The sequence below is a fragment of the Pleurodeles waltl genome, chromosome 6 (genome assembly GCF_031143425.1).
Source record: "Pleurodeles waltl isolate 20211129_DDA chromosome 6, aPleWal1.hap1.20221129, whole genome shotgun sequence".
NCBI lineage: Eukaryota > Metazoa > Chordata > Amphibia > Caudata > Salamandridae > Pleurodeles > Pleurodeles waltl.
In genome coordinates this window covers 510605131-510749309 of record NC_090445.1, presented here as the reverse complement: position 1 = coordinate 510749309, position 144179 = coordinate 510605131, and positions in this window count along the sequence as shown.

Below are 144179 nucleotides of genomic sequence, written 5' to 3'. Positions count from 1 at the left end.
TGGGACAGTGAGATGACAATCAGGGTTGTCTCATTTCTTGCCAGGGGTCTTGGCATCGTGCTCTGTCTTGTTCCTGGATCTCAGGGACCGTTTGCGGGGTGGTTCTCCGTCTGCAGGGGGTGGGGTGCTGGTGTGGTGGTCCTGTGGCGGGCGTCCTGTCCAATAGCGCCGGCGGAGGTGGTGGGCAGTTCATCGTCCATGCTAGTGTCAGGGGCCCCTTGGAGTGCTACAGTGTCCCTCCTGGTGTTAAGTACTTCCTTCAGCACCCCTACGATGGTGCCCAGGGTGGAGCTGATGGTTCTGAGTTCCTCCCTGAAGCCCATATACTGTTCCTCCTGCATGCGCTGGGTATCCTGAAACTTGGCCAGTACCGTTGCCATCGTCTCCTGGGAGTGGTGGTATGCTCCAATGATGGAGGAGAGGGCCTCGTGGAGAGTGGGTTCCCTTGGCCTGTCCGCCCCCTGTCACACATCAGCCCTCCCAGTTCCCCTGTGTTCCTGGGCCTCCGTCCCCTGGACCGTGTGCCCACTGCCACTGCCCCCAGGTGCCTGTTGTTGTTGGGGTGGTGGGTTCCCTGTAGTGGTACACACACAGCTGATTGACGTGTCCTGGGGACAGAGGTATGGGCCCACTGGGTGGGTGCTGTGCTGGTGTTTCCAGAGGGGGAAAGGTCTGTGGTGGCCTGTGCCTGTGTGAGGGGAACCGACTGTCCCGAGGCCCCCGATGGTCCGGGCTGGTCATCTAGATCCAGTTGGAGAGAGGTGCTGGCATCACTGTGGGCCTCTTCTGTGGGTGGAGTGGACATGTCTGGACCCTCCTGTCTGGTGACGTTGGGTAGTGGTCCTGCAGGGGTGTAAAGGCATGATTATTGCCTCTGTGTGTGTCATGGTGTGCACTGGGTGGATGACCGTGTACCCCAGTGCTGGCATTACTGTGTGGGAGCTTGTGTGATGATGGTTTAGGGGGGTGTATGGGTATGTGCAGTGGGCATGCTTTAGGGATGGGTGTCCATGCTTTGTTGTTGCATGCAGGGCTTGGTGTTGGGATGGGTGGTTTGTGATATTGGTACATTTGTGAGGAGTTGGAGTGATAGGGGTGAGGGCGAGGGTGGGGGTATGTGATAGCATGCAGGTAGGGTGGGGGATGTAATAATTAAGATTTGACTTACCAGAGTCCATTCCTCCACCAACTACTGCGAGGCCCTCAGGATGCAGAATCGCCAAGACCTGCTCCTCCCATGTTGTTAGTTGTGGGTGAGGAGGTGGGGGTCCGCCGCCAGTCCGCTGAACCGCCAGGTGGTGTCTTGAGACCATGGAACGCACCTTCCCCCGTAGGTCGTTCCACCTTTTCCTGATGTCCTCCCGATTTCTTGGGTGTTGTCCCACTGCGTTAACCCTGTCGACTATTCTTCGCAATAGCTCCATCTTCCTTGCAATTGAGGTGTGCTGCACCTGTGATCCAAATAGCTGTGGCCTCATCGTCAGTGTCTGAAATGGGGTGTAGCAGGATTGACTGAGTGGCATTTAACCACCTTAAAGGACGGTAATGATAATATTATCTCGTAGCCTCATACTCTCTGTGTTGTCAGTGTTGTTTTAGCTTTCTGATTTATTGCAAACACAGCATGTTCAGCATACAGTGTCAAGGGTGCACCCATGACTATTGGAGCACTTTTCTCTACTGCAAAGGCTGCTGTGGCTAGTGCTTGTTCACAAGGGTAATGACTTTTCATGACAGAATCAAGTAGGCCACTAAAATATGCAATTGGTTTTTGGCCTAAAGGATACTTTTTGGTGAGGACAGCCGTCATCACCTGGCCATTACAGTGGCAAAAAAGGAAAAACTCTGTGTTATAGTCTGGTGTTCCTAACACTGGTGTATTTGTTATCTCTGTTTTTATCTTACTGAAGGTTTGTTTCATCTCTGTAGTCCATGTTATCCTGTCTTTCTGTGTTTTCGCCTGTTTGATAGATGCAAGCAGTGGGGATATTAAAGTACTGTAGTCAAAAACCCATTGTCTGACATAATTACATAAGCCTAGGAACTTCTGCATTCCTTTCACAGTCTCACGTTCTGTCATCTGCTGAATGGATTCTGCTCTCCCGGGCATAACTCGGTGGCCTGATGCTGACAGTAGTTGCCCCAAGTATTGAACTTCTTCCTGGCAGTACTGTAATTTGTCCATGTCTACCTTGTAACCTCTTTGAGCAAGGGTGCACAACAGGGACACAGTGTCCTTTCTACACTGCTCTTCTGTTGTACTACAGATCAGTAGGTCATCAACATACTGCAACACTGTGCTGTCACATTGAAAATTGGTGAGGTCATTCTTGACCGTCCTGTTAAAGACACTAGGGGACTCACAGTACCCCTGAGGTAATCTGGAATACAGGTACTGTGAACCACGATAGGAAAATGCAGTCAAATAATGACTGTCTTGGTGCAGGGGAATACTGAAAAATGCATTCTTCAAGTCTATGACTGTAAAGTATCTAGCATCTTGGGGTATGTTGGTAAGGAGGATGGACGGGTCAGGTACTACAGGGAATTCTGGTATGACTATGTCATTAAGGGGGCGCAGGTCTTGAATCATGCGCCACAAATTTCCCTTGGCCTTCTTTATTGGGTAAATAGGGGTGTTGCAGGGGGATACACCTGGGTATATGACTCCCTGCTCCACCAATGCCTGTATAACAGGTGCAATGCCCTCCTCTGCTTCTTTGGATAGAGGATATTGTCTCACTCTTGGCAGTATTGCTCCTTCCTTCAAAGTTATTCTGAATGGTACTGCTGTGCGGATGAGGCCTATATATTAAGGGCATTTTGTCCACAAGTTGGAGGGTACCTGCGCAAGGTCATTATCTTTGATAGGACTGGAGACATTTATTGGTATCACAGGCCTTGTCTCCAGTGTGGTGCGTAAAGGTACACTGTTTTTAAAAACAATCTCTGTCCTTCTAAAGTCATCAGCAAACAACTGGTCATCTGATATGTCGCCCACCTGCATGCTGGGATCCTAAAAGATGACACATGCCCACATCGCACCCGTGTGGTCACTTGCCATCTTTGTCCCATAGGTTGGGGACACTTCTAAAGCCTCTATTTCCAGAATTAGGTTTTTGGGTAATTCAACTTGTTTCCCTGTCAGTTCTGGTGTTTCTGCTATGATGGTGTACACTGCTCTAGTAAAGGCTAAAATGTCTACAGGTCTGGCTCTAACTTGGTTACCATATGGGGGGTGTGTAACCATTGTCATGATGTGTGTACTAGATACTCCAGGTGTTGAACAGATCATAGTCCCTTCCTCTTCAAAGTGAATAGTCATATTTAATTTTGCCATGAGATCCCATCCTAGCAGATTAGCTGGTGCATTTGGGGAGAATAAGAAACATTCATCAAAATACCTCCCCCTATTTCCATCTCCACACGTTTAGTGAATGGAACCCTCATTACAGCCCCGGAGAACCCCTGTGTGTCCATTGATAAATTTGACAATGGCAGTCCCTTCTCACTGATACAGGACCTAGTGGCCCCAGTGTCAATGAGAAAGGTGTACTACTTGTCATTTATGGCTACCATCACAGTGGGTTCCCCATCTGGCCTGTGGGTAACCGATAAGACTGGACACATGAGACTTCTCCTTGGGCACCTTCATTGGGCATATCCTCCCATGTAGTTTTGCTGGAATGAGTTCCCTCCCCTGACAGTTACCCCTCCTTGTAAGTTATGGTGCTGCAAGGAGGGCTGCACTGCCTGCTGTGGCCCATACTGTATTTGGGGCACTGATTGCTGTAACTGCTGAGGCTGTATCTGTGGTTGAGGCTGCAGTTGTATTTGGGGCTGTGGAGATATATCACTTGGGGACTCGTGGCAGGTTGTGCTACAATGCCACCAGGCGGTACCATTTGTTGGCCATAATGTGCCCTTGTCTGGTTGCTACGTTCATCTTCCTTTTTAAACCTACAGTCTCTGATGAAATATCCTGTCATTTTGCAATAGTGGCATGTCTGTCTACTCTGGAATGTGTTTACTCTATTTCCCCCAAACCTTCCTCGCCCTCCTCTTCCATTATTCCTGTTATTGCTTCTCTGGGCATACTGGTAGGGTTGCATTGCGGTGCCTGAAGGAGGCATTCCCAATGACACAGCAGCTAACTGGGTGGTGGCAGTGGCAATTCCATCCTCTGTTTTCTTGGCTAGTTTCTGCTGGACCAATTTAGCTGCTGCTTGCTTTATTTTATCTTTCTCGCTCTTTTCCTTTTCTTGTCTCTTCTTACAAAAATGTATTATGTGTGCTTGTATCTCTGTCCATGGTTTGGCCTCCAAGGCCACTATATTATCTAATTTATCCTGCACTTCAACTGGCAGACCCTTTTTCACTATATTGAAAAATATTATTGCATTCTGTCCAGTTACATCCCAACTCTCCCCCACTTCCTGTGTCCATTTTTCCTTCATTCTGCTAAGGAATTGGGCTGGGTCCTCATTTGGCTGCATTGTTTGTGCCATAAGGGACCCAATGTCTGGCCTGTCTGGATACATTTTCCTCAGTTGTTTCCAAACAATTCCCCTTACTCTATTAAAGGGTGCCCCATCACATTTTGGGTTAGTCAATGTCACATCCTTTACTCCTGCCTTTGTGAACAGTGTGTCTCATCTCCTATAAGGGAACTTAATAAACTCTTAATGTCCCCTATTGCAAGAGTAATCCCTGCAGTATGTTTCTCCAGAGCTGCTATCCATTTCCCAGCACCCTTAGGAAGTTGTGGCAACTATTTTTTAAGATTTTCTTTGTCCATCTGGGGCCATGGTATATATTGAGGCTCCCCTGGGCCCTTGAATATCAAGGGCAGTTGTGACAGGACTGTAGTCCTATTGCCAGTAGGGTGACGAGAGTCATACTTACAAGCATATCTCTGCCACACCCTTAAACATTTCTGTATATAGGGATAATCCCAGTAAGGATCCCCTGCACCCTGAAAAATGCACATTTCTGCATTAGCCATGTCTCGGGGTTCAAAGGAACCCTCTTGTGGCCATGGTGTCATCTGTGATGCCAATCCTTCTGTCCAACCTGCTAGGTTGTCAGTAAAAGGGACAACATTATACCAACTATTTTCATACTGAGCTACAATTTCATTGGGCGTCAAATTATTGCCAGGACATACAGGGAATGCATGTGCCATGTCTTTCCTCAGTGTCATTTTTCCTGCCATATCAAATGTTCCCTTTCTCTCATATGGGCGTGCATGCGCCCCATCAACACTAATCTCTGTAATTTTCTTGGCTTCTTTTGTAAAGTCTGTCCTGTCTTACTGTTTTCTTCTCCCTCACAGGCATATTGTGACTGTTCCTTGTTATGGTCCTCAAGAAGGGACATTCTTTTAACATGTTCAGTGATGTCATCTAATGCCCCCTCTGATCCTTTGAAGGATTTTTCTAAACCCATATCTTCTTCACCTAAACTGCTATGTGTGGAGACTGTGTCATCTAGTCCTTCTTGTTCAATTATTTGTGGCCTAGTGAGGGCCCTTGACTGCCTCAGGGGTTCCTCCTTTTCCCAAGTCGCTCTTTGGTCTTCCCGTCCATCTTCCTGCCTACACTATTCTCTTCTGCTCCTGAGTGCATGAACCTCCAGCACTCTGTGGGAGGACTTTCTGGTGTGAAAGCTAACCTTCTTGTCTCATTTTTAATATTGTTACTCAGTTTTTTCAAATCACCTTCCTTTTTTCTAGCCCCTCCATTCTCTGTACCCCTCTTGATCCCTCATTAGGTATACCTTCATTCTTCCTAGTGGGGGACATCTCGTCCTCTAAATGAAGCGTAAATGTGGCATCTACTGTCCCTATGTATTTAGTACTGTCCCCACCTGACATTTCCCGTGGTGTACTGGCCATTTGAGGACATGGAGATGGGTGAACATATTCTCTATGTTTAGAAAAAGATTCTAATGGTGGGCTATACTCTGGGTCTCTATATCCCACAGCAGGGGGATGTGAAGAGGTGGGTAATGAGTGTGGGGCACCAGGTTGCAATGTATACATGCCCTGTACCTTTGCACTGCCTAACCTGAATTGCACATCTTGATAAGGGGGTGGAGGAGCCGAAGGGAGGGTTTGAGGCTTTCTATTTGACTCATTCATATTTGTTTCACAAAAAACCCTCCATTGGTCTAGTGTGATGTTCCTTTTCTCTAGCTTATTTCCCTTGTATTTACTCTGTAGGAAGGTGGCCATGTGCTCTATTATTGTATTATCAAATGTGCCCTCTTTGGGCCACGCATGTGCAAGTTTTAATGTTGCTTTGTGCCACTCCTTACAGTATTTTCCTATCCTGTCCCTGTCTCCTTAGAACACTTTAACCATGTGTTCTAAAGGAGACCTCATGTCTGTTTAGTGAACTTAATCTTTTGTACATTTTAAAAGTGTTTACCCCCAGACCTCTGAACCATACAAGCCTGTATCAAGAGCCTGGGATCTACAGACTTCAAGGAGAGGGGCAATCAGCCTTCTGCCCTGGCTCCTGGCAAAGCTAACCACCCACCGGTACACTGAGCCAATGACGTCTTGCCATTGATCAACCAGTGAGACTAAGACAACTTGGAGTCAAATCTCACTCCTAAATAGTCATAGGCCCTCATTACAACCCTGGCGGTCAGTGTTAAAGCGGCGGTAATACTTACAACAGGCCGGCGGTAAAAAATTTGGTATCACGACCACGGCGGAAACTGCCAACACAGACAGCCACTTTAACACTCCGACCGCCACGGCGGTAGCACCAAACACTGCGGCGGTAACAGACAGGTGGAAGACAATGTACTGCCCACCCTATCACAACCCGCCAATCAGCCAGCTTTTCCGGGACGGTACCAACGCCATTAAAAGCTTGGCGGAAACAGGACTTGGAAGGGAATCCACTCACCTCTCGACAAGAAACGAAGAACCAGGACACCATGGAGGCCGAGCTCCAGGTGTTCCCCATGCTGGTGTATCTTCTCATACACGACGGATATCAAAGGTGGCAGTGACGACCACGGTGAGTACTGCACCTAGCAAACAGGGGAGGTGTGACACACACACGCAACACCCCCACCCTCACCCTCACCCGCAACACCATACACACAAAAACATGCATCAACATTACATTTACACCCTGTAACCCCCTGGAAGAACGCAAGGACAAGAGGAATAGAGTCCAATCAGTGATATATTAGAAATAGGCAGACATAGTTAACAATTATAAAAACAGTATATACAAATATTTACAATATGTACAGAAGGAAGTACACTGTCCTTTGCAAATGTCCATGGCCCACTGGGCTAAAAAATCATGGACGAAGCCCACACTTGACTCCTGCCTCAAAACAGAGAGAACACAGCAGGGGCATCAGGTCGAAAACACACAGGCACCTCAGGGGGAAGGGGAGAGGGGGCACCTCAGCCGGAAGATGATACTACGCCACTGCGCCTAGAGGGGGCAACATGCCCACAGCGATGTCCTGGGGAGTGCAAAGCCACAGTCTCTCAAGTGGGTGGTTTGCCCACTGCTCGGTCCTGGGGAGTGCAAAGCCACAGTCTCTCAAGTGGGTGGTTTGCCCACTGCTCCGTCCTGGGGTGTGCAAAGCCACAGTCTCTCAAGTGGGTGGTTTGCCCACTGATTGGTCCTAGGGAGTGCAAAGCCACAGTCTCCCAAGTGGGTGGTTTGCCCACTGCTTGGTCCAGGGGAGTGCAAGGCCACAGTCTCTGTAGTAGATGGCTTCTTCCACTGGTTCTGGAGGCGGCATTGTGCCAAGTCTGCTTCATCCCGCCAAAGATAGGTTGAGTGGATGCATGTCTCCACTGGTTATGGAGGGGGCATTGTGCCCAGTGATGCTGCACTTGGCGTGTGGCAGTTCACACGCCCTCACCTGGGTGTCTGAGGCACGAGATTTGAAGGGAACAGGTAGCATGATACCCCATGGAGGCAGAGCCAGACTCCATCCTGCGGTGACTAAGGCTGCAAACTGGTGGTAGTGCTGGTGCTGGTAGGAGTGCTTCAAGTGGTGGTGGGAGGGTCCTCGCAGTCTCCTGCAGCCCCGGATGGCTTCCCACTGGGGATGTTGCTGCTGACCGTTGTAGTGGCACCGGCTGGGCATGTGGTGGTGTTGATGGAGGTGCAGGTGGCAGTGCTTGCGGCGGGGTCTCCGGCGGGGATGCTGCCGGTGCTGGCCGTAGTGCAGATGCTGGTAGTGGTGGACGGAGACACCAGGCCGTCTCCTGCAGCCTCGGACGGCTGCCCACTGGAGATGATGCTGCTCACAGTTGTTGTGGCAGCGACGGTGCAGGTGGCGGTGCCTGCGGCGGTGCTCTCCACAGTACAGGCGGGTTTTCTTCCCCTTCCCCACCTTGGCAAATGCTGTTGGGACCTTGGCACTGGCAGCTTGTGTTTTGGAGGAGGCCTTGCTGGGTGGGTCATGCTTCTTGCCCGTGCTGCATGCTGGCCCCTTCTTCACCTTGGCAGGTGGCGGAATGGGTTTGCCCCCTTTGAACCTCTGGGACTTGCAGGAACCACAGCGGATGCCGAATTGGTGGCTGGCCTGGGATCTTGACACCCTGGCCTGAGGGGAAGGACAGGGGGGGGTAGGGAAGAGGTCAATGTTAGCCAGGAAAAGTTTTTTAGACACATTGGGACAGGAAGTTGGAGAGGGTTTGGGAGTGGAGGAAGAGGGAGTGGTTGTAGGAGGTGTACGTCTGCTGAGTTTGGGTGAAGGTGCATGGGCTGGATGCTGTTGTGAGGTAGATGGCTGTTGGGTGGGTGCTTGCGTTTGTGTACTTTGGGAGGAGGGGTCACAGACACACTGGGAGAGGACACAGGGGATGTGTGCATGGTTGTGGGGGTTGTGATTGTGTCGAAGCGTCCTTTTCTATCTGCCCTCAGGAACAAACCAGAGACCAGCCAGCCTTAAGGTACAAGCAGAAATATTTAATAATACGTGCATGGAGACTGTGGCATGAAAGGCCAAGGCCAAGCAGTCTGAATAGCGGAACTCCAATACAATCTTTTATGCATGAAAACCACAAAAGGGTGAAAATACATCATCCAATCAGAACAACTGAAAATGAATTTCTTCATCAAGTACATGGCGTGATGTTGATCAGGGGATGCATGATATTACACATATATTAGGCATCTATCCAATCACAGTAGAATAACATTTCATGGTGGAAGCGTGATACAAGATGACCACAAGCGTGACCTTCACATTTCTCAGACATTTGGGACTTTCCAAGGCGTCACCAATCCAGCTTCCTCATAACCTCTCCTCAGACCTATGTGGACATCGAGATGTCTGTCTGTTGCTGGGCAAATGAAGAAATGCATGTCGCATGAGCTGTCTCTTGTAAGCAAGCCTTGCATTACAAGCTGCCTGTCAGGGTTAATGTACTAAAGGTCACCCAACCTTCTGCATATGTTTTTCATGCCTGTAAATCATTGAGTATCCCAGGATGAGGTCAGGCCTGGGGGGATAATAAAATGGATTCCTTAGCCAGTTTCCACAATTGCTTGTGAGCGGTGTGTTGTGATGGGCGTGCTGATGATGGAGGCAGTGGCTTATGTAGTGCATGCAGGTGTGAGTGTAGATGCTACTGGGAGGGAGGTGGACGAGGAGGGGGAGGGGGACATGGTGGAGGCAGTGGATGTTGGTGTGTTTGCATGCGCATGGTGCTTGTGTGAATGCCTGCGGAATGAAGTGTGGTGCGTATGTTTGCCTGAGCCACTTTTGTGTGGTGATTTGGGTGCATGCAGGTCTGAAGGTGTGCTTGGGATAGGCTGAGGTAGAGGGGATTGGGTCTGGGTAGTGAAAGTTGGAGGGGGGAGGCTGGACACAGGGACAATGGCTGCCATCAGTGCTGAGGCCAGAGCCTGAAATGCTCTCTGTTGGGCCGCCACGCAAGAGTGAATGCCCTCCAGGTATGCATTTGTTTGTTGCAAATGTCCTGGTACACCCTGGATGGCATTCAGTATGGTTGACTGCCCAACAGAGAGGGATCTCAGGAGGTCAATAGCCTCCTCACTGAGGGCAGCAGGGCTGACTGGGACAGCGCCTGAGGTGCCTGGGGCGAAGGAGATGCCCCCCTCCTGGGTGAGCGGGCACGGGAAACACACTGAGGGGCTGCTGGGAGGGCGGTGCCAGTAGGGGGGTGGCGGCTGTATCTGCTGTTGGGGTGGGCACAGAGGTGTCCGCCACCGCCAGGGAGCTTCCATCAGAGGAGCAGTCGCTGTCAGTGGTCTCCCCTCCAGTCCCCATCGTGGAGCTCCCCTCACCCTCCGTCGCACTTGTGCCTTCACCCTCGGTGGATTCGGCCTCCAGGCCCATGTGGGATGCAGTTCCCTTCGTCGCCGGTGCCTCTGCTCCTCTGCCAGATGATGCTAATGCACACAAGGACAGGGCGACAAAACAAAAAGGGGGGGAGAGACAGAGGATACACTTGGTCAATGCCAGCAACACCAATACCATTGGCGTACACAACACACAGTGAGCTGCCCTATGCACTAAGCCATGCCCAACCAGTCACTAAGATAGTCACCAGCCCATGGGGTACAATGCCTAATGCCAGCATCTGCACACCTGACACCCACAGGACCCTGCGCAGTAGTAGATGGCCACTTACACCATTGGGGTAGGAGTGCGCCAGAGCCTGCACACAAGGGACCTACCCTGCCATGATCGCCCTGGCCTAGGGACACCCATAGCCCACATCCCCCACCCAGCTACCTGCTAAAGCATGCAAAATCAGATTTCTGAATCTGTACTCACCCCCTTGTGGCTGCTGTGATGCCCTCAAGTGCCTATCCAACTCCGGATAGGCCACCGGCAGGATGCAGAACATCAGGGGGGTCATGGTGCGATGGGCACCCCTTCCACTTGGGAAGCCAGCCCCAGCTGGGCCTCTGCCGTTTTCTTTGTCCAGCGGAGCAGGTCCTCCTAGATCTTGCGGTAGTGGGTGCTCCGCCTGTGATAGACCCTTGCGATGGCACGCCAAATACCCTTTTTCTGGTGGGTGCTGACCTGGAAGGAAAAGACAGCAGAAAAGGAAATCACTCACACGTCCGGACCGGCATACCCATTGCCCACCAGTTCCCACCCATGCACTGTCGCACATACACTGATCACCTCTCATGCATCACTCAGGCCAGGACGCATCAGCATCCCCAACATGTGGCTTACATCCACACCACTCCAAACATGCATTGCCCACACATCATGCTCACAGTGTACTCACCTGTTTGTCTGGAGGACCGTAGAGTAATGTCTACTGGGATAGGACCCCATCCACCAGTTTCTCCAACTCCTCCACAGTAAAGGCAGGGGCCCTTTCCCCAGACACATGAGCCATTGCCACTTCCAGATTCAGGTCAAAGCAGCACTTGCAGTGTAGGTCCTCTCCTGTTGAAGTCAGGTAGCGAAGTGTGTGAAGAGATAGAAAATGGCGGTGACGTCCGCAGCGGTAGGTACCGTCACTGCCGGCGTACATCGCCATTGGCTCCTGGAACCCATAAGGCCCAATGATAATCAATGCACAGTTGCACGGCGGTCATCGACCGCATTCCGCGATGGCACACGAAGCCAGCGCACTTACCTCATTTCAACTTGTCCCTCCTCACAGGTCAGGCAGCCGCCATTTCAGGGGGGCACATGGCATGGCACCTAACTGCGTCACACAGACATTGGCACATCATCTGACTCTCGACTTCACATACTGCTTCTGTGACGTAAACTCAGCAATATTAATGCAATCTATGTGGAAATAAGACTCTCTGCTGACCGTTCTCCTTCATAGGCTACAACCGCTGAGGCAGATTATGAGATGGCGGCATCCTCCGGTGTACAGACCCCTGGTGGACCTGTCGTCAATGGAGGACAGACACATTATCATCACATACAGACTTGATCGTGCCACAATCCAAGAACTGTGTGCACAATTGGAGCCAGACCTGATGTCAACTATCCGCCAGCCCACAGGAATCCCCCATCTAGTGCAGGTCCTGTCAGTGCTCCATTTCCTGGCAAGTGCTTCAATTCAAACTACAGTGGCCATGGCATCAGGGATGTCTCACCCAATCTTCTCCAACGTGTGGACCAGAGTGTTGTCTGCCCTGCTGAAACACATGTGCAGCTACATCGTGTCCCCCCAGGTGGAGGATTTGCCCACAGTGAAAGCTGACTTTTATGCCCTGGGACATATCCCCAACATCATAGGGGCCATTGATGGTACACATGTGGCATTTGTTTCCCCCCCCCCCCCCGGAGAAATGAACAGGTTTACAGGAATAGAAAAAGCTATAACTCAATGAATGTGCAGATGGTGTGTTTGGCGGACCAGTGCATCTCTCATGTGAATGCTAAATATCCTGGCTCTGTGCATGACACCTATATCTTGCGGAATAGCAGCATCCCATATGTGATGTGTCAACTCCAGAGGCACCGGGTGTTGGTAGTAGGTGAGCTCAAGGTCCCCACACAGTATAAGTAGGTGTCTGGATGTGGGGTTGTCCCTCAGGGTTAGTGTGTGTCTAACAGTTGTCCCTCCATATTTACAGGTGACTCTGGTTACCCCAACCTGTCATGGCTACTGACCCCAGTGAGGAATCCCAGGACAAGGGTAGAGGAACGTTACAATGAGGCACATGGGCGTACAATAAGGATAATTGAGAGAACTGTCATAGTTTGGACTCTTGTTCTAGGCAGGACTGCTGGTTTAAGCATGACAGTACTTATGTTTGTAGACGACTATGCCTATCCTACAACAAGTCGCAGCTGTCGTCCCAACCCTTCTGGCTCACTAGCAGCACCTCACCAAAAACCCAAATAGTAAAAGGTGATTTGTGGCAGCCTTTACGCATGGACTCGAGAGTAAAACATCTCAGGGAGTGTCATGGTTAAATGGAGATTATCCCTTTCTCACAGATACATCATGTCTCATCCAAACACAGGCAATAACGAAGATGCAGTAAAGTTTCAATTGTTTTTATTGAACACAACTGCAATATGCGATAAGTTGCATGGGCTGCAATGATTAGGATAATGAACAATGCAAGAAACAGAATTGTAAAGACAAGAGTCATCATTACAAAGACCCCCACCATCTTGCAATAGCATGAAAAGACATAAGGTGTGTAATATGTCCTAATACCCTAATATGATAGGCCTAACCTCCTACCTAAAGGAGAGCTGGGTTTGTTAAACCTAATCTGCCAATGCCATGTCCATGAGAGGAGCTCCCAACTCTTCTACCTTGGAATGAGGTCTCTATCTCAGACTCCGCAGGGACACGAAGACTGGGTTAGCGTCAAGATGACGTGGAGCATCGATAACAGTGATGGTGGCGATGCCCTTTGGTCAGAATCCCTCTGATTATCTGTCTAAAGTGGGATGTATTTATACAGATCTACTTGGACCCCTGACGTAGGTGTGTTCCCAAACAATAAATAACAGACATGCTTGGGGCGGCAATTAATATAACAATTCCCTCAATAGTATAGAGAGGAAAAGTCCATAAGTGTGAACACCTACTGTTTGTTTGTCTTTGTCACTTGATCTTGACGCCTTAACGCGGTGGCACTGATAATGCAAAGCATAACAAGTGGTCTAACTATAAACAAGGCAGCCATCTTAGAAGAATTAATTAATTAAATGGGCTAAGACAGAGCAAGCTAAGTAGGTTAAAAGTCACTAGGTGACGGGGGCACAAGTCTGCAAGCGAAGGCTAAGCTAACTCCTGTCATCCCATTAAAACAAACTAGGGTTCACTACAGAACCTTTGGCCTCCTGAAGGCCAGGTTCGATTGCGTACATCTGACTGCTGGATCCCTGTCCTACTCTCCCAAGAAGGTGTGCCCGATCATCGTGGCATGCTGTATGTTGCACAACCTGGCCTTGAGATGCCAAGTGCCTTTTCTGTAGGAGGATGAGCCTGGAGATGGTCTTGTGGCAGCGGTGGAGCCTGTGGACAGTAACGAAGAGGAGGCAGAGGAAGATGTGGACAACAGAACAAACATAATGCAGCAGTACTTCCAGTGACACACAGGTAAGAGACTGTAACTCCACTTAACATTTCAGTAATCTGTTGGACATTGTACATGGCAGCCTCTTACCCTATGTCTATGGCCACTGACGGTTCCTTTGGATTCTCTATTCTCAGATCTCTGTGCCCCATTCTGGCTCCTTCTATATGTACTGCTGCCCAACAAAGGTCATAGTGCAGTATATTTCACTGAGAATGTTGTACTAATATATTTGGGATTCATTACACAGACTCTAGATTTGTATTTGTTCCAAGGGTGTTTATTTAAGTGCTCATAAGTAGAAGGGTATGTGCAAGTGGCTGGGGTGATGGTGGAGGAAAGTCCATGGTAGAGTCCAGTCTCTTGGTATCACAGGTGCATTTTCCAAGGGGGCATAGGAAGGGGAGCAATGGCAGTTCAAGGTGGACAGGGGAGCAGAGTGGGACAGAAGAGTGACTATCAGGAGAGTCCTTTTTCCTGGCAGGGGTCTTGGCAATGTTTTCTGTCTTCTGCCTGGATCACAGGGATCGTTTGCGGGGTGGTTCTCCTTCTGCAGGGGGTGGGGTGCTGGTGGCCTGTTGGTCCTGTGGCGGGGCCTCCTGTCCACTAGCACTGGCAGAGGTGGAAGGCTGTTCCTCGGTTTGGCTAGTGTCAGGTGCCCTTTGTTGTGCCACTGCCTCCCTCATGGTCTTGCCCAGGTCAGCCAGCACCCCTGCAATGGTGACCTGGATTGTGTATATTTTTGTAGGTCCTCCATGATCCCCAGGGTCTCCTGCAACTTGGCCAGTACCTGGCCCATGGTCTCCTGGGAATGGTGATATGCTCCCAGGATGTTGGAGAGTGCCTCGTGGAGAGTGGGTTCCCTGGGCCTGTCCACCCCCTGTCGCACATCAGTCCTCCCAGCTTCCCTGTTGTCCTGTGCCTCTGTCCCCTGAACCATGTGCCCACTGCCACTGACCCCAGGTCCCTGATCGTCCTGTGTTTGCGGGGTTGCCTGGGGTTCCTGTAGTGGTAGACACACTGCTAATTGACGTGTCCTGGGGAGAGTGGCATGGGCCCGCTGGGTGGGTGCTGTGGTGATGTTTCCTGAGGGGGGAGGCTCTGTGGTGGGTTGGGACTGTGGCAGGGGAACCGACTGTCCAGAGATCCCTGATGGGCCAGGTTGGTCATCCTGATCCAGGCGTGCAGAGCTGCTGTCATCACTGTGGGCCTTTTCTGGGGGGTACTGGATGTAGCTGGCACCTCTTCTCTGCTGATGTTGGGTAGGGGTCCTGTTGGGATGCAAATGCATTGTTAATGTATCTGCATGTGCGATCTTGTGCATGGGTGTGTTTCCCTGAAAGACTGTGATTTCCCTGATGGCTTGGCCTTGTGTGAGTGGTGATTGGGCATGCTGGGGAGATGGCTGTTCATGCAGGTCTGTGAGTGATGTCCATGCATTGTTGTTTGGGATAAATGTGAGGTGGTGGAGGGATGGGGGTGAGGGTAGGGGTATGAGTTTGTGATGGCATGCAGGTAGGGTGGGGGGATAAGGTAGTTAAGATTTGACTTACCAGAATCCAGTCCTCCTGCTACTCCAGCGAGGCCCTCAGGATGCATGATCACCAAGACTTGCTCATCCCATGTTGTTAGTTGTGGGGGAGGATGTGGGGGTCCACCGCCAGTTCTCTGTACAGCAATCTGGTGTCTTGATGCCATGGAACGCACCTTCCCCCGTAGGTTGTTCCACCTCTTCCTGATGTCATCCCTGGTTCTTGGGTGCTGTCCCAAGGCGTTGACCCTGTCCACGATCCTCCACCATAGTTCCATCTTCCTTGCAATGGACGTCTGCTGCACCTGTGATCCGAATAGCTGTATCACTACCCGGATGATTTCCTCCACCATTACCCTTAGGTCTTCCTCAGAAAACCTGGGGTGTCTTTGGGGTGCCATGGATGTCGTGCAAGTGATATGTGTGAGGATGTGTGGGGTGATGTGTGGGGTGATGTGTTGTTGTGTATGCTGTGATGTGCCTGAATTGTGTATGGGTGATGGTGTTCTGTGCCTCTGATTGGGTGGGTTCTCCTGTCTTGTCTCTCTCAGTTAGCTATCTTACTTTTCATTGTAGGGGGTTGTGGGTATTGTGGGTGTGTGTTTTATAGTGGTGTGAGTGTGTGGGTGTGGTGTGTGTATATGTGTCAGGTGTGTGTAGTTTGAATTGTCCAATGTGGTGGTGTTTTGGAAATGGTTTACCGCAGTTGAAAGACTGCGTTGATTCGTGGGTCGTGATACTGTGAGCGTATTCCTGTTGGCCTAACGGTGTGGGTTTTGCTATCACCAGTTTATCACTGACCTTTGGTGTGGCGGACTTGTGTGGGTGTCTGTACAGTGGCAGTATTCAATGTGTGGGTCATAATTTCCGTAGCGGCTGACGCTGCGGTCACGGTATGTTGGCGGCTGTCAGCATGGCGGTAGGTGGCATTTACCACCAGGGTTGTAATGAGCGCCATAGTGATTAACATGATATAGAGGTGTTCCATAGATTTTAAAACAGCTCCTCAGCTTGACACTTCCTTTGATGATCATGTACTTTGTTTTGGATGTGTTGATCGTCAGGCCCTTTCTTGTACAGTAGGTCTCCAATGCATAAAGAAGCTTGAGCATGGCCAGCTCGATGTAGGACAAAAGAACAGCATTGTTCACGAAGAGCAGGATTGTGATTTTATTGCCCCTGCTCCAGAGAAATCAGCAACATCATTAATGAAGATGTTAAACAATGCTGGGGCTAGCACACAGCCTTGTTTAACCCCAATGTTTATGTCAAAGCCCTCTGTGACTTCTGCTTTTTCACCATACCTGACTGATGAAACATTATTACTGTACAGTTCTTTGATAGCTGTCAATAGTTTTGGCGGGCGGCCATACATTAGTAATGTTTTCCAGAGCAGATCACAGTTAACAGTGTCAAAGGCTGTCTTTAAATCTACGAATGTCAGGTACAGCTTGGACTTTTTAACACTAGTATATTTCAAGCAGATATTAAATAATCACATGACCTGGTCAGTTGCTCCTTGCCCTCTCTGGAACCCAGCTTGGATGTCACTGATCACCTTTTTCTCACTTAACCTTTCCTTTAGGTGGATATGCAATAGATTGGCATATATTTTTCCTGCTACATCGAACAGGGAAATAGGGTGATAGCTACCCTGGTCATTCTGTGGGCCTTTCTGGTACACAGGTACAATTATTGCGACCTTCCAAAAAACTGTGGCTGTCTCCTGGGACCAGATTGCATTATATACCAAAGTCATTACAGATGCCCAGTGATTAATCTGTGCTCTGTATATCTCCACTGTAATCCCATTGGGTCCTGGAGCCTTGTTTAGTTTCTGGCTGAGGATTATCAGGTGTACCTCCCTTTCGTGGGATTCCCTTTTGTTTGTTGTTTTACCTTCTGACCTAATCAAGTCTCAGGTGGTCATTACGACGACCGCCAGGGGTAATGTAGCGTCCGTACCACCAACAGGCTGGCGGTACGGAGGCCCTTATTACGACCGCGGCGGTAGCGCCGCGGTCGCACCACCGGGGCCGCCGGTTTCCCGCCGTTTTAGCCCCGGCGGTGATAATCCGCCAGGGCAGCGCTGCCCTGGGAATTATGACATCCCTACCGCCAGCCTGTTTCTGGTGGTTTGCACCGCCAGGAAGAGGCTGGCGGTAAGGGGTGTCCTGGGGCCCCTTGGGGCCCCTGCACTGGCATGCCACTGGCATGGGCAGTGCAGGGGCCCCCTAACAGGGCCCCGGCCAGCTTTTCACTGTCTGCATAGCAGACAGTGAAAAGCGTGACGGGTGCAACTGCACCCGTCGCACAGCCGCAACACCGCCGGCTCCATTAGGAGCCGGCTCCTATGTTGCAGCCTCATCCCCGCTGGGCCGGCGGGCACAAACTTGGTTTGCGCCCGCCGGCCCAGCGGGGATGTCATGATGGGGCCGCGGGAGTGCGGCTGCATTGGCGGCCGCACGGCGGTTACCGCTTGGCGGCCGGCGGTAGCCGCCCGCCAATGCCGTAATGACCCCCTCAGTCTCTTCTGAGGATGGATGAGCATTTGTCCTTTCCCAGTACTTGGCCCCTGAGAGTCAGACTAACCTGGCTTAGGAGCCTAAATAGTGATCAAAAGTGGTTGAACCAGGTGCAGGCAGTCAAGATATATTCAACCTGCCTGGCAGACCCTTGTGCTCCCCCCCATACAAGCTCCCAAAAGTGCCTAGAGTTTTTCTGACCTTCCAGGCCTTATGTTTAATTTGGCTTTTCTTGATCTTAATGAGGCACTTATACTTCTGCCTTAACTCTTTCAGCTGTCCTTCCCTTTTAGGAGCAGAATACCTTGATTTCAGTGCCAGTGAGAGTTCTTGTTTAAGCTTACCACACTCGTCGAACCAGTCCACATTTCATTTGCCATTACCATCAGCTCTGCATCTGTCAGCATATTGTCAGGTGCTCATCATCTGTGATGTCATAATTTGGCTCTCAAAGCTACGAATGATCTCTGAATCGTTTAGGTATCCATAATTCCTGTAAAACCCTGGAAGCCTTTTTCACAAGAATGCGTATTCTGTCAGAATATGGATCTGAATCTGAATTTGAGCTCAGAAACCTGCACCATGCAATTGATTTTCCATTGACGAACACTTACAAGACGTTTTTCCAGATCTCAGGTACATGCTTAATTACCACGTGACTCTTTGGTGAAATTTTTAAGTGTGTTATCAATCGATTTTGATCGCTCTCAATCCGTTGCTCAATTTTAAAGCCATCGACCAGGTGCCAAGATTCCAAATGTTCAAAATTAGAATTGTATGGTCCCTGCTTGAAAAGTATGGTGAGCTGGAGTATCAGAGGGCATGGCACTGTTTATTGGTCGAAGATCATAATCAAGCGCAAAAGTTGTAATTGCGGCTCCACCCTTTGCACGGCGGGTTAACAAAGAACATGGATATGATGGTTTACCTAAGATAAATGCAGCACATCTAGATTAACCATTGCATTATTGGATTTTGTGTTAAGATTCCAGCATACCAGTATAACGTGTTCTTTTGCAAATACCAGGTTCAATGATGTGGAGCACTATGAGTTGTAGCTGGCACTATCAGTGTACTTTTCCAGTTCAACCATCTGCCTGTAATAGTCTGCTTGAATGCCTGGTAGGAGATAGATGTTCAACAGGGTCAACACCCAGTGATCAATAGAAATTACCACTTTTGGGAGATTCTCGTTAATTGGGGTGAAGATTTGGCTGTCAATGCTTAGATTTGTAGAGATCCAAATTGTGAAGCCACTTCTCGGTCTACCCCTTGTTATCCTTGTGCCATTTGTTTAGAATGTAGTGAACCCATCCATATTAAGCTTGTCTAGTGCCCTAGGGTTGAAAACAACAAATATCATGTGCTTTAATAAAGTCACCCAGTTTGTGTCATCCATCTTTGATTTTAGACCAGCAATATTCCAACTGAGCACCTTTAACCTGGCTCGAAGATTCAATACCCTGTTCCTATGGAAGGTAAGTGACAAAAGGTGGAAATTGAGGCCATGCATAACCTTTCCATGCCTCCTCCATTTCTAGATAGCCCTTATTAATTTGACTGCGGTTGTTCTCAAAAGGGTACTGGTTAAGGCTTTCACAATGTGGCTAAATATTATCGTTTAGGTGCCTAGTGCTGACAGCAGAATCCCTGCCTTACTTAATTTGTCAACCTTGTGCCTCATTGCCTCAGCATACCCTAGTTTGAATATTTTAGGGTAGGGCTCTGGGCTTCACTCCTGCCAGAAATGCTGCCTGCCACTTGCTTGTTTATCCACCATGTAATTGTAAAGTCCCCCTCTCCAGTGTGATTGGCATGTGTAAAGCCAACTCTTAGTAGATCATTTGATGACAAATTGTGTAGTCCTTGAACAGAGTGCAGGTCTCTCAGTAAATTACTCCTATTTAGAATGTCAAGTTGTTCTTGTGATTGGTAGATTGGTGTAATTGTTAAAATTGCAGGCTCACCTTTGACCTCTAGACTCAGCCTCCCGACCCTAGGCTTTGTAATGGATTAATATGAACTTCTTGCTTCATACAGCTGTAAATTGTTCATTTGCCAAACAGGTGACCTAAATTGTTTCATTTGGTACTGCATGGCCAGAGGTCCTTGTGGGTATTTTCCTGGAACTACGTTCAGGTGTACTGATCTAGCTGTGCGGCCATCTTGTGAATTTAGGTCATAAACGGTCTCTGGTGAATATGAGCCTGTGATTTTGGCTGATGGATGCTGGTCTCCAGCCTCCACACATTGTCTATTTTTGTACAACTTTTGGAAGAGTACGTGTTAGAAATGGGGTTTCTGGTTGGCTAGGGTATGCACCTCAGCCAGGCAGAACTTACCCACTCTAGTCAGGGCAAGGGAGTTACACGTCCAAGATAACCCCTGCTCACCCCCTTGGTGGCTTGGCACGAGCAGTCAGGCTTAACCCGGAGGCAATGTGTAAAGCGTTTGCACAACACACACACACATGTGACGCAATATCCCCACCACAAAGGAAACACAACACCAGATGATATGAAAATATACTGTATTGTACACAACGCAATTATCAGACCAAACATCACATATCAGTACTATCCTGCTACCTTAGCAGTTGTCAGAACGTTACACATTAGTTACTCTGCAACCTAGCAGTAGTCACACATAACACACAGGTTACTCAGTATTCTGCAACATAAGCAGTAGTCAGGAAAACACGTTATTACATCACAGCACTTGTCATAAGAATATCATAAAATGCCCATAGTAGAAACATTAGAAAACATATGGCAAGTTGGAAAAACATATTAGCAAGCATGTCCATAAAAGGAACATTTGCATACACATATGTAAAAACATCAAACGCAGGTAGGTAATATATGAATCAAACAAAAGTCTGTAGAAAAAACTTTGGATTGCAACTATATTGGTCCTTTAAACAGTACCTGGTTGGATGAAGGCACCTCCAGTGCCTAGAAGGCGAACAATGGGGCCCCTGGCGCTCCTATGCGCAAAATGGGGGCCTCCCTTATACTCTGGGGTCAGAGGAGGGCGACATGCACCTCCTCTCTTTTATAGACAGGCCCCTCTGGGGACCGTGATTACTGGGGGCCCCCCAGGGCCTCAACCGACCCTCACGAGGGGGGCCAAAGCCAGCAAAAACAACTTAGGGCAGGAGGGGGGCACCACGCACGCCCTCCGGTTTAATGACAGGCCCCTGCCGGGACCCGTGATCTCTGGGGACCCCCCGGGCCTCCACTGGCCCTTCCACCAAGGGAGGGGGCCCACAATAATGCCTGTTTTACCTAACAGCAGAAAAGGAGCATCCTGCTCCTAACGCAGAGGCCAGGGGGAAGGGGGCACTCCCCGCGCCTTCCCCTGGTCCTGCCGTGAAGCCAAAAGAAGATCAGACCCCTCCTGGGGCCCGAGCAGACACTCGCCTGCACCCGATGCGTTGCGCGAGTGTTCTTCCAGGTTCCCGGGCCGCTGCGGTGATCTTATTTAAAGGGGCACAATGCAGCAAAGAGCCCACGAGCTCCCAAGGCTCCATAAGCGCGCTGCAATCAGCGCTATGGCAGCCGCAACCACGGAGAAGCACCCCTCATGAAGAAATGGAGGCAGGGGTCAGGGGCCACAGCACCCTGCCCCTGGGGAGCAGAATCTTAAGACAAGGTCCTCAGGTGGAGGGCCCAGCTACAGGCCAGCACAAGGGAAAGGCAGCAAGTGGCAAGTCCTTCACACTGACCAGGCAGGTCACAGGTCAGCACAGCAGCAGCAGTCCATGGCGGTTCCTGGTGAGTCCTTTCAGCCTTTGGTGTCCAGTTCCAAGATGATTCCAAGAGTCTCCAAATTGTGGGGAAAATTCCCCTGTACTTATAGTCAGTTCTTACAGTGTTTTACAATGGTAGGGAGAGGAGGTTCCAGCCAGTTATAACTGGTTCTGGGAGTGCCCCCTCTCTCCTTTCAGCACAGGCTCTAAACATCAGTGGGGGGTTAACGACCCTATTGTGTGAGGCCAGGGCACGGTCTTTACAAATGCAGGTGTGCCCCGCCTCTCCCTTCTCTCAGCCCAGGAAGACTATTCAGTATGCAGATGCACCTCTGTGACACCTTCACCCTCCCTGTGTACAGGCTGTCTGAAAAGTATGCACAAAGCCCCAACTGTCACTCTGCCCAGACGTGGACTGGAGTCAAGCTGCAAAACACCAGAGTCATAAGCACAGATAAATGCGCACTTTCTAGAAGTGGCATTTCTGTGATAGTAATAAAAAATTCACCCACACCAGTAAGCAGCATTTATTATCACCATCACAACCATACCAAACTCGCCTATGCTACTCCTCATAAATCAGACAATACCCCTTACACATAAGGCAGGGCATTTCTAATGCAATCCTATGAGAAGGCAGCACTCACAGCAGTGAGACACCAAGTTAGGCTGTTTGTCACTACTAGGACAGGCCATGCAATATGGCACATGTCCTGCCTTTCTACATACATGGCACCCTGCACATAGGGCTAGCTAAGGCGTACCTTAGGGGTGACTTACATGTAGTAAAAGGGGAGTTCTGGGCCTGGCAAGTAAATGTAGATGCCAGGTCCCTGTGGCAGAAAACTGCGCACACAGGCCCTGCGCTAGCAGGCCTGAGACAGGTTTGAAAGTCTACTTCAGTGGGTGGCGCAAGCAGCGCTGCAGGCCCACTAGTAGTATTTAATTTACAGGCCCTGGGTATAGAGATACCGCTGTACAAGGGACTTATAGGTAAATTAAATATGCCAATTAGGTATAAGCCAATCATACCAACTTTAGATGGGAGAGCACCTGCACTATAGCACTGGTCAGCAGTGATAAGGTTCTCAGAGTCCTAGAGCCAACAGCGAGAGGTCAGAAAAACCAGGAGGAAGGAGGCAAAAAGACTGGGGATGACCCTGCGTAAGGCAAAAAGTCCAACACAACCCCCTACCAGCCAAAAGCCAGGGGAGAACAATCAATACCTTGATGTACTTCCCTGATTGGGGCGATAGAACAAGGACCCAGGCCCACAACAGCAGGGGCATGTTCTAGTTCTACGCCTTCCTGACTCCACTTGGATCTCTCTGTCAATGCTTCCCAGGCAGCCTAGACCAACCCACGGGGGTTCTCTAGCTGCCAATGGCCAGAACCAGGCCCCAGGCCTTCTAGGAGCCTCTGGTCTCTGAAACCATAACGAGTGGGGGGCGGTAGCCCCAGGTGCAAAGCAACCTGTCTCCACTCCATTTCCAATCAGTTCAGGGGCTCTACCCTGCCACTGATCCACCTACCTAGGGTCTGCACCCATAGGTTCTACAGGGGCTAGAGGCAAGGTTCTCCTCCCTCTACCCCTCCTTCTAGGATCCCGCCCTCCTTTCCTAGGAGGGGTATCACCAGAATCCACACTTGCCAGGGTGCTGGGTACAGCAGCCCTGCACAACTCTCTCACCAGCCCAGGATCACTACCTGGCGACTCACCACCCAACCTAGGGACGACACCCTTCGGTTGCACCGGTGTCCGGGGCGGTCTTCCCCCTCCCTTAACCCCACTTCCAGAGCCCTGCATCTCCCCACCTCGGGGGAAGCCACCAGAAGTTTCACACGGGGAGGTGAGCACACTAACCGCCCCCCCAACCAGGTCAGAGTTTACCCCCTGAACCTGTCTATCTAGTCCAGGGACGACACCCTTAGACTGGACCACTGCCCAGCGAACCAGGACTTCCTTGGGAGCACACCTACCCCCTACCAGATCAGAACTTACCCCCTGAATCTGGCAATCCAACCCAGAGTCACTACCCTGCGGTTGAACCACTGCCTGGAGCACCAGGATTTCCTCGGGAGCACACCTATTCCCCATCAGGTCAGATTTTACCCCCTGAACCTGATCATCCAACCCAGAGTCACCACCCTGCGGCTGAATCATTGCCTGGCGCACCAGGACTTCCTGGGGGGCACACCCACCCCCCACTGGGGAAACACCTTCCCCAAGGGCCACACAAGAGTCTGGCTGGCGCAGGTCTCCGGACCTCTGCCCATCTGACAGAGTCTGGATTCCTCCCAGCCCAGAAATGGTCTCACCAAGGTCATTCCTGGGGGGCTCTGCTGTCAGAGCTGACCCCTGACCCGCCAGGTTCTCCACTGGGGCCCGCAGCCCCCTCTCAACCCTATGCCTGGACTTCCATTTCCTCCGCTGTAGAGCGAGACTACCAGACACCAGGACCGGCGGAACGCTATCACCAGCCACCTGCCCAAGTCCTAATGACAAAATGGGATCCTTCTGAACAGCTGGCCCTACGGCACAGGCTAGGCTCACCTCCTGGCGTTCACTCATGGAACCCTCCAGGACCTGGGACTGGAGCTCAGGTACCCTGGGCCTCAGCCCAACCCCATTCCCTCTCCTCTGAGACTGGACATGGGGTGCCTTACCCGCCCCAATACACTGGGACACAAGCCTTTCCCACCAAACCTGGTTGGGAAACACCTAGACCACTCTCATTAGGAACACCCCCTAATGCCACACCAGACCCTCTGGTACGCAACCAGAAGTCTGCCTCCTTTGCAAGCTCCCTGGGGTCAGAGAGCTCACACACTGACAAGTGTTGGCGTAACTCTGAAAAACAACAACGAAGCACGTGCTCTCTGACAATCAGATTAAACAGCCCTTCAAAATTGTTTACTGTGCTACCCTTCACCCATCCATCTAGTGTGATGCAGCAATCCTCCACAAACTCCTCCCAAGACTGGTGGGACAGTTTCTTACCACCCCTAAACCTTTTTCTGTATTCCTCAGGGGAAAAACCATACTTCACAATCAGTGCATTCTTTACAGCGGAGTACCCCTCCCTGTCACTCTCTTCTGGAGTCAGTAGGGCATCCCTCCCCCCCTCAGGAATAAAGCTCCCTAGGCCAGTTCCCCAATCCTTCTCAGGGATCCTGCGCTCTACCAGAGCCCTCTCATATTCCTTTAACCACTGACGTATGTCACCCATTTGGCCCCTTATGTTGACGCTTCAACCTGTATGTAGGCCACCAATAATGGAGATGGATTCTCTGTCCATATCAACTACTGTCCCTTGAAGGCATGAAGAATCTCCCTTCCTCTGTCAACATTGTCAGTGCAGGCCCCATTTCCATGTTCAAATGTTGAGGGTGCCATCTCCATAGTAACAATGACTGGAGCAATTCTGTGGCCTTTCGAATCACACCCGGATCTAACATAGCCACTGGATTTGCAATGAAAGGTGCTACAGATGTGTCATGACTGACGTATACAAGCTGAATATTCAACTGTACTTGTATAGACCCATTGCTTGCCAAGATAATAGTCTCATGATCTGGGGCATTCTCCAAGCTAGATGACAGGTTTGTATGACCTACTACAGTGACCTGCTTGCAAATAATCCTGGGACAGGTCGGAAACCTTTTAATGTAGGTATGCTCTCTACAGGATGCTTCACGTTTCACATTTTTTGTTTTAATTGACTTCTTTGGCTAGGACTCCAAGTTTGTGTGTAAGTTTGTTTGGATACCATCTGGCAATGTTGATTTTGCTTAGCTACTGCCATTGTGGTAATCTGCTATTTTTCTCTCTGATGCTTCCCTCTCTCTCTGCAAGAGGACTTCTGCTCCTGAGGAAGTAGTAGTAGGTCTGTTCGCCTTTCTTTAGGTTTTCTTTGATGGTTTTTTAAAAATATTGTAATACCATTGTTTTTGAAGCTGCCTCAGGTGGTGAGTCTTTCTCTGGGTTTCTGTTTGCTGACCACAGCTTTCGGAGGTGCTACAACTGGGATTCTCAGTGGTGACTTGCTTGTCTGAGTTCCCTGAACTTGCTAGGGCATCCTCAGTTCAAACAGGGGCCTTTCTTTTCTCCATAAGAGGGCATTGCTCCTGTGCCTCCCTTTGTAGGGTGCAGTTGGGAAGTGTAATTTCCTGCTGATCTGTGTTTGCTCAGAGCGTGCCTCTGGTCGCTGTTTGTTTACAATCTTTTAGCACTGAATTCATAGCTATTGAGAGGTTGGCAACAATCATTGAGCAGGTTCTAATCCCACTCAAAAATACACTATTCTTGAGGGATTCTGGCACTGTGGACTCTATTGCTTGCGTCCAGGAGTCAATCGTTGTTATGCTTGATGACATATAACTCAGGATTCTTTTTTAGTCATCTAGCTTCAAGCTATGTGGCATTAAGTTGGTTTCCATGAGTTCCAGAGTCCTACACATGGTGCGCCTAATGGTGAGAATTGGTTGCTTTGGATGAGACTCCGAAAAGTTAGAGCTAGTAACATCAAAATGTGCATCACTGTCACTAGGCTTGATTAGCTGGCAACTCAGGGATATTAATTCCATAAAGTTGTTTGAGTGCAAATAAGAACTATTGCCCACCAGTTCCAGGAGTTCTTCATCCAGTTCGAAAGTACTGTTGGACATTCCACTTCTGACACTAAGGACTGAGGAGTTGGGAAGACTTGGGGCCATATTTATACTTTTTGACGCAAAACTGCTCTAACGCAGTTTTGCGTCAAAAAAATTAGCGCTGGCTAACGCCATTCTGAAGCGCCATTCGGGCGCCGTATTTAATCAATGACGTTAGCCGGCGTTAGCCGCCGGCGCTGCCTGGTGTGCGTGGAAAAAAAACAACGTACACCAGGCAGCGCCGGCGTAGGGGGATATGGGGCTTGGGCGTCAAGAAATGGGGCAAGTCAGGTTGAGACAATTATTTCGCCTCAACCCGATTTGCGCCATTTTTTTCGACTCCCAACCCCCATAGAAATGACTCCTGTCTTAGCAAAGACAGGAGTCATGCCCCCTTGCCCAATGGCCATGCCCAGGGGACTTCTGTCCCCTGGGCATGGTCATTGGGCATAGTGGCATGTAGGGGGGCACAAATCAGGCCCCCCTATGCCACAAAAAAAAAAAAAAAAAACACTTACCTGAACTTACCTTAATGTCCCTGGGATGGGTCCCTCCAGCCTTGGGTGTCCTCCTGGGGTGGGCAAGGGTGACAGGGGGTGTCCCTGGGGGCATGGGAGGGCACCTCTGGGCTCCTTCAGAGCCCACAGGTCCCTTAACGCCTGCCTTTTGCAGGCGCTAAAAAACGGCGCAAAAGCGGCCGTACGTCTTTTTTTTTGACCCGCCCACTCCCGGGCGTGAATTTTGCCCGGGAGTATAAATACGACGCACATGCCTCGGAGTCGATTTTTTAGACGTGAACGCCTACCTTGCATCTCATTAACGCAAAGTAGGTGTCCACGCTAAAAAAGGAAGCAAACTCCATGGACTTTGGCGCTAGACGCGTCTAACGCCAAAGTATAAATATGGAGTTAGTTTTGCGTCGGAATTGCGTAAAAAAAAACGACGCAATTCCGGCGCAAACAGAGTATAAATATGCCCCCAGGTCGCCAGACCCGACTTGCTCACTCTTGCTTATCCTGGACTTCATAAGGGAACTGATACTTTGTGTTGTTGCTGACATCTGACTTTTCTTTTCATCTTTGTTGATTTCTGTATGAATGTCTGCTTTAAGTACAAACTGGTGTGTATCCTGGATGCCCTCTCTTGCTGATAGTAGACAATCTACCATGCCACCTGGGGCCTTAAAGTCATTTTCTCCACCATTTTCTCCACCTCCTTCTCCAGGTGAAATTTCTGGTGTAATTACCTCTTGGCTGCAGAGGGGCCTTTGCTCACTAGTACTGGCCCTGATGATCCAGCAGTCAGTATCTTTGTTATCCTGAGGGAGTAACTCGAGCCTTTCTAATAGCAGTATGTTTGGTGGCAGTTGATCAGTGCATGAAGCAGTGGTAAAATAGTTGGTAATCTTGTTAGTAATCTTGTTTGGGAGAAGAACATTAGCGTTGGCTATAGCTGTGGCTGGCTACTATGGAGCCATCAATATGGGGCTTGTTCTACTCCTGTACATGTGGGTTTCAACTGGCATTAAAGTACAAGCAGATCAGATGCCTGGACTGCCAACTCTACCAGACTTGTTGCCATGTTCGTTGATGAACTCCTTGATAAACTCCTAGCCTGAGAAGGACCTCTCCTTATGATGTAATGGGCCTCCAGTGTATCCTGCATAATGTGTAAAGACTCAGCATCTTTTACAACAACATTTTCTTCTCTCCATACTTATTCTAATTCATAGATGACTGTGCTTGTGCTACCAGATTTTAATAAAGCAACTGGAGCATCCATGAGCGATTTTGGAATAGCGACTTCGGCAAGTCTTCTTACCCGAACAACCTCCTTGCTATTCAGAACCTCCTGGGTTTCCCCACCAGATATTTCTGAGCTATTTGATTGCTATGTGGCAACCAGCAGATTGTTTTGCTTATTGCTCCTTGTAGCCCTTGACATATTTGCTGCCAGACTTATCTGCTATATATTTAGTCGATCGCTGAGGAGGACTGCTGGGGAATAAATTTAAAAGATTAGAATTAGATTAGATTAAATAAAATTAAATTTGGTGATGTGGTATGCTCCACTAAACCGACTGGTGTTAAACTACTGCAGTGGATTGGTGGGTTGTTGAAGATGTAAACCCAAACACAGTGACTTACTAGGGTGTTAATAGTGAATTGAAATGATGTGCATAAGCTTCACAACTGCATGGATAGTGGTTTGATAATGCTGTGATTATGCCTTGCTTGGTACTTTAACTTTAAATCTTTAGTACTTCCATATACTTCCATGTATTTCGTATTTAGTATTTGGTAGTTTAAAGAAGTCCTCAAGCCTTAGTCCGATTCCACTTTCTGAGTATAATGGAACTGCCTTCTTTGGTCAGAAACCACAGCCCAGGGGGACTAGCGCTCCCATAGGCTTAGCCACTCAGACAGTCCAGCTAGTTACCCTCACGAGTTGCAAAGGGTCTGCACACTATGGAACAGATGTGGAATGGAAGATGTCCTCAAAGCTCAGTCCAGTTCCACTTTATAAGTGTAATGGAGCCACTTTCTTTGGCCAGAAACCACAGACCAGGGTCACAAGCATTCCCATCGGCTTTGAGTAAGGAATGCTCCAGCTAGTTTCCCTCACGAGTTGCAAAGGGTCTTCACACTTTCGAATGGATATGGGATGCGAGAGGTAGATGTAGGTGAAGATGGCACAACAAGGAGCCTAAACCACTAGGGCTGGACCTAGGTCACCTCCACCTCCACCCCCACCCACACTTACATTCTTGCTTGTGTGCTATACTTGTAGTTGTGCTTGTGCCTTGCAGCAGTAGGCTTCCCTTGCAACCACGTGGATATCTCCTAATAGTTTCTAGCAGCTTCTGGTTAATAGGGTCCTATTAAGATCCTATTAGGATCCTGTAGGGCACTTTGCAGCATTTTGCTGCATTTTGCAGCATTTGCAACTGAGTGGTGCCTGTGCAGTGCCTACTTAAATCTATTTTTACTTTTGGTCCGGACCTTGCTCGCGTCCACATCGCATTACATCGAACAACGACGCCAACACCACATCTCTGATTGACAACCTCTCCAACCTCAGCCTCAGACAACTGGTCAACACACCCACCCACACCACCGGCCACACGCTTGACCCGATCTTCTCCGCAAGCAACCACGTCACCTTTAACCACACCACCGAACTTCACTGGCCGACCACCACTGCATCCACTTCACATTCAAGAAGCACACCGAGCACCACCACACCCAACAACCACCACACCGTCGCTGGAGCAAAGTCACCGATGACCAGCTGACCAGCACCCTCACCCAGAACCCACCCACCTACTCCTCCGACCCAGACATCACCGCACTCAACCTACGACGGTGGATCAACGACTGCGGCAACACCCTCGCACCACTCAAGAGGTCCACAGACAACCAAGAAAGAAAAAAAGCCGCCTGGTTCACTGACGAACTCCTAACCTCCAAACGCATCTGCCAGAAACTAAAGAAGAAATGGCTCCTCGAACACACACCCGACAGCCTGTCAGCCCACAAGGAGGCCACCCGCAAGCACCACCAGCTAATCAGACTCACCAAACGATCCCACTTCACAGAACGCCTGAACAACAATGCACACGACAGCAAAGAACTCTTCTTCATCGTGAAAGAGCTCTCCAACCCCAGCGCCAATGTCAACGACATCCCACCATCCCAAGAACTCTGCGACGCCCTGTCCACCTTTTTCTATCAAAAGACCATCGACATCCATGACAGCCTCAACACCACACCTCCGTCAGACCCCACCCCCGGAAACTCCACCTGCACCAACCGCCTGACCACCTGGACCTACGTAGACGACACTGAAACACGCAGGATCATGAACTCCATCCACTCAGGATCCCCTTTGGACCCATGCCCCCACCACGTTTACAACAAAGCCGACTCTACCATCGCCCCCCAACTTCGAAATGTCATCAACTTATCCTTCGAAACCGCAACTTTCCCGGAAAGCTGGAAGCACGCCGAAATCCACGCCCTCCTTAAGAAGCCCAAGGCAGACCCCAACGACCTCAAAAACTTCCGACCGATCTTCCTGCTCCCTTTCCCCGCGAAGGTCACCGAGAAGATCGTCAAGGCTCAGATTACCCACCACCTCGAGGACAACTCCATCCTGGACTCCTCCCAGTCCGGCTTCAGACGCAACCACAGCACCGAGACAGCACTCATCGCCGCCACAGATGACATCAGACAGCAAATGGACAACGGCGAAACATCAGCCCTCATCCTCCTGGACCTATCCGCAGCCTTCAACATGGTCTGTCATCGCACCCTATTAACACGCCTCCACGAAGCCGGAATACAAGAAAAAGCCCTCAACTGGATCTCCTCATTCCTCTCCGGCAGAACCCAGAGAGTCCGCCTCCCACCCTTCCGCTCCGAAGCCACCAACATCATCTGCGGCATACCCCAAGGCTCCTCACTGAGCCCGACGCTGTTCAACATCTACATGGCTCCCCTCGCACAACTGGCCCATCAGCACAACCTCAACATTCTCTCTTACGCTGACGACACCCAGCTCATCCTCTCCCTCACCAAAGACCCACACACCGCCAAAGCCAACCTCCACGAGGGAATGAAGTCCATCGCCGAGTGGATGAGACACAGTCGCCTGAAATTGAACTCCGACAAGACGGAGGTCCTCATCCTCGGACGCACCCCCTCCACCTGGGACGACTCCTGGTGGCCCTCTTCGCTGGGAGCCCCGCCAACGCCAGCCAACCACGCACGCAACCTGGGTTTCGTCCTCGACTCCTCCCTCACCATGTCCAAACCGGTCAACGCAGTTTCCTCCTCCTGCTACAACACCCTCTGCATGCTCCGTAGAATCTACAAATGGATCCCGACGGAAACCAAAAGAACGGTGACCCAGGCCCTCTTCAGCAGCAGACTAGACTACGGCAACGCACTCTACACAGGCATCCCAGAAAAAGACATCCGACGCCTCCAACGCATCCAAAACGCCTCCGCCCGACTGGTCCTCGACGTACCCCGCCGCTGCCACATCTCCCACCACCTGAGAGACCTCCACTGGCTCCCCGTGGACAAGAGGATCACCTTCAAGCTCCTCACCCACACTAACAAGGCACTCCACAACGCCGGACCAGCCTACCTGAACTACAGACTCAACTTCTACGCCCCCACCCGCCAACTCCGCTCTGCCAACCTCACCCTCGCCATCGTTCCCCGCATCCAGCGCAAGACCTCTGGTGGCAGATCCTTCTCCTACCTTGCCGCCAAGACCTGGAACACCCTCCCGACCTCCCTGCGACAGACCCAGGACCTTCTCACCTTCAGGAGACTTCTTAATACCTAGCTCTTCGACCAGTAGCAGCACCCCCCCCTTTTTTTCAGCGCCTTGAAACCCTAACGGGTACGTAGTGCGCTTTACAAATGCTGTGATTGATTGATTGATCTTCGTCTGCGTGTGTAAGAGAGTTGTGAGAGAAAAATTGTTTCAAAGTTCTTCAATGATACATCACAGGCCTGAGTTTGAGCAGAGCAAATCTGAGATATCAGCACATTGTTAACATTTTAAAAAGGTGTCAAAATAATGTTTTTTAATTAGGCTACTGACATCTCGAAGCTGACATGAAATAAATGTGCTCCTAGTGTAAAACATAAGAACTACAGCAGGCTTAAATTGTGGAAGGTAAAAATATTGCGGAATAACTGGAGTTTAAAAAACTATAGTTTCTCAATGCAGTTTTCTGCTTTTTCCCATGATAAGGCCTCATTGTAAAGGTCTTTCACCACCAGTGTGGTCATGGTTATAGTATGCGAAAAAAGTGTGAAGCCTAAGTACATTTTTGCTCATATTTTCCTCACAAAAACTGCACTTTAGGACAATCAAATTGTTGAGGGTCTATGGGATTGAGAAAGTACTTTATAGTCTAGTTTAAGCTAAATAAATGCAATACTAAAGCAATGAAAAGTCATTAGTAGATTTTATTCACACTCATGGACAAGGATCATAGATTTTAGGCATTACACTTAACCTGGGATGGCATGACTGCTGTGGCCACTCCATCACAAAACAGAGGACAGTGAGCCTGAGTGTCAGCGCTGCAGGCTAAATGGTTGATCACAGTGATATGGCTGCCAGGATGCAGCATGGTATGCTTTGAACTCTACTTGCTGGTCCCACGAGAAATGCTACCTTGAAGCTCCCAAACTTGCATGTATTAATTAAGTGGTGAGCAGAGTGCAGGCAACCTCCTGACAGAAGCCTTGTATCTCAAAGGGACATGCTGTGTTTAATAACTTTGCAAAGATAAGGACTTCATGTCCCATGGAGCCACAGGATTTCCACGACTTGTCAATGGTGAAGGCCATCTTGAATGCCTATGATATAAGTACCTCATGATCCATAGTGTATTTGAAAAAATATTGTGATACATAGCTATTATGGGTGGTACCTGCTGTAGGAATCCTTGAATCCTGTTATGTGATGTCAGTGAAATACATTTTTAAGATCACAAAAGTGTCTTGCATCACACTTGAGAAAGATACATAATTGCACTTTCTTGTTTTCGACAAGGGGTCAGCCATTAGGATCACAAACTCTATTGCACTTGTTCATTTTCACACGGAGCCATCAGTTACGATTATAAACTCTATTTTACTTGCTCATCTGTACCAGCAGTCACCCTTCAGGATTACAGACTCTACCGGGCACTATGTTATTTCTACAAGGAGTTATCTATCTAGGTTAAGAACTAATCATCATTGCAAAAAGTCTTTGAGAAATCATTAGATGAGGGCAGAGAATTAATGTGATTGGATGGCAAGTACATTTCGATAATTACAAGTATACGATTGATAAGGCTCAGATTAATTAAGCAATATTAACCAATGCTTTTCATGTTACATTTATTAATTTGTTGCATTGAATGTGAACAGAACCACAGAAAATAATTTCATACATTGAAGACAGCGCTCTTTAGCATTTTATTTTGTTGCAGATTTATATAGCACAAACTCGGCTCAAGGACACTAGAGCTTTTTACATGAGCACATAGGCATCAAATTGCATTACACAAGGTCAGATCCATTGTTTATATAAGCATGGGGAGATGAGGCGATTAAGTGATTTGCACAGAATCAAAGAATGTTGAGGTGTTGCCAGGACTTGAACCTGGCTCCCCACTTCCAAAGTTGGCAACTATAATGCAGTTCATAATAATTCCTAATACAGATCATATTTTCACTCAAAGTATGGTTTGCAGTTGCAACCATAAGTTTTGCATAACTTTAATTATGAGAAATACTGAGTTTCAGTGCATTAAAGAGCATGGGAAATGCAGACAGTGTTAGCAGGTATATCATATACAATAATAAATTACATTCCATTGTCAATTCTCTCTCACTCTCTCTCTCTCTCTCTCTCTCTCTATATATATATATATATATATATAGCATTATCTTGTGAGCCCATAAATGTTCACTTAGAACATTGGACTGTTGAACGCGGAATTGGAGACAATGGAGTAGCTTCGGGCTTCTAATGGCTGGTGAAAGTCCTGACCTCCAACATTCCAATATTTGTCTTTCAAAGCTGTTGCTGTGAACAAAGGCCTCCCAGACCCTGAGGGGATTTCAGCCAACTAAAGCCCTGTGAGGCCTTTGTTTTACTGATTAAGACATTCTGCCTTCTACTAGTGGAATGTTCTAATAGCCTTATAGCCCACCATCACTAGGCTATACTGGCCATCGTAGGAAAGTGGCCCTTTTTGACATGGTCGTGTCCACTTTTTAGCCTGGTATTCAATGCAATTTTGACCGAAAGTGCACTGGGATCCTGCTAACCAGGTCCCCGGTGCTAGATCTCGTTCCCTAAAACTGTATAATTGTTACCCAACTGGCAATACCATTGGCACCCCTGTAAATCCCTAGTAAATGGTACAGGTACCAAGGGCATGGGTACCAAAGAGGGTCCGCAAGGGCTCCAGCATGTATTATGTAACCCTCAGGGACCCCTCACCTAGCTCATGCAGACTGCCATTGCAGGCTGTGTGTCTTGGTGCAGCTAAAAGTGAAAACATGACATGGCACACATGCATGTGTGCCATGCCCACTAAAACTGCATGTAATATATGTAAGTCATCTCTACGACAGGTCTTCAAGGTCTAAGGCAGGGAGCATTATATTACATGTGTGGACATATCTGTAAGAGCAGATATGCCTTTGTCAATTCTTAGACATAGAAGTGATCAGGGAAGCCATTTTAAGTGCATGTGCTGGACACTGGTCAAGACTAGTCCCCCAACTACATGATGGCTTCACTGAAACTAGGGATGTTTGGTATTAAACATCTCATATTAATAAACCCTCACTGATTCCAGTGATGGATTTATTAATATATGCACTCACAGGGCACCTTAGCGGTGGCCCCTGAAATATCTAGCAGCTGCTGGTGTATTGGCTGACTAGCCAGCGTGCCACCAACAGAAATGATTCTGACCCCCAAGGGTGAGAGCCTCCGCTATCAGGCAGTCAGGAACTAGGCCTGCTCTGTCAAGGGTGTTAACATGCCCCTCCCAACAGGATGACCTGCAAATCTGCATTCCAAGGCAGGGGTCTTCAAAGAGCCCACAACCTTTGTTATGCAGATCTGGCTTCTATCAAAGGAGATGCCAACCCCCCTGAAGCAGACCACTAAATTCAGTACTTAGGAGAGCCCCTGGCACCAGAAAATCGGATCATGCTGACCTAAAGAAGAAGAAGGGCGCTGACACTGCGCCAACACTGCCAGCCTGTCTACTGACATTGACAATCATGCCAAAATTGCCACATCCTGCAGCTGTTTGCACCTCCAAAAGCCTCAGAGGACTGCCAGTTTTCACCCACAAACCTGGAAGTCCAGTGGAATAGCAAAGCTACTCCCCTGCATTTTGCTGGCAAACCAACAAGAACTGAGAGGACCCTGGACTGCCAAAACCCAATAGTGGACAACACCATTGCACCCATCCCACCTAGCTCAAGCTGAAGTGGTCAATGGTGTCAGCGTGGTTACCAGCCCCTTCAGAGACGAAGCCCACCTTGAGATCACCCACTGTGGACTTCCCAATGACATCTACAGCCTCTTTCTACAGGCCCCCCTCTACCGTGACCTCCACCTGAGATGGAAACCTGATGGTCGAAGACACCTCTGCACCTTGATGCCCCGGACCGAGAAGAAAAGGACCACTGGTGTCCCTACGTCCCTGTGCATTGCAAGGGCTGAACCCCCTGGTTCACACTCACTGGTTCCCTAGTCCCTACCTTCAGCATATTTTTGACCGGACCGATCCCCATTGACTTCAACAAGGCACCCAAAGCTAAACTGCACCCAGCCACTCCAGTGCCGCCTCAGGTGACCTGTTGGCATGACCTAGCACCCTGCCCTATGCTCACCTTAAGTCTGGAAGACCGGTCCTGTAAGTTTCTGCCTAGTCCCTGTTTGCCGTATATGGTTTTATCTCCCATAGAGTAACATTGCAGCTTTAGAAAAGTGCACTGTGGTGACTAAATCAATCTGCAATAATTTCTAGTGCAAAACATACTTCCCTGATCATATTGATTCTGGTGCCTAAATATATATAAAAATAATGTTATTTTTTTTTTATTGGTGTGGATCACCTTATTCAGTCATGCGTTTACTGTGTGCCTATGGTAAATATCTAACACTCCTCTCTGATAAGCCTAAGGCTGCTAAACCATACTACCCCCTAGGAGAGCACCTTGGGATTGCTAGAGCAAACCCCCGACCACGAGTAAGGGAAGCCCTGGACTCTTTGCACAGATTATAAAGAGCCAGCTTCCTACAGCCTTTAAAGGCCCTCACCTTTGGCTCAGGCCTTTAACACTATGGCGGCTAGAAAGCTATAATGTCATACTCAGTCTGTCTGTTGTTGGGCACTTCAGTGCGGCAAGGGGCCTCACGGCCGTTATCCGACATTGAGGGTCCTGGATTTTATTTCTTTTACCATTAACTCAATAAAATGTTCTGAAAACCAATCCAATCCTGGTTTCTATGACCATAGGCTGCACAGTGAAGTGGGATCATGTGTTTTCTTAAATATTCTGTCAGACTGCTTAGCCAAACTGCTTGTTGAGAGGCTATCACACAGATTCACTGAGTCTGATGATAGAACTGCTTTTTGGGGCCACAACTGCAGCAGCAGTCAGAGATTTGCAGCTGTGACCTCATCTCCTGCACACCAACTTCACTTTTGCATTATCTGCCTTGAGCACACCAGTTACACTATGAACTTGACATCCATGTTTTAGTATCATTAGCTTACAAGGCTGCTATGATTGGATTTTATAGACTGCAGATGTGGCATCTCAATCAAAATGTTGGCATTCATGTAGCCAGAAAATGCAGATTACTACTTCAACCCTGATGGAACTTCATAATGGTGTTCTCTCTGCTGAAGCCGGGAGGTTCTTCTACTGACCGAAAAATATCAAGTTCTTGGGAACACCTTGTCATATTTAGTCAGCATAAACACATGATTTTGGCTTTTACAGTTATTTCAAACAAATATTCTATGTGAATACTAGCTGGAATCCATGCACCAGTTAAGTCCAGCATATCATATTCACATTAGAAACTACTGAACACAAAAAAGCTTGAACATTTCCGTCAAGCCATTTGAAATATGCTTGTTCATGCCTTTTGAAGATAGCACACAGATGTGTCTTAATCTCAAGCACACAGACAAAGCAGCTGTGCACAACACGTTTATTTAGAGCTCTTTTTGGTTAAACAGCTTTTCTGCTAATGGACATGAAACTATTTTTAGGTTCACAATAAGCGTTCAAACTCGTGCATACTTTTAGTATACTTCTTATGGCTTAAAGTGATTTCATTTGTTGGTTGCTCGCTAATGGTCAGTTCTACCTTTTTCTCCCTCCTTTTCTGTTTCAGAGCAGTGACCAACTACTGTATTATTCCACTTTGGTTTCTTTATCTGTTACTGTGATGGACTATTTTTGCTATTTCTTTGGTCTTCCCCTTTCACTGTGGGTGGTTTAGGCTGGTAGCTGCCTGCCTTTTATTGCAGCATTCTGTTCCTCCCATCTCCTCCAATGTCACTGACATTTGTTTCGGCTTTATACCAATGCTGTCCTTGTTTACTTCAGGCTAATAAAATAAGCTTTTTTTAAAAAGAAACAGCTGGTCATTTAGCTCACTTCTCACGAAAGCAACAATATGCCTTTTCTGGTAGAATGTAGCTAAACCTAGAAGCAATGATGTGAAACTTGCTTAGCCTTGCATCACATCTGGAGTTTCTCTCTCCAGGGCCCCTCCCTGCCAGCACTCACGACATTGTGCACAGGGCATTGCTTAGCTCTCTTATTGGGCCATAAATCTTCTCAGGCTGCTCTGGTCATTGAAATGCAAGTCAAGAACGCTTGCAAAACTTTTCATTATGTTAAAATTAAAATAAAATACTTTTCCGGCCTTATTTTCCAATTTCTGTCCAGATGCTTACACATTTGGAGGTAGTACAGTCATCTTTTCGTCTCTCCTCAAGGGCGTGTGATTTCTGATGTCAGTAGCCACCAGTAACCACCAAAACAAGGCAGAAAAAGACAAAATTATGAGATAAGATTGACCAATTTATGTGGCAAGAAAATTCCAGTTCTGAATTTACGATGCTAATATCTCTAACTCAAGAAAAAGGGAGACCTATTGCATTGCAAATGCTTGTTTATCCTGTGACCTAGGTCATTCTTGGGTTGTACTAGAAAACTGTCCTTTTTGGGGCTGGATCCTACTTTTTTTCTGCTCACCAGTGTCACCATCACCTTCACATGCTAAGGAGATGAAGGTTTTGCATAATCTGGTATAATTTATTGTGCCATCGTTCTTATGAAAATAAAAACAAAAGGATTTAAATTGGTGAACCCAATTGACAACCAAACATTTTTGTGAAGCTAAAGTATAATTTGCAAGTCTTACACTTAGCTGTCTATTTACTCATGTTAAACTACATCAAAATACCAGGAGGACTAAATGTAAACATAGGGATCCGATATTCATGAAGATGATAATATGCTTAGTCATAATGCATGATACCAACTACCTGCTTTTGACAGTAAAACAAAATGAACTCAATGTATGTCCCTGAATGTCACTGAAAACTGTCTCTCAATGTACGATGTGATGCAACTACCGTTCAAAAGTTGCAAGTAATGAAAACAGAAAGCTCCAGTTGACAAAGTGAGGTGAAGTCACTGTGCATGTGCATGCCATTTCATAGGCCTGGTTTACAACTAAAAGTGCCTCTTTATTGACTGGTTAGTTTGTAGGTGGGTGTTGTGGATGGATGAGTGGGTGATTGCAAGAATGAGTCAATGGGTAAGTGTGTCAGTGGGCCCTTCACATTAGGGCCTCCAGCTCAATCCTAGAATTACAGGAAACTGAAAACTTGGCTATTCAAATGGCCCTCAGCCTGGGCAGCACCACCCATCACCTCCCCTTTCTCTTCAGCATCAGGATATCATCCTGTTTGAGATGCACACTTTATAAGTACACATAACAGAATATGACATAACAACAGAACATGAATGGATGCATGGTGCAAGGATGGGGGACTGAGTGCATAGAAAATGAGACATTGACTACTTGGCCAGATAGATAAGTGTGAGCATGGATGAAATCATCTATTCAGACACCCTTCATCTATTCTTGCCTTGTTTTGTCATCAATATTAAAGACACTCACAAACACACAAACTCACCAATAAATAATCAAAGGGCACATTCTGTTTCAAGCCAGAGCTGTTGGCTTGATCACTGCTGATTTACACAGGTATTCTGGCAAGCAATTTTGGGGATTTTTTGACATATAAAAATTGCAAATGCTGTTTGTAAAAGGTTTGCAGACTGTTACTGCTGTTTTACCGATATGTCTAACTACAACTGATAATCACTAATACTTTTGCAAAACGGGTGTGATGTAAAGAAACTTGTCATTTGAACTTTTTGTTATTAAAAACTCTTGCATAAGACCACATTGGGGCGTTTCAGAGGCCCCAGAAGTAGGCATGGCTTGAATGGCATGGCCTGCACTGCATATTTCAGTTTTCCTGAAGAGAGAAATTATATATTTCAGTTGATCCTTTATATTTTTATTCAGAGGCTTAGGTGAGAGGTTAAATATAGGAGCTGCGCCTTCACAGATCTATTCACTTTGCAGTAATTGTTGAATCCCATACAAGTTCATCCTGGCTTGAAGCAAGATATTAAATCTTCGAGCTGAGCCTTTAGAAATTCACCCACAACTATAGCAAGATTGCTATTTGGCTTCTGAATTGAGCTCCTACAGATTTATCCGACACTGAAATGAGATGTTAGGTCTTTGAACTGAGTCCTTGCAAATTTATTCGGACTGAAGAGGATTGTTAAGTTGTTAACGCGTCCGTCTATGTTAATTTATACACATCAGGATTCGTTTTAGGCCAATGAATCTTTGGGCCCAGTGGTGAGACACCGTAGGACGAGATAACTAATCAAAATATCAATCAATAGATCAATAACATTGTCAATGTTTAACATCAAAATATCTCTCACTTTAGACATTAATGAACATTCGGCGCAACCATGACCTTTCAGTCATGAATAACCACACCTTAATGGAGTTAATAAGTTTTATTCACTATTGATTACAATCTAGTAGCAAAGGCATTAATCTCAAAGTCAATAAACACATAAGCACGATTATAGGATGGCAACCACAATAAGCTTTCGATAATGAAAAGATTAGTAACATGAATAATCAGATAGATATAAGCGGATTATAACACTTCGAATTTCTAAGATACTAGTTCAGCATAGCACCACGTCAGTCACGTCAGTTTGTCAGTCAGAGTGAATACCTCGTCTAACCTCTAATTAGCATTGGCATGTTGGGCGTCATGCAAAACAATTTTGAACACCAATTTGGAAAACATCTAACTAAGGTCTCTATCAAAAACACACAGCAGTTGGTACCTAGAAAGAAAGGCAAAATGAATTTCCATTAGCAATTATATAATTACCCTCCTCTGATTAGGTCAGCATTCAGGATCAGTCTTCGTCTTCAGGACATCAGTCAGATTGCCGTCAGTCTATCTAAGTTAGAGGCAAGAGACACTCTCCTCATAAGGAGGAAAATGTAAGGGGCAGTAATATGGGCAAGAATAGTTTGTCTAAGTCTCAAATCACAGAATAGTGTGACAAAGTTTCGGGATGTAATCAATATCATTCCCTACCTAATGCCTGGTTATTTCCTGTGTCATGGGTTTTTATCCCTTTCTAGTAATTCATTCCCCCCAAATCCTATTGGTCAGTCAATACACCCCATCATTGTTAACCTATCAAATTATACATTAAGTAATGCATTTGTCATCTCTTGATAAAATATTGGCTTCTGATTGGTCTTCATAATCAGTCTTCCGTAGGTGGCATATCTGGGGTTACTTCATCAGCTTGGCACACGTCTCAGGTTAAAAGTTCTTGTTCCCTCGTCTCATTGTCCTTGGAAGTATCTACAAATGTTTGGAGGCACAATCATTTTATACTAAAGGATGCTAGCATGCGGATGGGAAAATATCCCGATGTGTCGAACTAATACAGAGAGAACAATAGCTAGGTCATGGTTGTTTGCAAGTTTCTGCACACTGAAGAGACAGGAAAAATACGCTTTTAATATGAGAGCTACACGGCTTCTGCTTGACTCACGCTAACTTAAGATATACGAATTTAATGAATGCAGTTCTATACGTTTTAATGTGCTCAGTTAGGCGAACTATAACAACTATTCCTTACAGTTGACATTAGTTTATACATGTGAACGATTCTCCATTTTTATGAATACGCTTTTATTAAATGTTTTATTAATACAGCATTGTTAGACATAAGCATTTCACGTCTATAATATGTAATATCAAAATACGCTCTCTCAGTCCCTCCTCTGATGACGCTCGTCATCACAAATCTTTCAGGTTTTAACTTTTTGCCTTGCGCATAATGCGCATTTCAACATCCTTTCCTTTATGTGAGCTTTCCCATATTTCATTAAACATTTTCTCTTTTTCACTTTCTTCGTTTCTTTTGGTTCTGTTAGCCAAATTTCTTTTCACCTTTTCATTAATTTTGCATATTCCCCAAAATCCCAATAAACAAATCAGAACAATTAATAATCCCATCATGATTTTTGAAAGTACCCAATTCCAAAGGTTGGTAAACCAGCTTCCCACTCGGGCAATTCCCTTTCCAAATTTCTCCCAAACACCAAGTTCTTTTAGATCTTTCAAATCTGTACTATCTCTAGTCAGGTTAGTAAGCATGCTTCTAATTTTCTTACTATTGTCAGGTATATACTTGCAACAATGTCGCTCATTAAGCATTTTGCGCACACCTCCACTCTTTGCTAAAAGAATGTCTAAAGCAAGCCGGTTTTGAAGAGTCATAGCTCTTTCTGCAGCAAGTTCTGTATCCATCAGGAGTATAGCTCCTGTGAAATTAGTCAGCATGTTATCCACAATAGTAGACAACTTTTGAATCTTCATAGAATTTAAGACAACCCCTATTGAAGGGATTATAGCTCCAAATATATCACCAATGACAGCCGCCACTGATTCTCGTTTTTGTCTGGTCAGTTGTAATTCAGACGTTTTAGGTAGTTGTTTTAAGTCATCAATCTGGTAAATCTTTGGGAATATTATTCCCAAATAGCATGTCCCATACCATCCCTTAGGGAGACGGTAATACGCTTTTAACCCACAGATGTAATAGATTCCAGGAATCGCTGGGTCTTGTCCATTTAACATAAAGGTCCATTTGCTCTGAAACAAAAACACATGTCTACATTCACTCATTCCTACAAACAAATTATCTTGATCAGATTTCGGTCTATATATACAGAGTCTACCTACATGTAGTGCATCTATAGCTAACTTGCCTTGGGTTTTAATTTCAGTATAAGCATAATCGTTTGCATAAGTGCATTTTTCTAAACCTTTTTCTAACCTTTCCTTTAATGCTTTGCGTCTATCATCTGTGTGATCTAAAAAGCTTTTCTCTACGGGAGACAGTAAGCATGTTAAGTTATTGCGATGTGCATAAGCAGTTCCAAATGTTAGTGTTGGCTCAAAGAATCCTCTAACTAATTTTATATCATGCTCTTTAGCTAACTTATTTAAGAATTCAATAACAGGCACAAAAGAAAACACAACATCCAAATTTGAATAAAAATATTGCACATGCTCTTGATCATAAAATCTTGTTAGTAGCAAGCTACAACTAATCCCATACGTAAGAGGGAGGCTATGATAAGTAACTCTCTCCTGCACAGATGAAGGAATTTTAGTACACACATAACAGTCTTTCGCATTCATAGTTTCCACATACTCATTCAGTAGGCGATAGAAAACATTAGTAGAAAGCTCCCCGTTTGGGTTAGTTCCCTCATGCAGGTGTTTTGTGTCTTGCTCAAATTTCTCCCATGGTGATAGTTTATTAGTTGTAGTAGTAGTCTCAGGTTTTGAAGTTGCATTAGTAGTTTCACTCTCTCTCCATGGCATTCCTACAATCACTCCCACAACCATTATTGCACATACAGCACCTATCATAAGTCCTAACCAGCCACACACTTTAGTTCCCTTGTTACTATAAGCCATGTTTGTATAGAATCAAACAGTAGATCAACAATCAACTCTGAGTAGCAAACTCTTTCTGCGTAATTTACAGCGTCTTCACTCAATCCAGGACCCTTTTCGTCAATTCAGGTTAGCAGCTTGTCGTAATCAGGTTTCTATAAGTCAAATCCAGGTTTAATGTCACTTTCCGGTAGTTTTTTTTTTCTCTAAGATTCTTATTTTTAGCCTTCACAATTTTCAATGTCTTTCTTTTCAATCTTCCTGTTGTATTTTCTTCAGGTACCGTAGTACTGGCCTGGTACTTCTCTATCAAAACAGAACGCTAAGAATTCTTGTTGCCATTCAGCGGTTGTAGCGTATGCCCATTCAGGACCAGTATATCTTCTGTTTGCTATTCTTTTTCTTTTTATTCTTCGTTCACCTTGCTGTTCTCCTTCACTCAGATCGTCTGCTCGTGAGGTATAGCTTTCCTCTATTATTGTTTCATTTGCTATTTCTCTTATTCTAAAGTGTGAATTTTCTGGCCAATTGTCACCTCTGTTCGTCTTACTTCGGCGTTTTCCTTCAGTACCTTGGACAGCACCCTCCTCTGATAATATGGTGTTTTCTCCTGATAGGCTTGGAACTCGTTCGGCAGATCTTGATTCGTTCTGATTTGAATTTGACACTTCTTGGTCTCTCTCTCCTTGTTCGACACTGTATTCAGTTTCTGAATTGTATTTGTCTGCTTCTGGGAGAACCTCTCCTTGACTTTGTTCTCCTGCTGCCTCCACTGAGATTGGCACTTCGTCACCTCTCTCGAACTCACTGATAGCTTGAGGGACACAGCTGTTCTCAGCGGGCTCTCCTGTAGTCTCAGATCCTTCCTGACTGATCTCTGATTCTGAGACTTCTCCTCTTGAGGTTTCTGCACCGGAATTTTCAAGTTCCTCTTCAACAGGACACGCTACCTTTTTTGTATGACTGGCATGTATCCAGTTGGGAACCCCGGCACACTTCACAGCAGTGGTGGTCGTCAATATCACTTGATATGGCCCTTTCCAACGCGGCTCAAGACACGATTTTCTTACGTGCTTCTTGACAACCACCCAATCTCCAGCTTGCAGAGAGTGTCCTGGTTCGCCGATTGGTGGTAACGTGTTAGCTTCCACCTGGTGAGAGAAAGAGCGAATCACGTCAGCCAAACTCTTGCAGTAATCCAACACCATATCATCTGTAATATTCACTAGTGCATTTGCAGGTACCGCCGGTAACCTCATTGCTCTGCCCATGAGGATTTCATGTGGGGACAATCCTGTTTTCTTATCTGGCGTGTTTCTCATAGACATCAGCACTAGAGGTAATGCATCTGGCCACTTCATGTTTGTTGCTGCACACATTTTTGCTATTCTTGATTTCAAAGTACCATTCATCTGTTCGACTAGTCCTGAAGCTTCAGGGCGATAGCTACAATGCAGCTTTTGTTCAATGTTGAGTGCGGCACACAGGAGCTTAATCACCTCATTGTCGAAGTGTCTTCCCCTATCTGATTCTATAGAAACCAGAAACCCGAACCTGGGTATTAATTCTCTGAGTAGTAGTTTTGCTACTGTAAGACTGTCATTCCTACGTGTGGGATATGCCTCAATCCAATGGCTAAAAACACACACAATCACCAACACGTATCTCAGACATCCACAAACAGGCATTTCAATGAAATCCATTTGTATCTTATTAAATGGACCACCAGCTCTCCCAATGTGGCTCAAAGTTACCACAGTTCCTTTTCCAGCGTTCATTTGTTGACAAATGACGCATCTGTGACAAGTAATTTCTGCGGCATGTCTGAATTTTGGATTGAACCAATCAATCTTAAATGATCTGATCATGGCATCTCTTCCCAAATGGGCCTGCCCATGATACAATCGGGCAAATTGTGACAGAAGACTGTTTGGCAACACTAGTTTTCCCTCTCTTGATACCCAAATATCGTCTTCTCTCTGTATACACTGCATTTTCTGCCAGGAACGTTTTTCCTCCTTACCAACGTGGCTTTGTAGTGTCTTTAATTTGTCTAAGGTATCAACCACTCGTAATGCTAAACTTAAGGTTGTGTCATTCTCAGGTTGTGGTAACAGCTCCCATTGTTCTTTAAAGGATATACAGTTTAATGCACAAAATCTTGCAACCTGGTCTGCATAACCATTCCCCATTGACACAAAATCTTGTGATCTGGTGTGAGCACTGCATTTCACCACAGCAATTTCAAGAGGCAACTGAATCGCATGTAACAAATCTCTTATCTGTTCTCCATTTTTCACTGGTGAACCAGAGGATGTCATAAACCCTCTTTGTGACCAGAGTTGGCCAAAATCATGCACAATTCCAAATCCGTATCTGCTGTCTGTATAGATTGTGACCTTTAAATTTACAGCAGCATGGCAGGCTTTTGTGAGAGCTATCAATTCTGCCACTTGTGCAGAAAACACTTTCTCGAGCCAGGAGGCTTCGACTATACCGGACATGGTACATACTGCATAACCAGCTCTCAAGGTTCCTGATGAATCTCTTAGACAGGACCCATCAACGAACATAATGTAATCGTTTTCCTTTAACTGGGTATCTTTTATATCTGAGCGAGGTTTGGTACTGAGCTCAGTTACCTCCAGACAATCATGCTCAAATTCTTCCCCATCTTTTATTTCTGTATTCTCAATGGGAAGTAGAGTTGCCGGGTTCAGTACAGTACACCTTTTCAATGTGACATTTGGTGACCCCAGAATAATTGTCTCATATTTGGTAAGTCGGGCATTTGTCATGTGTTGTGTCTTGGTTCGTGTCAGCAGAATTTCAACAGAATGTGGAACCAATACTGTTAGGGGATATCCCATAACTATGCCCTCGCATTGTGAAAGACTTTGACCAACTGCTGCGACTGCTCGCAAACAACCCGGTAAGGCTGCTGCGACAGGGTCCAAAGTAGCCGAAAAATATGCTACAGGGCGATTTGCATCTCCATGGACCTGTGTTAAAACAGACAAAGAACAAGCATCACGTTCATGACAGAACAACAAAAATGGCTTCTCATAATCAGGCATTCCTAATGCTGGAGCTCTGCACATGCATTCTTTCAGCTCTAGAAATGACTCAAGCTCTTCTTTTGTCAATGTGATTGTGTATGGTTCATCCTTAACTTCCTTCCCTGTCAGTTTCGTTAATGGTTTTGAAATGATCGAGAAGTTGGGTATCCACTGGCGGCAGTAGCCCACCATTCCCAAGAACATTCTGACATCTCTCTTTGTTGTTGGGGGATTCATTTGTAAAACAACTGTTATTCTCTCTTTGGATATTCTTCGGGACCCTTTCTCAATCAGATGCCCCAAATATTTTACTTCTTTTTGGCAGTACTGCAGCTTTTTAGGTGACACCTTATGTCCGTTTTTCCCTAAATGATTCAATAAGGCAATGGTATCATATTTGCAGCTGTCTTTGGTTTTGGATGCAATCAACAAATCATCAATGTACTGCACAAGAGTCGATTTGTAAGGTAGCACAAGAGGTTCCAAATCCTTCTTCAATATCTGATTGAAGATGGATGGTGACTCAGAAAACCCCTGAGGAATTCTGCACCAACTGTATACCTTATCCAGGAATTTGAAACTGAACAAAAACTGTCTGTCCTCGTGAAGTGGAATCGAGAAAAACGCTTGTGATAGGTCTACTACGGTAAACCATTCAGCATCACAAGGAACCTGGAACATTATTACTGCTGGGTTGGGAACCACAGGGCAGCATTTTACCACGATTTCATTTATTTTTCTCAAATCCTGCACAATTCGAACTTTCCCACAGGGCTTTCTCAAACCCATAATTGGAGAGTTACACGGACTACTCAGGACTTCTTTCAAGACTCCCTGTCTGAGAAAATCTGCAATTATCTGGGTCACTTCAATAAGGACATCCTGAGTCATGTGATATTGTGACAATTGTGGGAATATTGCATTTGGCTTTATCTGCACCTTGATTGGTTTTACTCCCTTTATTAATCCAACCTCCTTTCCAGTCAAATCCCATACTTTCTCTATCACCGATCCTTGCAGATCAGTAGGTAGATCGATCAAGGTGAACACTGGGAAAAGGGTAATTAGAGGGTAATCTTCATTCATCTCTCCTCCTTCTTCCATAAGCTGACCCTCATCTGCCTCGTCATCACTGTTTGTCTGAACCTCTATTCCACCATCGGAACAGGTAATTGAACATTTGGTTTTGCACAATAAGTCTCTTCCTAACAAGGATACTGGACTTGAATCGCATATAACAAATCTATGCAGGCCCTGGAAATTTCCAATTTCAACCTGCACTGGGTCAGTGATTGGATTAGTCAGGTACTGATTTGCCACACCGACCACTCGTATGGTGCGCCCTGAGAGAGGTAATCTTGGTACCTCTGCACTGCGAACAGTAGAGCGTGTAGCTCCTGTGTCAACTAAAAATGAGACTTTGTAGCCCATTACTTTTCCCTCCACATATGGGCCTCTCTGGTCTACTTCTAAGGATGCGGCGAGTCTGCACTCTTCACTGTCTGAGCTATCATCTGACCAGTCCCCATTCATCTCATTTTCACCTCTTAGGGAATTGTTGTACAGTATTGTTTTGACTTGTAACTTGACCTGTGACCTGTTGAGGAAGCATCACCTGTTGCTGTCCCATCGGAGCTAGGGGTAACTGCATTTGCTGTCTAGGCACCATAGGGATCTGCTGTTGCATCGGTTGTACTGACACTGTTTGGAAACGCGGCATTTGCATTTGCTGCATAGGTTGCACCCCTGTCATTTGTACCAAATTACTTTGATAGTTCTGATTCGGGTGTCTCATTCTTGTACCTCGTGAATTCTGCAATGTACCGGCATTGTTACTCTGCTGAACTGTACCATCCTGCATTATATTTGGACAATCCCGTTTCCAATGTCCCACGCCCCGGCACGCATGGCATGGTGACATCTTTTTCACTCCTTGACCATCACCTTGAACAACAACATTATTCATGTTCGCACCACGGTTCACAAACCCTCGACCTCTACCTCTCCGCTGTGCCTGAAACACACCATTCAATTGCGGTTGTTGCTGTATCATTTGCTGAACACCATTTCCCTGTATTCCAGCCTGTGCAGCTCTTATCTGCATCACCATCACCTTCTCCTTCAACTTTTTCTGCTTTAACTCAATTTCGTCACTACAGTATTTCGCATACTGTAATACTTCATCAATCGGTTTAGCTTGCCAACAAATCAAATGATTTTTAATCATTTGGCTGACCTCCGGTCTCAGCCCTTCGACAAATCTGAACACAAGATGATTCATGTCCTTCGGCTCAATTGTTTCAGTACCACTGTAATGTTTGAATGCCTTTAACAATCTTTCATAATATGCATGTATTGACTCTTTAACCTCTTGAGAGGTCCGGTCAATTTTCTGCCAATCAGTCACCTTCGGCGACACCTTTTGTTTCAAAAACTCAATTACTTTATGATAATATTTCATCACCTCTTCAGAAGGTGCTCCAGTCACTTTATCCCTTGCCGGTTCCCTTGTGGGCCAATCTACCCCTCTCTTGCACTCAAGCCACAAGTCTGGCGGAACAATAATCTCAAACAAGGTATTTAAGTCTTCCCAGAGACACTTCGCAAGTTTCATGAATCTATCTGTCTGTTGATACCACTCGATCGGTTTTTCTCTTAACCTGGGATAATCATTCGTAAAGGACAAAATGTCTCCCCTGGACCAAGGCACATGCACCAAAACACCACCAGCTGTTTCTCTCATAGGTAGGATTTTCACTGTCTCTAAGTTTGGTGTGACTGTTGTTTCACTAGACACTGGACTATCTCTTTTTCCCTTATCTTTTTTCTTCATCCATCGACCTTCTGCTCCTAGCCGTACTAGATTTAGGTATTCGTCGTGTTTCTCTTTCTCAGGTTCGATCGCAGTTGCTGTAGCCCTTTGTGATGTGCAGGTTTTCTCTAACCACTCATTTAACTGTTGTACTGTAAAACCCTGCAGTGAAATGTTCCCTGCATGTATCATTGGAGTGTATGAGGTATTTGTACTCATAGTTTGGGGAGTCAAGACTCCCAATCCTGCTTGTCGCATTGCTTCAAGAGGTGCTCCTATTGGACTAAGGTCCATTAAGGGTCTTGATTGTTCACAAGCCTGTCCTCCCTGTGTCATTATTTGTGGAGTTATAAGAGGCCCTCCTCTTATTGTTTCATGAGTTAGGACTCCCTGTTCACACATCCTTGTTTTCTCCTGTGCGTATAACGGCACCGGGGGACCAACTGTAATGGGTAGTGATATAGCGGCAGGTGTCCGGCCTGCTCCCAAGCTTCTTGGAGCTTCAACACCATAGGTCTGATTTAATAATCCTGGTGCAGGTTCTTTTAAAGGGCCCGCTACTTGGTTATACCCAGGTATCAGTTTCGGCGGTTGTGACACCAACTGCGGAGTTGATTCAATCTGCATTAACCTTGGCTTTGTATATATCGGGTCTGGCTGCACCACCAAGTTCGTAGTAGTCTCAAGCACTGGAACATCAGGATAAATTCTTTTTATCTGTGGTGGAAGCTGTAACTGTATCGGCGGGTCTGGAGCAGTGGGTACACTGACACCATTCTGTATCAAAGCTGTATCGCTATTCTGCACTGTATCAGTAACACCCTTCTCTTTCGTCTGGTTCCCAGGATCCAAGCTAGTACTTGGAGCATTGTCGTTCACCGCGTAAGGTGGCGGACGATCATGTAACAGTCTATCCATAAACGCCTCATCATCTGAATCGTCCTCTTCCTCCCAAGATCTTTTATTCTCTTTGTGTTTGACTGGCTCTTTGTCAGTTTTGCAAGAAGCTTTCTTTCCCTGTGTTTCCTCTCCTTGGGTTATTGCCGGAAACAGCTTCAACCCATCCATTATTCCTCGTCTCCACATTTTGTTCTCATTATCCCACCTAGCCTCTGCATAGGATTTTTCAGCTCTTGTCAGTCTCCTGTGAAATCTTTCTTGTCTATGTTTAAGAGCCATCAGGCCCCAAATTGCCAAAGCCTCATACTGTGCTGGTCGTGGAGGTGGTTGCTGCGTACTTAACATCCACCTCAGATTTTCTAAAACCTTTTGATTAAACGTTCCATGTTCAAGAAACGCTAGACACCCTTCTTTCTCTGTCAGTTTACGCCATTGTTTTATCCATAAACACAGTGCAACACCCTTTTCTTCCATAACCGTGTAAGCTGGCGTACCCTCAGGTGGTGTAGGTTCCCCATCAGTCGCAACGATATACACATCTCCTTTCAATGCGCTTTTAAATGCTTTAACAAAATTCATTTTATCTTATTTTTTCTCAGAAACGGCTCTGTTCCCAGGACACTCTTCACCTACCCTTTGCTCAACCTATTGTCTCTCACGGACGGCAGCCAATCCGTGCGCGACCCCTCTCGACATCTGACCTATCCCAGCACGGCACCACTGACGTCACACTCACACACTCTGCAGCTGACAAAGTCTTGCGGCTTGTCCACACCTCACTAACTCCTTACAACTCATACAAACTAATGCAAATTATTGCTAGCACTTGAATGACAACACAAATCTGCCGGTTTACTACAGGAAGGGTAACACATTCGCTTCAGAACTTTACAGAGATTTCACTTGAAGCCTCGGCCGCTACTCTCTCCTTCTCAGTTCCCTCATATGCAAGCAGAATTCGTCCTGCAAATCCTACTCTCGACTTGTCAATGACTCCTTCTAGTGCACTTTAGAACTTGTCAAATCTCCATCGAAGGTTACACACATGCATCATAACTCGAAACTCGATCTGTCAACCACGCCCGATTGACCTACTAAACCGCACAAATTACAACATAAACCATTTTAACATCATACTCCGGAGTCTTAGACCTCAATAGGCCCGTATACAACAACCAACCACGTGGATAATTTTGAGCAACAAGCGCTGCATTCACATGAAGTACTCCGACTTCCCTACTCTCATGCTGTGGAGTACGCCCACTCCTTCTAAACAACACTTAATTTGGCCTAATCACACTCAAGTATTCACAATCACCTGCAAAGTGCATAAGATTTAATAAGCGCAAAAACCCTAACCACACATACTATGGCGCCGAGAACATTCCCAACTCATTTAGGCAGGCTCCGAGATCCCGGGAAAGCCCATGGCAGATCTAGCAACTCATCATCTTTCCAAATTGCATTATCAAAAAAAAACAATTGAACAGTGAAAACTCCGTCCTAGGGCCCCCAAGGGCCAAACCGTACTCTGCTACCAGAACTGTTAACGCGTCTGTCTATGTTAATTTATACACATCAGGACTCGTTTTAGGCCAATGAATCTTTGGGCCCAGTAGTGAGACACCGTAGGACGAGATAACTAATCAAAATATCAATCAATAGATCAATAACATTGTCAATGTTTAACATCAAAATATCTCTCACTTTAGACATTAATGAACATTCGGCGCAACCATGACCTTTCAGTCATGAATAACCACACCTTAATGGAGTTAATAAGTTTTATTCCCTATTGATTACAATCTAGTAGCAAAGGCATTAATCTCAAAGTCAATAAACACATAAGCACGATTATGTGATGGCAACCACAATAAGCTTTCGATAATGCAAAGATTAGTAACATGAATAATCAGATAGATATAAGCGGATTATAACACTTCGAATTTCTAAGATACTAGTTCAGCATAGCACCATGTCAGTCACGTCAGTTTGTCAGTCAGAGTGAATACCTCGTCTAACCTCTAATTAGCATTGGCATGTTGGGCGTCATGCAAAACAATTTTGAACACCAATTTGGAAAACATCTAACTAAGGTCTCTATCAAAAACACACAGCAGTTGGTACCTAGAAAGAAAGGCAAAATGAATTTCCATTAGCAATTATATAATTACCCTCCTCTGATTAGGTCAGCATTCAGGATCAGTCTTCGTCTTCAGGACATCAGTCAGATTGCCGTCAGTCTATCTAAGTTAGAGGCAAGAGACACTCTCCTCATAAGGAGGAAAATGTAAGGGGCAGTAATATGGGCAAGAATAGTTTGTCTAAGTCTCAAATCACAGAATAGTGTGACAGAGTTTCGGGATGTAATCAATATCATTCCCTACCTAATGCCTGGTTATTTCCTGTGTCATGGGTTTTTATCCCTTTCTAGTAATTCATTCCCCCAAAATCCTATTGGTCAGTCAATACACCCCATCATTGTTAACCTATCAAATTATACATTAAGTAATGCATTTGTCATCTCTTGATAAAATATTGGCTTCTGATTGGTCTTCATAATCAGTCTTCCGTAGGTGGCATATCCGGGGTTACTTCATCAGCTTGGCACACGTCTCAGGTTAAAAGTTCTCGTTCCCTCGTCTCATTGTCCTTGGAAGTAGCTACAAATGTTTCGAGGCACAATCATTTTATACTAAAGGATGCTAGCATGCGGATGGGAAAATATCCCGATGTGTCGAACTAATACAGAGAGAACAATAGCTAGGTCATGGTTGTTTGCAAGTTTTTGCACACTGAAGAGACAGGAAAAATATGCTTTTAATATGAGAGCTACACAGCTTCTGCTTGACTCACGCTAACTTAAGATATACGAATTTAATGAATGCAGTTCTATACGTTTTAATGTGCTCAGTTAGGCGAACTATAACAACTATTCCTTACAGTTGACATTAGTTTATACATGTGAACGATTCTCCATTTTTATGAATACGCTTTTAATAAATGTTTTATTAATACAGCATTGTTAGACATAAGCATTTCACGTCTATAATATGTAATATCAAAATACGCTCTCTCAAAGTCTTTGAGCTGATTCCCTACAAATTCATCAAGAAAAATTGATAGATGTTTGGCTTTGATCTGGGCACTTACAGATTCATCAGGACTGCAGGGAGATTTTAAACCTCTGAATTTAGCCCTTACAAATTCATAATGGACTGAAGTGAGATTTTAAGCCTAAGCCTTTGTGCTCAACCAGGACTGAAGTGAGATATAAAGACATTATGCTGGCCAGTTATCAATCAATGGGCTGAAATAAAAGGTCACTTATTTGCCGTATGCTCTTGCAGATGAATTTGGAGTTCAATTGACAATATCTTGCTCTGCACACGTAATGCGTGATCGGCGCCAGCCTGGCACAATAGGGGCAGAGAAATGGGATATATACTCAGTAATGATTATTGCTTTATTTAACGCGTTGTTATTTGCCTATATTTTTATTGAGATTTTAATGACAAAATCGTTTCTTTTTAATTTGGTGCAATTGTTTTTCATTGTGATTGCATGATATTTTGATTGATTGAATATATCTATGAGACGCACCTCTACAGGTTCATCCTAGTGGATGTCAGAAGATAATTGTTTGAGTAGTGCCCTCCTTACAGGTTCACTTGGAGCTGAAAACAAAGGGCAGCTGACAGCTTCATGCAGGCCTGTGGCTGAACTGGAGAATCACAGTTATGAAACATAAGGAAAGAAGATCATTAAGTTAGTCGAAAAAATGTTACACGCAGTAACAGCAGGTGTACTCATTAGTGTGTATTTCCTTTTTAGCAAGCTATGAAAATCTTCAGAAAGTTCATAAAACACAGGCTTGATTTCCGATAAAAAGTCGACATTACTTGTCTGCCACCTGTGACCTCTCATTATAATATTTTCCTACAAAATAAAGCAAACCTATATGTGACTCATAGGCAAACAGAAGTTGTGCGCGGATTGTGAATTTCCCAGCAAAAGCACTCAGGACTTGGAAAGGTCATGTCGGCATGAATAACACAGCAGAATTCTATGCAGAACATCTGGCGCGTTGGACCCGCAGTCCCCAGGAGGCGAAAACCAAGGTTGGGAAGCCATGAGAGCTAAAAATAAGCATACGGCTGAGAGGAAGATTGACATATCCTAGGTGGTCTCGATTAGATGGGGGAACGAGGTAGTCTCACTCTGTTAAGTCTGACATTTAGCATCAGGCGCACGGGAGGGAAGAAATCATTTCGCCGCGATCTTTCGCTGAGGCTCAGACAAACACGTCCACGCCACGTAAATAGCCAAGGTCTGAGGTTTCAGATCACTGAATTAAATCAATCGAGCTCTGATGATTCAATTGTTCATGCTAATGAGCTGACATCACACGGTTGCAAACGCCTCTCTGACATTGAGGAAGGACTGCCAAGGGCAGCCCGGGCATGATATGTGTAGCAAATGTCTCTTTTTGGAATCGGGACAAAAACTAAAAGACTCGAAGCATGCTTCACAGGCAAAAGTGCAACGCAGACCAACAGCATAATAATGCGAGGTCAAACAAGGGCAACTTGCATCTACTGTTTACCTGCGCTTGAGTTATGCATCTTAATGGTCAGAGACATGACCGGAAATTGGAGGTAGGCAGTGGTGTCACTTATTTATCTAATCGTTCAGTATTTTACAAAAGACTGACAGATCATTGTGATCACTTCAGAATATCGGTTCACATAACAGCTGAAATACAGAGCACAAACACTTTATTTTAATACATATTTGTGAGCAAAACTAAGCAATTAAGTAATAGATGTTTTTATTCATGAACTTAAAATTGTTATTTGGGGAAAGAAACACAGTAAAATAATTCTAATCAACTCAGTGAGTAATTCTATTTTGTTGTGCCTCAACGTGGGCTTGCAAAGTCTTTCCAGCATCTACATTTATATACTGGGCACGATTCACCAGCCGATTATACACAATACATAATATACTAAATGTGTATACGTGGACCGTATTACAAACCATACCTCCTGGGCACAACAGGTGTGTGCACCAGTTTTCTCCCCTCCCATGGCATTGTAGTTTTACAGAGGAAGGTTCAGATGTTTGTGCGGCCTCTTCTGTAATAAAGTTAGCACCGGTGAACAGAGCACTGGCACTATCTCGAGGTCCCTGAATAGCCTGGGGGTGTGGCACCATGCCAATGAGGAAAAAGCTTTGCCTCTGCATTCACGCCCTATTACAGACAAAAACACAGGGGCAAACAGTCTTGAAGCGCAATGGCTGTGCGCCACAAGAAGGTGGCGCTCAGTGAGTGCACCCCCTGAGTGCAACCCCTGTAAAGGAGGAAAGTAGGTCCCATGGACCACGAAATGTCCTTCTTGAGACAGGTGCTATCACTCACTGCACCTGCCTGCAGGGGGATCTCTGTTCTGTCTTTAAGGTGCAAGTGGTGCTGACAGCACAGAGAACGACAGAGCAGCTGATTCACTAATGTGCTGTCCTCAGGGCACTGCAAGCTTGCGACCTGCTTGGAGGGCAGCACATTATTTTAATAGGGCACACTGTCCCTGTTTGCTCTTTGGTGCATACAAGGACAGTGTGCCCTTTACATGATTTGGCCCTGATGTACATTATTTCTATATTTTTGCGAGTCATGAATACCCACTGTAAAATATATGCAACGTAATTTGGCATTTGTTGACATTATTGCCTATCACTTTGGCATGATATTTTGCCCTCAAAATATTGCTATAGGTGAAAATATGGGCGTCTACAAGGGTTTTAATTAATACCCCAAACATCGATCTGGCGAGGAGAAAATTAATGAATGGCACTCAGTGGGAAATGCAAATCTGTAAACATACCTACAAAAGTGTAGGTCAGGCTGCAAGAAGGGAAATTTACAAAATAAAACTAACAGTACTACTTAGAAATATGCAGGCCTAAAGCTATACTCACCAAGCAGTGAAGTATGTCACTGTTCCTACACACGCCACCACCAAGAACACACACAAAACATAATTTATGGCGGGATGCAGAATTTCCTGACAATGAAAAGAAATATTAAATTAAATAAGGTACACTAAATAGAATTATTCACAAATCGAAAGTCAACAAAATACCAAATATCGAGAGAAAACTATATATATACTGATGAAGTAAATGCAATTAAAAAAACGTAATAAAAATGAATAGTGTCAAAAATGGGGATATTAATTTGGGAGGGAGCTACCCTATATGTCAAAAAACCAACTGTGGTTAGTTCAGAACATAAGTCTGAGAGAATCTCTGATTACCCTCTCTTAGACATGGCACAAGCAGCAGGCAATCCCCAGAGAAGTATGTTCTCAATTCAAAGTAAATAGCTATGCTTTTAAATTAAAGAACATAACACAATACAATACCCAACCCCCTTCAGAAAAATAAAATACATTTTAATTAGCAAAAAAGACACCAAGATCATAAGAATTGGGTAAGGGAAGCACAAGGTATTTTTTTTTTTTAATGTTATGGCAAAAAGCACATGCAAAAGTCAAGTTCTATTGAAGAAACACTTTGCAGTGGAGCGAAACCTAGGCACAATTTCATGCCAACCGCAATGGAGCAGATGTCAGATCCACAGAGTGGGTTGTTCTAATCAAAAGTGTTACCTCCAGACTCAGGGCCTCATTACGAGTTTGGTGGTCTTTCCGCCAGACCGCCATGTTGGTGTTAGACTTTTTTGATTATACAGGGCCATCCCCAATCTTTTTGACTCCTGCCTTTTCTTTTACTGACCTGTTGCTGTTGGCTTTTGAACTCTGAGCACTTTACCACTGCTAACCAGTGCTAAAGTGCATATGCTCTCTGTGTAAATTGTATGGTTGATTGGTTTATCCATGATTGGCATATTTCATTTACTAGTAAGTCCCTAGTAAGGTGCACTAGTGGTGCCAGAGCCTGTAAATCAAATGCTACTAGTGGGCCTGCAGCACTGGTTGTGCCATCCAAATAAGGAGCTCTGTAATCATGTCTCAGACCTGCCATTGCAGTGTCTGTGTGTGCAGTTTTAACTGTAAATTTGACTTAGCAAGTGTACCCACTTGCCAGGCCTAAACCTTCCCTTTTCTTACATGTCAGACACCCCTAAGGTAGGCCCTAGGTAGCCCCAAGGGCAGGGTGCAGTGTATGGTTAAGGTAGGACACATAGTAATGTGTTTTATATGTCCTGATAGTGAAATATTGCTAAATTCGTTTTTCACTGTTGCAAGGCCTGTCCCTCTCATAGGTTAACATAGGAGCTACCTTTCAATCTGATCAAACTGTAGATTCCCTTTGAGAGCGGATGGACATGTGGAGTTTGGGGTCTCTGAGCTCACAATTTAAAAACACATCTTTTAGTAAAGTTGATTTTAAGATTGTGTGTTTGAAAATGCCACTTTTAGAAAGTGAGCATTTTCTTGCTTATACCATTTCTGTGACTCTGCCTGTTTGTGGATTCCCTGTCTGGGTCAGTTTGACAGTTGGGCTGGTTGCACCTCACCCTAGACAGTGACACAAATGGAGCTGGGGTGTAGCCTACATATCCTGATCAGCCATCTGTGCTAGGAAGGAGGGGAGGAGAGGTCTCTCACACCTGAAAGGGCTGTGCCTGCCCTCACACAATGCAGTCTCCAACCCCCTGGTGAGTGTCTGGGGCCTGGCCTGGGCAAGGCAGGATTTCACATTCAAAAGAGCCTTTACTTTGAAGTAGGCCTACTTCAAAGGAGAAATTGGGTGTAAGAAGGGCACCCAAACCACAGACTTTAGGAACACTTCTGGAAACAAGAGGAACCTTTGCCTGGAGAAGAGCTGAAGAGCTGCCCAGCCTGTGCTTTGTGGAGCTATCCTGCAGTTGCTGCTTCTGTCAGAGTAAGAGGGCAAAGACTGGACTTTGTGTGTCTTCTATCTGGAGAAGAAATCTCCAAGGGCTTGATTTGGAGCTTGCCTCCTGTTGTTTGAAGTCTCAGGGACAGTAAAGACTTCTCTTTGCCAGCACCTGGAGTCTCTGGAGAGACTCCTGCTCTGACAAGTGGTGCCCTATCCAGCCCCTGAGCCCTTGAAAGGAAAGCTGGTGAACATCCAAGGAAATCGACTTCGGACGACTTCGGACCAACGCCGTTGCTGAATCCGGTGACGCCGCCTGCAACTAACTCCGTGATCTTCGCTGGAACGCGAAGACCTTCGCAGGCCCGGCATCGCTGCAGCTCTGCCAACGTCTGCAACTCAGTGGAAGTCGCCGCATCACGTCGTGACCAACGCCGCTCGAAGTGCGCAGATTTAACGCGCAGACTGCACGCATCAGCTCGTTTCTTCACCAAGGTACTGTACCTGGGGGTCTACGCGACTCCGTGTCCGGCGCCGCTGGTGTCGGATTGCTGGGAACGACTCCGTTACGATGCCGTGTTAACACTTCATCGAAGCATTTTGTGTTTCTAAGTGCTATTTTTGAGTTTAATCTTTAAAAATTCATAACTTGACTTGTGTATGTCGGATTTTTGTCGTTTTGGTCTTGTTTTGTTTAGATAAATATTTCCTATTTTTCTAAACTGGTTTTGTGTCATTTTGTAGTGTTTTCATTAAGTTACTCTGTGTGTTGGTACAAATACTTTACACCTAGCACTCTGAAGTTAAGCCTACTGCTCTGCCAATCTACCAAGGGGGGTAAGCAGGAGTTAGCTGAGGGTGATTCTCTTTTACCCTGACTAGAGTGAGGGTCCTTACTTGAACAGGGAGTAACCTGACTGTCAACCAAAGACCCCATTTCTAACAGTCGGCAATCCCAAAAAGACTACTGTATGACGAGTTATGCAGGAAGGACCGCTGACCACCAACAAAAAAAGGCAGACTGGCAGAGGCACGAAGGCCAGGAAATAGGTAGTCTGCCCCCCAGCACCGACAGCCCAACGACCAACCACTGACCATATTATAGGTCCAAAGTCACAATGGCAGACACCCATGGTGGTTAGCCAACGGCGGTCCAAACCACTGTGGTTCGCGGTCACCAAAGTAATACACAACAGCACATTGGATGGATTTGAAAACAACATAGCTGACACACATTGCCACACTCAACACACCTGCAAAGGACACTATAAAACACACCCCTTCACATACCACAATTATTTGCCCCTACAGTGCAACACACTGAAGCCAGAGCACATTTAAACAACATAAAAACATAGACTAGGCACTCCTATATTTCTCACACAACACATACCACACCCGGCACACACTTTTCCATGTTACATTCTTTTGCACTTCCTCTGCTGAGTAAGACACTGTCACCTGTTCTCAGTCTCATTTTTTTGGAATACCACCATGTCACCTATGAAAAATCCATGTTTCACTGATGATGAGTTAAGATTCATGTTAGATGAAATCGTTAGAGTAGAGTCACAATTATCTGGAGCACAAGTCCAGCACAATTCTCTCAGTGGGAAAATGGAAATGTGGGAGAGGATAGTTGATGGAGTCAAGCTATGCGTACCACTCTGCGCACAAAGGAGGACATCAGGAAGAGGTAGAATTACCTCAGGGGCAAGGTGCATTTGATGGTCTCCAGGCACCCGCTGCAAACCAATAAGACTGGTGGGGGCCCTTACAATGCCCTATTACAACTCACTACCTGGGATGAGAAAGTCTTGGCCATCCTGCATCCTCAGGGCTTGACAAGAATGCCTGAAGTAGTAGAGTCTAATAAGTCATAACATAAAAATGTCACATAAATGCTATGTAATGCATGCTCACAGCACATCTTTTGCCACTTTTACTGTGACTCCATTCACAGCCCAGTGTCCATCAGTCTAAAGAGCAATTCACAATTGAAGTGTACTCACTTGGGGAGATGACATTTCTGTAGTGTGTGTAGTACAGGGACTGACATGACTACAACTCACAGCAGACACTGTTACTGATACTGAAACCACCAGCACAGTGTTTTCTCCTCTAAATACCCTTGTCTGTTAATGATGAAAAAAAGTATGGTGTGTGTAGTACAGGGACTGACAAGACTGCTAAGGCCAGGAGGGCCTGTGAATGTGATTCCAAACATCAGCCCAGTGGACAATTGCCCAAATACCCCTGTTTGATCAGTCACACTTGAAATTCACCCACCCGGGAGGATAACATTAGTCAAGTGTGTTTAGTACAGGGACTGTCAGGACTGCAACTCCCAGCAGGAACTGTTCCACTAATCTCAACCACTAGACCAGAGTCGTACCACCAATACACACTTGTGTTCCAACTCCCTATTGAAGGTTGAGGATAGCATATGTAAAGTGTATGTAGTACAGGGATTTACATGACTGTGATTCACAGGAGGCTCTTTTATGGTCACTCCAACCACCAGTCCAGTGTCCTTTTCTCCAAACACCCATGGTTGGGAAATCACATGTGAAGTGTACTCACATGGGGGATGATATTTAGCAACTGCATGGAGTAGAGGGAGTGACAGGACTTCTAAGGCTAGGAGGCTCTGTCTCACCAGATACAAACACATGCCCAGTGTTCACATGCCCAAATACCCTTGGTCATAACTCTCAAATGAAGTTCACTCACCTGGGTTGATCATTTTTGTATACTGTGCGTTGTTCGAGCAGTAACATGACTGTAACTCCCAAGAGGCCTTGTGTCTGTAACTACAAACACCAGACCAGTGTCCACCTGTCCAAAGACCCCTGTCTGGCATCTCACAATTGGAGTAGACCCACCTGAGAGGATGACATCTGCGTATAGGGTGTGTAGTACAGTAACTGACAGGAATATTACTCTGAGGAGGCACTATCACAGTGACTCCTCACACTAGCACAGTGTTCTCTTCTCCAATTAATTCTGTTTGTAAACTTACCATTGAATGATACACACCTAGGAGGAAAACATTTGTATGGTGTGTGTAGTACAGGGATTGACAGGACTTCTAAGGCCAGGAGGGCCTGTGTATGTAATCCCAAACACCAGCCTAGTATACAATTGTCCTAATACCACTGTTTGGTCAGTCTCAATTGAAGTTTACTAAACTGGAACTATACCATTTGTTGAGCGTGTGTAGTACAGAGACTGACAGTGCTGCTAAGGCTAGGAGGACCTGTGAATGTAATTCCAAACACCAGCCCAGTGTAAAAGTCTCTAAAAGACCCATGTTTGGTCAGTCCCAATTGAGGTTTACACACCTGGGAGGACAACATTGGACAAGTGTCTGTAGTACAGGGAGTGCTATGGCTGCTAAGGCAAGGATGGCCTGTGTATGTAATTCCAAACACATGAACAGTGTGCACTTGTCCAAATACATCTGTCAGACAAATCTCAATTGAAGTGTGCTCACTAGAGGGAGAACGTTGGTCAAGTGTGTGTACTAGAGTGAGTGACAACTACCAGCAGGCACCGAATCTGTAACTACAAACATCTGCACAGAATTCTCCACTCCAACACACCACTGGATGTCAATTACTAAACTAAGTCCACTCACCTTGGGGGATAACATTTGTCTACTGCTGGGAACTAGAGGGGGTAACCTGAATAACAAACCTAATGGGCCCTGTATTGCTAACCACAATCACCAGGCCAGTGTCCACTTTACCAAATGCATCTGTTAGTGAACTCACACAGTAAGTTTACTCACCTGGGAGGATGACATTTGGCTAGTGTTGGGAAGTAGAGACAGCGACCTGAATGCAACTCACTGGAAGCACTGTTCAAGTGGCTCCAAATAGCTGAACAGTGGTAATTTGTTCTGTTAGAAATTGTTTTTTTGGTTGGCAGTCAGGGTACCCTCTGTCCAAGCAAGAACCCTCACTCTAGTCAGGGTACATCACACACAATCCAAATTATCCTGTGCCCACCCTCTGGTAGCTTGGCACGAGCAGTCAGGCTTAACTTAGAAGGCAATGTGTAAAGTATTTGTGTAATAAATCATACAATAACACATTATAGCACCACAAAAATACACCACACAGTGTTTAGAAAAATATATAATATTTATCTGGGTATTTGTAGATCAAAACAATAAAAGATGCAATAAGAAATTGTAGAGATATCACTGAAAGGTGATATAAAGGGGGTCATTTCGACCTCAGTGGTCTTTTCACAAGACCGCCGAGGGACCGCTGTGCTGAAGACCACCGGCGTATTATGACTGCTGGTAGCCCACCGTCCTTTTCTGGATGGAGAGCCGCCAGCAGCCATACTGGCGGGCGGCGGGGAAGTGGAGGTTGCTCCACCTCCACCGCCACGTCAACAGAACACCGCCCACTGAATTACGTTCTGTGATTCGGCGTGGCGGTGTTCTGTTGACGATGTGATGGCAGCGGAGCAGCCCCCCTGGATCCCGTCCCCTCCCGGAAGATCAACGGACAAGGTAAGTTGATCGTCCGTTAGGGGAGGGGGATGGGTTGGTGTTGTGTGATGTGTGGGTGCATGGGGGTGTGCGTGTGAATATGTAGAGGGGGTGTGTGAGTGCGTGCATGCATGCGGGGGTGTAGTGTGAATGGAAATGTGTGCATGTCTGTCTGTATGTATGTCTGTATGGATGTGTGCGTGTATGTCTGAATGAAGGTGTGCGTGTACGACTGTGTGTGTGTCTGTTGGCATGTTTGTTCGTGTGTGTGCAGGAATGTGTGTTGGTGGTGTCTGCATGCGTGTCGGGTGTGTGTCTGTGTTGTGATGTCGGGGATAGGGGTGGGGAGGGGGGTCCTGCCACCTTTGGGGGTGGCAGGGGTGTGGGGTGTGTTGGGGACGGACTCAGGGGAGGGGTGGGGGGTGGCAGAGACCCCTATCAGTGCCAGGGAAGGAATTCCCTGGCACTGATAGTGCTTACCGCCATGGATTTCATGGCGGTTCCAAACCCCATGAACTCCATGGCGGTAATCCGGGTCATGATACCGCCGGCGGTCTTGTGACGGGCGCCGGGCTGGAGACCCAAGTCTCCAGCCCAGCGGTCGTCTCCGCCATGGCAGTCTGATCGGAGAAGTGGCGGATGACCATGGCGGTAACCGCCATGGTCATAATTCCAAATTTTTTACCGCCAGCCTGTTGGTGATAAAACCGCCACTTCTCCGTCAACCGCCAGGGTCGTAATGACCCCCAAAGTGTCTTAAGTCTTTAAAAAGCAAACAAAGTCTCTTTCAAGCACAAAGTACCTGGTTTGGAGTGGAAAATCTCCGCAGAGGGCTGCAGAGGAGGAGATGCGTGGAAAAATGGTGTGTGCGTCGGTTTTGCCCCTTCACACACGGACTTGCATTGTTATTTTTCACGCGGGGAGACGTGCGTCATTCTACGGGAAGAAAAATGGTGTGTGCATCGGTTTCGCCCCTTCACACACGGACTTGCGTCGTTATTTTTCACTCGGGGAAGATGTGCGTTGTTTTCCGGCATGCGGGCCGACTCCTTCTGTGGGTCGCGGGATTACCAGATGTCCCAGAGTCTGTGCGTGGAATCCTCAGCTTGTTATCCAGCTGCGCGTCGTTCCGGTGGGCTGTGCGTGGAATTTTCTTCCTCACAGCAGGCATTGCGTCGATTTCCTCTCTGGAAGTCGGGCGGCGTTGTCCATGCGGGGCGCGCGTCGAAGTTCCGGGTCGCACCGTAGGTGTCGCGTCGAGCGGCGTCTTTCCGGATCGGCGTACAGTGAATTTCTCACTGCAGAACAAGCTGTGCGTCGAATTTTTCGGCGCCCAATTGAAAAAGAGAAGTCTTTTTGGTCCTGAGACTTCGGGGAACAGGAGGCAAGCTCTATCCAAGCCCTTGGACAGCACTTTTGCAGCCAGACAGGAGTTCAGCAAGGCAGCAGTCCTTTGTAGAAAGCTGTCAGGTGAGTCCTTTGAACAGCCAGGCAGTTCTTCTTGGCAGGATGTAGGTTCTGGTTCAGGTTTCTTCTCCAGCAAGTGTCTGAGGTGGTAGGGCAGAGGCCCTGTTTTATACCCAAATGCGTCTTTTGAAGTGGGGGGGACTTAAAAGAGTGGCTTAGAAGTGCACCAGGTCCCCTTTCAGTTCAATCCTGCCTGCCAGGGTCCCAGTAGGGGGTGTGGCAGTCCTTTGTGTCAGAGCAGGCCCTCCACCCTCCCAGCCCAGGAAGACCCATTCAAAATGCAGATGTATGCAAGTGAGGCTGAGGACCCTGTGTTTGGGGTGTGTCTGAGTGAATGCACAAGGAGCTGTCAACTAAACCCAGCCAGACGTGGATTGTAAGGCACAGAAAGATTTAAATGCAGAGAAATGCTCACTTTCTAAAAGTGGTATTTCTAAAATAGTAATATTAAATCCAATTTCACCACTCAGCAGGATTTTGTATTACCATTCTGGCCATACTAAATATGACCTTCCTACTCCCTTCAGATCAGCAGCTACCACTTCAACAATGTATGAGGGCAGCCCCAATGTTCGCCTATGAAGGGAGCAGGCCTCACAGTAGTGTAAAAACAAATTTAGGAGTTTTACACTACCAGGACAGGTAAACTACGCAGGTACATGTCCTGCCTTTTACCCACACAGCACCCTGCTCTAGGGGTTACCTAGGGCACACATTTGAGGTGACTTATGTGTAGAAAAAGGGGAGTTTTAGGCTTGGCAAGTACTTTTAAATGCCAAGTCGAATTGGCAGTGAAACTGCACACACAGGCCTTGCAATGGCATGCCTGGGACAAGGTAAAGGGGCTACTTGAGTGGGTGGCATAACCAGTGCTGCAGGCCCACTAGTAGCATTTAATCTACAGGCCCTAGGCACATACAGTGCACATTCCTAGGGACTTATAAGTATATTAAATAGTCCAATTGGGTATGATCCAAAGTTACCATGTTTAAAGGGAGAGAGCATATGCACTTTAGCACTGATTCGCAGTGGCAAAATGCGCAGAGTCTAAAAGCCAGCAAAAATGAGGTCAGAAAAAGAGAAGGGGGAAGGCAAAAAGTCTGGGGATAACCCTGCAGAAGGGCCATTTCCAACATGTTCAAAAACTCTTGCCCGATCACTCTCAAATGACATGTACTCACGGACTGACCAAGATACAGGTCATGATCAACTCTGAGATGTGGCTAGCCACCTAGAGCCATCTTGAACTGCTAAGCCAATATTCAAGTATTGTGGACAGGAAGGACACCTTACCTAGTGTGCAACATACATGATCAACAAGGCCCCAAGATGCATCACCAGAATGGCAGTGGCAGCAGACACATTCACAATGCACTGACCACATAATGTCTCCAGTCACCTATACAAGAGAGCACTGGTCTGCCTGCATTACAATCAACCAGGCTGCAAAAAGCTCAAAGCCACTGTTTTGTCTGCACTGTGGCAAGATGGCAGTCTCAGGACATCCTCCCAAGTGACAATGAACTCCTAAATGTAGCAGCTGCTTGAAGTCATTGCAAGTGGCAGATTTCACAAATGTCAGGTCAATATGGTATCTGTCACAATAGGATAACCTGCAAAACAGCTAACTACAAGGTCTTTACAAAATGTCACTGTAAACTTCTGAAGGTAGATGTCATATTACAACCAGTAACACTGTACCTTTCACTTCAACAGGTCAAACTGCCACTGGGCACACAAAGACCACTGAAGAGACTACCACCACCCCCATGACGACAACCCTCCTGTACATCTGGGTGTGGAGTTTGGTTCTGGCCTATCTGGTCAACACGGTCAGATACAAACAGTGACTCACCCTGTGCCCACATCAAGACCTCCCAGCCTGGTTGCATCAACCTCATAGGCAGCCATTCACACCACAACCTGTGTACCAAGCACATTGGCAACCATCTTGTGACTCCCCAGTGCAGGATTCTGAGTCGCAGTACATCATATTGGACAATGACGGTCCTGGAACCGATAGTAGGGGTACCCTGTGGCAAAGGCACTGACCCATGGGGGTAGGGTGTGAGGGAGGGATGCTGTGAGAGGCCATCAATACTATTTGGCCTCCCTAACAAGGGTGTTCAGGGACATAAGCACTAACCTGATCAGGGATCGTGAGCAACACCATATCCCTTCCTTTGGCCAAGCAACACCAAACTCTTTATCACTGGTGCCAGCCACTGAAAGGGAGGCCCTGTCAGGGGAAGAACCCGCAACAGACACCCCTGTCTCTATCGCAGCAGCTCCCACCCCACACAAATGGGACGTCCAGCTAATAATACTTGAGGTGCAGATGACAAGACACCCATCACTGCCAGCAAGTAACCTCTTCCCAAATGAACTCGTTTGTGTACAACATGATCACTCTGTTGTCTATCAACAACCTTCTATTTCCTATGGAAGGAGTACAATGGACTTTGGACTTCAAATGCATGTGGCATCTAATACAATGATTTCATCAACCATGACTGAACCCCTCACTTTTCTGATCCATCATGTCCTTTATTTTCATTCTATGCACTTATGCACAATAAATATCACCCATCACAAAGCTTGTGTCTGCTTGCTTCTGTTACAATTATTGCTACATTGAGATGTAAGACCATGTGAAGCGGATGAGGAAGACACAAGATACTAGTTCAAGGAGGGATGTTTAACAGGTATACTGTCTTTCTAAGAATTACTAACACACCCACCCACATTCCTACATGTGTCTGGTCACACAAAACATTTTATTTCACTGTACAGCACATAGGCTGTCAAAAAGTCTGGACTGTGAAAGCCAAGAATGGCTTACTCATATTGTGTCAAAGTAGATATGCCAAGATAAAGTCCTCCAGACCAGAGAAGGAAGGACTTTGTCAGACATTGTCCTGTGGAATAGGCAAAAATGGAAATGGTTGCTGTCATCAGCTAGAGCCTTTTTACATCACCCACCAAAGTAATCCAACATCACGTGAACCAAGGTACATACAGAGGCAGTGCAACTGTCCCTAAACACAGGTCCATCATACTCCAATGACCATGCATCTGGTGGTATTGCTCAAACCTATGTCAGTGTTGTGTCATAGGCACTGTGCCCTGAAATGATGAAACCCATCTACAGCTACAACAGGTCATACAAGAAGAATGTTTACCTCTGTGAAGGGTGAATGCCTGACTTGAAATTGATGTCAACATATTTTCAGGCCCACATATTCACAAACATGATGCAATTGGCCCAACACAGCACAAACAATCAACTACATTGCACACTTTGGACAGTCCACCCAAAAAAATGGCCAGGCTGTCTTGGTACATGTCTCATACACCCCAAATCCGTTACCTACATTACCTGGAACAGTCCGTGGCAATTCACATGCCAGAACAGCATCAGATATCTGCCAATGTCACAACTCTGAAATGCCCACATGAGGATGTCAGGATGAAGGTACCTGTACAAAGACAAAACAAGTTGTCTAGAATTGGTAACATGCCTACAATACAAATCACATAGCAGGCATCTGGAAATGAGGTTACATTGTAATGAGAGTTTATGACTCCATTTTTCACATTATTGGCCTCTAAAATGGTGGATGCCTGACCCTCTCCATTGGACCTTAGGTACTGCCCATGACCGCTGTTGGAAGTCATAATAGCGGTAGGAGGTATCAATCGCAGCAGACACAGCCATAGGCTAACATTGTTGCCAATGGTGCTCTTGGGCTAATGGCTGTGTCCGCCAGCGGTGATGACCGCATATGTGGTGGACGTGACCGCCATATTCTGCAAAATACCTCACTTGACTCCTGACACTGCTGCCAGCAACACCTCCACTACTGAGCTGTTGCTTATCACCTCTGGGAGAAATCATGGCACATCATGCAGGTGATAGGGCCACTGCCTTCACAACAGAGGAGCTGGAGAGGCTGGTGACTGAGGTCCTACCCCATATGAACAGCTCTATGGTGCACCAGAGGAGCAGGTAAGTGTCTCATGTGCACATATTTCTCTGTTCTTGACCATCCTTTCCCTCCTCACAGATTAGAATGTGCCCATGTGTGCCAGAATGTATATGTATGTGCCTGTTGTTGCAGTCTGTGTGGCATCAATGGGAGAGTCAATGTGCAGGTATTGGTGGCCAGTGTCATATGTTAAGTCCAGCCACATTGTGTAGGGTCTGTGTACTGTGTTCCCTGAACCAAGGTGGGTTGGGTGCACATACCTAGGTAAGGTTACATCACAGCCATCCACTAGTATCTATTTCATCAAGATTCTTGCATATGTGAGACAATATGCATGTCAGCATATGTCTATTGTATGTGTAAATTATGAGGAATGTGAGCAATGTGTATGCTGTTACAGGGTTACTTCAGACATCTGTCCATGCTAGTCCTCAGCCAGTGGAGAGACCACTGTAGGAAAAGTTGGGAGGACCTGAGTCACTGAGCCTGGAAGATTGCAGAGGCCCAGCTGGGGATGTCCTCCCAACGTGGGAGAGGTTATTGTTGGACAATGACCCCCACTAATGACCTGCATCCTGGTGGTGGCCTAGCCAGCTCTTGGTGGGTATCAGAGGGCAGCCCATCAGCCACAAGGGGGTCAGTGCACTGCATATTCCTGCCTGTCACATTGCCAAGTGAATGAGTGAGGGTGTGACAGCTCCCCCTAACATATAAGGACAGACCATGTGTCACACAGTAAATGAGGGATTCTTTTTGTTGATATGTCATGTGTTTTCTTCTGATGTGCCTTGGGCTATTGTACCAGAGACCCAGGACTGCACTGGGCGGGAATCTCAAATAACTAGCTTTAACAGGACCACATATGGCTGTGTTCAGTTATCAATTATGTACTGTTTGTTGTTGTAGTGTGTGAATGTTCTATGCAACAGACCACTACTCCTCAGTGTTCCAGGCCAAAGGTAAGTAGGTGATGGATAACTGTCCTTAGCCATGTGTGTGTGTAAATGTGCATGCTGGCATCTGCCACCCAGATGCTTGTTTTCTTCAGTGGTTGATGGGTTCTGGTGCCTCACTGAAGTCTATATTGTGAAGGTGTCCCACATACATGCAACATGGCTTACATTTTAGTTTTTATTCAGCCTTGGATCACCACATTCCATTGGTAAGTGGGGACTGTCTATTGACAAGATTTATGTGTCATCACTGTTGCCAACATTTCACGTGCCTACATGTCAGCATGTGTCCCTCTCCCTTCAGTGTATATATGTGAGCTGCAGTTTCATGCATGGTAATACTATATTGATGGGTTGATGTCTTTATTCCCACACATATATTTGTACATGGCAACCTATATGTGGAATAAACCATTTGCAATGGGGCTACCTATCATGTTGTACCACATACAGGATTGTGTCACCATTGTCTATTTGCTGACACTTACCCTCAAGCGTGTTAGCATGTCATTTGACATGTAAAACTGCAGTAGCAATGAGGGACATGACAGGTAGGCCTAGAGTTAAGAGCCACAATCTGAATATGTATGCCCTTGATGTGGCATAATTTTGATGAGTGAACTGTACATGTCTTGGTTAATGTTTGTGCCCTGACTGTAGGCATGCATTATAGAGTGACTTGCAACTATGTCTCAGTCACATGTATTTGGATACTGGCATTCATCCACAGACAGACATCTGGGTTGGCATGAGCAATATGGAGATAGTGATGTGGCTTCCCATTGGGCAACCTGTTCAGGGCCTTCTACAATTCCTTGAAACTTCGGTGTCTCTCCAACCTTCTAAGGACTAATGGCTTCTACTGAAGCACACAGAGCATGTCATTGTAAGGGGTGCTAGACAATAGTGGTGATCACCCTGTGGCTTGCTGATTCATAGTATTGTGTTTTTAGTGGAAATCCCTCCCTGACGTCTTGCACATGATGTTTACAGTGTTTATTTCCATGTCTTATGTGTGGCCTATCTGAGCAACATCAATGATACCTCCTTGACTCCATTGGGACATATGTCACTTGGTGAAGTGTACATAGCAGAACTGATTCCAGTGTGACATGATTATCACCTGTCACCTTCTCCAGTCTATTGTACTTTTGTCATAAACATGACAGAATTTGGGAACATATTTTATTACTGTAAGGTCCTTATGTATGTGACAAATAGACATGTGCATGCCCTTTTGTAGGAATTATAGGAATACATTCGGCATTGGCCTATTATTTTGTGACAATAAGTAACTAAGGTCTACTCCATAGGGAGCAACCTTGTGGATGAAGAGGTCTCTTACTAGTTCAGTGTGTACAGTGATTGCAAACTTCTGCCATGCAACTCTAGTTTTCATAGATCCTGATTTTCCTGTGGTAATCTGTTGACATTTCAGATGATGTGCATGCCTATGGTACATGTATGGACCACATAGGTGTGTTTTTTTGCTGGGGCCTACTTGACATCATGGTAATGATTGCTAATCATAGCTGTTGTTCAAGTGTGTCTTTATTTCTGTTTGCCTTTGCAGCATCTGCACCAGCAAGTGGAGGAGTCTGGCCGAGCTGAGTTGGGAAGCATCTTGCCACGGGACCTCGGGTCAAGAAAACACTGACACAGAGGAATCCAATGGCCGAGAGGACAATGGAAGTGCTATGGGGGAGACCGGATCACCATCATCATCGCCAACATCAGAGTCCTCCACCAGTGGCCACTACCAAGTGGGGCTGGACCCATCAGGGCAATCTCCAGTACCACCTTTGCCTGCCATCCCCAGTTCTATCACTGCCCTCCCTGTTGCTCCCTATCCAGTTAGCTGTGCCCACTCACCCAAGAGGGTAGGTGTTTCCTTAGCCGCAGGCACCTCTGCATCAGCCCCTGTTACCCCTGCTGCCCTCAGTGAGGAGGGTATTGACCTCTGGTATCTCTGTGGGTCAGTCAACCATTGTGAATGCCATCCAGGGAGTAGTGACCCAACTCCAACAGACCAATGCATTCCTGAAAAGCATTCATGGTGCAATGGCTGGTCTACAGAGATCTTGTCAAGCTCTGTCCTCCTCACTAATGGCAGCCAGTCACCCCCACATTCTGTCCCCCCTACAACTCCCTCTTCACATTCCAAACCCCCCTTCCTCTACCTACCCAAAGCACACAAACAGATCCACAGACATCCACCTCAACAGACAAAAGGAGTGCACATAAACACAAGCACCACAAAACACTCTGGTATGCACACAAACAATATCCACCCACAGACACAGCAACACTCACAACTTCCCAGGACACCTTCACCACCCCTAGCATCAGACACACAACATTGAAGCATATTTACAGACACAACCACAACAGTCACTGACAAGGCCACCACACTTATCCTACCTGCAGATACCACCCCAGCAGACCCCCAAATATCCACCCAAAGCACCACACCTGCAGACACCACAACTAGAGACACATATACATCCACCACATCCGCCATACCTGCATTCACCATTCTAACAAACACCTACCCGGCCACCATGGCATCCCCTAGCACATCCACCCACCTAAGCCCAAGACACAAAAACGTTCTCACTCACCCACCCAACAGACAACACCACCACACACAAGCATACCTCCCATAAACACACACCCATGACACCTACACAGCATACAACCACTCCCTCAACCTCCTAATCCTGACCTACTCTTGCTGACCACCCCTGTGTCCCTAAAAATGTTTATTTTCTTACCTTGGCCTCTCCCCTGTTTCCTCCACCCCATACCAAACCCAAGAGGCCCCCACCCAGCTCCCAGCCATCCCTTCTCTTCCAAGGCTTCCCCTGCAAGCACCCATACCTCTCCCCCACCAAAAAGATGCCAAATCCTCTCAAGAGCCCTCCCCTCCTGAGAAGAAGACCAGCCCTCCTAAGCCCAAATCCCCCCCCCAACTCGACCCACGCCCTCCTGGATAGTCTCCCAGGTGCCTGCTTGTCCCATTGACCCATTGATGCCCCTTCCTGTAGAGGTTCCATGGTACTTGGGAGTTAAGTGGCAGCACAACATTGTGCATTTATTGTACTTTCAAATGGACTGGCCAATGGGCTTTGGACTATGATATTTCCCAATCAATAAATCCCAAACAATTTGTTTTATTGGGCATACATTTGTCCTGCAATTCCTTTTCTACCTTAATGTTGTTCCTGAGTGACTTGTGTTGTGTGGCTACAGTTTTGTGTGTTTGAGCCTGCTTGCTGCTCCTTTTGCTGTTGTTTGCAGTGTGTGACTGTGTAGGCATTGCTGGTGTCCACCAAGAGAGGGATATTTGTTGACAGAATATATATGTGTGTGTGTGTAAATGCAATGGTGGTGTCATGGCATTGTGTGGTGTTCTTTCTGGTGAGTATTTCATCTTGTGCTGTCCATTGTGAACATGTATGTTGTTGGACTTGGCCCTCACATATGGCTTACGTATTGATCGATCTGTTTGATTTGTGTCAGCTTGAGGTATGTAAGTGCAGACATGGGGTGTGTTCAGTTGTGCTAGCTTTGTTTGTAGTTGCCTATGCATGTGTCCATTTCTCTGTGTGTCACTTACGGCTAGTTCCTGTAGAGGTATGACCCATGCAGTTGAAGCTGTATGTGCTTTGTTGACTTGCACATCTACATTGAGCAGATGGACATGTAATTTGTGTCTAGTACTGTTAGTGCCTGACACACATGTATGGCCCTTTCCTGTGCACATGTTTTTTAGGGGCGTGCGCAAAGTGAAATGTGTCCCAGTGCACCCTTCCCTTGGTGTTCCTGGTGCCCCCATCCCAATTGTATAGGAATTGTGTGGATATTGCCCTTTGTCTATTTGTCTCTCTCTTTATTGTACATGCCATTGTCCTTCCGTTGTGCTGTGATGTGTGTGTCCATTGCAGGGTTGTTTTCTGCTGGTGTTGACTGAGTTTGATGCCATGTGGATACATATGTGTGTTGTATGTGATGACAGTCACTGGCTTGTGTGGAATTTGAGTGTGTGAGTTGTATTTGTATGTGTGATGTTTGTGTGTTCTTGGTGATGAGTGAGAGAATGTTGTGTACACTTCACTATCCCTGTGTCTGAGATATGTAGTTGTGTGTTTTTGTGTTGTGTTGCGGTGCAGTGTGAATGAGCTGCCTAAAGGGGACCTATTGTGAGTATGCATGTGCCGGTCATAGTATCTGGTTCCGATGGAGAACACAATGCCAAGTGTACTTGGTGCCTGCCACCCCACCATGATGTGGCTGACGATGCTACGATCTGTTATCAAGATGAATGTCATAGGTAGGTGTATGTACTTATGGTTGCTGGTGTCCACAACTGTGCTGATTTGGGTTTCCTTCAATGACCAGCAGCAGGATGTGTGTGATGGGTTCCATGGCAGCTCTGGATGTGTAAAATTGCCTGGAGGTGAATGACTCCTTTTGTACTGTCCGTTTCCGCTTCCTGAGTCTTGGTGGTTGGCCCACCAAGGTCACATTGGCGGTGTGCAACCCCGTAATGTGTCCCGCAGAAACACTGTCTCTGCTGGCATGTTTGTGCTGCCTCGTGACAGTGGCGGTCTGTGCTGCTTGGCGGAGCCAGCGGAACCGTAGTGGTCTTTGCTCCATTTGCCAACATAACTCATAATACGGAGGTCCAACTACCAGCCTGACAGTGGTCGGACCGCCATCGCTGCCATGGCGGTTGTAGGACTGCCAAACTTGTAATAAGGCCCTCAGTATTCACCTTCTGGAAAAGCTTCTTTTTGTTAGTCGTGCAGCTATAGTTATTCAGAGCAGGTTTGACTCAGGAATGGTTTTCGGTAACGCTTATATCATGATGTAGAGGCAGGAAATCAATATTTCTTGTGTCACAGTCTTTTTCTGCAGTGAATCTTTTTCGCACTTGGAAACGAAAATAATTTCAACTCATTTCAGGTGTGGTAAGTTTTTTCCATAGGTTATTACAGATAAAAACGAAAGGCCTGATTTAGATATTGGTGGATGGGTTAGTCCATCACAATTGTGACTGATATCCTGTCTGCCGATATTTAATTCCACAATATTTCCTATGGGATTTATAGTTTGGCAGATGGGATATCCGTCACCATTGTGAGTGTGTAAAACATCCGCCAATATCTAAATCAGGCCCTATAGCTAGAGTTCATGCTTCAGAGTCTGCATATAGAAAACAACAAAGACACTAGTGCAACAAATGCCCACCATAGCCTTTTGAAACTATATGATAGGCAGACAATATAAAACAATCACATTATTTTATATTTACCAATTGTTTAATAATCGATGCATGAAGTTAAACACACCAAGCAGCTTGTACTTCCAATTGAGCCTTTGACACAGTAAACAATGTTCAACTGAACTAACTTGTGTCATAATATATTGTATCATTAGGAATCTTGTATCACAAGACTATTAAGCACAATTAATTATTGTTGCCAGGTGCTGAGGGCAGTAGCAGTTGAAAAAGATCCCAAACCTGAGTTATACGTCCAAACTACAGGTGAGGTCCTCTAGGAAGGATGAGGGCATTCAATAACCACTATGCCCGAGTCACAAGAGCTATGAAGCTATTAGCACCTATTCACTGACTGGAGGTTGAATGTTCTAAATTAAAAAGGGAGAAAGATAAACATTGGAAAGTTAGAGCAGAAGATTGGTACCAGTCGTTATGGTCAATACACAACTCTATTGTCTTCAATAAAGCTCTCAGCATTTGAGTGTTCTAATAAAAACTACTTGTAGGCTTAGGGAGGCAATACATTTGTTCCACATGTTGGGGGTAGGGAGAATGTTTTTGTGGTGGTCAAAGAGGACATTTGGGTGAAACCAGCATTAAGATGAAAGTTAGAACAGACGTTTGGATGAAATATCATATTGTTTGTCAATACATGTACAGTATGTAGCGTTTCAGACAAGGCAATGAAAACTTAAAAGTGACATGCATTGTAGGTAAAATTTACAGAACAGCTTTGGCAAGAATTAGCTACAGATTATTGGGGGCTGTAGGAAGGTAGTCTCTTTCTAGCATTGTTACCCCTACTTTTGGCCTGTTTGTGAGTATATGTCAGGGTGGTTTTACTGTCTCACTGGGATCCTGCTACCCAGGACCCCAGTGCTCATAGTGAAAACCCTATTTGTCAGTGTGTTTTATATGTCTCACTGGGATCCTGCTAGCCAGGACCCCAGTGCTCAGAATCTGTGTTCCCTGTGTGGTGCCTAACTGTGTCACTGAGACTCTGCTAATCAGAACCTCAGTGCTTATGCTCTTTCTGCCTTTAAAATTGTCACTGCAGGCTAGTGACCATTGTTTCCAATTCTAATTGGCACACTGGAACACCCATATAATTCCCTAGTATATGGTACTTAGGTACCCAGGGTATTGGGGTTCCAGGAGATCCCTATGGGCTGCAGCATTTCTTTTGCCACCCATAGGGAGCTCAGACAATTCTTACACAGGACTGCCACTGCAGCCTGAGTGGAATAACGTCCACCTTATTTCACAGCTTTCTAACACTGCACTTAAGTAGCTTATGAGTCACCTATATGTCTAACCCTCACTTAGTGAAGGTTAGGTGCAAAGTTACTAAGTGTGAGGGCACCCTGGCACTAGCCAAGGTGCCCCCACATAGTTCAGGGCAATTTCCTCAGACTTTGTGTGTGCGGGGACACCATTACACGCGTGCACTACATATAGGTTAATACCTATATGTAGCTTCACAATGGTAACTCCAAATATGTACATGTAACATGTCTAAGATCATGGAATTGTCCCCCCACGCCAAATCTGGTATTGGGGTGCCAATCCCATGCATCCCTGGGGTTCCAGCATGGACCCCGGGTACTGCCAAACCAGCTCTCTGAGGTTTTCACTGCAGCTACCGCTGCTGCCAACCCTCAGACAGGCTTCTGCCCCCCTTGGGTCTGGGCAGCCCAGTCCCAGGAAGGCAGAACAAAGGATTTCTTCTGAGAGAGGGTGTTACACCCTCTCCCTTTGGAAATAGGATTTAAGGGCTGGGGAGGAGTAGCCTCCCCCAGCCTCTAGAAATGCTTTGAAGGGCACAGATGGTGCCCTCCTTGCATAAGCCAGTCTACACCGGTTCAGGGATCCCCCAGACCCTGCTCTGGTGCAAAACTGGACAAAGGAAAGGGAAGTGACCACTCCCCTGTCCATCACCATCCTAGGGGTGGCACCCAGTGCTCTTCCAGTGTGTCCCGACCTCTGACATCTTGAATGCAGAGGTGTGAGGGCACAATGGAGACCTCTGAGTGGCCAGTGCCAGCAGGTGACATCAGAGATCCCTCCTGATAGGCGCTTGCCTGACTAGGTGGCCAATCCTCCTCTGAGGGCTATTTAGGGTCTCTCCTGTGGACTTCTCATCAGATAACAAATGCAAGAGCTCACCAGAGTTCTTCTGCATCTCCCTCTTTGACTTCTGCCAAGGATCAACCGCTGACTGCTCCAGGGGGCCTGCAAAACCGCAACAAAGTAGCAAGAAGACTACCAGCAACATTGTAGCACCTAATCCTGCCAGCTTTCTCAACTGTTTCCTGGTGGTGCATGCTCTGAGGGCTGTCTGCCTTCACCCTGCACTGGAAGCCAAGAAGAAATCTCCTGTGGGTCGAGGGATTCTTCCCCCTGCTACCGCAGGCACCAAACATCTGCTGCACCGGTCCTCTGGGTCCCCTCTCATCTTGACGAGCGTTGTCCCTGGAACACAGGAGCTGGATCCAAGCGACCCCAACAGTCCAGTGGTCCATCTATTTAAATTTGGTGGAGCTAAGTCCTTGCCTCCCCACGCCAGACAGTAATCCTGTGTACTGCAAGAACAGCAGCTGCTAGGGCTTCTGTGCACTTTTGCAAGGAATCCGTCATGCACAGCACAGCCCAGGTCCCCAGCACTCCGTCCTGTATTGCTCAACTCGCTGAGTTGACCACCGGTCTTCGTGGGACCCTCGTTTGTAGTGTTGAGATGACCACTGTGGTAAGTTCTCTTGAACCCATGTTCAAGTGCTTCTGCAGGCACTGCCTGCTTCTGTATTGATGAGTGCCTCCTCTGTCTCCTCCTCCAAGAGGCGACCTCCTGGTCCTTCCTGGGCCCAGGCAGCACCCATTTTCTTCAACTGCAACCTTTGCAGCTAGCAAGGCTTGTTTGTGGTCTGCGTGAAAACAACTCTGCATCCTCCAGCACGCCGTGGGACATCTTCTGTGCAAAGGAGAAGTTCCTGGCATCTTCCGTTGTTGCAGAATCTTCAGCTTCTTCCCCCCGGAGGCAGCCATTTTGCACCTTCATCCGGGGTTTAGTGGGCTCCTGCCCCCCCGGACACTTTTGTGACTCTTGGACGTGGTCCCCTTCCTTTTCAGGTCCTCAGGTCCAGGAATCCATCTTCAGTGCTTTGCAGTCAGTTGTTGCCTTTGCAGAATCTCCTATCACGACGTTAGTGTGTTTCTGGGGAAGTAGGGTCACTTTACTCCTAGTTTTCAGGGTCTTGGGGTGGGGTATCTTGGACACCCTTAGTGTTTCCTTACACTCCCAGCAACCCTCTACACACTACATGAGGCCTGGGGTCCCTAAGTGGTTTGCATTCCACTTTCTTAGTATATGGTTTGTGTTGCCCCTATGCCTATCGCAACCTATTGTATTCTACAGTGTTTGCACTACTTTTCTAACTGTTTACTTACCTGATTTTAGTTTGTGTGTATATTTTGTGTATTTTACTTACCTCCTAAGTGCGTATATCCTCTGAGATATTTTTGGAACATTGTCACTAAAATAAAGTATCTTTATTTTTAGTAACTGAGTATTGCGATTCTTGTGATATAGTGCTACATGATATAAGTGGTATAGTAGGAGCTTTGCATGTCTCCTAGTTCAGCTTAAGCTGCTCTGCTATAGCTACCTCTATCAGCCTAAGCTGCTAGAACACTACTAATCTACTAATAAGGGATAACTGGACCTAGCACAAGGTGTACGTACCATCAGGTACCCACTATAAACCAGGCCAGCATCCTACAGGGGCCCCCTGAAGCCTGCAGTGTGCTGTTAGAATTCTCAGTGCACTACTTCTTTTTATTCTTTCTACTACTTCAAACTGAATTGAGAAGCACAGAGGTCAATCAGGGTTTGGTTTAATTATGGCCTTAAATGGTGTTCTGCAAGATAAGGAACCCATGCAGGGTCTGGAAGAAGTTGGGTAGGAGTTTTGTGTTCTCAGAAGGAAGCTTGATGGCTCAAGAGTCTTCCTGCTTCTCATGCACTTCAAACTGTTGTATCACATCTCTCTGGTCATCTATTCAGGAAAAAACATGTTTTGTGCTGGCATCTTGAGTGGTTGCAAATTGATTTTCGATTGCATGGCTTTGTTTGGAGAACTTGGGCTATTTCTCTTTTGGAGATCTGCTCTGCTTGATGGCTTGCATGTCAAAGATGATCTCTGTTTCGGTGTTTGCACATTCTTCTCAACACTTCAACAACTACATAAGGCTCTTCTTCATACTTCGACTCATGTGTAACCAAACATTATTTAAATTAATAATTGACCTAGACCTCTGAGACACTCAAAAGGAAACTCACCCTGGTGCTGTATGAAGTACAACACGCCCACTTTGCTCGCGACATTACTGAACACATTCAGTTTCACAGCAAAAGTTAGTTGCACTGCTTAAACAGTCACTCAATTAACTCTTTTACCTTGTCACCTATTTGTTGGCACAGACAGGGTTGGACTGACCTATTCAGGAATCAAGCAATGCCCGGTGGGCTGGTGTGACAGATCAGTGTGTGGAATGGTTTTTGTAGCAGATTTTGGGCCTGTTTTACTGGTCTGCAGTTGGCCTGGTTTTTACTTTTGATTTCCCTGGTCTTTCCAGAAACATTGTGAAAAGAAAAAAATACAAGGGGGACCAAAATTATTCAACACACAAAGCACAATCACAACCACTCTATCACTCCAATGAGCAATCTCGAAAAAAGGAATCTGTTAGGAAATTATTTAATAACAAGGTCCCATAAAATCAGAAAATAAAATCAAAAAGTAAAACAACCCTTAGAAAACCCAGAAAGTCTTCATGCAAGAAAAATGTATAAAAACATTACATAAAATACAACATGAGGGAGGCAAACCAAAAGACATCCACTCTAGTCTACTATATGTAAGCTGTCCCAATTTTCGTATATACAGGCCAATTGATTCATGTACACAATCCCTATTCAATCTCAAGCCCTTTCCAATGGGTCCAGCAGTTCAGTTTGCATCTACACGTTTCAGTGGTCTTTCAAAGTCCTACTACCACCTTCTTCAGGACAAAAGAATATACTCTCTACATATACTTCTCAAATCTATATAAAAACAAACAGACAAGAATATATAAATTCCCAAATCCTTTACGTACCCTTTAGATTTTTTTTGGAAGCACCTCTCTGTAAGCAAACAACAGGCATGGTAAGAGGACGTCCCACTTACGCCTCATGGCTTCAGTCAGGCCATTAATCATGCCCTTCAGGGTCTTGTTGAATCTCTCAACAAGCCCATTGGATTGAGGATGATAAGAGGTGGTAAACCAGTAGGTCACCCTACACTCATCCCACATGGACTTCATGTATGCAGACATGAAGTTTGTGCCCCTGTCAGACACAACCTCCTTAGGGAATCCCACACAGGTAAATGTTCCCAACAGGGCTCTGGTCACCACTGGTGCAGTCACTGTTCTCAGAGGGATTGCCTCTGGGTAGCGGTTGGCATGGCCCACCAAAACCAGGATAAACCTGTTGCCCAAGGCCGTTTTGGGATCAAAGGGACCAACAATGTCTATGCCCACCCTTTCAAAGGGGGTGCTAATTATGGGGAGTGGGAGCAGGGGAGCCTTAATCTTTTTCCCTGTCTTCTCACTAGCATGGCAGGTGTGGCAAGCTCTGCAGAAATTATCTGAGGCTAACCTCATTCTGGACCAATGAAAGTGGGTGACAAGCCTGTTAAAGGTCTTGTCTTGGCCCAGATGTCCTGCCAGGGTAATGTTGTGAGCCAGACACAGTAGGTTCAGTGTCACCCCCGGTAACACTGGGGGACCACCAGCACACGTGCTACCCCAGGACCTGGAACCTTAGGCTCACTGTAAAGGAGATCATTCTCCCAGTAAATATGGTGAGTGCCAGAGGCGTCACCTGCTGCTTGGGCTGTGGCCTGTTGCCTCAGGCCCTCAAGGGTGGGGCATTCCTTCTGCGCCTGGCATAAGTCTGCCCTGGTTGGCCCACCCTCTACTTGCCAGCCAGCAAGTTCAGGTAGGTTACCAAGGTCAGCTATGTCCTCCTCAGTAGGCTCAGGGGCCTTCTCCTCCTCAGGGGCCTGTCCACCACTGTGGAAACATCTGAGGCGTGTTTCCTGCGCCTCTTGCCCTTCCTCTTTGCAGCTGTCTGGGCCATTGTTCCAGGCTCCAGACACCCTTGACTCCCTTCCCGGGCAGCCATGGACCGTGTGGTCATGCAGACCCACTCAGGCAAACCTAACATCTCCAGGTGGGATCTGAGCTCTACCTCTTTCCGTATGCTCAAGATCATTGCCTACCAGACAATCTACAGGCATGGAAGGACTCACAGCTACTTTTAGAGTACCAGAGACCCCCCCACACTCAAAGGGAACCAGAGCCACCGGTAGGTGACTCTTGCGATTGTCAGCGAATATGACCTGGTGGAATGTATCTGGGACTATCTGCTCTGATTACACCAGCTGACTCTTGACAGTAGTCATACTGGCTTCTGTGTCACGCAGAGCCTCCGCCCTTTGCCCATCAATGGTGACCCACTGCCTATACTTTGAAGTATTTTCTGGCATGTAGGCTTAAGGCATCATCTCTCTTTCTCCCAGGGACACTAGGGAAACCTCTGCCTGCTTGCCAAAGCTAACTGGGACTGTCTCCACTCCAAGCGCTACACTAGCCAACCCAGGTGTCTGTCCAGTGGTGGGCTGAGCCCTCTTGGGGCACTGGCAGTCGCCCTTAGAGTGTCCATGCTGGTAGCACTCTAAGCATTTGGGGACGATTTTCCCTAATGTTTTATCAAAATACCCTGGTTTCTTTGTAAACCTAGAAGAGGAATGGTATCCACCGCCCCTGGGAATTCTTTTGGGGGCCTTTTGAGAACTCCTTTTCTTTAAGTTTTTCTCCCCCCTCTTTCTTCAGTTGGGAACCCTGACCACCTTTGTGGGAGTCCCCCCCAGATGCCTTTTTGGACACTCTGGTGCTAACCCAGAGGTCCGCCTCCTGAGCAAGCTTCCTGGGGTCAGTCAGCTTACTATCTACAAAGTGCTGGCGCAACTCTGTAAAAGAAATATTGAGTATATGCTCTCTCAGAATCAAGTCATATAACCCTTTATAATCATCTACGTTGCTGCCCCACACTCATCCATTCAGTGCCTTACTGGAAAAGTCAAATAAATCTACCCATGTTTGTGTGGACTGTTTGGTACTGTCCCTGAACCCCTGATGGTATTTCTCAGGGGTCAGGCCAAACTTGGCAAGTAAAATGGCTTTCTGAAGTGGGTATGTGTTTTGATCCTTTGGTTCCAGTGTGAGAAGTGTGTCCTTCCACAGTGCTGGCACATAACTCCACATAGCTGTACCCCATTACCCTTCAGGAACTTCATGAACCCTTAGTGCAACTTCATAAGCAGCTAACCATTTATCTATGTCATCTCCCACCACAAAACTGGGCACCACATTTTTGGGTATACAAACATTCTTTTCTCCAGCAGGTCCTGCCTGTATGCTGCCACATTTACTGCAGGACTCAGACTGTCTCGCCTTGATCTCCAGCTCCTTGAGACTCAGTTCATGAGCCAACAATAGTTTTTTCTCAGCCAAGGCTCTCTCAGCTGCAGCTTCAGCTCTTTCAGCTTCAATCTGTTTCAGCCTCAGCTTGCTTTGCTTCTCTCTCTGCCCTCCTTTCCTCCTGTTGAGCCTCAAGTTTTAGCCTTGCCATTTGCAACTGAAACTCTCTCTCCTCTCTCCTTTCCTCTGCGGTCAGGCTTTGATAAGAGACACTGCTCCCTGGTTTGGCAGGGGGCACAGTTGCAGTGGTAACATCCACTGATGGCAAAAAATCCTCTGGGGAGCCATCTTCTGGCTCCTCCTCCTCAGCATCCTCCTCTGAATGGGCTTCAGCCCAGGCCCTCAGCGCCTTTTGAAATTCCTCCTTTCTGGATGCACCTTGGGTGGGTACTCCCATATCCCTTCAGAACCCTTTCAGCTGTTTGACAGTGTATGTCTCCAACAGGGCTAAGTCAAAATCTCCTGTATGAGACCCAGCCTGAGACATGTTTAGTGAGGATTTTGGTCAAAACATTGACAGGAAAAATGAACTTGCAGAAAAAAGATAAAAATCAAGTTGACCTTCAACTGTGGGTAGGTAGTGAAATACGTAGCTACTGTATATCACTGCACAAATACAAATCCTATCCCACCGCTGCCACCAATGTTAGAAATGGTGTCTTTGGTTGGCAGTCAGGTTGCCCCCTTTCCAAGCAAGGACCCTCACTCTAGTCAGGGTAAGTCACACACAATCCAAATTATCCTGTGCCCATCCTCTGGTAGCTTGGCACTGAGCTGTCAGGCTTAACTTAGAAGGCAATGTTTAAAGTATTTGTGCAATAAATCATACAATAACACAATATAGCACTACAAACATACACAACACAGTGTTTGGAAAATATAATATTTATCTGGATATTTGGAGGTCAAAACGATCAAAGATACAATAAGTAAATGTAGAGATATCACTTAAAAGTGATATAAAGTGTCTTAAGTCTTTTTAAAGAAAACAAAGTCTCTTTTAAGCACAAAGTACCTGGTTCGCATGAAAAATCTCCGCAATGGCCCGGAGAGGAGGAGAAGCGTGGAAACAAAAGGGGTGTGTGTCGATTTCTCGGGCCGCACACAGTGATGCGTCATTTAGTTTCCACGCAGGGACGGCTGTGTGTCGATTTCCGACACTCAGTCGTGGATCCACTATGGGTTGCATGGTTTTCAGACACCCCTGGGTCTGTGTGTGGAATCCTGGGCTTGTAGAGTGAAGTCACAAGCGCTGTGTCGTTACGGTGGGCGATGTGTGGAAGTTTCTCCCGCACGGCAGGCGCTGCGTCGATTTCCCCTCTGGAAGTCAGGCTGTGTCGTCCCAGGTCATCTGTGCGTCGATCCGGTGGGCCGTGCATCAAAGTTCCAGTCGTAACGCAGGCGCTGCGTCGATCTTCTCCCTGCGAAGTCATGCTGCGTCATTCCAGTTTGGTGTGCGGTGAATTTCTCACCACGAGCCAGACTGTGCGTCAGTTTTAGCATGCTATGCGTCGAATTTTCCCGGCACAAGGAGTCCAGTTGCAAGAGAGAAGTATTTTTGGCCCTTAGACTTCAGGGAAAAGGAGGCAAGCTCTATCCAAGCCCTTGGAGAGCACTTCTGTTGCGTAGGCTCTCATTATCCTAATGAGACTACTGGATTTTGAGCAACAAGATTGTCCACGGTGTGGGGGACTGAGTCTAACCCACGGTGAATGACACTTGACAGTGGTGTGATCCTCTTCCTCTAATACCTGTGTTGTTGGATCAGTTAAGACATTCTACTGTATACACTAAACTAGATCTGCGGGGAGCTTACCACCTGGTCCGAGTAAAAGAGGGGGATGAGTGGAAGACAGCTTTCAAGACAAAGTTTGGTTTATTTGAGTACACAGTAATGCCCTTTGGGTTATGTAATGCCCCTGCGGCCTTTCAGTTCTTTATAAATGAGGTCCTACACGAATTCCTGGACGTTTGTGTCATAGTATACATAGACGACATCCTCATTTACTCTAAGAACTCAGAAGAACATACCCAACATGTTCGTGCAGTATTATCAAAGTTAAAAGAAAATCATCTTTTTGCTAAGTTAGAAAAGTGTACTTTTAATGTCAGCAAGGTGGACTTTTTAGGATACTGCCTGTCACCTCAAGGAATAACTATGGATGTAAAGAAAATCAGTGCTATTGCTGATTGGCCAGAACCATCCTCTGTAAAAGATATTCAGAAATTTCTGGGTTTCGACAATTTTTATAGGAGGTTTATTGCACATTTCGCAGACATTGCGGCCCCAATAACTACCTTGTTGCGGAAAGGGCAACGATTTCTTTGGACTGATGAGGCGGCACACGCCTTTCAACTCCTAAAACAAAAGTTCACTTCAGCCCCAATTCTGAAACATCCTGATACTGACTTGCCTTTTTTTGTTGAAGCGGATGCTTCACAAGTAGCTTTAGGAGGAGTTCTCTCTCAACGAGATGCAATAGATGGCCAGTTACATCCTATAGCCTTTTATTCCAAAAAGTTATTACCAGCTGAACAAAATTACACTGTGGCTGAAAGGGAACTACTAGCTATCAAAGTAGCCTTTTCAGAATGGAGGCACCATTTAATGGGAGCCAAGTTCCCAGTTACAATCTTTTCTGACCATAGGAACCTACAGTTTTTTGGATCACTTAAAGCACTAACACCACGTCAGATGCGCTGGTAATTTTTTTTTAGCACATTTGACTTTGTAATAACCTATAGACCAGGTGCACAACAAATTCAAACTGATGTGTTATCTAGATACGGACATACTTCAGACATGAAACAAGATAAAATAGGAGAACCCATTATTCCTCCCCAAAAATGTTGGCACCAGTGCAACAGAAGGATTTCATCACAGATCTATATAATGCACACATGCAAATAGCACCTCAGGATTGGTTAAAAGATTCCCATAACACAATACAACGAGGTTTATTGTATCACGAGAACATGCTGTTAGTGCCCACCTCTGAATTACAAACACAGGTGATAATTTGGCATCACGCCTCACCGTTGGCAGGTCATCCTGATTGGGTAAAAACCCTGAAAAATGTGCAAAAACACTTTTGGTGGGACACTATAAGAAAGGACATTAAGCAATTTGTCACTACCTGTCCAATTTGTGCAAGACATAAATCTTCTCATAAGGCCCCTGACGATTTGTTAATACCAATGCCAACACCCAAGCAACCTTGGCACACTGTGAGCGTAGACTTTATTGTAGGTTTACCACCTGTAAAATCTTTCACAACAGTGTTGGTTATAGTGGATTTTTCATCTAAAATGGCACATTTTGTACCATTACGGAAATTACCCACGGCGGCAGAATTTGCCGATATTTTTATAAGGGAAATTGTGCGTTTACATGGTTTGCCAAGCAAAGTGGTGTCAGACCGAGGGAGCCAGTTCAACTCTAAATTTTGGAAAAAATTATGTAAAAAACTGAAAATAGATGTGGCATTATCCACTGCCTTCCACCCAGAGACAGATGGACAGACTGAACGACTGAACCAAACCTTACTTCAAACGCTACGTTGTTTATTGGCTGATTATTCTAGTGAATGGTTGGAAGCTCTCCCTGTAGCGGAGTTTGTTTATAATAATACTGAGCATTCAGCTCTACTTTGCTCACCATTCTATTTCTTGCAGGGGTATCATCCAAGAGCTATACCCATTTTGTTAGAAGATTCTCTGTTACCTACAGTAACGGATAGACTAACAAGGTTAGGTGACATACAAGACAAAGCCAGGAAACATTTATTAAAGTACAAGGAAAGCATGAAAAGACAAGCAGAAAAACACAGATCTGAGGCCCCAATGTATAAAATCGGTGACAAGGTATGGCTCTCCACAAAGAACCTAAACATAGAGGGATCCCGAAAGCTGCAACCACGTTTCATTGGACCCTTTAGTATAACTGCCATAGTAAACCCGGTAACAGTAAAATTAGATTTACCAAAAGAATATCCAGTACATACTACATTCCATGTGTCCTTGCTTAAGCCGTACAATCCAAAAACCCGACCTGAACCACCACCTCCACCCATACCAATTAAGGGAAATGTAGAATATGAAGTGAAAAGCATAAAAGACTCAAAAAGAATTAGTGGACGTCTGTTTTATTTAGTAGAATGGAAAGGATATGATGAATCTGAGAATTCATGGGAACCAGCATCATATGTACATGCCCCACAGCTGATTAGACGGTTTTATTTAAAAAATCCAGGAAAACCACGTCCTGTAGGAGGGCCTTTGAGGGGGGCAACTGTTAGGGTTTGTGCACAGCAAAGAGCATGTCCCCTCTCACTGCACTAGTGGGTTCTGTAATAGCTCCCTTTTAAACTTACTATTGAAAGCCTTTCTTGTTATCTCACCTTCCCCCCCCCCTAGGCTTCTGTGTATGTTGTTTAATGTGCTGTTTTGTTTACACATTGGGCCTTGCTTTTACCAAGGCTTCTTTAAAACACTCCTCTCGAGGCCATGTGTTAATTTAACTCATTTGCATAATAACTGAAACTCTGCACACCTTTCAAGAACATGTGCAGCATGTGAGGACCACACCCAGCTCTTCAAACCACACCCAGCTCTGCACACCTTTCAAGAACATGTGCAGCATGTGAGGACCACACCCAGCCCTGTCTATAAAAGGCAGCCCTCGAGCCTCGCCCAGTGCTTGTGCTCGTCTACCTCCCGCTTACCTGAGGACAGATCCCTTGGCGCTGGCACTCCTGCTCTCTACAGACTTTCATTGGCTTCAATGGGCGCAGCTGCTGGCTCTTCCTTCTTCCGGTTTCCGGTTCCTCCTTGCCTCAGCCTCTCTCCTACAAGCAACCTGCAAAAGAGAAAGAAGACAAGGTTAGACTGATCAGTATCTCTTGCCAGCAACAAGTAAGTGCAAAACTTTTATTACCTGAAAGAACTTTGACAACAATTTCTGGATTCGTGTATAGACAATTTGAAACAAGATACCTTCCACGAACATTGTGATTCAAACTCTTTGTTACAACAATACTTTGCGGAACTTTGTGAAGCAAACATTTTTTTATGGAACTTTTAAGAATCGAACCGTGGAAACCATTAACAGCAAGGCAAACAGTAAATCAAGGACTTGCACAAATTACATGCTGTATTTTGACGTAAAAGTACAGTATTTGTTTTATAAAAGATTCTGGAAATATGGGAAAAGTGAGTCTGCTATTGGCAATTTAGGCTTTAGTTATATTAAGATGAATGTTTGATATTGATAATTATGATAACGGTATTTGTTTAATGTTTTAGAAGCTTTAGAGTAATAGAAAGCACATCCCAGAGCAGTAACACATTCCAAACCTGGAAACTAGAGACCAGGATCCAAGAGGTACTTTTAGAAGAAACTTTCTAATAAATAAAGGGATAGTCAGGAACCCAGTTAGGAATAGGATGTACTTATCTGTTCTTTGTTTATGTTTCATTAGGCACCAGTTTCTACCGAAGTCAGAGAGGGCCGCAGATTTGTGCAGCACTTCAACAGTGGAAACGCAAGAACGCTGTTGTCTCTTTATTTTATTTTATCCACTTCCCCCCTTCCCTTGAGCTTCTGTTCTTAGTGCACTGTTTTAAAAACTAGTGTGCTGGAACAAGCAGTTTCAGGGTGGGGTCGGATTGTCTTCAACCTCCATCAGAACTGAACAAGGACTCAGGTGAGCTGGGCTTTGACAGCAACAGCAAGGCAGCAGTCCTTCACAGAAAGCAGCAAGGCAGTTCTTCTTGGCAGGTTGCAGGTTCTGGTTACAAGTTTCTTCTCCAGGAAGTGTCAGAGTTGGAAGGGGCAGAGGCCCTGTTTATATACCCAAAAGTGCCTTTGAGGTGGGGTAGACTTCAAAGAGTGGCTTAGAAGGGCACCAGGTCCCCTTTCAGTTTAATCCTGTCTGCCAGGGTCCCAGTAGGGGGTGTGGCAGTCCTTTGTGTGAGAGCAGGCCCTTCACCCACCCAGCCCAGGAAGACCCATTCAAAATGCAGATGTATGCAAGTGAGGCTGAGTATCCTGTGTTTGGGGTGTTTCTGAGTGAATGCACAAGGAGCTGTCAACTAAACCCAGCCAAACGTGGATTGTAAGGCACAGAAAGATTTAAGTGCAGAGAAATGCTCACTTTCTAAAAGTGACATTTCTAAAATAGTAATATTAAATCCAACTTCACCAGTCAGCAGGATTTTATATCACCATTCTGGCCATACTAAATATGACCTTCCTACTACTTTCAGATCAGCAGCTACCACTCAAACAATATATTAGGACAGCCTCAATGTTAGCCTATGAAGGGAGCAGGCCTCACAGCAGTGTAGAAACAAATTTGGGAGTTTTACACTACCAGGACATGTAAACTACATAGGTACATGTCCTGCCTCTTGCCTACACATCACCCTGCCCTATGAGTTACCTAGCAAAACACAAACACTGTGGGATAGCGTAACTAGATGGACGGAATGCAGAACCAATCAAACATTCACCCCCAGTCACAGATCTGGGTTTAATCCATCCATTATTTTGCTCACCATGCCACCCCAGTTTTAACCCAGCCATATGCAAATCAGTCTTGACCCTGTTCCTGATGGGAACAGTCCAGCCCGAACTGCCAGGCCAGGTTCTCCCTGGACCGGAAACAAGCATCCTGGCACCAGTTTCGGGGTTTCACCCCTCATCAGCCAGGCTAGCTTGAATCCAGTGGCACAGTGAACCCGGGACCCACGTCTGGGCATACCCGGCGCACTTAGGGCGGCAAAAGCAAAGCAAAACACAAACGCTGTGGGATAGCGTAAGACCTGGCCTAGCAGTTCGGGCTGGACTGTTCCCATGGGGAACAGGGTCAAGACTGATTTGCATATGGCTGGGTCCAAACTGGAATGGCAAGGGCAGCAAAAAAACAATGGATTTAGGCCCAGATCACTGTACTGGGGGTGAGTGTTTGACAATGTTCAGCATTCCGTCCATCACTTGTTGTTTTTGCATTTGTCGCCCTAAGTGGGAAGGGTATGCCCAGACGTGGGTCCCGTGCTTCCCATGCCACTGGATTCAAGCTAGCCTGGCTGATGAGGGGTGAAACCCCGAAACCGGTCCCAGGATGCTTGTTTCCAGTCCAGGGAAGACCTGGCCTAGCAGTTCGGGCTGGACTGTTCCCATGGGGAACAGGGTCAAGACTGATTTGCATATGGCTGGGTCCAAACTGGAATGGCATGGGCAGCAAAAAAACGATGGATTTAGGCCCAGATCACTGTACTGGGGGTGAGTGTTTGACAATGTTCAGCATTCCGTCCATCACTTGTTGTTTTTACTATGAGTTACCTAGGGCATACCTTAGGGGTGTCTTATTTGTAGAAAAAAGGGGAGTTTTAGACTTGGCAAGTACTTTTAAATGCCAAGTCGAATTGGCAGTGAAACTGCACAAACAGGCCTTGCAATGGCAGGCCTGAGACAAGGTTAAGGGGCTACTTAAGTGGGTGGCACAACCAGTACTGCAGGCCCACTAGTACCATTTAGTCTACAGGCCCTGGGCACATATAGTGCACAGTACTAGGGATGCATAAGTAAATTAAATATTCCAATTGGGTATGATTCAATGTTACCATGTTTAAAGGGAGAGAGCATATGCACTTTAGCACTGGTTAGAAGTGGTAAAGTGTGCAGAGTCTAAAAACCAGCAGACACAGTGTCCAGAAAGTGGAGGGAGGCAGGCAAAAAGTTAGGGGTGACCACCCTAATGCTGGCAGGTCTAACAGGACTGTGTTGTTAAATAAGTTCCTAACAGATTCCTTTATTTGAGATTGCTCATTGGAGTGATAGAGTGGTTGTGATTGTGCTTTGTGTGTAGAATAATTTTGGTCCCCCTTGGTTTTTTTTTTCTTTTCACTGTGTAACGGTGCCCTGTCCCCTTGGGGTGATAGGTATAGGAGGGCCCTCTCTCCTTTTTGTGGAATATTTAGTACTTACCAGAAACATTGCCTTGAACAAACACAAATGCATGCAGTCTTCCAAACCTTGTAAAAAAGCAGTTCATTCTGTCTTTACAAGTTCAACACTGGTCTGATTTACAAATATGGGCCAGTTTTTAGCTATCTGGTTCGCTAATAGGACCACTTTTATTTTGGTGCTCATGTTATTTTTTGCCTCAGTCCGACTTTGGGCACAAAGATCGTCCTCTAATGAACAATTGCTTTTTTTTCTCCAAAATAGTACCATATATAAAGACGAACAAACACCATTTTTAGTGTTGTCAAAGGAATGCTCAACCACTTGTTCCTCATCCATTTTGAAAAATAGCCAGCATGCAGTGTTTCAAATGTGCCCAAAAATTGCATGGCTTTTTCTTACTTACACCCTTCTAGAAATTTAAACTACAATGGTTGAGACTTTTTAATTTATTGTCTGAACTATAACAAACTTACATACTTTAACAAACACTGTGATGTTTTCATCCAAAGTTTGTTCTAACTCTTCTGTTATTACTGGTTTCACCCAAATGACCTCTGCGAGCAGCATATGAAACAAGCTCTCTATCTATAACAGGTGGAAGAAATGTAGCTTTTGTCTAACCATGAGTGGGCTTTTTATTACACTGTTGTAATCTTGTGTCACCTGGGGCATTTTCCATTCTGCTTGTGAAACACAATTCTAGAACGGATGCTGTTACACCAAGCTGTGTAATGCAGGAGCTCATTTGGGGAGAAACACTACAATAGCATGGGGGTGTTTACAGTATGAATGGCCCAACGTGATAATGAACCATTTTGTGTCATCACTAGGTATTAAATATGTGAGCAAAATTATTTTCTTCAGTGGATGTTTGCCTAAAGGCAAGGCTTTACCAACTTTTGTTTCGTACAAAATGTGTATGTTTTAATTGAACTATTTATTTTTCAGAGAAGGTGCCATAATTGTGGGAGCACTGTAAATATGGTAGAGACCTACTGTTTATTCTTGCGATGAAGTCTGCTCTGTATTCTTTGTTGGCTCCTTGGTCATTTTGTATTTAGATAGTGGAGGGAAAGCATCATTCATCCTTTGTCTGCGATCTCTGGTGCATCTTCACCCTTGGAGTTTACTAGATTTTTGTCCAGTTTCCAAGTTTTCTTGCAGTCTTTGGGGATTCATAGCACCCTTACCGAGCTCATAGATATTTTATCATTTTCAATCTTAATTGATTTTTCACATGTTTACTGCTGCTTTGCTGGTTTTGAAGGGGTCTATAGACAGATCGTGCTAGATTTTAGGAATATGTTTTTGCAATCCTTGCCGCATAAGGTGCTGTTTTGTTAGAGGTGGAGGTGGAGGGATGGGCTCCAGGACAGGTAATCTTTTTTTCTTTGTACTCCGTGCTTTTCAATTCCCTGCAAAGCCTTGTGCTCAGCCACAAATTTATGAAACCACTGGGCAGACAGTGTGTGGGTGTGTGTATGTCTGTTTGCATTTGGTCGCCATTTTCTTTGTTGTCTGTCTTTTCTGTCTTCGCCCAACATTTGCAAGGAAGACCTTGTTGGAGACCACAGATATTTTTGATTTAAGTGTTCTGTTTTAAGTTAGTCATTTGGTTGGCTATAGCACTTAGAGATTAAGGCCCTCATTACGAGGCTGGCGGTCATGAGACTGCCAGCCTTGCCATAGTGGTCTTACTGCCGCGGACCCGGCGGTAAGGACGGCCACATCACGAGTTGTGGGGCTTGACAGACACTAAGTCTCCACAACCCCACCTGGCCCGCCCAGTCTGGTCGCACCGATGAGGCCGGCAGTGTGCACCTCTGGTTACAAAGCTGCAGACCACCATGCTTTCCGTGGTGGTCACCCTGCCACAAAAACCCTGGCAACAGGAATCCCCATTCCTGTCGCCGGCACACACATTCACACATGTCCCCACACATGCACCCCCCCACCCGTCCACACACTCACAATCACCCACCTACCCCTTCATGCACGCATGCATTCACATACACACCTCTCTCCATACACATACATACACACAGACACCCCCAATCAGTCGCAAACATGCAGACACACACCCCCACTCACTCCCAAACATGCACTCAAACACCCCACACACAGATACACGCACACACACATTCACTCACATACACGCACGCATTCACTACCCCCTCCGCATACACGCACTCACAATACACCCCCCTCCGCTTACATGCACACAAGCACACACACACACAGACACTCTCCCCCCTTTTTGGATGCCTACTTACCTTTTTTGCTAAGGAGAGCATCTGGGAGAGGATGGGTCCTGGCGATCTTGCACTGCAAGCACCACCACACCAGCAGGACTCTGCCAAGCCGTATTATGGCTTGTAATACGGCAGGCAGAGTCTTGCTGCCGTGGTGGTGCTGGTGATGCAACTGCCTCTTCGGAGTCGGACTTCTGCCCAGAAATAGACGGAAGTCCTGCAAAGACTCCTAATAAGGCGGGCAACATACTGCCAGCACTGGTCTCCAAAAAGACCGCCAAAGTCATAATGAGGTCCTAAATATGGTCTGTGGAGCATGCTTATAATATTTAATTAGTGTAATCAATTTTACAATTCTCCCTCATCCTCCCCTATTGTTCTTCTTGGCCCTAGATAGCACCAGATATTATTACTCATTTTACAGAGTACTTTTCAAAATTTCTTTCCATCTTGATTTGGCCTGGTAGTTCGAGGCTATTATTTTTAGCTAATTTAGTCAATATTTGCTAGCTACATTTATGCTCTCATGACTGTCCCCAGGGCTTTAATGGCACACCAGATATTATCATTTTTTGCATTGGCCTTTGTGAGAATGTTGTGGTTATGTCATCAAGCCCATTATATCAGTTACCAGTATCAATAGATTTTATGTTATTAAAAATAACATTTTCAATATTTCTGGAATATGTTTTTTCATGAAGGATAATTGGCTACTTTAGGTCTCAGTCAAACACCTAGCTTTCTTATGGCATTTTTTGGGTGTGTTAGTATTATGTCTATGTTACATCTGTGCCAAGTACTTCCCTGAGTCATCATGCATTTGGAAGAAGAAAACACGTCCCTGAGTTCTTATCTTTTTTGACACTGCGTTTTGTGCACATGTATGTGTTTATGCTCGGCAGAACGTATGGGCATTTCCATTGGTGCTATCACCTGGAGCGGTGCTCCACAGCTTGTGTGGAATGCTAACACTGAATTGTGGCAGACAAACCATGGATGGTCGCAAAGAGGGACAGATATCAAACGGGATTCTTCTTTTCATGCTGATACAATGCCATACTCCTTAAGAGGTAGGCATGAGCAGCCTTATGTATGACCCTTACCAGGATGATGTTTTTTTTCACACATTGTTGCAGACGTTCCCAAACCAAGATAGAGCTAATACATTTTCTAAGATTTAATTTCCAGTTTATATCATATATGAAGAGCTGACAAGAGATGCTTTTATTGCAGCAAATTAATTCCCTGATTTTCTGCCACACTCTACAACCATTTGCTACTTTTTTTACCCCTGATTTTTTGCTTCATTTTTTTCTGTACCTAGATTCTATTTGTGTTTCTTTTTTCTGAAAGATACTTGCTGGACTATTTCCCCTCTCTGCTTCTGGAAGGGTTTGGTGTCTTGCTTACATAAAGTTGCATTATTCATAATTTTCCATCAAGAACTATCAAAATTGTGAAAGAGGTTTTTTGTGCCTTTGTGGCTTTTTTTTCTTAACTCATACTCTCCTAAGGAGACACTTGACTAGGCCTGGGCAGATTTCGCAGAGTTCTGCCATGCAGAACTCCACAAAGTGCTGAAAAAGCTCTGCCGCGCTACGTGGAGTTCTGCAAGCAGAGGACTTTGGGCAAGTCACGCTGTTTGCACTGATTTTCAGCACCAGGAGTTCTACCCACATTGCAAAATCAGTGTGAACTGTATCACGTGGTCGCCAGAGGGCGCTAACTTCTTTCTGCTTCTCAAGTAGATTTTCTACCCGAGCAGCAGCAGCTTCCTCAACACGATCAGCAGCTTTCTCAACATAGGCCATAGGTACCTGCCGTGACTGCCCATGTGCAGAAATCTCGCTTGCCAACATAGCAATTTCTCTTACTCGCCAACTTAATGTTGGCAAGCCGCACAAGAGAAAAGAATTTGCTCTATGTCACTTTGCAGAGTTTTTCAAACCTCCACGCGGAGAGAGCAAAACTCCAAACCTCCACTGGTGAAGCAGAATTCTTCACATCTTTCATGTGTATATTAAATATTGGGTGGCACCATGGTTACAGAGAGGAGTTTGCTTTGGAAACAACTTTGCAGCATCCACTCCTTGAGATTCTATAGCATTCACTAGAATGGCAAGCCTGACAGGCTTCCTTCGTATTTTATATGGCCAACAGTTGTTGGATGTTACTGGGATGTAGTCAAGGTCTCTAAATTTGTTTGAGCCTGGAATCAGACCCTCTCAATAACCAAAGAGAAGTCAAGAAGATGGCATCCTAGAAACCATTCCTGAGGAGAAACTTGTTACCACTGGCAAAAGAATTGGCCTCAAACTCTCATCCTTTTTTGACAAGATACACAACTTAGTGCACCTTGTGTGCCCTCTTTTGGGCAGGAAGAGATTGGAGTCACTCCAAAAGATGTGGAACACTTCACAATATTATGTGTCCCATGGCTGAAGCCTATGTTTTTCAGTGTTGCATTGAGTCCCATCATTATTTAGACCAGTGAGTTAGAAATGGAATTATCCCAGTAAACAGAATCTCCCCAGTTTAAGTATTAGAGTTCTCTACACCTGTGCTTTTTGAGGTAGGAGCAACAAAGAAAGTTGTGCTTGCTGCAAAACAGGAAGTTGTGCTTGTTGCACAACAGGACGTTGTCTCTGCTCTTCCATCATACAAATCATCTCCATCATTTCAGCTAAGAAAATGAAGGCCAACGCCTTTGCCTGTTTCTACATGCTGTCCTTCAGATGAAGCAGATATATAGTGATCCCTGAGTCCTGCAGGATCAGGGAAGGCAAATAGGATCTATGAAGCACAGTAGGCTTTGAGGATGATGAAGCTGTAATTGTAATTGTTAAAAGTGGCACTGAAGCAATGTGATTCACCTCCATTTAGCCTGCTTCCCCTATACCATCACCACCACCAGCTTCCATCTTATCAAAATTAAAAACAAATAGTAGCAACAACCCTAACTTAGGGGCATATTTATACTCTGTTTGCGCGGAATGTGCGTCAAAAATTTTGACGCATATTTGGCGCAAACCATGCACCATATTTATACAATGACGCCTGAGCCCGTGAACGCCAAAAGTCCGCCGTGTGCATCATTTTCTGGATGCGGGAAACCGCCTTGCGTTAATGACATGCAAGGTAAGTGTTCCCGTCCCAAAAATTACTTAAACACCGTGCGCCATATTTATGCTACAGTCCAAAAATGACACACGGTCGGGAGGTGGAGTCTGAAAATGGCGCACAGCCCGATTTGCATAAAAAAATAACGCCTGGGTCAGGGCAGGTGTTAAAATGGGGCAAACACACCAGTACTTAAGGAAAACACACGGAAGCAACAGCAGAGCTCCAAAAGGAAGACATGGAGGTGCTTTTCATCCAGCATGCACACCGACGCAGAGCACAGGACCAATATCAGCAGCTTCTACAACACCAGCAGGGACCCCAAAGGCACTGCAGAAGGCAGGAGAGGATATTCCACACCAGGACAACCCTTCTGGGACTCTGGCAACAAGACATCATCCAGAGGTACAGACTCAATTGGCAAGCCATTCAGCAGCTGCTGCACAACATTGAGCCGCAGTTGGCACCCGGCTCGCAGACACCCCACACCATTCCACCAGAAACCAAGCTACTAGCTGTACTCCACATGTTGGCAAGTGGCTCCTTTCAAACCACTGGTGCCCTGGTTGCTGGGATCTCACAGCCCTCATTCTCTGCCTTCCTATTCAAGGTATTGGATGCCATCATCTCCCTCACACCCCGCCACATCAGCTTCCCCAACACACAGCAGAAGCAGCAGGAGATCAAACAGGGCTTCTACCAAATCAACGGCTTCCCACACGTGCTTGGTGCCATTGACTGCACACATGTACGCATTGTGCCACCTGCTGTAACCGAACATCTATACCACAACAGGAAGCACACACACTACATCAATGTGCAGGCCATTGTTGATCACCGGGGATTGATCACCAACATCGTGGCAAAGTATCCTGGGAGTGTATATGATTCATTCATCCTCCGTCACTGCACCATTAATCAACACTTCCAAGATGGACGATATGGAAATGGCCTACTTGTTGGTAAGTACAGAAACCTACTTATATACACACAGTACAGCAACCCTGTAGGACACACAACACATACACGACTACATTGACACGTGGCCAGGAAGACATTGAGGTTGTGACACTGCTAGGCATGTGTGATATCCTGACCCATTTGGATATACACCTATGGACAAATGACAGTTCCAAATAACAACAGATGCCACTCCACAGACACAAGGGAACAATTTAAAACAACACAATGACAATGACATGGCCTTAACTGGCAGTACAACTTGGAAGATTAACCTTTCAATATCACATCAATAACACTCAAGCAAACACCCTTCCAAGCAATAAGTACTGTGTAAGGGGTGTGTAATATTTTTCGCTGCAGGTCAAACACCATGAGGCACATAGAATGATGATGAGGATTCGAATGAAGGTGACATGGAATCATTGAGGCAGTACCAATATCTCACATCACTCCTGCTCTGACATTGCCCACTACCAATAAGCAAGTGGACTGTGCTAAGAACACATATTGATGTGAAAGTATTGAAAGTGCACATTCCTCCACATATGGTTTGAGACAATTACACATATACACAACAGATGTAAAGGCATATGGACCTTCTGACAACCTCACAACCAGGTTAGCCAGCTGAACTGCAATAGGTTCAGTAGTATAGGTACATGTTTGAACATGAGTCGACTCAGCAAGGGCAGAGAAATATGTCTGCAGAGAACTTGTCACACATGGGATATTTGTGCATAGTCACTTGTCAACACGTCAGTGCTGACAAATTATGGAGATGTGTTGTACATTGTCGCCTTTCCAAATCTAAGGGCCACACTGATGTTTAACTAATTCTATTGCATGTGTTAAATTGGATGGGATTTCCAAGCCATATAGATGCAACCGTGTTACCACCACTGTGGAATTGATTCTGTGTATGGAAGTATCATGTCACCCCAGTTAAGACACATGGACACCTCTTTCACCTGACATAATGCATGGGAGTACACAATGTACTGCAACTCTACAAAAATACTGCTGACATCCGGTCAATCAGCCAAACACCATTTCAGATAATGAAACAACCCAATGCTGATGGTACATCCTAGAAGCCGAGGATTCCACACAATAACACAAACACTGATGAGTCACAGACAACACAAGAGAACAACTGCCATGCAAAGTGATAATCATGGTGCAAGCAACATCAACATTTTCTCACTAATTTTCTCTTTCAGCTGATCAGGGGTATGGGATCCAGCCATGGATCATGACCCCATTTGCAAACCCAAGCACAGCATCAGAGCGTGCCTATAATGAGGCACATCAGAGGACACGCACCATAGTCAAGAGGACCTTTGGCATCCTGAAGTCAAGATTCAGGTGCCTCAACATCACCGGAGGCAGCCTCTTATACCCACCAGAAATGGTCTGCAAGATCATTTTGACCTGTGCCATCCTGCACAACATATGTGTAAGGAGGAATATTCCCCTACATGAACCCGACCCACAAATGGCTGAAGAGGAGGAAGAGGAGTACGTTGTCCATCAACATGAGGGGGACCATCCAAACACAGCTGCAGGATTGTGTCGGAGACAACACATTGTCCAAAATTTCTCTCTCTACTCACCATCACCACTGTCTAACCATATGTGAATAAACACCTATTGTAATCACTATATCATTGTCTGGGTAATCGTTTTTGCATCACATTATCCCTAAGAATCATAATCAGAGTGTAGCCTCATGGAGCATTGCAGAAATATATATTAGGATACTGAAAAACCCACATCACATTTGATGGGTATGAATGTACACCCAACTTCACATACACTGTAAATGACATATATCATGTCCATTTCACATTTGAAGGGCAATAGCAGAGGACCACAGCTATTTCATACATACATGTTGGCAACATGGTTCATTGCAGCATATGGCACACAACTAAGACACCATCATTCACTAAGGAAAAAATGCCTCATGCATGAGGCAGTGGATGTGCAATAGCATTGGTAACAAGAAGGTATGACCAGACCCTTGACAGCAGTAAGTGTGACATCAGCTATCTTTGCACGGAGTATGTGTGACAAGAAATCCATGTAAGCAGCAAATGGATAGCAAATGGATAGCACGAGTGCCCCAGGTATGACTAGAATTGCTCACAAGACATCCCCTGGACATACCACCCCAGGTCATAAGTCCTGTCACTGCCATGTTCTCAGTCTCACCCCACCCTTCTTCATGAGGCCCTGGAAATGGAATATTTGTTCCCAGATAATCCATCTACACACATCCAGACTCACATTCTGACTCCAGTGTGCTTCCCTCTTTAGTATGGTATGCCATAGTCATTGTTCCTCTGTCTGCATGGACTTCTGGTCGAATAATGCACTGCCTTGTAGTCTGTAGGACCTGCAATTACCTGTCCATTGCTTCCCATGTGAAAGGTACTGTTGGCCCTTTGAACTTGATTCTCACCTACAGGACTTGTGAGAGACTGAAGCTGCACACACCTGTTTGCACCTCCATGCAGACCAGCCATTTGAACATGCACTGCCCTTGCAGCTGCCTGGAACAGCATAGAAACTGCCATTATATATATAACAATGTTATGCATTGCCGTATAAATCACCTGGGTAACACAGGCTTTGGGTTATTGTGTTACGTTCCAACACACAGGACAAATACAGTTTTCATTTTCCACAGTGTTGTTCCAGCTTTGATCCGTCTCAGTCTGCTCACTGTGAATTTGCCTTGTTCATTTTTGTTCTTGATTGACCCTGCATCCTGTTAGCCTGACTGGTTCCTGACTTTGCGTCACCATAAAGGTTCCCTTGGCTACATGTGTCTCATAGTTGCTTTCCATGCCCTCGCTCTCCTCCTGGGGTATTGTGTCATGTAGGTCTACAATGAATACTCAAATACATTGTATAGCCTAATCAGTTTACTTATCGTATCATGGGGTGGAACTTGTCTTCAAATAGCCTAATCATGTCCCATCCCTTGTCTAGGTTCCATGTATGCACGAGTGACGAATAGTGACAGTGTACCATGGCTGTATGCATGGATTTGGTATAATGCCTCCAGCGCAACAAACTACTTTAGATAATGTGCATGAAATGTCAACACGTGTTTGTACCCTGACAGTCCACACACTGATTCACATTGCCCCCAACGTATTGATGGGACTTGCGTGGTGAATAGCTGTGAGATTAATCAACACAGAGGCACTGATGTTCCTGGCTGCAGTGGGAATTTTAGAGGCCACCCTGTGTACAAATGTGATGAAACCTGCTGGTTTAAAATTCCTGATCCATTAACTTTGTGAGCACACCAAGGGTGCCCTGTTGTCAGTCTCATAAAACGTCTGTAGTGCCATAGCTGGACTATCCCCATCTGTGTTCTCAATTCATTTTCGGCTTTCCTTCAATTCAGCTGTGAAGGATACTTTGCAAATGCAGGAAATGGCTCCACAGTCTCATGAGTAGACCTGCACTTAACTGTGACAACATGGACCCCAATAATGACACAGGCTACACATGGCACCACACACTAGAACTGGACACCTTTGTGCAATTAACCACTGGAAATATGTGCACACGTGCTGCTTGGTCTGCTGGTCCTCCACTGCCAAAGGAGAAACATAGGTCGTTTATATGACTCAAACTGTGGCGTGACATTACGTTTGTGGATTGGTTTTGGTAACCACATAGCATTTTCCAATGCCTGACTCATGGGTAGTATACAAACAAGTGCCCAGGAAGTGGTATCCAACATTCCAGGACATGTGATGGCCCAGTCTCGGAACTTTGCCATGATCAACCGTCTTCTATCTATCCTGTGCATGGTTTGTCATTGGAGATGCTTATGTCCCAAAAAACCTGAGAAGTTCACACAACATTTGTTGCTACGTGTATGACAAACACATTTCCTTTCTCATTTCTACACTGAATAGCATCTGATGGTTGGCCACATTGAGAACACATGCATACAAGCACATTTAAGAAAACGTGTCTTGTGATGTTCACACAATGGGACAACTACATCAGTAAGAGCCAATTCACACCCATTGACACGCAGGTAATGAGTTACTGTATTGAGTTGCGTAGCCTTGCTATCCTGTAGTGACTCACAACATGCCCAAACTGGGTAATACCAATTTGTATTGCACACGTTTGGCCATCTATTGCGTCAGTGAAGAGTTCAAATCTTGTACAACAACTAGAGGATCATGGTCCACAGTAGTATGATCTGTCACATGTGCCTATACACCGGAATGCCCAATGTAGGTGCAAACAGCGTATCTCTGTATAGTCACACCTGTCATGTACTATTAAAATTGGGAAATGACCCAAACCCAGTAAAAGACAGAAATTTTTACGCATGTGCGTCACAAAATGCTGCATATGCGTAGAAAAATGACTGTCACTGCCATGATACATCCATTGGCCCTGAGCGGTAATTCCCACACTATACCCCATGAAATTGGTTAAGTATGAAAAATAATTTAAAATATGGATGCAGGGTAATTTCTAAGCATGTGCGTAAACAAAAATGACACACAGACTGTAAGCGTAATAATATTTTGATGCATACAAATAAAAGCGCACCACATTTGAGGCAGGAAGTGATGTAATAGGATATCCTGTTTACAGAATTGGTACAGTGGGTGTACTTTCACTTTCACTTTGCAGTCTGTAATTTTTCTTGACTGTGTGGCTGTGTTTGGACTTGTCTCTCTAGGCATATTGTGAATTTGTCTCCTGTGTGGTCTTTATATTGTCTTTTGATGTTTCCTAAGTGTTTGTGTTATCCTGTGTAAGTGTATTTTTGTCATTTATGGTGTCTAATATTGTTTTTGTACTGTTGGGAGTCTGTTGTGGGTAGCGTTAGTTTGGGGATAGTTGGACTGTTTTACTGTTAATTAGTTTTCATTTCCCTCTCCTACTTTCCCTTCATTATCCTCTGTACCCCTTTATTACTTCTTTTTTTTCAAGCATGTTGGGTAGGCCACGTCTTGGTAGGATGGGAGAGGAGGAGCTGGGGGGATTTATTTGACTGGCGTGCCACTTCCTCCCATTAATGATTGAAGCAGGTGGCCGTGTGATACAGGGCTATCACACAGAGGCAAGGAGGCTCCGGTGGGCAAAGGTCCTGCATCATCTAAAGAGAATATACAACACACAGCGCAACGACCACCAGCTAAAACACTGTTGGGCTGACCTGGTTGCCAGGGAGCAAGACCTGCTGGACCACCTGGGGATGGTGATTGGTGGCCCTGTTGGTGAGTACAATTCAGAGTAATGTGCACATTTAAATACTCTAATGACAGTAGCAGATTTGTTCATATGCTGCAGGCAATGTTTTTAGACATGTGGAAGGCAAGTTACACATACAGTTGGCGTGAGTTATACAATAATTTCTACACATTACTGTCATTTGTTGACGCAACAGCTGCACTAACTTACAAAACACAACAGGAGCCTGTAAATTAGTGCTGCCTTCACGTCAATCGATGATGCAAATGTGGCTCTAACATATGTTTTATGCATGGTCTGTGAGTGTACCAGGAAAGACATGTTTTTAATCCAGATATTTTCAAGAAATAATGTGTCCCCCAATGATGTCTGATACATGTCTGAACTGGATTCTGACACATACGTAACAAGTTATATCTGACCTCAGGTAACATTTTAGGCTGGTAGTTGGACTTGGTTGTGCCGCAATTAAATTAGGGATGGATGCCAAAAGTAATGCTCACAGGTTCATATCAAAATGTTTGGTGCAACTTACCATAGCTGTGGCACATAAAATGAAGCAAATGATACAAATTGAGGGGTAACAACTATCCATGGCCCTCTGTACATTGTACCTGTGTGTTTTACATTGGTCTTAGTCACAATAGCTGGCCCGAGCTTATGCATTTGCCATCTGTGTTACTCTATTGCCATGTACTTCTCATAAGTTATGGGATCATCAAGGGATACCTGACGTTGGGGAATGCATGATCACAATGGATTAAGTGCATGATGTCATGCAAGGGACCACTGACCAATTCCATCATACATATAAAGTTGACTAATACTTAGCTAGTTTAGTTTGGCTCACCCATGCTGATCAAGTGCAGCATATGTTTAATAACTAACCTCCCAGTATGGAGGCTATCACTGACATGGGCAGTATCATCATGCCTGAGAGGCTGGACTTTCTGATTTAATCTTACACACAGTAATTGTATTTGGAAGTGTTGTACAGTGCACAGACATTGAGCACATCTCTTCCTTCCATGCTTTACAGGTGGACCTGCCCCCTACACAATTGGAGAGGTGGCTCGATTTGCGGACCCAGACATCTCCAGTAGGTGTTGATATTTCTGTTCTGCGTTGTGTTTGTTGCTGTTGTGTGATTGACTCCTGTGTGCTGGACACATAGCAAGGTATGATGCGCTGGTAAATGATCGGATATGTTACTTGAGTGGAGTATCATTTTTTTCCATCTTTGAGTTGGAAAATCATTAACGTATAGTCATATTTTGGGATTGTAGTGCAGCCCTGTAGGCACAACCATGTGAATAGGGTGACTTTTGTTGATAAAACGTTTATTATGAAAATTTAGCAGAGGACCATATTTATGATTTAGTCAGCAAGTCAGACCCTGAATCTCACAGAATAGGGATGCCAAAGTCTTACCCACAGACTTGAGCCTCCCTGTTCACTAATGAACATGATTGACCGTATGTTTGACTTCCTAGCAGCATGTAGCTCCACACGTTGTTCTACGTGTATGTGGCACTTGAGTACAATGTCATAGGTGTGCATGCAGCTCATGACCAGATGTGTTGTTGCATCTATCTGCTTGTTGTAAGTCATGTATTACTGGCATGAAATGATATTGACAATTGTCTTCATTTCCAAACATAAATGTGGATGGGATTGTGTGTATCCTAGTTGGACATCCTCCTTACCTGTGGTGGACTGCCCAAACCCATGTACAGCTGCTTATCCATCCCCCCTCGGGCACAGGCTAAGGGTTATGAAATGTGTACCTAGGACTAATGATCCAAGTTTAGTACACAGACATATAAATCTGTAAATCACTTGTCCAAAACTAGGATACCCACTCATGATTAGCAACTGCATTCTATCCTGGCAATTCCATTTACAAATCACAGCTCTTGTGGCCCTTGATTGTCATCCAGAAGTTAGTCATTAGTTGGCCTGTCACATGTGGAGGACTTGCAGCATTTGTTATGTGACAAATGGCTGAACAATGATGCATAGGTCATTTAAGTTGTTACACATCTTTTAGAGCATTGCTGTGCTGTTTGATAGGACATGTGTAGGCTGCTTTGGCATGTACTTCCTCAGAGACAATCAGTGATCTGTATGATGATATGGCCTGTTTCTGGTACATTAGATGTATTGTCTGATTTACTTCTGGAGCCATATCACACAATGAAGTACCTAATGTTTGGTGTTATATATTTTTTTAACAGCAGCCAATATGAATCCCATCCAGATTCGGGAGTTTCAGTGCCGGGCGATGCGTTACCGCCACATTCTGGATATGGAGTCTGGGTTCTGCAACATGGCATGGCGTTATCGCCATGAAAGAGCCTCCGGAGTGTGGAGGGCATTTGCCCAAGTGGGCCCTTCCGTGTCCACCACAGCCACCACCACCAGCACCACCACTACTACCCAGGTGGCACCAACCATAGCAGGCACCACTGCTGGACCTCCAACACGTATGGCACCGACAACGGGACATACATCTTTAACTGGCACCCAGACCACCCCTGCTGCAGTCATTGACCCAGCAGATTTTCAACGGATGCAAAGTGACATTGACTGTATGTTGAGGAAATTGAACAGGCTGCAGCAGGAGGTGGCACAAGTGAATCGGAGGGTGCGTGCCACAAAGAAGACCCTGTGGAGGGCAAACTTGTAAACATTTTACCCTCAGCCATGATTTCCTACTCTCTCTCCTCTTTCCTGGTTCTTTTCATTAGTGGGTTTAGGGGGTTTAGTGTTAGGTTAGAATAGGCTGTTAGTTTAGTTAGTAGTAGTGGGTGGAGGGGTGGGGGTATGATTTTTTTAATATCTGTTTTTTATTATGTGTGTTGGATGATGTTGAGGTTTTGGTGTTAAAAAAAAAATATATATATATATACACACACATATATATATATATATATATATACATATATATATATATATATATTTGTTTAGTATAAGATAGTATGTGTTTAGCTTAGTATATGTTGTCCTCCATGTGTCCCGTCTTATAAGGAGGGTGGGGAGTTGATGTTTAGATTGTTTTGTTAAATGTGATAAGTAAGTCTAGCTTAGGTTACTTCACAATCTGGAACTGACCCAGTCTCAGATATTTTACATCGAGCTATATGCTGAGACCTTGCATATACTATGTATAGCATTGGCATAGCACACTACATTTGTCAGCATTGGTAGTGTGTAATGTTGATGTTGGGGAATGTGTGCTAGATTGGATTGCACTGATGGTCCTAGCAGTGTTCCATTTCCTCTTCTAACTGTGAGGGTGAATCTCACTAGCCGGTGACATATGTCCTCCCCCTGAAAGCTGTTGTCTGAGCAGTATGACATTTGGGATGTTGCATGGTGTCATTGGAGCTACTGTGACCCAGGCACAGGGTGGACCCTGACATATGCAGCATGGGTATGATATTAGCGCTGTGTACCTCATAATGTTTATGACAAGGGCTAATGTTTGTAGCAACTATGGACATTCACATTTGAAAGGATTAGCACATTTGTATTGATCTCAGGGGATTGATAACGTTGTCATCCTGAACCCTCTAATTTGGGTGTGTTTGATCCATAGGCACGTAACTGCCATTAGCTACTTGACCTGCACACACAGCAGAGGTGGTAGTGGCAACTGATGTCAATGTTAAATTCCTCTTGTGGATATGGCCTGCGACTGTTAATTGAGCCCTAGTTCATGTAGGGAGAATACCGGCTGTCATGTGACAGCAGGCCAGTTTTACGTTGTACCTTCCCTCCTGGACTGGCTTTACCTTTCCAACATCCTTGGCATGGCAGCATACCCCCATGCAAAGGTTGTTGGTGTAGTGTAGTACTGTGCGCCAGGTTTCCTTTGAATGGGCCAGGCCCCCGGGCCGTGCTCCTTTACCCATTCCACTCCCTGAATATCATGACTTACATGCATTATGTAGTAGGTATGTCCCCCCCTGCTTGCAGTTGACATTAAGCATTTTAATTCCCCATGCGACTTACCCTGCATCTGTGTTGTCTCCTGGTAGTCTGCGCTGTCCTGTCCTTGAATCCCTGTGACGATCTCCTCAGGGATGACGGTTGCCACCCTCTCCTCCATGTGGTCCAGGGCCTCCTGCGGTGCTGGACTCCCACCTCCAGTCTGCAGTGCTGCCTTCCTGTTCCTGGCCATCTTTTCCTTGGTCCTGCGCTTGCAGTCATGCCAGTGTGTCTTGCACTCGATGACTGTTCTCCGTACATCTGCCGCACTGTTTAACTTGTCAACAATTTGTTGCCATATTGCCTCTCTCCTACTGATTGTCATTTTTGAGGTGACAAAAAGTTGGTGCTGGTGTTCCGTCACCTCACTTAAAAGAATTTCCTGATCCTCTGCACTGAAGCAACACTTTCTTTTGTTCTTCTTCCTCTCATGGGTCTTGTGTGGGTCCTCCTGGCTGGTTCCTGGTCTGTTGTCATCTTCCTGGGGTCTGTCCAAGCATCTGGGATCCATTTTGGCTCTCCTTTGCACATTTTGCAGTGTTTGCGCCGCTTTTTGATGCTATTGCGTCAAAAGACGGCGGGTATCCGGTTTTCGGCATCGTAAAACGGCTCACAGTCATTTTCGCCGCGTTAACATAATTTTGTGACACATTGGGTTGAGTAAAAAAAAAGACTCACACCAGTAGTTTGCGCCGCCATGCGTCAAAGTATAAATATGGCCCTTAGTCTTTGTCTTCCATAACCAAAAACAAACCAAGCTTAGCTCTATTACAGGTTTATGGGTGTGATTCTGTAAAGAAGTTCTCCTCCCTGTTTTAGAATTTCCTATAAGGCTGAAAGGGGATCACATCGCAGACTCAGCCATCTGATGCACCGTGAGAAGCCAGGCAGTCATCACTGTCCCAGGGGCCCAGAGGGCCACATGAATAACAGACTTCTACTTGGTACAAACAAGGGTGTTATTATATTCACACGAAAGCTTTAAAGTAACCTACTTCCACTGAAATCGTTTGAAGTGAGACTGTAAAGAAATGTCAAGGTTACCTTCAGCAAGGAAACATTGTACCACTGAAACCATAACCTGGTCCAATTATACAATAGAAAATTGGCCAAAACAACTGTCACTGCAAAAACGTCTGCCATTCTTTGGTGGAAGGATCTTTATCTAAAATTGAGTTTCAGGCCAGACATATTTTTTTAACTTTCAATGAGTGTAAGCTGCATGGTTAAGTTCTTGGACTAGTTTCAGAAGCAATGAGGTAGAGCACTGTGTAGTTCATTTATCTCGCTACAGACATGTGACCCAGTGATCAAGGCAAAGACTGAGCAACCTATTCACAGAGATAAATTTACATAAGAGTAGATCTACATGTGCAAATTTACAGTTTGTAATAATTTTACTACTTATGGCTATCTACCATATCAGAGTGTCAATTTACTTCAGAGTGTAGGTTTACAAGTCTCCATCCCCTGAAACAGGGGATGCTTGCAAATTTTCGAGTGTAAAGTTACTACAACCAAAAACGGCCCAGAACTGTAACAAATGCACTTCAGGTGAACCCTGCAGTAAGTCCAGCACCACACATGGCCACCACTGATACTACAGCATTGTACCATAGAAAATAACAGAGGCAAGACCTTAAAAGAGAACCCCAGAGTGAATAATAGTAAACTAAATTCATTTATTTTGAATTTTTAACATTACATATAAATTCAAATTAGTGCAAAACATATATATAAAGAAAATATAAATATTATTTAAAAATAGATATTTCAGTGGACTTTTTTTAATTGAATAACAAATATATATATAAATACAATATAAATATTATTTCATGATAAATATTTCAGTGACCTTTTTAATTGAAAAACAAATGTAACTTTAATTTGAAAAATGTTTAATTTAAATTAAGTATTTACATAACTTGTAAGTTTTGATATATACATTTATTAAGCAAAAGCAAATATTTTACTTTAGTTGGGCGTTTTATAATACACTCTAAAACATATTTAGAATTTAATGTACTGTATTAAAACATTTAATGTTTATTTCGGAATGATTTACAGCTAGTAACTTTTTACATGTAGGCAGAGTTCACCACCAGAGTGAGATCTCCCTATGGCTAAGTGTAGGGAACATTTAAAAGTTTATTAAACTTTCAAAACAAAAATGAAAATAGTTTCGGTCAAATATTAATGTAATGATTCCCGAAATCGTGCATATGATTACCAAAATGTTTGTGCCCTTGATCATGGTGCCCGCAATCATGCCCATGATTACCAGAATGCCCATACCCTTGAATATGGTTTATCTTAATCATGTCTTTGATCCAACATGAAGATATCTCAGCCTGAGTTGTTTATACAAACATATCTCAGCCCTTCACCCTTCTCAACAGGCTTTGAAGTCCTTATTCCTTATTTGTAACATTCACTTACTGCTGTGGGTAATTCAACAATTGAGGCAAACGTGTTCTGTGAAGGTTTGCAGAAATCTTGAGAGAACATAACCCTTGCAGCCTCTTGCAAGATTTTGGCAGATCTCGGCAGCCATCGCGGGTGTGGTCGGTATTTAAACTGCACCCAAGCATAGACTGGTGCTTTGCCTCCAGACATTGCCACAAATGTTGAAAGCTTTACCTGAATCACTGAGGACATGCCTGGGAACTTCTTCTGACCCTAGAATCCTCGTCCTCATGGCCATTGAAAATGCCAAAGAATCTTGAAAACCATCTGTAAGAAAGACAACATTTGAGAACTTGAACTAAGAATCAGTAACAATGCAACAATGCAGATAACACCTGTACAATACATTGTAAACTGAAAACTTCCACTTAATTTACAAGCTATTGTGAATAAAAATGGATTACGCTACATTTGAAGAAGAAAGTAAGAATTTAAACTTTAAAAGATGGCAAATTGGAAGAAAGCAAAGAACTCAATGACTGTAAGGAAACACTCTTAAGGATTGCCTTTGATTTTAGTGAACATTTACTGTTACAATGATAAAATGGACAGAGAGACTACAGATCTTGTCACCAAGAAATGTTATGACTTGCAAAGACCTCAAGGTGTGATGTTGAGTGAGGAAACTAATGTAAGACAATTAAGAAACCCCTACATAGAGAGCAATAATAAAGATGAGCATGAAAAGACCTGGAGCGTTCTGAACCCGGTAGGAGGCTGACCACAGGTTTGATAGCTTTCAATGTGCGAAACATGCAACATCAACAAACAAGACCCCCTTCCCTAGTCCTGATACATCTTTCTTGCTGTTACACATTCCACAAGAAAGAAAAGGTTGAGTAAAAGGATTCAGGTCCATATCATCTCTGCAAAGCTACGTATGCATGATAAGTGTCTGTGTCATCTGACCTTGACAATTAATATAATTTCATTTCGTACTTTTTTTTTAACTGTAGAATAAAATTGTATATTCTGCACTATTAACCTAATTTTTAATTGAATGTTTAGTTAATGTGAATACATTAATTTAAGTTTAAATTATTTTATAAACATTTATTAAAATATCCCACCTAGAATACAATATTTATATTCACTTACTTATGTATCAACATTATAAAAAGTTGTGCATGTAAATAATTTATATTGATTTCATTTGATAAAAAAGCAACTTACATTTGGTTTTAAATTAAAAATAGGTTATCAAAATATATTGTCATGAAATAATATATATTTGTTATTCATATATTATTTTCAACTTTAAACTAAATTTCTATATTTTTTCAAAAGTTAAGATATTTTTTTTTTAGCAGTATTTTCTATGGCTTTCCATTCTAAATACATACCTCCTTTATTTTCAACGGGAGGGTGTTGCAGTACCAGTGATTGGCCATATGTTGGACTGGACTTACTCAGGGCCAATCTGGAGTGCATTTACTACTGTTTTGGGTCATTTTTGATTGTAGGAATCTCAAAAAGTAGAGTTTGTGAATAGCAACAGGCGTACTTTTTGTGGGTGAGACTCTGTCCCTCACAAAACTCTTCCTTAGCCCTCCCCAAACCCATCCTTATTCCTCCTTAAATTTCTCCTATTTTGTTCAAAGTGTTCCCATTTTTTCAGCCACTCCGCCTGGTTCCTTCCACATTGACTACTAAGTAGTAAATTAACGTGTGAGGATCTCCTCGTGGGAACGATTAGAGATTTGGGGATTAACATTCATGGGTTTGTGTGTTGCATTTTTTCTTAAATAGCATTACAATAATACTATTTTATGTACTTATTGCAGTAGTACTGTTTTATGTACTACAAAATGCAGTTTTGGATTCGGGCCCAACATGTCAAGATTCAGGCTCAGTGACAAAGGGAATCAGGTGTAGGCCTAGTCATGGTTGGAGGTAGTGTGGAGTGGGAACTAGAGAGAGGACCAACACTAGACCGCTAACTAACTGACCCCATTAGACAGTCATTTCCTCTGCTTTAGTCCACTTGCACAGCAGTTGTGGTTGTGACAGTATAGAAGACTACTTCAAGATGGACTCTGTGCCTGGAAACATGCTATGAGTTGCTGAGCCTCTTTCTGCTTCGTATAAGTTTTCATACACTTACTTGTCCCTTATTTTAGTTGCACACTATTTTGTTTCTCATTTATTTCCCTGATGGTCTGGTGGGCTTTCTCCCACTTGCTAAGTGTAGACACCCCAAACAACACAACCTTACTACCAGATAACTCCGGCAAATAGTGAGAAAAGGAATGTAATGGGACACTCTCTTGGAATAGGGCCACCCTCTTCACCTCAGGGGGAGGCAGAATGGGGTGTTTATCCCATCTCTACCATTACAGCCCGTAAGTCAAACCTGCATCCAATGAAATGCTATTTCTGCTCATTTGTCATATTGAATGGTTGTACTGTTCAGTCTTGCGGTCAGCCGGCATCCACTGAACCTTCCAAACCCTGTTCAGTTATGGAAACTAGAGACAAGGGGAATCTGAAGTCGTATGTCTTGTGGAGATCTCAGCAGAATCTTGTCTTACACAGAATGCCCAACAAATATCCAAGTATGGGTCAAAAAGATAATTGTCTCCATATTTATGTAACAGAAAACTTCCAATCAATAGCTCTTCATTTCCATATGTCTTTTTTTTGTTCTGCTGCTTTCCATGTGTGAGTGGTCCTAATGCCATTCATAGGAATGGACCACAACTTTACTGATGTGAAGACTCCTTTACACAACATTGGGGTATACATTCACGTCCTGACCAATTCTTGTTGCAGTCAGTAGGCCCACCTACACAAGTGTGGTACTGCTTTCATCAGGTGAAGCGTGGGAATACTGGGTGGTAGGAACTTTAGCAAGCTGTGCAGATTGGAGAACTTTCCCTCACAGAAAATATGAGGGATATCTGTGAATTTAAGCAAAGTGTGATGTTTGCATTGCATTCTAGATAAACATATGTACACCACCTTGACCTCCCCTAGTTTTCTAGTTTTCACAAGTTTCTGGGGTTGGTAGATTACTTTAAGTGCTGGCCGTGCCCGAGCCCAAATACCACAGCTATCTAAATTGCCAGAACTAATAATTTTGAAAAGAAAAATCTTGATGTCTCCTTGCTTTGCCTGGGGCCTTTCCTGTAGCAAGTGAAAGGCCAACCCACATATGTAGAGTACTGATGTTATTTGGAGAAGTATTGGACTGACAGGTGGTGGGCATTTTCAGCATCGCCAAAGATTCGCAAACTTTCCCTCATGAAAATGTGAGGACAATTTGTGACTCTGGCCAAAGGTTGATGTTTGCAGAGCATTCTGAGTAGAAACACATAATGGGATTCATGCAAGACACACCACTCTGGACTGCACTAGGGGTCTAATTTTCAGAAATATATGGGGTTGGGAGGTTTCCCTGGGTGCCAGATAAGCCTGGCCCCAACTCAACACCTCTGTTAATGGGATATGCCTCAGTTTTGGTGATGGCATTCAGTACTCTATATTCCACACAGATCCTGAGTTCTGGTGTACCCCTTTCTCAGGCACTACTAGAGGGCTCAATCACCCTAAGGGACAATATTTTGGTAACTTACTCCTGAATACTGGCCCTTATGTCATCTAATAACCTGTAGATTTAGTTTTTGATCGGTAAGCTGTCACCATTGTCAATGTCATGAACACACCACTGGGGAAGTCCACATGTCTGTAATACAGGCCAGCAACCTGTCCAAACAATTGGAAACAGGCTCTCTGATGCTGCTCTATCATTGTACAGGAGAACACTACTCTCTTCACTGAATCATCATTGGCATTGTGGAGCAAGAGGTCTGGGCCTCTTCCTCCTCTTCTCCATCAGTAGCCATCCACATGATAATATCTGCCTGTTCAAAGTGGGGCTGTTGACAGTTGACATGGATCACCCTGTGGGGGTCCTTTGTAGGGCACAAAAGGATGATAGACGGAGTGCTGAAACTTTACCAACACTCACCCCCAGTCACAGATCTGGGTTAAATCCATCAATCCTCTGCTCTCCATGCCACCCCAGGCTGGGTCCAGCCATACGCAAACCAGTCTTGAACCTGCTCCCCATGGGAACAGTCCAGCCTGAACTGCTAGGCCAGGTCCTCCTTAGACCAGAAATGAGCATCCACAGACCGGTCTCAGAGTATCACCCTCATCAGCAAGGCTAGCTTGAATCTAGTCGCATGGTGAGCAAGGGGCCCACGTCTGGGTATACCCTGGCCAATTAAGTAAACTTTAGCAACATAAAAGGATGATGGACGGAGTGCTGAAATGTTTCAAACACACACCCCCAGTCATAGGATGATTTGCATTTGGCTGTGTCCAAACTGTAATGGTGTGGTGAGCAAAATAACAGTGGATTAAACCCAGATCTGTGACTGGGGGGTGAACGTTTGACAATTTTCAGCATTCCATCCATCATCTTTTTCTGTTGCAGGTCCCTTGTAGGCCCAGTCCATTGTCATGGAGAGACATGGGAGCCACAAACTTCACAACCCACACTTCTTGGCCTGGCTGATATTCCACCAAGGTTTGTTTTTGGCCATGCCAATGCTTAATACGCTTCTGACTGGCCTCAAAGCTTTTTGTAGCCCTTTTCATATACTCAGCCCTGCAGAATCCCAGGCTTAACACATAGTCCACAATGTTCTGTTTGGGTTCCTTAAGAGGTTTCCCCCACCCTTCTTGAACAAGACTTAAGGAACCCCTGAAAGCTTGCCATACAAAAGGTCACTCCCCTTTATGGTACTTTCTCATGGGTAAATATTAGGCATGGAAGAACTTCACACTTCCTGCAGAGTTTTTCGGACAATTCCATCATCACATCTTTTAGAGGAGTCTTTTTGAATCTCTTAACTAACCCACTGGCTTGAGGGGTAATATTAGGTGGTGAACTTGTACATCACCCCATACTCTTCACAAATAGCATTCAAGCATGCAGACATGAAATTTGTCCTCTATCTGAAACTTCATCCTTGGGGAGCCCTACTTTTATAAAGATACCAAGCAGGACCCTGTCCACTACAGATGCAGTTACCAGCCTAAGAGTTATGACTTCGGGTTACACAGTGGCATGGCACACCACCATCAAGGTGAATCTGTTCCCTGAAGTTGTTTCAGGGTCTAGGGGCCAACAGTATCAAACCCGCCCCTCTCAAAAGGTGTCCCCACCACAGATTGTCTTATCAGGGGAGCCTTAAGTTGCCTTCATGCCTACCACTGGCTTCATATGTGGTCAAGGAGTAGGAGAATACCTTCACCTTGCAGACATCTGAGACCTGTCAAAGTGTTTGACCAACTTGTCCCAGGTTTAGGTATACCCTAAATTCGGAGTAAATGGGATATCATGGTCTAAGTTCAAGAGGAATGTCCTGTACTGCTGGGGGACCACCATTCTCCTGTTTGCTACAGGTTTTATGTCCCTAGCCTTGCTATACAGCTCCCCAAGTTCCCAGTGGATATTGTGGCTCCACTGGCATCCCCCTTCTCCTGGACTTTAGCCTGGTGCTGAAGGCTTTTAAGAGTTGGGTACTCATTGGTGTGGTTGGCAGACTTCCTCCCTAGAGGGTCATCTTGCTCCATACATCTCAGGAGTTCTGACAGGTCTCTCAGTGTGTGCTTTTCTACCCCTTTAGGCTCCAGATCTTCTGTGGTCCAGTGTGGGTTTCCTTCTGGATCAAGGGAGGAATTCAAGCAAGGTTCCCACACTTATTGCCCTTCCCCTTGATTGTGAGAACCTGGGCCATTGTTCCAGGCTCCCTTGAATTCCCTGATGGGCTGTCTGGGCCCTTGTGGCCTCACACTCCCACTTAGGCAGACACAACAGTTCAGCATTAGTCCTCCTTTCTACTTCGTTACAAGCAGAGATTTCTAGGTCGTTACCAACAGAGAATCCACTGGAATGACAGGGCTCACAGGTACCTGCTTAGGGCCAGTAACTCCTCCTCACCCATTGCTATGGGATGACATTTCACCTCATTGTACAGTATGTGTTGACTACCTTATCTAGAACATCAGGGATAATGCTGTGGGGAAACCAGCCAGTTCACCACTGTGGTCATGCTGCGTCCTGTATCCCTCAAAGCCCCTAGCTTCATTTCAGAGATGATTGATCATTGCATGTACTTCACCATGCTAGGGGGTAAGGCAGCCAGGGATTCAACATTCATCCCATCTATGGAGACTAAGATGTTTTCATTCCAACTTCTTGTTTTCTCTTAGACATCCCCCACGTCAATGACTACATTTGCAATCACTTTTGACTGTCCAAATGTAGGGATCAGATTGAATCTCCCTTTTTATACACTGGTTTGTAACTGTCCACGCATATTCCAGCTTTCACAGGGTCAAAATGTTTATTACCCTCCAGATTTGGGATTAAATTAGGTAGACAAAATCCCTCTTCTGAGCAAGCTTTTGGGGCCCTTCTGAGAACTCTTTCTCTTTTTCCTTGTTACTTCCCTCTGTTCCCTGAGGGAGGCCGGATCCCTTTCTTGGTATTACCCTGCTAGGACTTTTTAGATACCCTAGTGAGCACCCTTCTATTAGCTGTCTTCTGAAGCTGCCTGGGGGTCAGTGAACTTAGAATTCACTAGATGGTGGTGTAACTCTTGACAAGTACTCAGGATGAGCTCCTTCATGATTAGATTATATACCCAATCAAAAGTCATTACTGTATTGCTGTTTACTCAGCCCTCTAGTGCTTTTAATGAGACATCTACAAAGTCAATCCATGATTTTTGTGTGTCTATGTGAACTTCTTCCAGTGATCTTCAAGTCTGGATCAAATGTCTGCACAAGGGCATCCTTCATTTGAGTGTAGTAGTCAGCTACCCCCTCTTCTAGCATCAGTGTATCCCTCCCATGTTTTGGTAATAACTTCCACAGTAAGGCTCCTCATTGTTGTTGTCCCTCCCTGTAAATTCCTAGTGCCTTTTATATTGTCAATATTTTATATTGTCATTATTGTCAATTTTGTCAATATCGCCACAAACCACAAAGTTAGGGACAACGTCATTGGGCAAGTGAGTGCTGTGCCCCCTCGAGGACACCTCAGCATTGCTTCCAGCATTTTCTTCTTGCCTCAAGAGTCCTAAGCTGGCCTTATTTTCTTCCAAAGCCAGTCTCTTCTCTTCCATTGCACGTTTCTTCTCCTCCAGTGTTATGGCTTGCCAGTTTGGCCTATTGCTCCCTTGCTGATTACCTGTCAGTAGGCTTCAACTGGCAGATGAACAGTTCAGAATGGCTTATGCTTGCAGAGCCTGCTTCACTCCAAGGCTTGGATGCTACACCAGAAAATGCAGTTTGGGACAAGTGTTCCCCTGCCCCTGAGGTGGCATCCATTGTTTCATCCTCAGAGGGGATCTGTGCTTGGTGGGCTTCTTATCAGGCCTTGAGAGCCCTTTCATAATCCACCTTCCTGCCATTCTGGACCAACTTCAAATGCCTTTCTCTGCATGGGAACTATGCTATACCTAACTGATGCATCCTAATAAGGGCGAAACTGGTCTTCTGTTTTGATTCAGGGAAGACCTGGCCTGACAGTTCGGGCTGAACTCTTCCTATTGGAGTAGAGTAAAGACTGATTTGCATACAGCTGGGTCCGAACCTAGGTGTCATGGTGTTCAAAACAATAATGGATTAGGATGCTGGCTAAATTATTACCAATCCAGTAGATGAGATTAATTCACTCATTCCATCCATTATTTGTGTTTATTTCTCTGCATAGCGCCTTCATCTTTACAGATGTGAGAATTGTCAGACTAGCCAGATCCAACCCCACATTCCCTTAGATGTTGTAAAGGTACAAACATTGTATTTAAAATCATTTGAAAAAATCACAAAAGACCTTAGGTCAATTAAAAGTCAAATGTATATTTATGCTTTCAGTTCAATTTAGGGATTTTTAATCTGAAAGCTGAGTGGTACTGCTAAACACAAATTCTGGATCCCACCATTGTAACCAAGTTGAGAAAATGAATTATTAGTTGGGATGGATGGAGCTATAGTGCAAGGAATAATGTCAAAAATCTGCTGGGGAAAGGGCCCCTGCCTTCACTGGAGAGGAGTTGGAGAAACTTGTGGATGGGGTCCTCCCCCAGTATGCGCTACTCTACGGTCCTCCAGACCAACAAGTGAGTTTAATTCAATATGGATTTGGGGCCACTGGCTGGCTTGGGGGCCTGGCGGGGATGGGGGGCATGTTGGGGCTGGCGGGGGGCCTGGCGGGGGGCCTGGCGGGGATGGGGGGCATGTTGGGCATGGCGGGGGGCATGGCGGGGGGCCTGGCGGGGATGGGGGGCATGTTGGGCATGGCGGGGGGCCTGGCGGGGATGGGGGGCATGTTGGGCATGGCGGGGGCATGGCGGGGGGCCTGGCGGGGATGGGGGGCATGTTGGGCATGGCGGGGGGCATGGCGGGGATGGGGGGCATGTTGGGCATGGCGGGGGGGCATGGCGGGGGGCCTGGCGGGGATGGGGGGCATGTTGGGCATGGCGGGGGGCATGGCGGGGATGGGGGGCATGTTGGGCATGGCGGGGGGCCTGGCGGGGATGGGGGGCATGTTGGGCATGGCGGGGGGCCTGGCGGGGATGGGGGGCATGTTGGGCATGGCGGGGGGCCTGGCGGGGATGGGGGGCGTTGGGCCACTGGAAAGGAAAATGCTGAGAAACTTGAACGTGGTATTTCTCCCTCCCTGTACGTGTCACATAGGTCCGCGCCCATGAGAAGATCGGGATTTGGCGTGCCATCGCCAAGGAAGTCCGGGCCCTGGGGGTCCACCATCGACGGGGCACCCACTGCCGCAAGAGGTGGGAGGACATCCGCCGCGGGACCAAGAAGACCGCCGAGTCTCTGCTGGGGATGGCCTCCCAACGTAGGCGGGGTGCCTGCCGTCAACTGAGCCCCCTGATGTTCCGGATCCTGGCGGTGGCCTACCCTGAATTGGATGGGCGCGTGAGGGCAGCACAGCAGACACAAGGGGGTGAGTACAAGCATTATCTACTCTGTTGTCGCGCAGTGGAGGTGTCTGGGTGGGGGAGGAGGGCTGGGGGTCCCCCTAGGCCAGGGCGATATCTGTAGGCTGGGCACCCCCGTAAGCCCCTGTGTCCCCAGCCACCACCCTCAGTAGTTTGTCAGTACAGCCATCCCTGGGCCGTGTCATCCATGGGTGCAGTTGTCAACTCTAGGCGTGTAGGCCATTTTCCACGGAATGCGTAGCGTACCCCAAGTGCGCAACTTAGTGCAGGGGGCATCTGTGTCTGTCATGTCCGCTAACTGTACCGGAGATCCATGTACTCAATATCCCTTTATTTCTCTCTCCCCCCCCCTTTTTGTTTGTCTTTCTGTGCTTGTGTGCATCAGCATCATCAGGCGGAGGAGAAGTGGCATCGGGGCAGGAGGGAGCTGCATCTCACATGGCCCAGGAGGGCCATGCCACAGAGTCAGACTGGACCAGTGAGACGGAGGGCGAGGGGAGCTCCACGACGGGGACGACTGGAGCCTGCAGCGACACGGACACGTCCTCGGAAGGGGGCTCCCTTGCGGGGGTGGCACCATCCGTGCCCCCCGCCATTACAGGTACAGCCGCCACCCAGCGCACCATCTCCGCCCTCCCAGCAGCCCCTCCGCGTTCGCCCCGTGCCCGCTCTGCCAGGAAGCCGGGCATCTCCTTCGCCCCAGGCACCTCAGGCCCTGCCCCTGTTACCCCCGCTGCCCTCAGTGAGGAGGTCATTGACCTCCTCCGAACGCTCATTATTGGGCAGACTACCCTTTTGAATGCCATCCAGGGGGTGGAGAGGGAGGTTCATCGCAGCAATGCGTACCTGGAGGGCATTCATTCGGGTCAGGCTGCCCATCAGCGATCGTTCCAGGCTCTGGCCTCAGCACTGACGGCAGCCATTGTCCCTGTCTCCTGCCTGCCTCTACTAACTCCCTCCTCCCAGTCTCCTGTTCCTCTGCCTGTCCCACCCAGACCATCAGACCAGCCTGCACACACCTCAACACCCAAGAGAAGCTCATCCAAACATAAGCACCACAGATCACGCAGACATTCACACACGCAACATTCCGATGCAGACATACCAACAGTCACTACCACCTCTGTGACCCCCACCTCCTCGTCTCCCTCCTCCCTCCCTGTGACGTCTACACTCACACCTCCATTCACCTCACCATCAGCCAGTGTTTCCATCACCAGCACACCCTCCACTCCAGTCCGCACACGTGCAGTCACCACCCCCACTGCCATTTACACGTCCCCTGTGTCCTCTCCCACTGTGTCTGTCACCCCCTCTTCCACACCACACAAACGCAGCCACCCACCCACCCAACAGCCATCCACCTCACGACAGCCTATCCCTCCTGCACCTGCACCCAAAGACAGCAAACGTGACTCACCTACAACCACATCCTCTCCCTCCTCTCCCATTCCCACTGTACCTACCACTCTCCATTGTCCCAAGAAGCTCTTCCTCGCCACTACTAACTTCTTTCCTGACCCTGAGCCCCCCCCTCCTTCTCGTCGGGGTAAGAAGAGCACCTCAGCCACCACCAGCCCTGCAGCCCCCTTGACAAGGGTGCAGGGGTATTGGAGCCCGCCAGCCCGCATGTCTGGATCTTCGCCCAGCAGCAAGGGGACAGCCAGCCCACCCCCTGGGAAGAGGAGCAGAAGGCGGAAGGGGCGCCGCAGGAGCCCGCCTTCTACATCCCCCCCGGACACCACCCAGAGACAGTCACCAGCCACAGCTCCAAAGGGAGGAAAGGGCCACAGGCCGACGACTAAGGAGGGCAAGGGCAGCAAGTTGGAGAGGTCAGGCAGCAGGCCTGCTGCCCAGGAGGAGCCCACAACCCCCATAGCCGCTGCCCCGGGAGGAACCGGCACAGCTGCCCCGGGAGAGCCCACCACCCCCATAGCCGCTGCCCAGGGAGGACCCAGCCCAGCTGGCCAGGAGGGCCCCACCACCCACAGCCCAGGTGGGCAGTGAAGGAGCACCATCCCCGCTGCCCAGGAGGGCACCACCAGGCAATTAGCAGTTGGCCATAGACCGTCCGCCGTCTCAAGAACCGCTGAACTGGGCCCCGCCGTCTCAAGAACCGCTGAACTGGGCCCCGCCGTCTCAAGAAGCGCTGAACTGGGCCCCGCCGTCTCAAGAACCGCTGAACTGGGCCCCGCCGTCTCAAGAACCGCTGAACTGGGCCCTTCAAGGCAAGAAGCGCTGAACTGGGCCCCGCCGTCTCAAGAAGCGCTGAACTGGGCCCCGCCGTCTCAAGAAGCGCTGAACTGGGCCCCGCCGTCTCAAGAACCGCTGAACTGGGCCCCGCCGTCTCAAGAACCGCTGAACTGGGCCCTTCAAGGCAAGAAGCGCTGAACTGGGCCCCGCCGTCTCAAGAACCGCTGAACTGGGCCCCGCCGTCTCAAGAACCGCTGAACTGGGCCCCGCCGTCTCAAGAACCGCTGAACTGGGCCCCGCCGTCTCAAGAAGCGCTGAACTGGGCCCCGCCGTCTCAAGAACCGCTGAACTGGGCCCCGCCGTCTCAAGAACCGCTGAACTGGGCCCTTCAAGGCAAGAACCGTTGAACTGGGCCCCGCCGTCTCAAGAACCGCTGAACTGGGCCCTTCAAGGCAAGGACCGCTGAACTGGGCCCCGCCGTCTCAAGAACCGCTGAACTGGGCCCTTCAAGGCAAGAAGCGCTGAACTGGGCCCCGCCGTCTCAAGAACCGCTGAACTGGGCCCCGCCGTCTCAAGAACCGCTGAACTGGGCCCTTCAAGGCAAGAAGCGCTGAACTGGGCCCCGCCGTCTCAAGAACCGCTGAACTGGGCCCCGCCGTCTCAAGAACCGCTGAACTGGGCCCTTCAGGGCAAGAACCGCTGGCCCTTTGGCAGACGTGGCAGGGCAGGATCTATCTCGGGCAGGGCTGCAGGATGTCCTCTGGCCAACTTGCCTCCTCCAGTGGCAGTGGGGTCTGTTATGGACTGTATGGACTGTGGCTTTGCTCTCCCCAGGATGGCCCAGTGGGCAGGCCACCCACTGTATGGACTGTATGGACTGTGGCTTTGCTCTCCCCAGGATGGCCCAGTGGGCAGGCCACCCACTGTATGGACTGTATGGACTGTGGCTTTGCTCTCCCCAGGATGGCCCAGTGGGCAGGCCACCCACTGTTTGGACTGTATGGACTGTGGCTTTGCTCTCCCCAGGATGGCCCAGTGGGCAGGCCACCCACTATATGGACTGTTTGGACTGTGGCTTTGCTCTCCCCAGGATGGCCCAGTGGGCAGGCCACCCACTGTATGGACTGTATGGACTGTGGCTTTGCTCTCCCCAGGATGGCCCAGTGGGCAGGCCACCCACTGTATGGACTGTTTGGACTGTGGCTTTGCTCTCCCCAGGATGGCCCAGTGGGCAGGCCACCCACTGTATGGACTGTTTGGACTGTGGCTTTGCTCTCCCCAGGATGGCCCAGTGGGCAGGCCACCCACTGTATGGACTGTATGGACTGTGGCTTTGCTCTCCCCAGGATGGCCCAGTGGGCAGGCCACCCACTGTATGGACTGTTTGGACTGTGGCTTTGCTCTCCCCAGGATGGCCCAGTGGGCAGGCCACCCACTGTATGGACTGTATGGACTGTGGCTTTGCTCTCCCCAGGATGGCCCAGTGGGCAGGCCACCCACTGTATGGACTGTTTGGACTGTGGCTTTGCTCTCCCCAGGATGGGCCAGTGGTCATGGAGTCCCCTCGTGGATCTGGCGTCGTGTACTCAAGTGGCTGAGGTGCCCCCCCTTCCCTTCCCCCTGAGGTGCCTGTCCTATTTTCTTTCTGATGCCCCTGCAGTGTTCTCTCCGTGGAGTTCTTGTCGTGGGACTGGGCCTTGCCCCTTTGCACAGGACCCCTGTGATCCACGGACAGTGGTTGGACTACATTTAGTAGCTGTATATATTTTGTACATAGTTTATTTATTTATTGGGATTAATGGTGTACATATTTCAATATATCTGCCCGTTTATGATCTCTTCTTTTGGTCTTTGCATTATTTCGGAGGGGGGTGGTTTGTGGGTTGTGACAGTGATCTGTGGGAATGCATTGATGTGTGTGTTGTAGTGGGTGTGGGTGGGTGGGTGTGTGCCGGTAATCTTTTCCCTCCCCTGTGTCGTAGGTGCCGTACTCACCGATGTCTTCCGCGCCGCCGGGCGTGCTCCTGGTATATGAGGAGGAATAGGAGTGCGGGGATGACCTGCAACTCTGGCTCCATACTGCCGGAATCTCGCGTGGAGTGCGTAGAGGTGAGCGTTTTCCCGTTCGTAGTCTGTTTCCGCCGTGTTCTTATCGGCGGTGCTCCCGCCCCGGAAAAGGTGGCAGATTGGTGGGTCGTAATAGGGTGGGCGGTACTTTGTCTGCCGCCGGGCTGTTTGCGGGAACCGCCGCGCTGTTTGTTTGTACCGCTGTGGCGGTCGGAGTGTTAAGTTGGCGGGCTGTGTTGGCGGTTCCCGCCAGGGTCAGAATTGCATATTTTAGACCGCCGGCCTGTTGGCGGCTTGGCCGCCGCTTTATCACCGACCGCCAGGGTCAGAATGAGGGCCTTGGACATAGTTTGCTATTTTTATGTTCTTTTTATTTTGGTGCAAACACTCATTTGGTTATGTATACTTGCACCAAAATGAAAATTGTGTACGTCATTGATTTATGTTCTATACAGGTGTGTCTACAATGATGTTTCACATTGATGTTGTCTGGACATAAGAATGTCACAAATTGTTTAACAAAAATATTACTGTAACATGTATATTTCTGCTGTTGTTCCTAATGTTATGTGATCAAACAACATTTACAACGTAATATAGAATGCTTACCCTTGAGTCTGGCGATGACGGTTTGTGTTTCCTTCGTGGGCACATGCCATCAGCAAAGGCTGGTGTCCAATCGGGGCCAGTTAAAAACGTAAATTAAAATGAGATAAAAGGTGGTATTTGTCTCGTTATCCTTCCAATCCTCCAACCCAGGTGTAGAGGTAACACCTCCACAGTTGCCTTGGCGAAAAGACACATTGTGATTGGCTTGGCGGGAACAGTGGCTGTAGTCTCTCCGCCAGCCACTTTATTCAGTAGCACTGTTGACGCAGCTGAAAATTTCTGGTGGAGTCGGCAGGACTCGGGCAGTCTCTCGTCTATGGGACCACCAACTTCTAAATTGAGCAGGCAGACTGCCAAGCGGCAGACAGGTTTTCTAAAGGAAAAAAGATGGCAAAACTGTTACTGCCAAGATCTAAATCAAGCCCTAAGTCTGTGAAATGGAAGCCAAAAATCCTCAGCAGTATAAGGCAGCAGGCTACAGGTGAGAAGAGCTCAATGAGGATAGGTAGTTGTTGGATGCAACTCTGATGAAGACATTAACTTTTGGCTGGAAAGATCTTAGTGGGAGAAATTCAAATTTCTTTTGGCACATTCACCCTGTGAAGATTTCTATGATCTGACTTAGTCAAGTGAATTAGCTTGGCAAGTTTGTCCCAGTTCTCTGGAGGTCTTTGAATCCAGAATGTTCCAGGTTTTTCAGGATGGTAGGCGAAGTACATTCTGAAATAGTCAAAAGTACCAAGATCTCAGGAACCTCCCTTGGGGTTCAAGATTCATTCCAGCAAAAGCCTCCAGCAGGGTCTAGGGCTGGTCCATTTGAAACTGGGCAGCTGGGCTCTTCAGAAAAAGGAATCCTAACAGTTTGTTGCATTGCTGTAGCTTAATTGTGGGTCAGCAAACTGAGCCTTGGAATCCACTTCTTTGTGCTTGGTACAAGTGGGAGCAGTTCCTTCCTTTTAGGACTCCTCATAGGTCTCAACAGCTGCCCTTCTTTCGTCTTTCACAGATCTAGAGCTTTCTGGATAGGGTGTCCAAGGGATACCTCATTTATGCATGGAATTAGCCTTTGGGTGGGGAGGACACCTGCCCCTCCCTTTAGCGGATAGGGAAAAAGTTCCCAAGATTAACCCTACCCATTTTTAAAGCAGTTCCTTTGTGCGGTACTGCAAACAATCCCACAGTGTCCCTCTCTGCCCACATCCAAGACGGTAAAATCCTTCTCTTCTTGTGCAGAGACTGTGTGCCAACCCCAGAGGTGTGGCCAGGGAAATAAGCAACCGCTCCTTTGCGGCCACCTCAAGTCATTTCTGAGGGCAGCTCCTCTCCTCCTGGGATTGGTGCCTGTCTGACTAGGGAAAAATCGGCAATGCCCTGTCCAGGTGTCAGCTGACATTTGCATGTGACAAGTTAGTCCTCTTTGAAGTAAATCTGGTACCCAGGCCCAGCCAAGATGGTCACCTTTCCTGATCAACCAAACATATCACCCCATCCAAGGCCTTTGTCTACTCCTTGGTCAGTTTTCACATGTCCTCAAGTGGACTATTCAGCTGCCAGATTACAGCTGGAGCTCATGCAAATGGGTACCCAGAAGCTTTAAGCACTAAGGGCCTGATTCAGAATATGGCAGAGGGGGTTACTCCTTCACAAATGTGACAGATATACTGTCCATCAACTTACATTTCCATAATAGCCTAGGAACTTGTGATATGGCAAATGGGATATCTGTCACATTTGTGAAGGAGTAACCCCTCCACCAAACTCTAAATCAGGACCTTGCTTTCTAAAAGTACCTTTTCCAAAATATTAAAAAATATTTTCCATTGTTTGTCCATTTCAGGTAAGGACATGTTTAATATTAAACCTTTACATATCTTTTAAAAACCATGCGCCATGCCTTATGGGCAATTAGGACTATTTAGGGGTGTCTTATTAATATTTGAAAAAGAAAGTGTCGGCCTTTTAATAGGGGTTATTTTGACAGGTTGAATTTGCAGTTTTAAAATGCTTTAGAATGTTTCTATTATCACTGTAGTGGGTGGCACAATGGGTTCTACAGTCCACAAGTGACATTTATCTCACAGGCCCTGGGTACACTGTGTACTATATACTGGGGATGTATGGTAAATTAAATGTGCCAATTTGAAGTATAGCCAATTTCAATGTGGTTTAGAGATTAGAGCATATGCACTGGGGCATGTTTAGCAAAGCCTAAGCGCACGGAGTCAAAAACCAGCAACATCAGTCTCAAAAAAATGGGTGTGAACATGCAAAAAGAGGTATTTTCCTACAGTGAGCTAAAAGGGGAAAGGTGAAACGAGGAGAGAGGTAGCTATATGAGGCCTAAAAGGAGGGATAGCTGTTTATAGGGAGAGGTGACATATGGTAGATATAAAAATATTGCTGAATTAAGGTAATAGGGTGTTTGCACAAAATATCAATTAGAAAATATCGGGCAACAGAAATAATGGATATCGAATATCATTTTTTGAGATAAGCAATATTGCTGTAGATAATATCAATGTTTTTAGTTTCATTTTCACTAATATGTGGTTAACAATATACATTTTTAATTATTTGAATATGTTTTAGTTGATATATTAATTTCATATTGTTACAATTGTTTATATATAGAATTGTTTATTAATTTATCGTAATTTCTAGTGTTGTAGTGGGTTGTTAGATTTGCAGAGGGTTAGGGTATGAAGTTAACCCCTTCGCTGCCAGGCCTTTTCCCCCTCAGGTGCCAAGCCTTTTTTCGGCTATTTGGGGCAGTTCGTGCTTAGGCCCTCAGAACTTTGTGTCCACATAAGCTACCCATGCCAAATTTGAATCCTTTTTTTCCAGCATCCTTGGTGTTCTAGAGGTACGCAGACTTTGTGGGTTCCACTGAAAGAGATCAAGAAATTAGCCAAAATACAGTGAAAATTTTGTTAAAAAACAAAAAAAAATAATTGGAAAAAAGGACTGCAGAAGAAGGCTTGTGTTTTTTTCCCCTGAAAAAGGCATCAACAAAGGGTTTGCGGTGCTATAATCACAATCTTCCTTGCTTTCAGGAACAGACAGACATGAATCAGAAAACCACATTTTTCTACACAATTTTGGCATTTTACTGGGACATACCCCATTTTTACAATGTTTTGTGCTTTTAGCCTCCTTCCAGTTAGTGACAGAAATAGGTATGAAATCAATGAGACAAAATTCTGAAATCAGCAAGGGGTAATTCGTGTAGATCCTACAAGGTTTTCCTACAGAAAATAACAGCTGAAATTTTAAAAAATATTGAAATTGAGCAGGAAAAACAGCCATTTTTCTTCACATTTTACTTTGTAACTTTTTCCTGCAATGTCAAATTTGTGAAAGCAATATACCATTACATCTGCTGGACTCTTCTGGTTGCAGGGATATATAGGTCTTGTAGGTTCATCAAGAACCCTAGGTACCCAGAGCCAATAAATGAGCTGCAACTTGCAATGGGTTTTCATTCTATACTGGGTATACAGCAATTCATTTGTTGAAATATAAAGAGTGAAAAATAGGTATCAAGGAAACCTTTGTATTTCTTAAATGGACGCAAGATGAGGTGTTGAGAAGCAGTGGTTATTTGCACATCTCTGAATTCCGGGGCCCGCATACTAGCATGTGAATTACAGGGCATTTCTTAAATTGTCGCCTTTTTTACACACTGTCTTATATTTGGAAGGGAAAAATGTAGAGAAAGACAAGGGGCAATAACACTTGTTCTGCTATTCTGTGTTCCCACTAGTCTCCCGATACAAATGGTACCTCATTTGCATGGGTAGGCCTAATGCTAGCGACAGGAAACGCAACATGGACACATCACATTTTCACTTTGAAATCTGATGTGTTTTGGCAAAGTGGCTAGCTGTATTGATTTTGGCCTCTAGCTCAGCCAGCACCTAGGGAAACCTACCAAACCTGTGCATTTTTGAAAACTAGATACCTAGGGAAATCCAGGATTGGGATGACTTGTGGGGCTCTCACCAGGTTCTGTTACCCAGAATCCTTTGCAAACCTCATAATTTCATCCAATAATACTTTTTCTTCACATTTTGGTGACAGAAAGTTCTGGAATCTGAGAGAAGACCCAAATTTCCTTCTACCCACCATTCCCCCAAGTCTCCCAATAAAAATTGTACCTCACTTGTGTGGGTAGGCCTAGCGCTCGCGGCAGGAAATGCCCCAAAACACAACGTGGACATTCACATTTTCCCAAAGAAAACAGAGCTGCTTATTGGAAAGTGCTTAGCTGTGGACTTCGGTTTCTAGCTCAGCTGGCACCTAGGGAAACCTACCAAACCTGTGCATTTTTTAAAACTAGACACCTAGGGGAATCCATGATAGGGTGACTTGTGGAGCTCTCACTGGGTTCTGTTACCCAGAATCTTTTGCAAACCTCAACATTTGACAAAAGAAAACACTTTTTCCTCATAATTTGGAGACAGAAAGTTCTGGAATCTGAGAGGAGCCACGAATTTCCTTCTACCCAGCGTTCCTCCAAGTCCCCTGATAAAAATGGTACCTCACTTGTGTGGGTAGGCCTAGTGCCCGCGAAAGGAAATGCCCCAAAACACAACATTGACACATCAAAATTATCAAATGCTAAACTACCTGTTTTTGTGGGATGGACCTGTGTTTTTGGCCCTGGGCTCAGCAGCCATATAGGGAAATCTACCAAACCCAAACATTTTTTAAAACTAGACACGTGAGGGAATCCAGGGAGGTCTGACTTGTGTGGATCCCCCATTGTTTTCTTACCCAGAATCCTCAGCAAACCTCAACTTTAGCTAAAAAATCAAATTTTTCCCTCATTTCTGTGTGGGATCACCACACCGGGACAAATTTCCTACCACCCAACATTCCCCTCAGTCTCCCAGTAAAATGACACCTCACTTGTGTAGCTGGGCCAAGTGCCTGTGACAGGGAAGAGCCAAAAACATGTCAAAATTTAGGGGGAACCAAAGCGGGTTCAAAAGGGCAGTTTGAAAAGAAACATTTTTAGGCTGACAAGTGGGGCAGACTTTTTATCAGTATAGATGAGACAATGCTGGGTGGTAGGAATTTTGTGGATTCCTGCAGATTCTGGAAGGTTCCATCACTAAAATGGGGAAAAAATGTGTGATTTCCAGCAACGTTGGAGGATTGCAGGGCATTGTGGGTAAGAAAACGGTGCAGGATGCACGTGAAGCACACCACTCTGGACTCACCCATATGTTTAGTTTTCAGATGTGTCTAGGTCTTGTGGATTTTTCTACATGACAGCATCCCAAAGTCCAAAAAGTGCGGCCCTCACCATTCCAAGTGGGACGATATTAAGAGTTAGCCAAGCTCTCACGGCTCAAATGTAAAACCAAAACCCAAAATAATCAAATGTCCTCTTGCTTGCCGTTGTATAAGATGTTTTAGTGTGCGTGGGAGAGCTGAAAAACTGTTATCCCCTTCGGTTTGGGTTGGAGCATAACCATGCCCATACTGGTTGGTAAACACCACCACACAATTTTTATTTTATTTTTTTATTCCCTGGCATCTAGTAGACTTTCTGCCCCCCCCCGGGTGTGGATCTGGGGTAATTGCCCCATCTGCCCACTGGTGGGCAGAACAACTTTGGCCCCATTTATTTGGGGTGGGGGTATGGCCATACCCCCATCCTCTTATTTTGAAAAAATCTTCCCTGGTCTCTGGTGGGCTTTCTGCCCCCCTTGGAGGCCGATGGGCCTTCCAAAAATAGGCCGATCTGATATGGCCAAAAATAATGTGCCCCCATGGGTAGTGACCCTTGCCCAAGGGGCTGCCCCCCCAAACAAAATACAAACATACACACACACCAATCCCTGGTGCCTAAGACCTAAGAGGTTTCTGCCTCCCCCGGGGGCAGATCAACCTAATAGAAATAGGCCGATCTGCCCCAAAAGGGGGCAGAAATGGCCTAAAAAAGCGATCCTTGCCTAAGGGGTCGCTTCCCTTAGCAATATAATTTTTTTTTTAAATCCCTTGTGTCTAGTTGTCTCTCCCCCCCGGGGGCAGATCGGCCTAACATATACAAGTTATAGAATAGTTTTGTTTAGTTATTTTAGGTGCAGACTCCTAGGTTTGCAGGGGTACAGGGTGGGAAGTTAATTAATTAAAAACTGAACAAACATTATTTATTAATCGATAATTTTTTATTGAAGAGTAATTATGCAAGATGATTAATTGTTTTTAGTTTTAGAATATATATTTATTTATATATGTAGATATATATTTATACATGAATACAGAGGCTTTCAGTCAGTCCTCTTCATCCACTGGTCTATTATACTGTAATTTACAATTGGTTTCCAAGCACCAGAGTTTAAAGCATCGGGCAGTGGGTCAACTCACTTAATCTTTTGGCTCTTTTCAATGTGAGTGATTACATTTTGTCTGTAAACTGCAACATGTGCACAGCAGCTACACAAAATAAAGTTCCACGGCTGGTGGTCCAATGTGTTAGCGAGAGCGAGAGATAGAGAGGTAAGAGGACAGCAAACAGAGAGAGGAACAGAGAAGAGGAAGGGACAGGTGTCTGGAATTACAGTTTTGCCCAAGAGGAAATGCAACTGGATATAATTTGACTTTGCTTTTCAAGTTTACTGAGAGTAACCAACTATTTTTGATTTTCAAGGAATATTTGTCTTTTTAAAATCTTGATTAGCTTTGAACAGTGTCTGCCATATAAATACCTCATTGACTGCGAAAATAATTTAAATTCTGCCTGAATAAGTCATACATCTGTGATTACAACTTTTCAAATATTCTCCTTTAGACTGGGACTGCACAGACGGGTATCAATTGCCTTTCCTTTGTGCAAAAACTCACAGGCTATATACAATTGTCATTTTTTTTGCACATAAATAAATCAGAAAGCACAGAAAGCTCACGACTGTTGCTATTACCTGAGAACTTGGCTGGGAGAAAGATACATTGACAGCTCAAAGAGAAGCAACATGTTTGTATTCAGAGCAGAGGGACGCGAGGCATTGAGTAATCATCGGGGGAATTACTTGCTTAGTATTCAGGATTAGGTTTTATTTAGAGTTGCAAAGCCTCTCTTGAATCAATGTTTCAACTGCGTGACAGGTTCCAATTCCACTACAGAAACCAAACAAATCCAAAGAGTCCCTGATCACACTGAAGACAAATTCGTTTTTAATGTTGAAGAGCAGTAGTTACAGGTGTTTTGATGTGTATTCGGTGTTAGCACTTTCAGTGTAGAACTGCTTAAGTAAGTGGCATCTTACAACAGGATTGTTAGTGCTGGATTGGAAATGTCCTGCATAATGGCATGCATTACATAGATTATTCTACTAACTGACCAGTGAATTCGCAACAGTAACAGAACAGTTTTGATTTGTTTTTTGCCAAATGCCAATGCAAAATTTCATTTGCACTAACCAATCAATACAAAAGCAGTATTATGCTACCTCAAAATGACATTTTGCACAGATCTTTAAAACGAATCCTCTTTGGTTATTAAGGGGCTGATTGTGAGTTTGGCGGATGGAAACATCCGTCCGCCAAACTCCAGATGGAGAGGTTGCTGCGGTGCTGGTGACCTCTCGGCAGGCCCCATTACGACTTCCCCACTGGGCTGACCCGTGGAAACCAGGGTTTCTGCCAGTCATCCCAGTGGGAAAGGTGCAGCAGCATTGCCGCCAGCCCAAAATAGAGCTGGCGACAATGCTACCACACTCAGGGGCACCCGCACCCTTGAAATGCGCACTGTCTGTGCTGCACACAGTGAGCATTTCAAGGGTGCTTGGCATGGGGCATAGGCAGTGAAGGGGTTCTTCACCAGCCTTTTCATGGCAGGTGGTACCACCATGAAAAGGCTGGCAGAAAACAATGTTGTAATCAGCAGTGTGGTGCTGAGTTCAGCACTGCCCTGGCTGATTACAACCAGCCCCGCCGTCAGCCCGTTAGGATTTAGGATCCTGGCAGGGACGGCGGTAGTTTAGCAGGTCTGCCCACCAACCTTGTTTGGACTTCCATAATGAGTCTCGTAATCAGGGCCTAATACCCGGGCAGGCAGCCCACTATGACAGCAGTGGTCCTCGCCTCTACATCATTGGCAGAAAACTACCACCATGTTATGGGAGCCCAACCTCTCTGGAGGTCATCATCTTTAAGTGTGTTGCACTGATTGTAGAACATTGTGCTCAGGGTACTGAGTTTTATGTTTGAACACTGCCGAGCCCCTGAACCTTAATCTGGTTCTTCTGATGCTCACACCTTCCTCATGGAAATCCCCTATGTCACCTCTGATAACTTAATTAGAGTATGGAAATTCTTTATGGGACCAATATATTTCATATATTCATATTTTGCATCTTTTTCATTTTAAAATACAAATTTAGATTGCATGGTTATATAGATATATATGCTTTTTGGATAAACTGGTTTACTAAATAACAGACTTATAAAATTGACCAAATTTTGTTTATGGTTTGAATACCATCCTCTTTGTCATTTTTGTGGAGATACATTGGTTTGACTGTAATTGAAATATGTTGCTGATGCTAGCTCCTTTGATATGCTTCCAGTCGACAACCAAAGATCCATACAATCAGTGGAGGATACTGTTCCTCAATTACCTGAAAATATTTAGGTACATGAACATTCACTGGATCACTACTCTAAAGAGTGCTGATGTTGAATGATTCCAGGAAAGACTAATCGACCTGCAACATGTGGAAGTTAAGCAGAAAATGAATGTGGTCAACGTGATGCTACTGAGCATTTAGACTATATCCAGACTCCATTAGGAGACAGTGGCAGTCAGAATGCACCACTGATTCATCATTGCACTTTGATGGGGAAATGGAAGGCTTTGCCCTGGTGGCTTGGCAATTGCATGCCAATCTCCTTGATGTTGATTGATGTCCAAGGATATTTGGAGCCCAGCGCACACGTCCACTCCTGTGCGCTACAGTTATCAAAGGGAACATGTGGATGGCTGTACTCTTTGACGTCAAAAATACTTTTTTCCTTTTGAACTATTTATTACTTTTCGAGGGAACAAAAATGCACTAACCTCTGTATCGGACAAGAAATTGTACTCAGCACAACGTGTCCATGCAGTCCCAGCCACTCTTGAAGTGGATTATATCTACCAATTAAAGCATCAGGCCATCCTAATTGTCAGCGTATTTTGATCAGTTTCCTTTTTAATTAATCACACTTACTGTTACTCTAATAAGAGTTGTAAAATAGATTTACATGGTAGAGGCTTGGAATTCTCAGGAAAACTAAAGACAACCACAGCAGGGTGGGAGTGGCATGCAGGGCAATCTGGCAGTCAGGTCTGATAGGTCAGTGAGTGGGCCAGTTTTATGGGTGTTTGAGAGTTTGTTTTATGGTCTGGAGGGATGGTTTTACTGTTCATTTCCCTGGTGTTACCAGAAACATTGCCTACAGCAAACAAAAATGCATGCAGTCTCCTATACTATGCAAAAGACCTACATAATGTTTCTACAAGTTGAAAACTTACCCTATTTGCAAATGTGAGCAAATTTGTAGCTAAATGATTCATTACTGGGGTCCAACTGTATCTTGATGCACAGACCTCCTATCTGTCCAAGTTCTACTCTGAACCACAGGGATGTTGACGGTGGGCATGCCAGACACTGCAGATCAATGTCCCCTTTTGGAGTGAAATAGGAAAAACATATTTTAAGTGTCAAATCAGGGCTAGGCCCATTGCACAAAATGTGTTTTGCCAAAGAAAGACAACGTTTATTTCTTTTAATGACTTTAGCCACTTACAAGGACCCACATGAGTATTAGCTCTATTTCATAGTGATGCTACTTGATGTCGCTAGTAATGGAAGGAAAAACAATGTAAGATCCTGTTGGTATGGATGGAATGCCTCCTCCCTCAAAAAACATTATACTAGTAACTTCACCCCTGACAATAGCCACAAAAAGGGGTCATACAGAACATTTGGTCTTCGACTTGATAGATGCTCAAGCATTTGCAATTGTTTTAGGGATGCCATAGGTCAAACTTCTGAATGCAAGAAGCTAAACAGGCTGCACCAGGCACCACATATTTTCCTGGTGGGCTGGCACAGTGGGGGCCACTTTACTGCTGGTGGGGTCTCCTTTTGTCACTGTGGGCTGAGCCACCTGTGTATTTTGCCTACAGTTGTTTAGTGGAAACCATTGGTTGTTTTTTGTCTTTTGCAAGTTCACCACTACCAACACTGGCATTCAAGTGAAGAAAGGTGAGTGTTATACTGGAGCTTGACTCAGAGCAGCCATTACATGTATGAAACCCCCTCTTCAAAATTTAAAACAGTGTCTTTATTTTTATGTGACAGTTGCAACACATTTCATTTTATTGTAGCAAATGATACCATGCATTGAGTGCCATTACATTGGATTGTAGTATCCTAATAACAATGCTATTAGTGAACTGAGGCCCTGATTTATACTTTTTGACAATAAACTGCGCTAAGGCCCGGCTAGCATCATAAAATAAATATCCTAGCTGGGTGGATGAGGCATAAGGGGAACAGGGGGTTTAGGATCAAAGGATGACACTAGTATGGGCAGAAACATAAATAATGCCTTTAACCAGACTAGCGTCATTTTCTGACATTAAAACCCCATGGACATGACTCTTGTCTAAGTTAAGGCAGGAGTCATGCCCACAACCCCAATGGCCATGCCCAGGGGAAAGTGAATTTTCATTTGCACCTATACACGACCTATGGTATTACTAGAGATTAAGTAACATTATAGCAGTGTTTTTTTAACTTTTTAATGCTGTGCCCCCCTAGTGGGAAAAAAATCATGCCCCCCCAAGAGTTTCCACAATTATTCTTTAAGTTGGCAATGCGTAAACATTGCTGTTCAGTTCTGTTACCTTTTCTGCTTCAAACAAAGCACTTTTATCAGCATAATGCTTCTTTTGGCAAGATCCTGGCACCCCCCCACCAGGATCTCTTGATGCCCCTCTGGCACGCCCCCCAGTTTGGACACCCGTGCATTACAGTCTGTTTTTAAATGGCTAACACCCTGAACTGATGTATTTCAGAGTGCTCCCTGTCGTGATGAAGAAAAATGAGGCACTGTGAAAAAAGGTAATTGCCTACGATCATACAATATGGTCAAGTTGAAGCTGGGACTGATGTGAGGTTTAGGGGTTTCACATTGTGCAATTTAACCACTACATGGTTATTTCTTTCTTTTCCCTGATTTAGACCAAAACCTACAACTTTGTGTTTAGTTCTTTGATGAGTTAATTTGACACATTTTGCTAAATACAGCGATATTATGCATGTTACAATCACTTGTGGTGATAGTGTTTGAGGAGGGTAATGTTTTAATGAAAAAGCTAAAACAAAAACGACTGCACTCGCCCTTGATCATTGTATGGAGATCACTTGCACCACATAGTCAAAAAGTTTTATTCATTGTCATTCATTCTTGAGCAATTCATTCACCTACTGTTTGCCAACTATTCATTCATTCTTTGAGCCATGCAACCATGTCTCCAATCTCCAGTCACCCATCCATTAAATGATTGGACAAGGTTCTAAAATGAGTAATGTGTTGTAAAACACACCACAATTTCAATTTTTTCAAACATTTCTTTAGGAGAAAACACCTTAAACCTCCCTTGAAGTAGTCAGGCTTCCATGCTGTGCTCACCTTCTATGTGCAGCATGAAGGCTGGTCTAATAGCATTTGCCAGGGCTACTTTTGGTTCCCAGTCTGGCCCTGAAGATGCACAGGGCTATTTACATATATAACTTACATTTGTAAATTACTTGAACACTTTTGAGTAACTTTACTACTTTTGGCTATTCACAAAATCCAAGTGTAAAGTTACCCAGACGCTCAGACTTGCATGCTTCCACCCCCTGTAAAAAGGTCTGGAGCCAATTTTATGAGTGTAAGTTACTACTGCCAAAAAGAAACAAAACTAAGTCCAGCACTGCACGTGGCCAACCACTGATACTGCCATACCCTCCCATAGAAAGTATTGGAGGCAAAAACTTAAAATAAAACCCCATAGGAAATACTCTAATAAAGTAAATTGTTAAACAAGTTTAAACTATAAATAAATATAATTTAACGTTAAAACATATATATATATATACATATATATATATATATATATATCCCAATAAAACATATTTATTCTTTAATTCTAAAATATTTTAATAAACCTTTTTGAATTTATACTTTGATATAACACACATTTTTATTCAACAAAGAGTCCTGAGCACTCAAAAGAAATATTTCAAAACTCAAAATTAAGTTATTTTTTTTTTTCTCCATATTCCCTTATTAGTTCCACAAGTGTTTCCTTTCATTCGTACTTCTTACATCTGTTCAGTCACAATGAAACGTTAAAGACACAATCTTCCCTTAACAGGCAAAACGTGTTTCGTTGTAGTGACTTATCAGCCATCATTTTTGCCAAGGCTTAAGTGTGCTTCAATGTAAACACTGTCTCCTTAATATAAACAAATAATAGATTCTGCTATATCAAGTAATTCCGATCAATCTTGAGCAATTTGGATTTAAGGATTGATTGATATTACCTGACTCTATGATACAGGAGAATCTATTGATTTACATTAGGGGGCAATGTTTACTTCTGTTTTGGGTTCTTTTTTTCTGTAAAAATATAAAAAATGCAGTCTATGAGTAGCAGTCGGCTTACTCTTTTTGGGGTAGCTGCATATCCCTCCTAAACCCCTCCCTAGCCCGTTCTGTAATACTTGCTACTCCTCTCGAAAGCCCTCACATTTAGTAGTAACTATGCACCTCTTTCCAACCACTCCTGCTTGTCCGTCCCACAATTACTACTAAGTAGGAAACTCACATGTGTGAGCATCTCCTCATAGTGTTAGTCAATGGGAGAGACAGGCCTTACAATAGTGAAAAACAAATTTAGAAATGTTTCACTACTAATGCATTCTGCCCTACAAGCCTTGAGAGCCTACCTTAAGGGTTACATATGTATTAAAAATTGAATATTTTGACAATTTGAATTGCTAGTTTAAAACTGCATTATGGCTACAGTGACAGGCCCAACAACAGTTTTAAAGTGCTACTTTAGTGTGTGGCACAATGAATGCCACAAGCCCACTGGCAGCATTTAATTTACGGGCTATGGGTACGTGTAGTACCATGTTCTAGGGACTTACAATTAAATTAAAGGTGCTTATCAGGTGTAATCCAGTTTTACCATGCTTTAGGGAGGGGTGAACAGGCAGGGATAAAGTGTAACACAACAAATCGAATAAACAGAATGGGTGAAGGCAAAAAGGCAAAGGGTTTGGGGGTGACCCTACAGAGATGGGTGGGTCAAGCACTAAAGTGTTCTTCACAACTCCTGCTTTCAATTGCTATCAAGATTAATTTAACAGACATGAATTGTTTGTCACTGCATAGATGTGCTCAAGACCCGAACTCTGTTCTATCATTAAATATAAAAATAGCTATAAAAAATAGCTATCCTCAAAGTTGAAATAATGGACTTAAATTTACTGGCCCCAACCAGTTGTTTCATAAGTGGAAGCTGTTGTAAATGGCCAACCTTCAGCTGTAAACAGTCTTCCGGCTTTACAGAAAACTACCTTGAAATAATATCGATGGATATTTTAACATTCTTATCTTTTCATTATCACGCTTTTTATCCTTGATGGGAACAAGCATCTGTTCAAGAACCCGGACACGTCTACAAGGTAATAACTGCCTTGCAAAAACCAACCCATTTATTTTCATCAAGCTGGCCCCGGGGGCCCTCGCGAAGCACCAGGAGTCTTTCTATCATCGGTCAATAAGGGGCGTGCAGGTGCTTATGTGTGTCTAATTTTCAGCGCTAGAAAATAGCAGAGTTGGAAACCCGAGGCCCTGTGAAGAAAGCGTCGCTGCTTTTCAATCCAATGAACTCGCGGACAGCCAAGATTTCACATTGATCTGAGAGCGCCTAGCAAGTGGATTATGGAGACATCCTAAAATCCTTTTGAATTGATTGCATCAACTCGTACTGGGACTAGAAATAAATATTAACTTCAGCACACAAGTGCAGAGCCTGTGATGTTTTTTATGAAACACAACCTGCTGAAAAGTTTTTAAGAATCCACTGCCAAGAGATTTACACTATTTTTCATAAACGAATATATAAGAAACTAAACATCACTCCAGGTGAAAACAGCAGTGGCAACCTGTGGGAGGGAAAAGGGCCAGGAAGGGGCAGCGCTTGGCAGTGGGAAGAAATAAAATAAAATAATAAAAAAGTTACCTTATTCCACTCCATGCTGCTCCGCTCCTCTGACCTCGACTGCAGAAACAAGATCCCAGCCTCCCCTGCAGCCAATCCTGACACTGCTCAGAACTGGCTTCCCAACCAGGGGACTCTCAGCCTCACTGGGAGCCTGTGTCTGCTCTCTCTAGCCCAGCAACACAGTGCCATGCTGAAGAGAGCCTACTGCGCATATGTGCTTGGCCGACCCGAGATAGACGGCCAAACATACATGCGCAACGAGGGGGAGTGCTGTGCCTCTATATCCCTCCGCGCCTGGAAAACAGGCCAAGGGATATAGAGGTCTGCTACAGAATATACCCCAAAATGTGACACTTGCAGACACACCTGACTTTTATTTTAGGCCTTGCATCACACTAATCTAATGAGTGCACAGAGACAATGTGAGGCCCAGGACCTGACCATGTGCACCAAAGGACATATTTATGCTTGCTTTGCGCTGAAATAGCATCATTTATTTTGACGCTAATTCAGCGCAAACCCAATGGCATATTTATATAATTTTGGTGTTAACGTCATTTTTCGGATGCATGAAACCTCCTTGCATCAATGAGATGCAAGGTAGGTGTTCCCGTCCAAAGAAATGACTCTAACACCCTAGCGCAGTATTTAACCAACTATGCAAAAATGACGCATGGGTGGGAGGTGGACCCAAAAAACTCTGATTTGCACCAAAATTTAACGCCTGGGTCAGGGCAGGGGTTAAAGAAGCAAACACACCACTACTAAAGGAGAACACACAGAAGCAACATTACAACCCACAGGAGAAGATGGAGATGATACTGATACAGCTTGAGAGATGGCGCAGAGGACAGGAACAACCCCTGCACACACCACCACGACAACGCGGCCCACAAAGGCAAGGCAGAAGGCAGGAGAGGGTGTTCAGAACCAGGACAACCCCCCTTGGCCTCAGGGACCTGGACATTATTAGAGCCTACAGACTCACCCGGCAAGCCATACTACACCTGCTGCACCACAATGAGCCACAAATTGCAGCCACCTGCAGACCCCACACAACATACCACCTATGACAAAGCTGCTCGCTGTCCTGCACATGCTGGCAAGTGGCTCATTCCAAACAACGGGTGCCCTGGTTGCTGGTGTCTCACAGCCGTCGTTCTCTGCATTTCTGCCAAAGGTGTTAGGCGCCATCATCTCCCTGACACCCTGCCACATCAGCTTCCCCAATACCCAGCAAAAGCAGCAGGAACACAAACAGGGATTCTATCAAATTCATGGCTTTCCGCATGTGCTAGGTGCAATTGACTGCACCCATGCCCGTCTCGTACCACCTGCAGCAACAGAGCACTTATACCGGAATCGCAAGCACACACATTCAATTTATTTTTAATGCTGATTTACTGTCAAATCTACGCATATAGGTTATGCATCATTATAAAAAAGATGCATGTAACTAATGCGTCAGAAAAAATGAATGCAAATATCAGATGCAGCAAAAATTCATGCATACCAGAAAACATGACGCAAGGGCACAGAAAGTGATGTAATAGGATATTCTGTTTCCAGGCATGGTACAGTGGGTGTACTTTCACTTTCTCTTCACAGTCTGCGCCTCTTTTGACTGTGTGGTTGTGTCTTGGAGTTGGTGGTGTCTTCGTGCTCTTTTTTGCATCTTGTGGTGTCCCTCCTGTTGTGTTTTCTGTTGTATTTGATAGTTATTTGTCCCAGTGTCTGTGAAGTTGTCTGTCAACTATATTTTACCATGTACTTGTGCTGTGGGATGTCTGTCTGGCTTAGTTGTATAGGTGGGTTAGCTGGATTAGTTATTTTTTGGGTGTTAAGTTTCCTTTCCTTATTTCTGTTTATTACTTCAACATTTTACTTTTCAAGCTGTACCCCAGTGCAATGTCTGGCAGGGGGAGGCAGACTAGAATGTGGAGGAGGAGCTGGGAGGCTTCGTGTGGCTGATAGCCTACTACCTCCCATTGATGCTGGAGGTGGGTGGCTGTGTGATCCACGGCTACCATATGGAGGCGAGGCAGCTGCTGTGGGGCAAGGTGCTCTACCACCTGAAGATGGTGTGCCACAGCAGTCGCAACAACCACCAGCTCAAGCATCGCTAGGCTGATCTGGCGGCCAGGGAGCAGGATCTTCTTGACCATCTTGGTGTGGTGATTGGTGGCCTGTTGATGAGTCCACCATTGGAAAACTAATTACTGTTCACCGCACTTGAATGACAGTAGCAGATGTGTTGGCATGCTGCATGCAATGTTTGTGGACAGGTTGCATGCAACCTGAATGAAGTGTGTCAGGAATAAGGCCAGGCGTGGTCCAGGTCTCACCTGAGATTCCGCTGCGCGACTCTGCGGCGCTTTATGCGCACCACTTGTCACCCCCTCTTGTTCCAAAAGTGACCATCAACGTCGTCTGCCTTGTGGCAAAACTCATAGAGCTGCAGGTTCAGGGCACTGGTGGACAAGATGCACTTATCAATGCTATTCTATGAAGGGACTACAATTCCCATGTTTTTAGAGGCAGCAGCCATCTTGGGGTGTGGCAGACCTATAAATACCCAGCCACACCCAAGCACGTTGCTCACTATTTTGAAGACTTTGATGCAGCCAGACCTCGTTGGGGTTTCTCCTGGAGCAGAGTTCCTGAATGGCAGAGAGTTGTCTAATCAAAGTCCCTGGTGCATTAAAAAACGAGTAGGTCATTCTCATAGTGGTAAGGTCTTGCTGAATCCCAGTTTTGGAGGAAGTTATTACTTCCAAGAGGTAAAGCGCTCTTTTGGCACAGTACTTCAAAGCATTTCAGTTCACAGATATAACACGCTTTGTACACAGTAATTCAAGGTGTTTCAGTTCACAGATATAACGCGCTTTGTGCACAGTAATTAAAGGTGTTTCAGTTCACAGATGTAAAGCGCTCTTTTAGCACAGTAATTCAAAGCGTTTCAGTTCACAGATATAACGTGCTTTGGTACACAGTAATTCAAGGTGTTTCTGTTCACACATGTAAAATGCTCTTTTGGCACAGTAATTCAAAGCGTTTCAGTTCACAGATATAACGCGCTTTGGTGCACAGTAATTCAAGATGTTTCTGTTCTTAGATGTAAAGCGCTCTTGGCACGACAATTCAGGCGCTTCAGTTCTTAGATGTAAAGCACTCTTGGCATGATAATTCAGGTGCTTCAGTTCATAGATGTAAAGCGCTTTAGGCATGATGATTCAGGTGCTTCAGTTCACAGATGTAAGCGCTCCAATTCACAAGAGGAAAAGGTTCTTGGCATAACAATCTAAGTGTTTCAAGTTACTTGAGTAAAAGCGCTTCCTGGTATTATTAAGTAAAGCGCTTTAAGTTCAATGAGTAAAACCTTTTGGCATTTATGGTTGTGAAAGTGAAGATATTTCTGGAGATAAGCAAATCATAGTTTTCATTGTTCTTTGAAAAGCTTAAGATGTGAAAAGCATATTTAATTATTTGAGATTTTCTAAGTCATGATCAAAGGTTTATGTTGCAAATACATAGATATTACAAGATTGATATTCTGTGTATAATCATAGTTCAAAGTTCTTGCCATCTCTTGATTCTGAGGTCGTGTTTTTACTTTTGTTCCATGTTTCAAAGAAGGGGCTTTGCCCTCATTTCAGAAGAGATCTCCACGTGATATCTTGGAGACACATTTAGTCAAGAGTCGATAAATGAGTAAATGTATATTTGTTCTAACCTTTACTTTTAAGATCTCTCTCCCTGCTGTTCCATTCCCTAATTCCCTTCCCCCCGACTGGCTTCATCATAACTCTGTCCTATAATAGCTTTCTGAGTTGATGATTCCGGGAGGTGGGCCTTTTGTTCAGCGACGTGCAGATCCCGAGGAAAGGACCCCGTGACAAAGTGCCACTGTGCCTGTATAGACATGGGCTTCACATATCCTACCATTTTACCAATGCAAGTCAGATGTTAGGTGAGCCATGCACATCCATCACTAAGTCACACATTTCAGGGGTCATGGCAACATCTGTGCCCCAGCATTGTGTCATGTATGATAAGCCAAGACACCACCATACCATATGTAAGTGGATTGTGATAACAAAGTATGACAATCCAGGTATGGCGCAACATTGTCAGATTTTCACATATATCATTCCTGGCATTATGTTTACAAAGGGGGTATACCTGCCTTAGGGGGCAAAGGCAATGGGACATTTGATGCCATCAATCACTGTGACACATCAGTAATGGATTACTCAATGCATGAAAATTGCAGACTAAAAATGTAGCCGCTTGTCCTCCACAAAGTTCTTCTGTGTGCCTTGCACGACAAGCCAGAATACCTGAGTTGGTTGTCTTGCTGAGCACAAGGGTAGTATCATTTATCTGTCACTCAACTCCCCCTCATTCCATGGAGTTCCATCTTCTACCGATTGCCCACAAATGGTTGTTGCGGGTGTGGCACTACATGAATCTAAGGCGCAGTGTAAGAGTGGAGAAGTATGGCTCTCACTCACCTGAGTGTCAGTCTCATTGTGAGTTTGCAGTGGTGTGTCTGTTGCACTATCCACAACCTGGACAATTACCTCACTCCTCTGAAATAGTACATACTGCCACATGTTGTCCACTAGTAGTATCATTGATGTGATACTAACCATGGTTTTCCATCCATATCTTTCAGGTGGACCGGCCCCCTACACTATAGGTGAAGTGGCAAGATTTGAGAACCCAGATGTATCCAGTAAGTGTGAATTTGTCTGTCCTGTGTAGTGTTGTAGTGTGAGTCATGATTGTTGCATCCAATGCTAGAACTGATGAGCTGTAAATTAATCAGAAATCAAAGTAGGCTGGATGGTGACACTGTGTCACCTTTAAGTGGTTCCCCATGCATTGTGCAGAGAGTCATATGTTGAGAGGCTTGTGGTGCTCAATGGTCAGCATTGTGTAAACAAGGTGATGACAAGCCACATGTTGCTCCATATGTGTCATAGATGTGAACCGTTGTGTAAATAATGGCACTGGAACACACTGTCATTCCCACAACACAGTGATGCACTATTTTCTAGACAAATTGGTGCATCCCTGTATTGTAATGTACATGCAGGACTAGGTGGCCAATTGTCCCTGAGCATGATGCAACAAATTTTTTATTCCATTTATGTGACACGTATATGGAATGTAATAGGCGTGCATGCAGGTCAAGGCCAATCATTTGCTGACATGGTAATGTGTATTTGAGGAATGGAATTGGCTGATCAGGTATTGATGGGTGTCTACACCTGGACACATAAATGTAGAAGTGATAGACCTATGGATACCAACTCCATTTTTGTCCTCAGTTAACATATGGTCCAGTCCCTGGCTCCAAGTACGAGTGGGCATGCATTGGTGGATGACCTGGACAGTTGAGATGTTGAACTGCATGGCCATATTCCTTGAGGCACAGTGAGTGGGAACAACAAATTTGTAGGTAGATGTGATGCTCACAGTATAGGTGAGAGTCATTTTGATCAGGCTTGCATGGGTACCTATCAACACTGAACCTTTATGGTTACCAAAAGCATCCCATACTCCCAGTAACAGATGCAGGTTTCTGGTAATTTAGTTTAGAAAATTTGGCACAGATGATGAGGAATAGTGGCCCTGATCAATGTTAATTTGACGCTGCCTTAGCAGTGTCACACATGGTACAAAATCTAAGCAGATCTAACTTGGTTTGATTCATTATCTTGTTGTGGGTGGCTATGGTGTCAAGAAAATGGTGCTAAGGCAGGGTTGTTGTTTCATCCATCAGGTCCATTGTATCATCCGGAATGTGAGTAGGAGTGCATGTTCAAATCGATTTAGATAGTAAGCTAATTTACTATGCATACTCCATACAATGCTGACACTGATGGTTGCCTGTCTCATTTTAACAGCTGCCAACGTGAATAATGACCAACTCCGTGCCTTTCAAAAGAGGGCTGTGCGCTATAGGCACACATTGACAGTGGAATCTGGGTTCAGGAGGATGGCAGGCCGCTATTGCTTGGAGCGATCCACTAGTGATTGGCGGGCATTCAACCAAGGGGGACCCACACTGCCCTCACAGGCTGGACGAAGCACCACAGCTGTGCAGGAGCCTACAGCTGCCAACATACTTGTTGCTCCAGCTGCTGCACCCTCGGCTACCATCACATACCCACCCATACCTGATGCCAAGGACATGAGTGCCCTCACTGATTTACAGTGGGATGTACAAAAGGGCCTCAAAAAGTTGGACTCCATTGAAAAGGAGGTGGCAATAAATACTAGGGCCCTCAAGAACATTAAGAGGAAACTGAAAATGGCCAACATCTGAATGGTATGATGTCACTCCTCCAAAGTTCACTCTCCTCCCTCCTCTTTTTTCATGTTTTTTGTAGGTAATAGGGGTTTAGTTGTAGGTTAGAATATGTTAGTGGGTTAGTGTCAGCGAGACCGGATCCTCAGGATTTGCGCCTGTTCCCAATATGTCCACCTCTTGGCAGCTCCAAACTCTACTAGCTATCATAGCACAGAGTTAAAGAATGGCCAAGTGAGGGATGGGGTTTTAGGTTGGGAACAGCAGGGAAGGAGACCTGTGAAAGCACGAGTTAAGAACACAATAGCAAGGTTATTCACATTGATCTTCATGAACCTTGTTTTAATTATCTATACTCTAACAACATGAGAGATCAAGAACTTTTCAATAACGTGACCTTTTTAACTCTGGATACCTGGAAATAAGAGAAGGATTACGCAGACTTTCATATGAGCGTTTTCAAAATAACATCTTCTTATAATCATATACTCTGAACATTGAACTCTCTCAAGTTAGTCCTTAGAATAGCAATTACGTCACAACAAAAATCACTGAGTACATTCGTTCCCAAGGAATCAACTGCTATAGGATTCATGAATGATACTATAGAAAAGGTAAACTGACTAAACTTGTTTTGTCTAGAAAGATCATACTCTGTTTGGTCTGAGTTTCAAGATTCAATTGCCCAGAAATTATTGTGCACCTTAATGCCAGACTGCCCATCAAGAATCAAATACCTGAAATGATTGCGCACACTGCAGATCTGAACTGCAAGGGTTAATTGCCAAGAATGAATCGCACACACTGTTGCCGATTCAACCATCAAGATTCAAATGCCTCGAAATGATCGCACCCTCTGCCAATCCGAACTGCAAGGGTTAATTGCCAAGAATGATTCGCGCACACTGTTGCCGATTCAACCATCAAGATTCAAATGCCTCAAAATGATCGTGAACTCTGCCGATCTGAACTGCAAGGGTTAATTGCCAAGAATGAATAGCGCACATTGTTGCTGATTCAACCATTAAGATTCAAATGCCTCGAAATGATTGCGCACTCTGCCGATCCGAACTACAAGGGTTAATTGCCAATAATGAATCGCGAACTCTGTAAATCACAAGGCCAAAACTCAAATGCTTCTAGAAACGGAGTCGGGCCCTACCCTGTTCTCTGCCTTACCACCCTGCTTGAAGATCAGCAAAATAATGAGGACATGGCCAGGTAAATGCCTAAGTAGGCCTCCAGTACAGGAGTTCAGGGAAATGCTGCTGCTCTGCACCGGGACCTCTGAATAGTGAGCACGTGGAGCTGGGCTGGTTCCCTTAAATAGACTCAAGCCCTGTCCACATGCCACACCCAGCCAGGCTGCAGGTAAGGTGTCTAGAAAGGCTCAGAATAGGGACTACACCCTGTATTCCTGCAGCAAAGCCTTGAAAATGAACAATACATTACAAACAGCATTAATGACATTTCAAGATAAATACCTGCAATGCAAAAGGTTAATATACAATATCAACACATAATGCATGAATTATTACATTGCATAAGGTTTGTCATTTTGCATTACTCTGCCCGTAGAGCGCACACTGTCCTGGTGCTGACAGTTAGTTAGGATAAGTAGTTTTGGGGGTAGATTTTCTACTTCTCATGTTTTACTATGTGGGTGGTGATATTGGGGCGTTTATGTGTCTATTAATAAATAAAATAAAATTTAAAAAAATACCAAAAAAATATATATTTGTTTAGTCATAGTTAGTAAATGTGTAGTTTAATGTATGTTGTCCTGCATGAGTCCTGCAATATAAGGGGGTGGGGGCGAATGTTTGGAGTGTGTTGTTAAATGTGTTAGGTAAGTGTAGCATAGAGTAGTTAGGGTCTGTTGTGGGTAATGTATAGTTAGGATAGGTTAGATTAGGATAGGTGTTAATATTTTGTTTTACGTATTTCATTATCATAATAAATAATATTGGGTAGTCCCTTATTTCATATGGCAGCTACAACACATCTACTTACCTGTGCACCTGCCATCCAGTATACCCACCACTCAAGGTGACTATGTTGACCATGTATAAGACAGGTAGGTGTGGGAATTCAGCTGACATTGTATGTTTT